The following is a 116593-nucleotide window of genomic DNA, read 5'->3' as shown; positions in this document are numbered from 1 at the left end:
TCCATATCAGGTGTAAGGAAGGAGGCCTTGAGGTAATGGTGAAGGAGCTATTGAGTGGGGGCTGCTGTGGGGAAGTGGCCCAGGGAATTGTGCATGTTCTATTTCCAAAAAGTCAGCTACCGTAGCTGCCAATTTTAGGGCCCCTGGGCTGGAGCCCGGAGTAGAGGGCAGGCCCGGGCTTCCCCCTCCCCTCCCTGATTAACCACGGAGACTGGGAGACAACAGAGACTGTGCAAGGGAGGATTGCTTCCCCTCACCTCCATTGTTGGCTTGTGATGAAAATGGCTCAGTAGGCTGTGACCCTCACCTCTAGAGAGAGAAGAGCTACGTGGAGGATCACAGGGAGCCTCTGAGGCTAGCAAAATTCCACCAGGAAATGCAGGACCCATGGAGTCAAGGACAGAACTTTGTCACAAATAGTTTTTCTTAATATCCAACCTAGACCTTTCCCACTCCAACTTGAGACCATTGCTCCTTGTTCTGTCATCTGCCACCGCTGAGACCATCCGAGCTCCATCCTCCTTGGAACCCTCCTTCAGGTCGTTGATAAACAGAGGATATCAGCGCTGAAACGCTCCTATATAGATCTGACAGTTTCATTTCATTGGCCATTCAGAGAACTATGTATACACAGGCTCAAGGATTGTAAGGCCGAATTTAGGGCTATTGAAATGTAGGGGACTGTGACGTTCCCCTGGTGTTATCCGGACCGGTGATCTGCTAGGTCACTCCAATCCTTGACTCTGGGAGCCAGCCTGACCCTGCTCTGCTATGAGAACCCCCACTCCTGGGCTGTTCACACACAGCCTCTGGCATGTCAGCTGCTCCTTGGATTGTGCAACCGAATGATACTAGCCAATGTCTCTGGTATCAGACACAAACCTAGGAACCTCCCTCTTGCAGTGTCTGGTTATGCCCGCTGGATGCTGCAAACCTATAAGAGTTTGTCAATTTAACAAAGAAATTGATATGTACCAGGCTTGTTATCCCAAGGGGAGTCTCTGACACCCTTCAAACCAAACACACTGCTTCAGGTAGAACAAACAAACAGATTTATTAACTACAAAGATCGATTTTAAGTGATTATAAGTCAGCAGAACAAGTCAGATTTGGTCAAATGAAATAAAAGCAAAACACATTCTAAGCTGAGCTTAGCACTTTCAGGGCCCTTACAAACTTAGATGCTTCTCACCACAGGCCGGCTGGTTGCTCTTCAGGTACTTGGTGTGGTGTCTGTAGATGTAGATGTAGGTGGAAGAGAGAGGAAGAGCCTGGCAAACATCTCTTCCTTTATCATGTCCTTTCCTCCCTCTTGGCTTTGCCTCCCTCCTCCCCGACACCCCCTTCAGAGTCAGATGAGCATTACTGAGTCTCTCCAAGCAAGGTTGAGCAATTCCCCAGGTGTGGCCTCATGTAGGTGAATCATTGCATAGTAGTTCCCTTGCTGGACAATGGCTGTTGATGGATTGTTTGACACCCCACCTGGGCATTGGTTACCTTCCTGTGGAACTAATATCTGGCTGGTTCCCCAACTTGCAGCATGTTTTAGTGACAACCAGACAACACAATCCTCATAACTTCATATGCATTAATAATCTACATATATGGACACAGAAATGACTTTCAGCAGATCATAACCTTTCCCCTTACAAGCCATGCTTTAGACGTAAGACCACAATTATATGAAAATGAGGAATATGGGGGACAGAGCACGCTCCCCCAAGGTATAGAATATCACAGGGGTCATTCTTTAGTACCAGTCTGAATGGCCATTACAGGAGCTCACACACACGTGCATTCAACCACCCTGAAGAAGGCCCACATCTGTACAGTTATGGACATAGGCCTAATCCAGCTCTGCTCTGAGCTGGCACAGCTCCCCTGGTGTCATATTGCAGCACACTCACATCTGGATAGACGCATGCTGGGTTCTGCTCCAGGGTGTGCCCCTAACCTGCTGTCTGACCTCGATTTCCCTGCCCATAGAATGTGGGTGATGCTCACCTACCTCCGCAGGCAGCGCTGACGGGAGGGAGGCACAGACCTGCAAGCCATGATTAGTAGTGCAGGCTGATGTCAGATGTCAGCATTTCCGTTTGAGATCCCTCATCCCTCCCACAACATGTGTCTGTCCTGAGCTGCACAAGCCAGGGAGGGTGGAGAATGACCCTGGAAAGGGCAGAGTCCTTTCACTCCCTAACACCGAAAGACGTGCTGCACCAGGGAACAGCCTGCCCTGCACCGTGCTCCTAGTGGGCTTGGTGTGCAGTGCAGAGGTGGAGCCCTGCCCCAGCTGTTAGCACCTAGGCTGCAGACAGCAGCAAGCACTCGCAAGGGGCTAGTAAGTGCAGCAAGGTACATGCCACAGGACATTACCCCATCGGCCGCAGGATTCCTGCAGCTCCTTCTCACTACCCTGGCCAGGGGGCTGTGGCCCCACACCTTGCCCAGCTGGAAATCTGGAGTGCAGCTGTCGCCAGAGGTGACCTTCCCAACACATGGTGGCCAGTTCTGTGCATTGCACTGAGGAACGGAGGGAGTTAGATTATTCCAATGTCAACGAGTTTCAGCTCTTCCCCAAAGGGCAAAAGTGATGGGAGAACACAGGGCCCAGGGAAAGGCTGCCCCGGCTCCTGTCTTCTGTGGTGTAGCCCATAGGATTATTTTGCTACCTGTTATATCCTATTAATCCAGCCAGCCGTGTCAAATACTATGTTTCTCTTTCTGAATTAATCCATTTCATTCTTATATTTTATAAGTATTAATTCCTTTGAAATTAAGGATGTGTTGAGGCAGATGATACATGTTTCCTCATAATTATACATAGAATAAGTTTTGCTGAAATGCAAGAAGCCTACCGGCCTGTAAGATCCGGTAAGATCTGCTATAGAGCAAAAAGTATAATCAGCTAAGAGTATGTCAGCATAAAAGCTGGTAATCTTTGGCACAGATAAGAATGGTCCCTGAACTTTGGGGAACCAAAAGGAGGAACTATACACATTGCTGAACAGGTTTATCCGGCATTTACAACCGGTTGGTAACCGCAGGATACACCACAACTCGGAGGTCACCAAGAGAGCCTAGGTTGGCAGTTTTTGAGCAGGAGGTGGGACTAATGACCTCCTGAGGTCCCTTCTGACCGTGATATTCTATGATTCTATGATTGATTCTACATCATATTCACACTTATAAAAATATTTTTATAAAGCATATGGAGTGCAACGTCCCGGGAATTTCAGGAATGGTTTGGCCTACAGCTGCCATTATCCATCTGTCCAAAGTAGCGATGACCCTTGGGGTCAGGAAGCTGATCAGTCTCACCCCCATGTCTTTGGACAGACAAGCAGTGAACGGGTTTTGGAGGGAGCTTGTCTATTGAGACCTGTTCTAGATGTTCCTGCTGAGAGGGCTTCTGGAATGAGGGTTACCCTGGGAACCAGAGCAGGAGAGAGTAACTCTGAAGTGCTGCTTGACCATGTACCAGGCCTGTATCCCTTTATCCAATGAAGGGAGAGACTCATCTCATTGGTGTCCTGTCCCAAGAGCAGCTTTCCAAAAGGGGTTCCACCTGCACAGAGGCCATCAGATTTTTGGTGATCACTCAGTGCTTAAGGACTTTGCAAGAGCTCTGCTCTATTCTGTGTCCAGCTCCAACTGCCTGTGCCTCAGAACAAGAGCTGCACAGGGCCCTGCCCAGACTGGGACACTCAGCCCTTGACAGGACAATCAGTGTGACGCTCTGCCTTCCAGGACTGGCTACCACTGGAATATGCTTTATGCAAAAGGTCTCTTGTAAGGTACCATTACAATGCTTATAATCTACTGAGTGTGTTCGTGCTATTTGTATGAATGTATCATTCTTGTATCTGAAACTAGGAATATAAAATATCACTCTGTGGTCCTATTGTAATTATGCAAAGTGGGGGCCATTAATGGTGGTTTAGAATCTTGATGGCTCCCATTGACTAAGCCAATTGACTGTAAATGGCTCTGTTTACCTGCAAGCCTCCACTGTCTATGTCCCGGCCTGCCCTGGAAGAATGGAGGGGGTGTCACAGGACGTGTGAACATGTCACATGATGCTGGAATCCATCTTAAACCTGGTGCTTTTCCATTTAGATGGAGGGGTGGGGACCCAGAGAAAGACAAAGGATTTCTGCCTTGTGCCAAAGCTATAAAAGGGGGTGGAACAGAACAAAAGGGTCCGAGTCATGTGGAATCCCCTGATTTTCACCTAAAATGCCTGCTGGAGCTAACGAGGATTGTACTAGGAAGAAGTCTAGTCTGTGAAAAGAACAGGAGTACCTGTGGCAGCTTACAGACTAACCAATTTATTTGAGCATAAGCTTTCATGGGCTACAGCCCACTTCATCGGATGCATAGACTGGAACATATAGTGAGGAGACATATATACATACAGAGAGCATGAAAAGGTGGGAGGTGCCCTACCAAGTCTAAGAGGCTAATTAATTAAGATGACAATAGCTAGCGTGTCTGGCTCAACAAGCCAGGGTTCTGGAGTCCCACGCCAGCAGGGAAAATGGACTCAGAGGTAAATTCAGTGACAATCCCAAGGAGTCTCTGTGACCGAACCCGTCACAATCCCCTCCCACAGATTTCTACCTTCCCTCTCCACAACCAGCATCTTCCAGGTGGCCTAGTCCTTGGCTAAACCAAACAGCCTGGGCCTAGGACTATTGCTGGGGATGTTGTAGACACAGGTTTGAATTGCTGCTTTGGTCAGGGCCAGGGCCTGGGCTAGTGGCTATTCTGGGGTGAGTATCTCTCCGGCTGAGGCTGTTCCACTTTGCATACAAAGCTTGACTAGTCACTGGGTAAAGGGAGCAACAATGACTCTACAGCCCATGCTTAGGGCCCTCACCTGGGAGGCAGGAGACCCCACTTCCAGAGCTTATTCCAGAGTTGCAATTTGAACCCGGGTCTCTGATATCACAGAGCAGCAGTCCTGAACCCTGGGCTAAAGGTTACAAGGTGGATTCTGCCTCCTCGGCCAGTCTGTGACACTAGCCCCTCAAAAATCCTAAAAAATTAAACGTATTGGGTCAAAATGGTGTTTTTGATTTGCCAGAAATTCTGGATTCATTCTACCGAACCTTCCCCGCCCCCCTCCCGGAACGGCTGCCAAACTGAAAAGTCAGTTATTCGCCCGGCTCCACCTATGACACCTAACGGGAGGCACTTAGAGGCGAATCTCCTCCATGCTGCCTATTGACAGCTTCCTGGAACCCAGCAGCCATGCAGAATGTAACTCCTGGAAGTTAACCCTGACGCTGGCTGCTTTCTCCAAACCTCCACTTGACCCCCTTCCTCCAGCGTCCCCTGCTACGTGGTGGCTACCGCTCCATCACACACAATACCAGAGCTGGGAGCACTTTCTGCCTACTGCACCTTCTTACACCGTTGCCAGACTTCAGCCTCCCCAGAGACAATCGCTCCCCCAAACCAGGGATGTCTTTAACAGTTCTTGCTCCAGATCTAACCAGCCTATTACCTACATTCTTCAAAAGGAAAGTGTATTGACACACACTAGCCCAATCTTCCCGAGAGCTCGATTCCATGCTAAAGGGCTGAGATTCTGCAGTGCAGCAATGTCACTCTTCCTAAGTTGTGTTGGCATTTGCAGGTCGGAACTATTCTGATTTACAGCTTTGAACGGAGCTGGTATTCTCAAGGCTTTGCACTCTGTAACTGCAGGCTTTGCATGTCCCGGGGATTCTCCTTCTGTACCTTGTTTACAGACAATAACAGATGCTATTTGTCCCTAGCCTCTGTTTGCCAGAAGCTGGGAATGGGCGACAGGGGATGGATCACTCGATGATTCTGTTCTGTTCAGTCCCTCTGGGGCACCTGGCATTGGCCACTGTTGGAAGACAGGATACTGGGCTAGCTGGACAATTGGTCTGAGCCAGTCTGGCCGTTCTTAGGTTTTTATTATAAAACTCAATCTATGGCAGGTGCATTTGTCTCCCCTCCCCTCCGTGCTCCTAGGCCTCTCTCACCAGTGACACGTCTAGCAGCACAACCTACTCGTGCCCAGTCGCTCTCTCCTTTGACTGCCCTGAGCCAGGCACTATTTACACGATTTACCTCATTTATTGGGAGTCAGAGAATCTGATGTGTGGAAACTTCTTTCAAGTACAGCCCAGACTGTGTGATCGTCAGCTTTGTTTTCTCTGACTCACAGAAAACTCCCAGAACAACTGCCAAGTTGGCTTTGCTGCCTGCCAAGCAATACTTGCATTTCTTTCCTTCTTTCAACCCCACACGCCATGTGTATTTGATGCCACCAAATTACTGGGCATTAACACAGCCTCTCAGGCCAGCCCCGTTGGTGTATATTTACTCCACTCAAAGGTACAATTCTACCCCAAACATTTTGCAAATGGAAGATGGTTAGAGTCTGGCACACAAATCTAGGTTTGATTTACATTGGCCAAGTGGCTCATAGTTTTTACTGGTCTGCACTGCAGGTTCCTCCTTCTGTCTGGTATTCATCCTTCTGGAGCCAAAGGCAATTCTTTGGAATCAGAACTGTGTGGAGCTAAGGGTGTTCTTATTTTGCTTTTGGATGGAAGTGGGCAGTGTAATTCCTGGGGAAAAACATCCCTCCAGGACTATTTCACCTGGAAGCAGGACAGAACAAAAGACTCCAACAGAGCACAGAGCAATCCTAGATGAGACAGAGACAATGGGACCTACTTGTGAAGGTTTAATGAGAGAGAAGAGAAGAAATTAGAAAACTTGGGGAAATGTATTCACTGTCCTACCATGAACCCTTCATTCTAATGGCTGTGGGAAGCAGGGCCGGCTCCAGGTTTTCTGCTGCCCCAAGCAGAAAAAAAAAAAGAAAGCTGATCGGCAGCACTTCGGCAGGAGCTCAAAGAGGAAGAGATTGACTGAGGGACCTGCCGCCGAATTCCCGCCGAAGACCCCGGACGTGCAACCCCAATAGCGGACTCAGTGCTGCCCCCTTGTATTGGCCATCCCAAGCACCTGCTTCCTTAGCTGGTTCCTGGAGCCGGCCCTGGTGTGAAGGGGGAGAAAAGGACACCCACGTATCCCATTCCTCACAAGTACAAGCCAATCGTTATCCAACCCATCCTTAAAATGAACACCCTGTAATTAGCCCAATACCAGACAGTGCGTTCCATTCTGGGAGAGTAAGACATGCGTCTGACGAAGTGGGGATTCACCCACGAAAGCTCATGCTCCAATATGTCTGCTAGTCTATAAGGTGCCACAGGACTCTTTGCTGCTTTTACAGATCCAGACTAACACAGCTCCCGCTCTGGTACTTGACCCCATTCTGGGAGAGAGCTCTGTTAAGTCAGTGTCTGACTAGGCTCCAGTCTCCTAGAGTAATAACACCTGGTTCCTATACAGTGTTTTCCATCAGAAGATCTCCAGGTGCTGTGCAAAGGAGCTCAGTGTCCTTATTCCCATTTTACAGATTCAGCAACTGAAGCACAGGGAGAGGAAGAGGCTGCTGGAGGGCTCCCCCTTCCCCCTCTCCCCGGGTTCCAGCTGTTAGAGCACTTTCCCTTCCCCCTCTCCCCGGGTTCCAGCTGTTAGAGCACTTTCCCTTCACCCTCTCCCCAGGTTCTTGTCACGCAGACAGGAAGCAGAAGACCAGAAAGCAGAAGAGCTGGCAACGTGATGTTTACTGGGGTTAGTTCCAAGCAAACACATCCAGAGCTCTACACGCCAGCAGAGTCTGTTCCCCAGTGCTCTGCTCCCAGCTCTGACGCTGCAGAGCGTTCACCCCGCGTCCCCCTTACTGGCTCCGATGCCGCAGAGCCTTCACCCCGCGTCCCCCTTCCCGGCTCCGACACCACAGAGCATTCACTCCGTGCCCCCCTTCCTGGCCCCGACGTCGCAGAGCGTTCACCCCGCGGCCCCTTCCCGGCTCCGACGCCGCAGAGCTTTTACCTCGCGTCCCCCTTCCTGGCTCTGATGCCGCAGAGCGTTCACCCCGCATCCCCCTTCCCTGCTCTGACGCCGCAGAGCGTTCACCCCACATCCCCCTTCCCGGCTACAATGCTGCAGAGCGTTCACTCCGCGTTCCCCTTCCCGGCTACAATGCTGCAGAGCGTTCACTCCGCGTTCCCCTTCCCGGCTACAATGCTGCAGAGCGTTCACCCCGTGCCCCCCTTCACAGCTCCGACGCCGCAGAGCGTTCACCCCGCCCCCCCCTTCCCGGCTCCGACGCCGCAGAGCCTTCACCCAGCCCCCCCCGTCCCGGCGCCGACGCCGCAGAGCGTTCACCCCGCACCCCCCTTCCCGGCTCCGACGCCGCAGAGCGTTCACCCCGCACCCCCCTTCCTGGCTCCGACGCCGCAGAGCGTTCACCCCGCGCCCCCCTTCCCGGCTCCGATGCCGCAGAGCCTTCACCCTGCGTCACCCTTCCCAGCTCCAATGCTGCAGAGCCTTGCCTGTGCCCCCATTCCCCATTCCCATTTCCCATTCCCCACCTCCTCCTCCTTAGCAGGCCCAAATATACCCGTCCCACCTCTTTTGTATCCCATGACGGGGTGCGGAGGGGGTTGTGCTCTGGCCAAGGCCAGGAATTTCTTTGGCATTTTAGTGTTTCTTATGCCTCCCGCCCCCATCTCCCCTTGCCCCTCCTAACTGGTTGCTTGACCTTGGCTTCAGAAAGGAGCCAGGCAGCCTTCCACTGTCTGCTCAGATGCTACACTCCCACCATGCCCATAACACTTTAGCACCGTCTCTTACCTTTTCCCATTGCACTAAAAGCCTCACCTGGTTGTGGGAAATGCAACACACAGTGTCTCTGTTCATTGTTCTTCACACCTAGTAGGATAAGAGCATCAAAAAGTCAAACCCAAACTTCTCTCTCAGGCTGACAAACAAGCCTATGTACTAACAGGGATTTGCCCAAGGTCCCCCTGCAGCCTGGCCCAGGTCCCCTGAGTCCAGTCCTATGCTCTGTCCACTAGACCAGCTCAGCCATATTCCATTGGTCCATTCGGTGGAAGGTATCGCAGCCAGTGCGCCAGGGACAGCTGCTGAGGGGCTGCTTGAGCATTTCTAGTCTAGCCCCACTGTGCTCCGGCTTGGGGCTTTCTCTCACTCCCGCCTTCTGGGATGATGCTTTTTAGCCATCAACAAGACTGAGGAGGCTGGGTCCCAGTGCCAAAAGTGACTGAGACACTGGGAGCCTGGGTCTGCCCTGGGTCCCCACGGACAGCAGTGACTAAGGTGCTAAGTCACTCGGGTGACCCGGGCACAGTCCTTCATCTGGCAGCGTTCGGCAAAACGGGGCTGGATCACTGTGATCCTGGCTGGGGTGGGTGGGCCCAGGGGCGGCCCGCACTCTGAAGGGATTTGAGAGACTCCATTTCTGGGGCCAAGAGGCTACTTCACCCCATCTCACGGTGTCACTTAGTCTAGTCTAGTCTAGGCAGGTTCTTATCCTGCCCTCAGCTCTGAAGCATCCATGCAGCGTCCATCTGGGAATTAAGGACTGGGAGTGACATCCGCCATGTGGTGTTTGCTCTCTTGGGGCAAAAGCATGTGCAGTGGCGTGTCTTGTTTTGGTAAGGTTTTATACATAGATATTCACACACGCTGCTCTGTGTTTCCAGTAGAGAAGGCAGGTCCGACGCAGGCTCCTGGTCCATGGAGCGGGAAGGGGGAGGTTTGGGATGGGTCTGAGTTTGTGGGGGAGCTCGTCCCACTGTCTGGGGCCAGCCGCCAAGTAAGTTGTGTCTCCTGCACAGCTGAGCTTTACCCTGCTGATAGAGAGTCCACTGGGCCAGAGGAGCGGAGCTGTCACCCACGGCCTCATCCCTGGGCCCAGGCCATGGAGCACCTTGAGGATAAGGGCCAAGCTTCCACCCAGCCTGTCCCACTGGCTGGACCTGGGGGTCCTAGCCATGGATCCTCCCACTCTCTGGCCCAATGACTCCTCAAGCTGTGACTCGATGTTGGGGGAGGAAAAGGGAGGGGATGCAGTGAGGTTCTGCACGCTGAGAAGGAAGTGCTGCTAGACACAGCCAAGCAGAGGGACGGTTTAAGTCGTCTCCGGTCCAGGGATTGAGCGAGAGGGGAGGAGAGTGGAGGCTGGCACTGGAGATGGTAGGTCTAGCTCCTTCTTCTACTCGGGGACATGGCTGGCTTCACCTGCGCAGTGTTTAGGGAGGAGTGAGGCAGGCAGAGGAGCTGCTGCTCACAAGGGAGAGCTACAAGCTGGCTCCTTAGCGACAGCCCCCACCCTCCGCCCCAGACACCTCTGAGTGTGGGGACAGGGGACAGTGCCAGGAACAGAGACCCCAAATGGCCCCCAGAGCAGGACCCTGCCTGGGCAACAGGGACGATGCCCTGACAGTGCCCCACAGACCCCCACAGAAGGAAACTCCAGGTGGTGAGGGGGGTTGAGTTCTGTCCTGTGCTCAACTCTCCAAGATTAATTGAAATGAGACCACCCAGCTTCAACCAGCAGAGCCCCACAGCCCAGTGCTGAGCTGTCAGGGGAGCCCCCCCCCCACTGCCCAGCCCAGAGCTGTCGGGGAGCCCCCCCCCACTGCCCAGCCCTGAGGTGTCAGGGGAGCCCCCTCCCCCCACTGCCCAGCCCTGAGCTGAGGCGAGCCCCCTCATGCAACCACACCCAGCCCTGAGCTGCCCAGGGAAAACCCCCCACCACACTGCCCAGCACTGAATGGCCAAGGAGAACCCCCCCCGTTCCCCAGCCCTAAGGGGCCAGGGAGAGAACCCCTCCCCCCCCAGCCCAGCCCTGAGCGGATAAGGGGAGCCCCCCTCCCACTGCTGTGCAATTGGGCTTTCACCCAGTCACCTGGGCTGGGAGGCTCTCTCTCCCCCAGGCACCCATGAATATCCCCTGCACATCAGCTCCAGAGCCTGACCTGGGAAGCAGAGCTCAAGGTTAAAAACTGCATGGGGGGGGGAGGGGCTCTCCCCCGCTTTCCCCTTCCTTTCTGCCGTCCCTCCAGAGCTCCTACACTAATGACTTTACTGAATGCTGCCAATGGCTCCCTGGGGCCCCAATTCCAGCCAGGTGGCTGGGACAGCCGGGCTTTGTGGGGTCACTGGGAAGAGAATAGCAGCAACCCCAGCATGAGGACTGGTTGGGAAAGTGGAGATGGGCTACCAGAGACGGCCTCACTCAAAGCCTCCCTGCCAGCCAAAAAACAGCATGGAGCCTCTCCGGCCTGGGAGGCTGCCTGGGGAGCCAGCCAGCCACCCCCGGGAAGCTGAGACCCGGCTGAGAGGAGCAGCCAGCACTGCAGCCCTTGCGACACCACCAACCTAGTGTAACCGGTTCAGAGCCCCCCTCCGTTCCCCCAGATCTCTGGGCAAGGCTGGGCTCAGCCCCTGTTGGGAAGATGCCAGAGGGTTCTGCACTGTGTTTTACACCCACGCGCTGCGTCTCACAGCCCTGGTTCACAGAGCTCACACTATGGCCCTACACACAGCTGGGTAGACATTCGGGCTGCTGCTGGATCCTGCCCTCTGAAGCCCAGAGAGAGGAGGGTCCTGCTGGCTCAGCTTGCAGCATTTCAGGTTTAGACCCAGGGATGGTTCCCATTCTTTCTAATTCTAATATAACTCTATTACACCTGAATATTGCTCCGATTGACTGAGATGCTCAGCTGTTTATCTGATTTATGGACAAAAACTGCCTCCATCCTCTGAGCTGAACTCATGGCCCTGGCCAACAACATCTCACACTCAGACTCACGTTCTCCAGGACGTTCATTAATGACCTGTTGTGGAGATGATGTTGCTAAACTGAATCACTTGCCTAAAATTCCAACTGTTCCTTCTTTCCCTGCGGAGGCTGGCAGCTCTTGCCCTCTGAGATTCTGCATTTTATCTGCATTATAAATAGGAACTAATCAGAGATAGTGTCTGTGTCAGCCGGGTGCGTCCAACAGTGTCTGGTTCAGCTCAGTGTGTGCAATATGCCTGGACCTGCCTGCTGGGAAGCACAGAGGGGTTTATGGACATGTTTTTCTGACCCCCAGGGCAGCACCGGAGGACTCTGCTCCAGTCCAAGGGCTTGGGGATGTGGCTGGAATGGTGCCCGACTCCTGTGCTTCGCCGCCATTAGCTGGGGTGAGCCTTCCTGCAGCTCTTTGGTGGCCTGCCGCTGACCCTGCTGGGGAGAATTCACAGACTATCCCTGGGAAAGCCCTGGGAGGGGAGAGGTGTTGTGGCACCATCAGTCACTGCTGGTCTGCCCAGGGACATTTCACTGCCAGGCCCATTGAAACAGAATTCCCACCCGGGGGTGATTATTTAGGGACCTAAATCCTATTCCTCCTAATCCCTTCTCCTGGCTTTTGGCCCCTCCTATATCCCCCAAACCAGTGGAGTCCCTAGTAAGTACCTGAGAAACAGCCCCCTGAGGTGGAGGGAGCCAGGCACTTCCACCCTAGTTACAATGGAGAGGCCTTCACATGGGCCTGCTCGGCTTCCCAAGGCAGCTCCCGGTTCCCCAGCCGGCCAGGGGCCGATGAACTCCTCTGCACAGGCATGGTCGAGGCCAGGTCTCTCCTCTGCAAGTGCCTCCCTGGGCCTGCTGACTGCACTGGGAATGTCTGTACCCCATTTCCAGCACCGGCACCAGCAGCAGTGCAAGTGTTGGTGCAGACAGAGTGCAAGGTGTTGGCACCTGTCGTGGATTAGAGGGTCTGGGCCATGCCCCGGCCTTTAAACCAGGCCCTGGGAGTAACCCCTTTGGTGTGCCAGACTTACGCCATGGGACTCTATTACTGCAGGCCTGGGCCTTCAGACTCCAGCACCTGTTTCCCACTGCGGCTCTCTGCAGCGACTCCAGCCGAGATCAGGCACCTGAGAGAGCCTGTCCCCTCTTAGGGAGCAATGCACTCAGCAGATTCAAAACTAGGTAGCTTTGAGTTGTTACCTGAAATCCAGCATCAGTATGTCCTTGGCAGCATGAGACAGCCAAGCTTCCGAGTCCATATCAGTAGGATCCATGGCTTTGCCATGCCCTGATTCTCTGGGGTCCTTCTTCACTCCCTCTGACTGTGACTGTGTGAGTCCATCTGCTCATCTCAGCAACCTTAGCAGACAGCCGCTTGCCACCTCATCCCTTCATCTCCACCTATGGCCTTTTCACTCTGATTCCCTGCAGAGGGTTGGAGGAAGTTAAGCATTAATGGCCCAGTCCTTGGCTCTTCCATTATCAATGCAGGGTCTCCAATTCCTGTGTGTAGATTCCAGCCAGTTCTTGCTAAGCTGTCTGGTTCCAAGGAGAAAAACCCTTTCTGCCCAGTGGGTAACACTACAAAGTGGAGACATATCCCGAGGTTTATAACAATTGTACAAAAACACCCCACATTCCTCACAGCACCTCTCAGAAATCCTGCTCGACACTGTGACTGTACAATGGTCTCCTTCCAAGTAGCCCTTCCAGTCATGCCATCTCCGGCTGACACCCAGAGCCCAGTTCAGGTAGGAGCTCCCTGGTGCACAAGGTGATTGCTCCATACCTGGCCAGCCTGTGCTTGGAAAGCCTGGCTATCACATCTCCTCCAAGAACAGGTTGCTACCTGCCTCTCCTGTGTGGATCCTCCCCTACCTGTTGCAGAGAGAGGAGAGCCCTCCCACACTCAGCTCTGCTCTCTGGGGGGTGGACGGGGGGGTGGGAGTTATCCTCTGCTGAGTGGAGACATTCAGACCAGAAATCAAAGCCTAAAGCCGTTTTAATTTTTGCAGTTCACCTGTTACCAGTTTTCAATCCCTGTAGTTCTTATTTCACTGAACTCTGCTAGTTAGATAGAGACTCTCAGCAGGAGATTTGTAATGTCAGGTCCAAGAATAACACATACAGGCCATTAGAACTGGACTGGCCTCTTATAGGCAGGCTGGTAGCATTACGGCTGCCAATGCTTCCCATTATAAGACCCTGTTTTCAGTTGCTTATAACTTTGCCAGGCTTGAACCATGTGGATGGACATTTTCCCACCCGCGTTGTCTGTCCCACGCTGAACTCTTTGGAAAATTTCAACCCAAACAGTTCAGCCATGTCCAAGAACAAGGCTGTGGAAAAAAGATGTTGTTTTGTTCATGTTCAAAAACTCGGGTGAGCTTTTCTGTAAAAAGCTCTGGTGCCCCCACTTTGGAGCAGGAACTGGAAATGCGGCAGGGAGCAGGCGATTGTGTCAGGGAGATGCCTGTGAAAATCAGACCAAAATTCGGCCAAGTTATAAGCCTTTGAAAAACTGCAGTTTGTACTTGCTCAGTCGAGACTTTGATTTTAGCAGCCACATTCCCTGAAGAGCCCATCTATAATATTGGTCAGGCTCCAGCTCGGGGCTGGGCAGGATGTTCCCTGTAATTGCAGCTCTGGGCTGAGCCAGGCGCTGGAAGGGAGAGGAGAGAGGCTGTCTCTGCTGGGCTCTCAATGCCGCCCTCCGAGCTCAGGCAGCGCGGAGCAGGAAGCTGCCTTGTTTGAAGGCAGAGGGACAAGAGCCAGCCCTGCTGTGGGTGGGGATGGCAGAAGGTGCAGATTGGGAAAAGGAGTCCAGGGGGAAGACTGGGACTTGGACTGGGATCCAGGGGAGACTGGGACTGGCTGGGCAAGGAGACTGGGACTGGGATCTGGGGGAGGGGAATGGGAGGAGTGGGAGCAGGTAGGCTGGGGGAGAGTGAGGTTGGGTGAGGATCTTGGGGGGACTGGGATGGAGAACCAGGAGGGCAGGAGGAAGGAGGGGATGGGGAGGGGAGACAGCTCTGCCAAGGAGCTGATGTGCAGGGGGAACGGCTGGGCAAGGACACTGGGAGAAGGAGGCCGGAGATGTCTGCTAAGACTGGATGACAAACCCAGGGAGGGAGAGTGGCCCTGCGAGCCAACAGGGATATAGATATAGAGCCAGGATGGGGTGGGGGGGAGGCGGGGACTGGCTGGGCAGGGAGCCTGGGGACAAGGAGCTTGGAGGGTGGGGGAAACCGAGAATGGCCAGGAGAGGAGAGTGGGACCGGGTGTGGAGGGATGCCTGGGGTAGGACAGGGAATCCAATCCAGAGAGGTGAGACTAGGACTTGCTGGACAATGAGACTGGTACTGAGGTGAGGAGCCAGGCCTGGGGAAGAGACAGGCCTGCGACAGGGGCAGGTTCGGGGGACAGGGCAGAAGGGGCCTTGGTTAGGAGGCAGAGGCAGAAGAGTCAGTGGCCACTAGAGAACACTCCCCTCCAGAGCCTGGAATGGAACCCACAGTTCCTGAGGTCTCTGTTGTCAGCAAATATCTGTGAAATCCCTTGGCAAAATGTGTGTCTCATATCCCTCTAGTGCTGGCCCATACGGAGCATGACAACCTGCTCCTGCTATTGGTTCCTCCATTAGCTCAAGTGGCAGAGGTCTGTGCACTGGATCTCAGGATTTTAACCCTGCTGATGATCCATATTGGTGTCACTATGGTGCCACATGATCGATCTTACAGTTTGCTTTTTAAAAAACCTAGGAAGTTACAGACAGACACACAGACACTCACAAAGAAACCTACTTTAAAAGAACATCGTTAACGTTTCAAAGTCAAGCACTGATACCATAGGAAATGCCAGAACCCTTCCCTCCCTGAGTGCGCAGGATGGGCCTATGCTCGGGAAGGAATCCAGGTTGTACAGTGAAAAAAGCTGTTGTCTGCAGGAGCCCTACCCCACCTGTTGCAGGAGCTGGACAGTGTGATGAATGAGGCAGGGGGTTGCAAGAAGAGAAAGGAGGGTTTCAGGGGTAAGGCTGTTGACTGCCGCCCTGGAGAATTGGATTCTATCCCTGCCTCTGCCCCAGAGTTCCCATGTGATGCTGGCAAGTCACTAAAACCAAACTTTTCCCAGGTGGCCACTGAATGTGTGTTCCTCACTTTCTGGGTGCTCAAATTGAGACCCTGGGGTCTGATTTGCAGAAGTGCTGAGCACTCACAGCTGCAGCTAAAGTCAATGGGAACAGTGCTCTCAACATAGCATGTTACAATGCTAAATACTCCAGAAAATCCGGTCCTAGGGGGTCTCAAATGTAGAGCCCTCTGCAGACACACAGTGTATATCCACGGATGTGGATATCTGTGGATATAAAGTGGACATCCACGGATTTGCAGGGCTCTAGTGACAGTGAGTGAGACCCACAGGGCCATGGCCAATGACTGGGCCAGGAACCGCAGCAGCGAAAGAAGCAGCATGTCCGGCTGCCACTGGCAGGAGCCAGCGCCCAGCCCAGGCAGCTCCTCCGGCATGGCTGCACCTCCTCCAGCCCTGCCCACCGGGCGGGCACTAGGCTGACTGACAGCTGTCTCTGGTCACAGTAGTGCGTGCAAGCGGTGTCTCCTGACCGGGAGCCTGTCTCACTCATTGTCACTACAGCCCTGCAAGTCTGCGGTATCTGCTTTAGATCCATGGATACCCGCATCTGTGGATATAACTGAGTATCCGCGCAAGGCTCTACTCAAACGGGACACCCCAAAATTACTTTCGGCCTTAATCTCTCTGGTCCAGCTCCTCAAAGGTATTTAGGCACCTAACTTGCAATAAAGTCAATGGCTGTTAGGTGCCTAAATACCTTTTGAGAACCAGTGCCTCTATGCCTCTGTTCCCATCTGTGAAATGGGGATGTAACCCCCAAGGAGATTCCTGGAGCTCTGTCTGCTGGCAGCTCAGGGAGGAGGAGCCAAGGCAACCTCAGAGTCTGCCCAGCAACCAATAGGGAGTGGAGATGCCCCTCCCATGGAGTTGAGGAGAGGGAGAAGCCATTTTGAGGGGAGGCTGGAGCCAGCCAGGGCAAAGGCCAAACAGGCTTTGAGGGGAGCTGGTGAGTCCCAGGCCTGCAAGCAGGGTTCCCCCTGAGAACTGGCCTCTAGGGACCTGACACCAGATTCCCCAGCTGGGTTTTCCTTCCTCACGGATGATTCCCAATTGTTATGTTTGCTGAGAAATTTCCCCAGCCAGGCTGGGTTCACCTCCAGCTCCCCTGGTGAGACCAGTCCCCACATGGTCAGCGCTGCTAGTCCAAGGCTGATTCCTGCCTGAGGAGGATCCCTGCCAGCGGACAGCAGCCCCTGAAATCGTCCAGCGTCATCCTCAACCCTGAAGATCATTTGTGGAGTTCGTGAGTGCCTTGTCTTTAGTTAGTTAGTCAGGGAATTTGTTTTGGGGACCCTCTACTCCCTGAACTGTGTCCTCAAGCCAGGGAGTGAGGGTTTGAGGATTCTATAATCTACCGCTTATTACACCTGTGGAGGGATTCACCACCTCCTCCCACTTGTGGGTCTTTTGGGCTGTACTGAACCCAGTCAGCCACACTGGTACACCTCTGCAGAGAATTGTATAGGTCATCAAGGGCCCCAGCAAGGTACGCGTACCAACAGGACACTAGTTTTGCATTTGTTACATCCAGACACGGGTATTTTAAGTGTGGGCACCGGTGACTCTAAAAATAGTGTTTCCCCTGTTATGTTGTATTGTTGCCTGTTTAATATAATTGTTGTGTTGAATATATTTTTATGTGTTGTGTTATTTCTTGGAAGTCTCCAACTATCTGGCAAATAAGTGGGGATTCCTCTGTAGTTAGAATTTTCCGCCCAAGCTGCCCTGGTGACTCTGCCAGGAAGGAGCGAGGGGGGTGGAGGCACCGCCAACTAATTTCATAACCAAAAAAGATTCACCCTACTGAGTGGGTGGCAGGATCCAAAAGAACCCAGACCTGTCCATCAGAACCTGTAAGTAGATTGCCAGTAAAGGAGGTAATCAGGTGGAGAGGGGCGCTACAGGGATAATACCACCCTCTCATCTCCCAGGGCTGTTGTGAGTATAAACTCATTACTGTTTGTGACGCACTCAGACTTTTCAACCTAAATAATATTCTTTTACTGCAGTTCTTTTGTGTGTGATATAAGATCCCGTCTGGTGTCACCCATCGAGAGTCAGCCCATAGCTCTGTCACTGACTGTCACACAAGTTTGCCTGTTTTTACCCTTTCCAACAGTGCTCGTGACTCAGATGGAAGTGGGAGCCTGGACCTACCATTATGGTGCCAAATCTGATTACTCATGGGAGCTGGCCAGAAACTTTTGCAGGTCATTCTACACCGACCTCGTAGCAATCCAGAACCAGAGGGAAATTGCTTATCTCAACAGTGTCTTACCCCACTCTAGAACATACTACTGGATTGGGCTACGAAAGATAAACAATGTCTGGACGTGGGTTGGTACCAACAAGGCCCTGACGAAGGAGGCTGAGAACTGGGCTAACAGGGAACCCAACAATAAAGGGAGGGACCAAGACTGTGTGGAGATTTACATAAAGAGGGACCGTGATGCTGGAAGATGGAACGATGAGCACTGCCAAAAGAAAAAGAGGGCTCTGTGTTACCAAGGTAACCACCCCACCACTGCCATTCTCTATGGAAGTGTGGGTCTGTCTAACACGTGTAGGGCTGGGGAGAGTTGCTGGATTGACAGCCCTGGAGAAGTAAGTCCCTAATTGTCCATAGAAGAGTGTCGATGGGCTGGCCGCCTCCCATGCCGCCTCGTGGTCTGAGGTTGCTCCGCAAGCCACTCTCACCTCACCCGGCTGGAGTCTTTCCTTACTGCCTGGAGTCTGTTCTCCCTGGCTCTCAGCCTTCTTCAGCCCTCTGGCTCGGGCTTCCTTCCAGGCCCAAACCCTGCCGGACGGTGAAGGGTTTCCAGCAGAAGCCTCCTGGCTTGTGTCTCCCTGAGCATCCCCCTTCTCTGACGCTTCCTGCCCCAGGGACATCAGCTGACCCCTGCTCAGCTGTGCCTACCTGCTAACTAGGGTTGGCTGGCCCCAGACCGCTAGCCCTTAAAGGGCCAGATGCACGGTTACAAAGAGGTACGGTCTGCGCAGAGGAACTTCACCCACCCACCCAGCTAGAGTACCTCAACCCTGATCTGCAGGGTCAGTCGGTCTCCATGGCCCACCGAGTCCTGACTTCTCTACGGAGACAGTCACCAAGGGCCTGGTTAGTGCTAGCTGGTGTTAGGCATTAGGGATATTGTCCTGTGGCCAGCAGCTCAGGCCTGCACCCGCTTTGCATGTTAGCCATTGGGTGCAACACCTGTGCCTGGGAGCACTCACTGCTCTCTGTGCCTCGCTGGCTCCTTTGGCTGGGGAGTTAAAGTCCTGCCTTCCACGTTCTCCCTCACAAATGGGCCGCACAGACCGGAGCTGAACCTGGGCTCTGAATGAGTCTTGCTTTGATCCCTACATTCGTCTCATCACAAAGTCCCGTTGTAAATTGACATGCCAGGTGCTTGGCCCCAGGCGCATCTGTTCTGAGCCCTTGGGAGATGCAGTGGAGTCTCTTTGCAAAAGAGTTACTACCCTCCTCGGAGTGCAATCAGTGCGGGGGGAGCGGGGGCAGTGAGGTCAAAGCACAGCCTGATAGCCAAACGTGGCACGTGCTGCCCTCTGATCAATGCCTGGGTGTGTCCCCTGCAGGCCCAGCATGCAACGCTCCATCTCAATCCAGAGGGCAGCCAACCCGTCCAGCTCAGCGCTGTCCACGGGCAGCGCCTCTGGGTGCAAGAGCCGTGTGACAATCTGTGCAAAGCAGCCACTGCCTCCAAGCTTCCGGCAAGGTGCCAATGCCACCTGGCTGGGCAAAGCTTGGGTGCCCTGGCTGGTATCTAGCCCCCACCCCCAAGTGCTCTTGCAGGGCCTGAGCCAAGGCCTTTGAGAGCAGGTTTTCCCCCAGGACTTTACCAGGCTGTGAAAGAATCCCGCGGTGAAGAAATGCAGCAGGGATGGAGTGCAGGGTCCGGGCAGTGGGGCGGGTTCTGACTGGGCTCTAAGGAGCTGTTAGGGTGGATCCTAACCCAGCTGTATCCCTGCAGCCTCTTGCCAGCGTTCCTCCTGCAGCCAGCGCGGCGAGTGCGTGGAGAACATCGGGAACTACACCTGTGATTGCTACCCTGGCTTCTCCGGGCCGGAGTGTGAACACGGTGAGGGCAGTCGAACAGGGACACTGGGGGGGAGCCCCGCCGCAGGGCCTGCTACAGTCACTGCATTTACTTTCTGGAGGGTCTCCCCAGAGACGTCCTCTGGGGCGACGGCCTGGGCACCCCTCAGTGCTGCTCCTCGATTCACCAAAGAGGGGGGCCAGCCCAGCCGGAGGAGGGGCCTTTGCCATGGCTCCCTGGCCAAGGAGGCAGAGTGGGGTGGGGGTGTAGCCTCCCAAGCGCCCGCCCGCCCTGCGGCTCTAGCACGCCCGCCCCAGGCCAGCCCAGGCAGTTTGCCTCCCTTAGGGGTAAGGCTGCCCCCCATCCCCTGTCAGCTGGAGCTGCCCAAGCAGTACAGACAGTCGCCGCTCCCTTAGGGCTGAGCAGGGTGCTTGACAAAACATGGGCATCCCTCTAGTTTAGCCCCTGAAGCGTCTAAGCCAAACCCACCACGGGTTGAGCAGAGTCAGGATGAAGTTGTTGGCTCAGTAATAGGTTATTATTTTAGTGTTTGCTTTGCAATAGCGCTTAGAGGCCTCAACCAACATTTCGTGCCCACTGCGCTAGGCCCTGTACACTAGAGCTGGTGGTTTCAGCTTGTGAGACGTTTCATTATTTCAGAATTGGCTTCATTCCAAACCCAGACGGACAAGGACTGCACCAGGGCCAGGGACCCGAGGGCTTCCAGAGTCCCAGAGGCCAGTTACCAGCTGCCTGCTCAGGAGCAGAGCAGCCTGGGGAGTCACTGGCCCAGGCCTCTAGGAGCCCTGGGATCTCCAGCCTGGGGCAGTCTGCATGGCGGAGCTACCCCAATGCTGCACCCCTGGGAGCTGATCCTGCAACTTCCAGGCTTTCAGCTCCATGGCAGGGACACTGGAAGCGCCGGGAGCCCTGGCTCAGACAGGGAGCCTAGCAGACAGCAAGAGCCCCTAGACACCTGGCTCTGCCCCGAGACTCGACTCCCGACTCCCCGAGCTGGGGCTCCCGGAACATAAGAACATAAGAACGGCTGCACTGGGTCAGACCAAGGGTCCAGCTAGCCCAGTATCCTGTCTTCTGACAGTGGCCAATGCCAGGTGCTCCAGAGGGAATGAACAGAACAGGCAATCATCCAGTGATCCATCCCAAGTCACCCATTCCCAGCTTCTGGCATCCCCATCCCCGCCCATCCTGGCTAATAGCCATTGATGGACCCATCCTCCAGGCACTTATCTAGTTCTTTTTTTAACCCTGTGGCTCTTGGAACACCAGCAGAAACCTGTGTGTGTTTTGATGAAAGTGGAGTCAAATCTGTAGTTGATTTGGTGAATCAGTTCTCTTCAGCGCATTGGCTGTTTCAGTCTAAGCTAAGTTTTGCAATCAGCTCTACTGCACATGGACGTAGTGAGAGATCCCTGGTGCCAAAGAATTTACACTCTAAACAGACAAGACAGACAAAAGCGGGGAGAACAGGCAGAATTGGCCACCCTCTCTGTTGCCCTGCATTGGGCTGGTGGAGGGAAATAGGTCTCAAGAAGGTTTTGAATGTGAGGAATTTGGCAGGCGTGTCAGGTGTACACAAGGTTCGGGTAAGAAGTCACATTCTTGGAGGGTTTTTTTTTGACTTCCTCTGCAGCATGGGGCATGGGTCACTTGCTGGAGGATTCTCTGCACCTTGAGGTCTTTAAACCACAATTTGAGGACTTCAGTAACTCAGACATAGGTCAGGGGCTTGTTACAGGAGTGGGTGGGTGAGATTCTGTGGGCTGGGTTGTGCAGGAGGTCAGACTAGAGACAGACAATCATAATGGTCCCTTCTGAGACTGGAGAGATTCATTTTGTACATCTGCGCTTGTCTGGTGGCACATGGAACTGTTTCTCAATGAAGGTGCCATCATCTGTGTTTCTCATTCTGCAGAAATTACCGACCTGATGGTGAATCAAACCCCAGCCAGTGTCAGTGATTTGGAAGGCTCAGAACTTACCATGAATTGTACATTCAAGACAGTCAATGACCACAGTACCATGTATGTGCGATGGTATAACTATGGGACTGAGGGACTAAAGCAAGAGCTGGTGAATGAGAGTGAGGTGATCACAACCCTGCATTTGGCCAATGGGTTTGCCTCTCTCACTTTGAAGAACATGAATTCATCTAATATAGGAACCTACGTGTGTGAGGTGGGGATCACAGCAAGGAACCTGTCTGTGTCAGGAGCTGGAACCCAGGTGACCATCAGTAAGTGTCAGCAGCCTCATACGTGCTTCCTACTATGAGATCCAGATACTATCAGCTTCCTACAGAACGATGGAGCAGGAGCAGGGAAAGCCGTGCTGAGAGCAATGCTTAGTCTGTGCCAGGCTTGGCAATCCATAGCCCTGGCACTCCTGGGCTTGCTGCATCAGTTATGAATGTAAAAAAAACCTGCTTGAGCCCTGGCAGCTCTTTCACTACAAATTAAGCACTGCCTGAGAGACAGAACCAGAGACAATCACTGGCCAGGATTCCTGTAAGCTGCTCTACGTTATGACCAGCCCCCAAAGACTGGGCAGGACAGAGCATAAGGCATCTGGAGCAACACTCGGTGCACCGGAGAATCTGTTCCTCTTTTCTACATCAGTTCTTTTACTGCCCCTGATCATCATAGTATCTGAGGCCCAGATTTGCAAAGGTATTTAACCATTGTTCCACTGAGCACCGGCAGGCCTATGTGACTTAGGAGCCTCTCTCATTGGCAGTCAGTGGGGCAAGAAATCACTTTTGAAAATGAAATGTAGGCTGCTAAGTCACGTAGACTTTGCTCCACTCAGCACTGCAATGTGTAAATACCTTTAAAAATCTGGGCTTGAGCAGCTTCCAGCCATGCATCAAGCCATGTGACTAACACCTGCCAGGTGTGGTCCATTCTCTCTCTCATCCTCTCCCAAGAGGGGGAAGTGTGTGTGCAGTGGAGCATTTAGAGGGGTTTTTAATGCATTTAACTGACACCCACAGCTGAACCTGATGCTTGTGTAAATACAGATGTTCAGCAGTTGTCAACAGAATTACTGTTTTGAGGAGGAGGTGAAGGTTCTAGTTAGTGCTGCAATCTGGTGCCAGTTCCAAGCATGAGGAAGCAGTGCGGCACCTCAGCACTGCTGTGTGCTGACTGGGGTAAATGCTGATTTTGTAATGGCGACCACTGGCAAGGAGCTTTAGGCAATTTGCACATTCAGAATCCTCCTGTTATTCTATTGTTACGTTAAGAGATACAAACCTTGTAGGGTTTCTGGTTTCCTTCCTCCCCTACTGAGCCAGTCCCTGCCCAGTGACAGATCCCTCCCCCTAGGCTAGGTATGGAGTCCCGTTTAGCCTGTGGATTGGCAGGTGCAGGGTTAATGAAGCCATTTCCCCTTGGCATGAGGGGAATTGGGAGAGGTTTTGTGAGTCTAGGGTGGAAACCAAAGATGGGGTCAGTTATGGGAGCGTTGGCCTCTGGCCAGGTCTCTAGTGTCTTGCTCTGCTAGGGATTTCCTACTCCTGCGGCAGAGTCAGCGGGCTGGATGGCCTCATGGGAAGGTTCCCCTAGGCAGAGGGCTGAACCGAGCCCGATGATCCCACAGCTCCCAGCAGCTGGCATAGGAAGAGGAACCTGCTGGCAAAAAGAGAGGCCAGGGAAACTGCCTGTGACACAGAAGGGGATGGGAAATTAAGGGAGGGGGAGAGAAATAGCTTTTACATCCTTAAACTGTCTCTGCCCTCCCTTTATTAATCCATCAGCCTCTGTCCTTCCTTTAGAGGCAAATCTGCCCCTCTCTCTGTCCCTGCATCCCACACTGACAGGTTTTTCTTGATTTCAGATAAAGGGAGTGTGATGGGTTGGGTCACAGAAACTCCCTCAAGACTGTCACTGGGATACCACTGAGAAGAAACGCCCCCTGCCAGAAAAGGCTTCTCTCCACTCCCGTCTTGCTGAGCTGGATGCACCAGTCGGCTCCAGCACAGACCAAGAGGTTGGGCCACGCCCCCCCTGCAGTTCACAGAAACTAAGATTCACTTAGCCCAGGGGTTCTCAGTTAACAGGGACTTTCCCAGCACCCAGTATTCAGTCTTTCTGGGAGCCTAAACCCCGAATACATCTGTCTTACTCTGTATAAAGCTTATACAGGGTAAACTCATACATTGCCTGCCCTCTATAACACTGATATAGTCATAGGCACAGCTGTTTGCTCCCCCAGTATTAATTACTTACTCTGGGTTAATTAATAAACAAAAGTGATTTTATTAAGTGTAAAAAGTAGGATTTAAGTGGTTTCAAGCAATAACAGACAGAACAAAGTATGTCACCAAGTAAAATAAAGCAAAACACGCAAGTCTCAGCCTAATACAGTAGGAAACTGAATACAGGTAAATCTCACCCTCAGAGATGTCCCAATACGCTTCTTTCACAGACTAGACTCCTTCCTAGTCTGGGCCCAATACTTTTCAAACCAACACCGTGGCTTATGGCCTGGGTCCAGCAGTCACTCACACCCCCGCAGTTACAGTCCTTTGTTCCAGTTTCTTTCAGGCATCTCTTTGGCGCGGAGAGGCCATCTCTTGAGCCAGCTGAAGACCAAATGGAAGGGCTTCCAGGGCCTTTTATATTCTCTCTCTTGTGGGCGGTAACCCCTTTGTTCTCCTGTGCAAAATCACAGCACCAAGACTGAGTTTGTAGCCACCTGGACAAGTCACATGTCCATAAATGATTCCGCTTTTTGCAGGCTGACACCATTGTTTGCATCATACTTTGAACATTCCCAGCAAAGCTCAGATGCGGATTGGTGTCTCCCAAAGTCCATTGTCAGTTAAGTCTTTCTTGACTGGGCACTCACTCAGAATAGTTCTTTCTCAAGAAGCTGATCAAATGCTTCACTGATGCTACTTAGAAGAAAACACATGGAGATACAAGTACATAGCCAATATTCATAACTTCAAATACAAAAATGATACACACATACAGACAGCATAATCATAACCAGTAAGTTACAGCCTTCCTATAGACACCTTACTTGACCTCCTATGTACAAGATTTGGTGCAACTAAAGGACCTTGGTTGCAACTATGATCTGTACGGACACAGTTCTTGTCAATAATGTCACAGGGAGAAATGCCTCCCATGTTCTTTTTGTCATCCGGATGGTTCCCGGGGCCCTTGTTATAATCTTGGCTGTGATTATTATTACAGAGTGCGTGATTTCAGAAAAGAGGGGTGAGTGAAATGTCTGCAATGCAGTCACTGTGCAGAGTCAGCCACAGAGCGTTAGTTACACATGAGGTCCTTCTGCCTTTTCTTTCTGGGCAACTTCCCGGTCCCAGTGCATTGAAATCTAAAAGCTGTTTCAGACCTGGCTGGGACTGTTGTTCTTGGCCTGTCTGTTCTAGTTTGTGTGGAATATTAAATCACTGTATCTCAGAATTAGAAGCACAGAGTTTAGGTCTCCTTCTTGTAAATGTTCCTGAAGGCCTTTACCTCTCAGGTCTCTCTTTCACAGCACTGATGATCGTTTCCTGTCGCTGCGTCTGTCCAACGTGCCCTGTTTATTGCTGGCCGGCTGCCATGCACGGAGCTAGTGCAACCACTTGGGAAAATGTGATGCATGTCCTGCAGAAATATTCTTTAAGTTCTAACTTACCAAGTCTGATTTTTTTCCACAGCTCCTGTCAATCGGACAATATGGTGATCAGCTGTTACAGCGTACACCTGGAGATGGAGCTCTCAGACACCTGTTACCCCGGCATTCCCCACAAACACAGTGCTGACCATCTTGCCTGCTAGATTCTGCACCTGCAAATAAACCTTGAACTGAATGGAAGGGAGGGGAGGGGATACTGGATAATTGGAAGGGAGTTCACGGGTGTTCAGAATAAAAAGACTCCTCTCTGACACCCTTCTTTGAGGCAGCTGAACCTGGTGATCGGTGGTGGCTTAGGCAGTCTCAGTGGCATCTGAGCCATAGGAAAATATGAGATGAACATTTATGTTACCTAAAGATTCCCCATTGTGCTACCTAGCAATCACTTTAGAGCAGGGGAGTGGAAATTATGGTCCATGGGCCAGATCTGGCCCGCTGGATTGCCAGCCTGATCGCACAGCAGGGCTAAGGCAGGCTTTCTACATGCCCTGGCCCCACACCGCTCCCGGAAGCAGCTGGCACCACTTTGCTGCATCCCGTGGGGAGTGGGGGGCAGAGGGCTCCATGCGCTGCCCTCACCTGCGGACACTGCCCCCCCTCCCGCAGCTCCCATTGACTGGGACGGGGAACCATGGCCAATGGGAGCTTCGTGGGTCATACCCACAGGTGAGGGCGGCGCATGGCGGAGTCGCCTGCCCCACCCCACCCCCAGGAGCCGCTGCCGGACATGCTGGCTGCTTCTGGGAGCAGCACGGGGCCAGGGCAGGCAGGGAGCCTGCTTGAGCCCCGCTGTGCACTGCTGCCACACCGGAGCCACTCGAGGTAAGTGGCACCGGGCCAGAGCCCACACCCCAAACCCCTCCTGCACTCTGCACCCCAGCCCCAGGCCTTGAGCCCCCTCCTGAACCCCAATCCCCTCCCATGAGCCCCCTCCTGCACCCAACCCCCCTGCTCTGTGTCCCCCCTGCACCCTGCACCCTTCCTACACTCCAACCCCTTTCCCTGAGCCCCTTCCTGCAAACCACACCCGCACTCCCTCCCGTACCCCAACCCCATGCTCCAGCCCTACCTTCATGGCCCTGCAATTTCCCCACCTAGCTGTGGCCCTCGTCTACCCCTGCTTTAGCGGCTCATGGAACCCTTGAAGTGAAGATGCTCAGAACAGGGGCCAAAAACTCTCTTCCCTATAATTGGTTCAGCTGCTTGTCGGTCAAAGAGGAAATGGAAACATCTGCTGGGAATTGCTGTTCCGTGGGTTCAGACGGCCCCCTTGCTGAAGTCAACTAGTGTACAGTTAAGCACATGCTTAAGGGTTTGCAGGATTGAAGCCTCTATAAAGGACCATGTTTTTATAACTGGCTTTTCTTTTAATTGTTTTACACATGCTGCTCTCTAATAGTTAGATTGTCTTACACCCGAGGCTAAGGCTATGCACTTACCAAGTGTTTTAATACAATTCTCATAACTCTGGCTATTCTTGATGTCCCTATAAATACCTGCATCCGATGAAGTAGGCTGTAGCCCACGAAAGCTAATGCTCAAATAAATTTGTTCATCTCTAAGAAGCCAAAAGTACCCCTGTTCTTTTTGCGGATACAGACTAACACGGCTGCTACTCTGAAACCCATAAATATGCACTCCTTTTCTGACTCTTCCTATGCTCTTGCCTGCACTGATTGAGTGGAGGTAATCCTGATTGGGTGGGGGTAATCCTCACAGAGAGGAGGAGGGTATAAATAAGACAATGGCTTCCCTAGATCCTGTCCTCCCCATCTCAACACATGGTGACAAGAGTGTGTGAAAGACAAAGAACCAACATTGAAGTGTAACTGTGTGTGTGGGTGTGTGGAGGGGTGCGGGATGGGAGGTCTTGGCCGGAAAGCCTTCCAGTCAGTATGGCCTGCAGAAAGTTTTTGGGCAGAGAGATACCTATTTGCTTTCAAATCTTATTCAGCTTGGTAAAATTTAGGAGTTAGGATACAGTCACAATCTTATCTTTTCTTTTCTAACCAGTGCTGACTTTTATGCCAATTTCACTTAAAATCTCTCTCTGGTTAATAAGCTTGTTCCATTGTTTTTCTAAACCAGGGCGCTTTTGGCTGGTTTGTTCGGGGGATCTCTACTCACGTTAAAGGCTGGGGCATGTTCATCACCCATTGATGGAATGACGGACTTTTAATGAGTTGACACCATTCGGGGGTGTTGGGGCCCTGAGCAGTACACGATGCACAGCTCTGGGGTGCAAGGCTGGGACTGAGGGATATGCGGGTGCCGCCCTGTGTCTATTCATGACCAGCTGGGTATAGCATTCGTGGATTCAGCTGGGCCTGACTTTGGAGGCTGGTGGCTGAGAGTGAACCGAGCCTGGAGGGGTTCACTGTTCACTAGCAAAGCGCTGTCAAAGGTCTCCAGGCTAGTGAGTGAAGGGGACACAGCAGTTCTACAGTCCGGCTTGGGCCCTAGGGCAGTCGTTCTTAAACTAGAGCCACCGCTTGTTCAGGGAAAGCCCCTGGTGGGCCGGGCTGGTTTGTTTACCTGCTGCTTCCGCAGGTTCGGCCGATCGCGGTTCCCACTGGCCGCGGTTCACCCCTCCTGGCCAATGGGGGCTGCGGGAAGCAGCGTGGGCCGAGGGATGTGCTGGCCGCCCTTTCTGCAGAGTTCAAATTTTCCTTGAGTTTAAATTGAGTCATTTTTATTTTTTTCTCCTTTTATCCTCCCCTTCCTTTGTCCATTCTTCCCTCTTCCTTTCTGGAGTTTGTTCATGCAACAGTCATCCCCTATCTATGTAAACACCAATGCGCCCTATTATCAATTATTTCTTCATCTTCAACCTAGTTTTTCTCTCTCCCCTTTCACCTCTGTCCCTTTATGCATCCAGTCTCTCTACCCCCCTCCACACACCCACATTCTTCCATGGGGAAAACCCAGTTGAGGGTTTGGAAGGACTGGCCGCTACCAGCACCCAAGACTGAAGGTGGGATGACCTCTGGTAAACTACTTAGCATGGGGGTTGGTTCCTTTAGTGTTGTTAATGTTTTCTTTGTAATGCTCATAGGCGCTTGCTTGGAAAGAGCTGTTTGGTAACTTGTAAGTGCAGGCACTACCCTGGGCATAGCCTAGTGAGAGAAAGGAGGCTGGGTTGTGGAGAATATCAAAGTGTAAATCAGGGGGCTTTGCAGTCATAACATGCCAGTCAAGGAGGAGTGTGTGTGAGGGGAAGACAGTCTCTCCCCAACAGTGGTGATGGCTGGGAGCTTGGAGCTTGGAGCCTAAAGCAGGTGAACCAGGGAAGGGGGAAACTGCCCTGGCACGTTCTCCTTGTGCTTTGCACAAGCACAGGACCAGATCCTTCATCTTCAAGGTTACTATGGTTATGACCGGGGTTCTGTTTCTTGGCCCAGAGCCAAGTGTGGGGGTTCAGGGTGCTGTTTAGTGGCCTGTGATATCCAGACGGTCAGATTAGATGATCTGTGGTCCCTTCTGGCCTTCAGTTCTAGGACTACAGCTCTAAATACGAGAATAAGTGTACACAGTGCTACCTATTTGACTCGATTGTTCTAACAGGTCCAGGGTGTAGGGTGGTAAGTAAGCACATGAGAGGGGTAATACACAACTTGTTTGTATTAGTGTATAAAAGAGGGGTCACAGAAGGTACATCTGGCCAATGGGGAGTCCCACTGCTGACCGAGCTGGTGTCTATGCAGAGTCTATGGGGTGCTAGTACAAGTGCTTTGTCAACAACAAACCCGGCCAAGCGCCTTTGCCACCGAATGAGTCTGTTGTGTTTTGGGCAGTTTGACTGAGGTCTGCTGGGCCAGCTACCTGGCCAGAGCCAGGACAACGTATGGGCCCACACAGCCAATGACAGGTGTCCTTTTATCAGAGCCCCCAGCGATCATGGAAGGGTGGAGTGATGGTTCTGGTATCTCCCATCTCCAGCTAACACTGAAATCCCTGCCTGGACTCCCCTGCACAGGAGGCGCTGGCTGTCAGTCTCTGGGTGGGTCTGCAGCAATCAGCCTAGACCACAAGATGGAGGACAGCACGGTGCCATGAAATGCAGCAAACAGGGTTAGTCCTGAGAGGGGCTGAGCACTTGCAGCTCTCACTGGTTTCAGAGAGAGTTGCAGGAGCTCAGCACTGCTCAGAATTGGCCCATTGTGATGGAAGTGGAACATTCCACCGTAGGGATGGTAACCTAGAAAAACAGAGGTGGGGACAGGCAGAGGGAACTAGGGATGTAACTAGGGGCCACAGCATTTCACACCAGGCTGTCGCCCAGACCACATGGCTGCTGCCTGTGGGTCTGAGTACAGGGACCAGAGTGATGCAGCAGGGCCTTCTGGGACCAACCTGTTTCCATTGCTAAAGAAGGGAACATGAGACACCGAAGGATGAAGGAAAGTATTCTTGTAAGGAGGAAGGAAACAAGGAAGGGACAAGGCTGGGCGGGGGAGGGAGGAGGTACTGATAAGGGGGGAGGGGGGGAAATGGAAGAAGTTAGTGAGAAAGAAGAACCAGGGAATTGAGGAAGGTACAGAGAAGAAAGAGGGACGGGTAATGGGTGAGCGGAGACACATGGAAAAGGAGTTAGCAAAGAGGCTAGAAGAGAAGAGAAAGGAGAAGCATGGAAAAAGTGGATGGGGATAAGTACCTGGACCGATTTCTTTAGCATCAGGTAGAATCCCAATTGCCTTTGTCAGGATGTAACTACTAGGTGTTAAAAATGCAGGTATTTCTACAATTTAAAAAAGAAAGGGTAGAAGTGACCATAGCTGAGAGCTGGCATCAGCTTGGTTCTTACCTTTCAAGAGCTTACATTGCAATTGGTCCTATTTCTGTTGATTTGATCACTGCAGCTTGTCTGTCAGAAGTTCATATTGTACCATTTAAGTACGAAGAATGCACCTTCTCCTAGCAATGGAGTGGAAATTAACCAATCTGAGCGTTTTCAGGTGAAGGAAGTGAATCTATCCTTTGCTGTCAAAGGCTACAAGCAGTTTCATAAGAATAAAGCAAGATACATAACCAAAGCTTCTGAGGTTACACAAGTATTGACTTGTTCCAATCAAGAATAAGGAAACCACTTATACCTACTAGATTTTTAGCAGTACAGACAGGTAAGGATACCTGGCAGTACAGACAGGTAAGGATACCTGGCCAGAGGAAAGAAAATCATCTTTTACTTTTACTTCTAGTTCAGAAAAAGGCAAGCAGCCATTTATATGCTTCAGGTTTTAACCAGCGTAGCTGGCTGTACCGCTAAGAATCAAAGCCTTGCGGTGGAACATGACTGACAAGTAGGTGAGCACTGAAAGGTCTCTAGAAGCCTAATGATCTGGATGCTAAGGAACCTTCTCCATTGATGACTCTTCATAGCTGCTAGTGAGTAATAATAAATAAATCTGTCAAACAATGATTGCAGGTTTTGCTGTGAGATATGAACAGACCAGGTGGCCATTCCTACCAGGGAGAAGTGAGGCTAAATGGCGTGGCTGTCCCGGGCAAGGAGGTAAGAAATACCAGTCTCCAAACATCCATGTGTACATGAAGTGGTGTGGATTTTGCTTTCAGGGAGAACAACTGTGGATGACCTTACTTGTCATGGGGAGAGTGTCAAAAGCAGACTCGGGACAAATCTGAATCAAGTCAGCAGACCATCAGACATGGAGGTAAGCATTTACGTTTCCCTGGTTGACAAATGAATCTGAGGCTAAAGCAAAACTTGCAGACCAAATAAAGAGGTCACGTTGCATCTCCAGATGGAAGGAGACCAGAGGGCTGTTGTGTTCTAGCAGAAATTAATGCAAATCCAACTAGCTGAACCAGGCATGTCAGTTGGTAAAGAAATGCACTTTTTTCCCGCTCTTAACATTCAAGTGGCAATGAATAGATTCCCACACTTTCAGATGAGAGCAATGCAGCCGATTTGAACGTTGAGGGTGTGAAAACTTCAGGAAGTTGCTAGAAGATCTAGGATATCTACAGAAAGGAAACAAGCAAAACTCATCAATGCTACCAAGAGGTAAGGAACTCACCTTAGAATGGAAAAATTGATGGATCTGGTTTCCCTTCAGGTGAAAGAAATGCAGCTGTCCGTCAGAAGTAGGAACAGTTTCTCTTGCTATCAAGAGGTAAGGAATGCACCTTCTCCTAGCAATGGAGTGGAAACTAACCAATCTGAGTGTACTTTCAGGTGAAGGGAAGTGAATCTATTCTTTGCTGTCAAAGGCAACAAGCAGTTTCATAAGTATAAAGCAAGATACATAACCAAAGCTTCTGAGGTTCAAGAAGTATTGACTGGTTCCAATCAAGAATAAGGAAACCACTTATACCTACTAGATTTTTAGCAGTACAGCTGATTGTATGGAGAGAAAGAGAGAAACCAATCCAGCAATTCATCACGCAGAAGGTGTGCATTTATACTCCCTGTTACAAAATGAATCCAATGACAATTCCTTTACATTTGTTGCCTGACAAAAATATGGTCTGTCAAACATTGATCTTTGCAGGAGGTCATATTTCGAGATGCAAGGATGACACATGGCTGTAGTTTACAGGAAGGAATTAGCGGATCCATCCTTTTAAGGAGGTAAGAAATGCAATACACCATTCCCATAATAGTCAATGGTTCTGGTCATCCTTTCAGGTGGAAGGAAGGTAACGGAGGAAATTTTCATCTCTCTAAAGAGCATGAGAAGTTGCTGTACTGAATAAAGCACTAAAAATGGGAGCTACCTGTTTAGATGAAAGGAAAGTAGTTGGTAATTCTAACCAAAGATGATGATCTTTGTTCCTTTTTCCTGCCCAGAGAAGGCCATTGGTTGTTCCTACAAGGATGGAACAGGGAAGTTATTTCAAAGAACAAGTGCAACTAACCAGAGTGTGAAGATGAGCATTGAGCCTGCTCTTCCATTTGCAGAGAGGAGTTGTCCAGCTGATTCTAGTTGTGCCTAATTGATCATTGTTGCTTCTTTTTCAGATGTCAAGAACTAAGTGGAACTGATCATTTCTATCAAGAGGTAAGGAACGCACCTCCTCACAGCACGGGGGCAGGACTTAAAGGCTCTGTTTCTATTTTCAGGTGAAATGAAGGTCTTACCATTCAAGGGAGGATGATAAGAGGCTGCTGAATTGAAGAAAAAAAGACAGGTAAGTATACCTGGCCAGAGGAAAGAAAAGCATCTTTTACTTTTACTTCTAGTACAGAAAAAGGCAAGCAGCCATTTATATGCTTCAGGTTTTACCCAGCGTAGCTGGCTGTACCGCTAAGAATCAAAGCCTTGCGATGGAACATGACTGACAAGTAGGTGAGCACTGAAAGGTCTCTAGAAGCCTAATGATCTGGATGCTAAGGAACCTTCTCCATTGATGATTCTTCATAGCTGCTAGTGAGTAATAATAAATAAATCTGTCAAACATTGATTGCAGGTTTTGCTGTGAGATATGAACAGACCAGATGGCCATTCCTACCAGGGAGAAGTGAGGCTAAGTGTCGTGGCTGTCCCGGGCAAGGAGGTAAGAAATACCAGTCTCCAAACATCCATGTGTACATGAAGTGGTGTGGATTTTGCTTTCAGGGAGAAAAACTGTGGATGACCTTACTTGTCATGGGGAGAGTGTCAAAAGCAGACTCGGGACAAATCTGAATCAAGTCAGCAGACCATCAGACATGGAGGTAAGCATTTACGTTTCCCTGGTTGACAAATGAATCTGAGGCTAAAGCGACACTTGCAGACCAAATAAAGAGGTCACGTTGCATCTCCAGATGGAAGGAGACCAGAGGGCTGTTGTGTTCTAGCAGAAATTAATGCAAATCCAACTAGCTGAACCAGGCATGTCAGTTGGTAAAAAAATGCACTTTTTTCCCCTCTCAACATTCAAGTGGCAATGAATAGATTCTCACACTTTCAGATGAGAGAAATGCAGCCGATTTGAACGTTGAGGGTGTGAAAACTTCAGGAAGTTGCTAGAAGATCTGGGATATCTACAGAAAGGAAACAAGCAAAACTCATCACTGCTACCAAGAGGTAAGGAACTCACCTTAGAATGGAAAAATTGATGGATCTGGTTTCCCTTCAGGTGAAAGAAATGCAGCTGTCCGTCAGAAGTAGGAACAGTTTCTCTTGCTATCAAGAGGTAAGGAATGCACCTTCTCCTAGCAATGGAGTGGAAACTAACCAATCTGAGTGTACTTTCAGGTGAAGGAAGTGAATCTATCCTTTGCTGTCAAAGGCTACAAGCAGTTTCATAAGAATAAAGCAACATACATAACCAAAGCTTCTGAGGTTCAAGAAGTATTGACTTTTTCCAATGAAGAAGAAGGAAACCACTTATACCTACTAGATTTTTAGCAGTACAGCTGATTGTATGGAGAGAAAGAGAGAAACCAATCCAGCAATTCATCACGCAGAAGGTGTGCATTTATACTCCCTGTTACAAAATGAATCCAATGACAATTCCTTTACATTTGTTGCCTGACAAAAATATGGTCTGTCAAACACTGATCTTTGCAGGAGGTCATATTTCGAGATGCAAGGATGACACATGGCTGTAGTTTACAGGAAGGAATTAGCGGATCCATCCTTTTAAGGAGGTAAGGAATGCAATACACCATTGCCATAATAGTCAATGGTTCTGGTCATCCTTTCAGGTGGAAGGAAGGTAACGGAGGAAATTTTCATCTCTCTAAAGAGCATGAGAAGTTGCTGTACTGAATAAAGCACTAAAAATGGGAGCTACCTGTTTAGATGAAAGGAAAGTAGTTGGTAATTCTAACCAAAGATGATGATCTTTGTTCCTTTTTCCTTCCCAGAGAAGGCCATTGGTTGTTCCTACAAGGATGGAACAGGGAAGTTATTTCAAAGAACAAGTGCAACTAACCAGAGTGTGAAGATGAGCATTGAGCCTGCTCTTCCATTTGCAGAGAGGAGTTGTCCAGCTGATTCTAGTTGTGCCTAATTGATCATTGTTGCTTCTTTTTCAGATGTCAAGAACTAAGTGGAACTGATCATTTCTATCAAGAGGTAAGGAACGCACCTCCTCACAGCACGGGGGCAGGACTTAAAGGCTCTGTTTCTATTTTCAGGTGAAATGAAGGTCTTACCATTCAAGGGAGGATGATAAGAGGCTGCTGAATTGAAGAAAAAAAGACAGGTAAGGATACCTGGCCAGAGGAAAGAAAAGCATCTTTTACTTTTACTTCTAGTTCAGAAAAAGGCAAGCAGCCATTTATATGCTTCAGGTTTTACCCAGCGTAGCTGGCTGTACCGCTAAGAATCAAAGCCTTGCGGTGGAACATGACTGACAAGTAGGTGAGCACTGAAAGGTCTCTAGAAGCCTAATGATCTGGATGCTAAGGAACCTTCTCCATTGATGACTCTTCATAGCTGCTAGTGAGTAATAATAAATAAATCTGTCAAACATTGATTGCAGGTTTTGCTGTGAGATATGAACAGACCAGGTGGCCATTCCTACCAGGGAGAAGTGAGGCTAAATGGCGTGGCTGTCCCGGGCAAGGAGGTAAGAAATACCAGTCTCCAAACATCCATGTGTACATGAAGTGGTGTGGATTTTGCTTTCAGGGAGAAAAACTGTGGATGACCTTACTTGTCATGGGGAGAGTGTCAAAAGCAGACTTGGGACAAATCTGAATCAAGTCAGCAGACCATCAGACATGGAGGTAAGCATTTACGTTTCCCTGGTTGACAAATGAATCTGAGGCTAAAGCAAAACTTGCAGACCAAATAAAGAGGTCACGTTGCATCTCCAGATGGAAGGAGACCAGAGGGCTGTTGTGTTCTAGCAGAAATTAATGCAAATCCAACTAGCTGAACCAGGCATGTCAGTTGGTAAAGAAATGCACTTTTTTCCCCTCTTAACATTCAAGTGGCAATGAATAGATTCCCACACTTTCAGATGAGAGAAATGCAGCCGATTTGAACGTTGAGGGTGTGAAAACTTCAGGAAGTTGCTAGAAGATCTGGGATATCTACAGAAAGGAAACAAGCAAAACTCATCACTGCTACCAAGAGGTAAGGAACTCACCTTAGAATGGAAAAATTGATGGATCTGGTTTCCCTTCAGGTAAAGAAATGCAGCTGTCCGTCAGAAGTAGGCACAGTTTCTCTTGCTATCAAGAGGTAAGGAATGCACCTTCTCCTAGCAATGGAGTGGAAACTAACCAATCTGAGTGTACTTTCAGGTGAAGGAAGTGAATCTATCCCTTGCTGTCAAAGGCTACAAGCAGTTTCATAAGAATAAAGCAAGATACATAACCAAAGCTTCTGAGGTTACAGAAGTATTGACTTGTTCCAATCAAGAAGAAGGAAACCACTTATACCTACCAGATTTTTAGCAGTACAGCTGATTGTATGGAGAGAAAGAGAGAAACCAATCCAGCAATTCATCACGCAGAAGGTGTGCATTTATACTCCCTGTTACAAAATGAATCCAATGACAATTCCTTTACATTTGTTGCCTGACAAAAATATGGTCTGTCAAACACTGATCTTTGCAGGAGGTCATATTTCGAGATGCAAGGATGACACATGGCTGTAGTTTACAGGAAGGAATTAGCGGATCCATCCTTTTAAGGAGGTAAGAAATGCAATACACCATTCCCATAATAGTCAATGGTTCTGGTCATACTTTCAGGTGGAAGGAAGGTAACGGAGGAAATTTTCATCTCTCTAAAGAGCATGAGAAGTTGCTGTACTGAATAAAGCACTAAAAATGGGAGCTACCTGTTTAGATGAAAGGAAAGTAGTTGGTAATTCTAACCAAAGATGATGATCTTTGTTCCTTTTTCCTTCCCAGAGAAGGCCATGGGTTGTTCCTACAAGGATGGAACAGGGAAGTTATTTCAAAGAACAAGTGCAACTAACCAGAGTGTGAAGATGAGCATTGAGCCTGCTCTTCCATTTGCAGAGAGGAGTTGTCCAGCTGATTCTAGTTGTGCCTAATTGATCATTGTTGCTTCTTTTCAGATGTCAAGAACTAAGTGGAACTGATCATTTCTATCAAGAGGTAAGGAACGCACCTCCTCACAGCACGGGGGCAGGACTTAAAGGCTCTGTTTCTATTTTCAGGTGAAATGAAGGTCTTACCATTCAAGGGAGGATGATAAGAGGCTGCTGAATTGAAGAAAAAAAGACAGGTAAGGATACCTGGCCAGAGGAAAGAAAAGCATCTTTTACTTTTACTTCTAGTACAGAAAAAGGCAAGCAGCCATTTATATGCTTCAGGTTTTACCCAGCGTAGCTGGCTGTACCGCTAAGAATCAAAGCCTTGCGGTGGAACATGACTGACAAGTAGGTGAGCACTGAAAGGTCTCTAGAAGCCTAATGATCTGGATGCTAAGGAACCTTCTCCACTGATGACTCTTCATAGCTGCTAGTGAGTAATAATAAATAAATCTGTCAAACATTGATTGCAGGTTTTGCTGTGAGATATGAACAGACCAGGTGGCCATTCCTACCAGGGAGAAGTGAGGCTAAATGGCGTGGCTGTCCCGGGCAAGGAGGTAAGAAATACCAGTCTCCAAACATCCATGTGTACATGAAGTGGTGTGGATTTTGCTTTCAGGGAGAAACTGTGGATGACCTTTCTTGTCATGGGGAGACTGTCAAAAGCAGACTCGGGACAAATCTGAATCAAGTCAGCAGACCATCAGACATGGAGGTAAGCATTTACGTTTCCCTGGTTGACAAATGAATCTGAGGCTAAAGCGACACTTGCAGACCAAATAAAGAGGTCATGTTGCATCTCCAGATGGAAGGAGACCAGAGGGCTGTTGTGTTCTAGCAGAAATTAATGCAAATCCAACTAGCTGAACCAGGCATGTCAGTTGGTAAAGAAATGCACTTTTTTTCCCCTCTTAACATTCAAGTGGCAATGAATAGATTCTCACACTTTCAGATGAGAGCAATGCAGCCGATTTGAACGTTGAGGGTGTGAAAACTTCAGGAAGTTGCTAGAAGATCTGGGATATCTACAGAAAGGAAACAAGCAAAACTCATCACTGCTACCAAGAGGTAAGGAACTCACCTTAGAATGGAAAAATTGATGGATCTGGTTTCCCTTCAGGTGAAAGAAATGCAGCTGTCCGTCAGAAGTAGGAACAGTTTCTCTTGCTATCAAGAGGTAAGGAATGCACCTTCTCCTAGCAATGGAGTGGAAACTAACCAATCTGAGTGTACTTTCAGGTGAAGGAAGTTAATCTATCCTTTGCTGTCAAAGGCTACAAGCAGTTTCATAAGAATAAAGCAAGATACATAACCAAAGCTTCTGAGGTTACAGAAGTATTGACTTGTTCCAATCAAGAAGGAAACCACTTCTACCTACTAGATTTTTAGCAGTACAGCTGATTGTATGGAGAGAAAGAGAGAAACCAATCCAGCAATTCATCACGCAGAAGGTGTGCATTTATACTCCCTGTTACAAAATGAATCCAATGACAATTCCTTTACATTTGTTGCCTGACAAAAATATGGTCTGTCAAACATTGATCTTTGCAGGAGGTCATATTTCGAGATGCAAGGATGACACATGGCTGTAGTTTACAGGAAGGAATTAGCGGATCCATCCTTTTAAGGAGGTAAGGAATGCAATACACCATTCCCATAATAGTCAATGGTTCTGGTCATCCTTTCAGGTGGAAGGAAGGTAACGGAGGAAATTTTCATCTCTCTAAAGAGCATGAGAAGTTGCTGTACTGAATAAAGCACTAAAAATGGGAGCTACCTGTTTAGATGAAAGGAAAGTAGTTGGTAATTCTAACCAAAGATGATGATCTTTGTTCCTTTTTCCTGCCCAGAGAAGGCCATTGGTTGTTCCTACAAGGATGGAACAGGGAAGTTATTTCAAAGAACAAGTGCAACTAACCAGAGTGTGAAGATGAGCATTGAGCCTGCTCTTCTTTTTGCAGAGAGGAGTTGTCCAGCTGATTCTAGTTGTGCCTAATTGATCATTGTTGCTTCTTTTTCAGATGTCAAGAACTAAGTGGAACTGATCATTTCTATCAAGAGGTAAGGAACGCACCTCCTCACAGCACGGGGGCAGGACTTAAAGGCTCTGTTTCTATTTTCAGGTGATATGAAGGTCTTACCATTCAAGGGAGGATGATAAGAGGCTGCTGAATTGAAGAAAAAAAGACAGGTAAGTATACCTGGCCAGAGGAAAGAAAAGCATCTTTTACTTTTACTTCTAGTACAGAAAAAGGCAAGCAGCCATTTATATGCTTCAGGTTTTACCCAGCGTAGCTGGCTGTACCGCTAAGAATCAAAGCCTTGCGGTGGAACATGACTGACAAGTAGGTGAGCACTGAAAGGTCTCTAGAAGCCTAATGATCTGGATGCTAAGGAACCTTCTCCATTGATGACTCTTCATAGCTGCTAGTGAGTAATAATAAATAAATCTGTCAAACATTGATTGCAGGTTTTGCTGTGAGATATGAACAGACCAGGTGGCCATTCCTACCAGGGAGAAGTGAGGCTAAATGGTGTGGCTGTCCCGGGCAAGGAGGTAAGAAATACCAGTCTCCAAACATCCATGTGTACATGAAGTGGTGTGGATTTTGCTTTCAGGGAGAAACTGTGGATGACCTTACTTGTCATGGGGAGAGTGTCAAAACAGACTCGGGACAAATCTGAATCAAGTCAACAGACCATCAGACATGGAGGTAAGCATTTACGTTTCCCTGGTTGACAAATGAATCTGAGGCTAAAGCGACACTTGCAGACCAAATAAAGAGGTCACGTTGCATCTCCAGATGGAAGGAGACCAGAGGGCTGTTGTGTTCTAGCAGAAATTAATGCAAATCCAACTAGCTGAACCAGGCATGTCAGTTGGTAAAGAAATGCACTTTTTTTCCCCTCTTAACATTCAAGTGGCAATGAATAGATTCTCACACTTTCAGATGAGAGCAATGCAGCCGATTTGAACGTTGAGGGTGTGAAAACTTCAGGAAGTTGCTAGAAGATCTGGGATATCTACAGAAAGGAAACAAGCAAAACTCATCACTGCTACCAAGAGGTAAGGAACTCACCTTAGAATGGAAAAATTGATGGATCTGGTTTCCCTTCAGGTGAAAGAAATGCAGCTGTCCGTCAGAAATAGGAACAGTTTCTCTTGCTATCAAGAGGTATGGAATGCACCTTCTCCTAGCACTGGAGTAGAAACTAACCAATCTGAGTGTATTTTCAGGTGAAGGGAAGTGAATCTATCCTTTCCTGTCAAAGGCAACAAGCAGTTTCATAAGAATAAAGCAAGATACATAACCAAAGCTTCTGAGGTTACAGAAGTATTGACTTGTTCCAATCAAGAATAAGGAAACCACTTATACCTACTAGATTTTTAACAGTACAGCTGATCGTATGGAGAGAAAGAGAGAAATAAAGCAACAGGATTGGCTCTTAGGAGCGGTAAGCAACATTTGGTAAGTCTAACAAATGAGCATAGCAATTTTGTAGTGCTGAATGTAATTTATGTTGTGCCAAAGGGTTTGTTACAGCTGATCAGACATCTCAGGAGCTAAGAGTATGTGAGGGGGATGGCAGATGTCAGGGGATTCATCTTTATTAGGGGGTGCTGAATCTGCTTGTCACTTGAGTGATATCAGTGGCTTTGGTTTTTCTTTCAGATGAAGGAAACAGGCAGCGTGGACAGTATTCAAGACACAATGTTTAAAAGTTGCTGCTGGGATGGAAGCAAAGAAGAAAGCCCTGGAGACGGGTTAGTGCTGGGACACAGGCACTATCCTGGAGGGGCCTGGGACAGGGTGTTTAACCATAGTGACCAGTGGGTCCTTTCCCCACTGTGGTCCTGGCTCGCATGCACAGGGTGAAACCGATCGCCATGTTTGGGGTCAGGAAGGAATTTTCCTCCAGGGCAGATTGGCCAGAGACCCTGGAGGTTTTTCGCCTTCCTCTGGGGCATCGAGCAGGGACCAGCCCTTAGGGCCATTTAGGAACAGACATAATAAAATCAATCAGAGAGAACTTGTCTCCCTTTGTTTTTTGAATTTTCTATAAACCCGTCCTGTGCCCCTCGGCCATGCCCATGGTCCCAGCCCCGCAGCGGGGCAGAGTCCCTCCCAGGTGCACTGCTCCCCCATCCGTGCCAGCATGGCCCCCATGTCACTGTCCCACTCCAGCAGGGACCCAGCACAGGAGAGATCAGCCCACCGTCCCAGAGAGGGAAAAGCCGTGTGCACGGCCCCCAGGGATGGGGAGGGGACATGGCCAGGTGCTCCGGTCGAGGGGAAAGCAGGAAGCCCAGCGGCACTGTCACCATGTTCCTCTTCCAGGATGCCCTGAGGGGCCAGGCCAAGGCCTTTGGTTGGCCACATCCAAGCGCTCTGCCCCGCTGCTCTGGTCGTAAGAGCCCCTCAAAGAGCAGCTCTGGAAGGGGCGGTCAATGAACCCAGAGCAACACTTCTATTGGCATGGTGGGGCCACCGCTCCCTGGGCACCTGAACTGGACTCACAGGCTAGCAGCGAATAGTCCCCCAGGGCGTTGTTGTGGGGTCTCAAACCTCTATAAACCCAGCTGCCTGAAAGCCATTGGGGCCTCATTCTCCCTGCAGGGAGACAGCATCTCCAAGGTGAAGACAATACAAGTGACTCGTACCTTGGGAAGGCAGTTTGGGGAGTATGCGATATCCTGTGCAAAGATACCACGTGAACTGGTGTCACTCACAAACAGTGGTGCAGGAGGGGTCCTAACACCAGAGAAGAGCAAAATGGGGAAGGCCGTGGTCCTGGTTTTGCAACTATCTCCTCATTTCAGCTTCTATTTGGCAAAATGAACCCAAACCAAGGGTAGTCGGGAGGAAGGTCAGATCAGGGTTTTATTTTCTTGTAACCCTTCCCCACCCCACCCCTGCCACGAGATCATAGAGAGGTGGAGGGATGGTTCCGGCCCATCTCAGCCTGGCCTGAACACTGCACCACGGTCTGTACACACCCTGCCTAGGAGGAGCTGGCTGCAGGGGTATAAAACCACCAGTTAAAACCCCAGATCCCAACATGTGACTGGTGATCACAGCCCCACCTATAACACAGTCTGCTCCCTGCCTTCATGGAGAGGGGAAGAGCTTAACTGTGCATCCGGCTTCCACACACACTGCATCCCCAAGCGTTAGCCAGGGTCAAACATCACCAAACACCAGAGAGGGGGGCTGATGGCACAAAGGAACAGGACAGACAGAGGCTGGGCACCCGCACTCCCACTGGTTCCAGAGGGAGGTGCAGGAGCTCAGCATGTGGCCAGTAAGACAGAGGGACAGAGACTCATGAGTCGGGAGAGTGATGGAGACCCCGGCTGGGGAGGGGAGATCAGACTGAAGGCAGCGTCTCTCACAACCTAGGGCTACATGAGACTCCTTCCAAAGAAGGAACAGGAACCGTCGCACGGCCAGGCTTCTCCCCAGCTTGCCAAGGGGCTCACTGCCACACCCAGGCTCTGACACAGTTTAGTCCCAAACTGGAACTAAGACAGTTTCTGAGCTCACTTTCTGCATCTCAGGGGACTCTGGCAGAGGCTTCCTGCCATTTCCTACCCCATCTTCCCCACAGCCCCTCTGTAGTGAGGCGGTGCGGCTCCACTCTGCCTCGGAGGAGGAAGAGCCCAGCCAGAGGCCAGAGTGGGCGGAGCTAGGGAACTCTGAACCCGCCCCTCAAAAGGTCAGGCGGCGACCCGGAACTATAAAGGCCGGCCCTCTGCACTCAGTAGGAACCCGGCCACTGGAGGGAACAGACGTCCCTAGGGGAGCCCGAGACTGGGAAGCTCCTGCAGCCCAAGGCGGCCGCCCAGACTGGGCGGAGCTACCCCGCGCCTGCTACTCGGAGGAGCTGCTGGAGCTGCCCCGGGCTCGCTACCCGGAGGAGCTGCCGGAGCTGCCTACCAACCCCTACCCCGACGAACCCATGCTCCTGGTCCCCCACCCCCCCCGAGGCCAAGCCAGGACCTGGGTAGGACCCGAGGCGGAGTACGGAAGTAGCCCGGGGGCAGCCGACCCCAGTCTGGCTGCAGCATTACCAGAGCCGATGTCAGTGTGTTGCGGCCAGGATCCCCACTGACTAAGCAGCGAGTTGTCAGCCGCTGCTAGGGCCCCGGGCTCGGACGCGCAGTGGAGTGGGGGCCTGCGCCCCCCCACCCAACTCCTCCTGGCTGCAGACTCCCCCCCTGCTGGGGAGGGAGAGAGATGGTTCCTGTTGCTCAGCCAGCCCTGGCCTGAGCACTCCTGACTCCTCAGTGTTTGTTGTTGCCCCGCCTTGACCCTGGTCCATAACACCCCATATTGCTCAGCCCGCAGCCCAGCCTGCCGGGGGCCCGCCTCTGACCCAGTGGTTCTGCCCACCGGAGATAGTCAACCCACTCACCAACCGGCCGACCACAAGGAGGACCAAGGAGGAGAGACGGGCCAGAGACTACCCCCCGACCTCCTGGTGTAGTGAGCTGGCGCCCTCGTCCCCTCTGCCCCCGAGAGAGGGTCCCGATGAACTCTGTGGTGCATGTGGTGGGTGGGGATCTGATCCTGACCCCTGTGGCTGGAGGGGGGGATCCACCCCCACCACCCAGTGGAGATGGAGCTTTTGTTTAAGCTGCTGACGGAGAGTCAGGAGCAGCAGCAGGCCGCCCAGCTACAGCAGCAGCAGAAGGCAGCTGCCCAGCTCCAACATCAGCAACAGCGGGACACCGCGCAACTCCAGCAGCAGCTTATTCAGCAGCTCGGAGCCCAGCTGCAACAGCTGGTGACAGCGTTACCACACCCCGTAGAACCACAGCCAGGGGATGAGGATGGGGCACCACGCCCTGCCGCCGCAGTGCGACTAACCAAGATGGGCCCCAACGATGACCCTGAGGCATTCCTGGTAATGTTTGAACAGGTGGCACTGGTCGCTGGGTGGCCCCAGGACCAATGGGCCACCCTTTTGGCCCCGTATCTCACTGGGACGGCCCAGACTACATACCGGGGGCTGGCGACAGAAGAGGCAAGGGAGTATAGCCGAGTAAAGGCCGTGATTTTGGATGCCTTAGATGTCAGCCCCAAGACTTTTCGGCAGCAGTTCCGGAGCCAGAGGTATCCCTCAGGCACCGAACCACGGCTGGTGGCCCAAGTCCTGAAGGAGGCGTGTAGGCGATGGCTACAGCTGGAGACGAGGCCTGCAGAGGAGGTCACGGAACAAGTCATTCTGGAACAGTTTGTGCACACCCTACCGGCTCGAGGATGGGCCTGGGTGCTCCGCCATCGGCCGGCAACATTAGCCGCGGCCGTCTTGCTGATGGAAGACTTTCTCGCGACTGAAACGCCCGTGGGGCCTGCTTTCCGACCTCAAAACCCCGGGCGCGAATGCTCTAATGTTGACAGAAAAGGGGACGCCCCGACCGGGCTGTGGAGCCTTGGCCGCGGGCAGGACGCCCTCCTGGGGTCTCAGTTCAGATGGCCGGATCCTGTCCCTCAGCCCGGACCGACGGGCATGCTCGGGTCTTAGCCCCTCCTAATTCTGGCCTTTTGTTTAAAAAGTTCGTAGTTGTTCATGTATTCTTTAGGCATTTCAGCTGCCACCTCTGCTAGAGCCTGGAATGGAACCCACAGTTCCTGAGGTCTTTGCTGTCAATTGATTGGCCTCTCCCTGGTTAGCCAATGATGTAATACCAGGCTCAGTTGTCTAGTCTTGCTGCATCCCAAGACTTTCAATGGCAAACCCTCCGAGACAACTGCAAACCATCGAAACCAGTTGGCAGTAAAAAAGGAACCTTGCAACAGACAAGGGATCATCCTGCCTGGGAATAGAAACAAAAGACTTTTTCAGTGTAACACTGAAGGGGAGAGGCCCCCTGAATCCATTCACTGAGGAAACATCTTGCTGAACAGGGGTGTTTCATGAAAATTTGGAGCCTGGTTCCTGTGACACTAGCACAGGATTCTGCAACAGACTGAACTTGGGGGGTGGGGGTGGTGATTATTTTGCCAGCTAGGAAAGGGAACTATTGATAAGTGTGGCCCTAGTCTGCATTTCATGATTTTGTTTTGTATTGTAACCACTGGTTTCAACCGCTCTCTTGTTTCTAGTGGACTCTGTATTCCCTCTAAAATAAACCTTCTCTTGTTTCACTGCAAGTGCTGTGTGGTTCACAGGAGCAATGATTTAAGGTGAAACTGGTAAAGTGGGATATGTTGCTCCTTTGGGGTCAGAGGCTCTGGGCTTTCTGGGAGTAGCAGCATCCTGGGCTGGATATCACAGGGGATTGCTTCAAGGGGACTGGGGTGCACCTGTGAGGCAGAAGGGCCGGCCTAACCCTAGGAGAGTGCTTGAGTGGCTAACAGGCTGGGGGGTTAGGGAGCTGACCCCAGGCACCACGGCAAAGCTCCCTCTGGCTAGAGGGTGACTCACAGTCCTGGGTACCCCAAGAAAATCACAGGCAGCAAAACCCCAGACTTAAGCGCCTAGGTTTGGGGTTTAGGTGCCTAAGTCTCAGTTTGAGGCTTCACTGAGATCCACAAACCTCCCATGGGCCCATGTAGGCGCCTACACTCATTTGGCACCTACGTATTCAGGGAAAAGTTGCTTACACACCTTAGTTTGTGTCATGGGGCAGGTGCCCTGCTGCCTCCCTCTAGGCGCCTGGGTATTAGCTCCTGCCTAAGCCCCAGTGCGATCTGTGAATCGCGGGAAGACAGGCGCCATCTGACTTGCATGCAGGGCCCGATCCAGTAAGCGCGCTCAGAGGCCACCTATCGGAGCAGGTCCCATCAAAGTCTGGCTGCCAGAGAAGGAGGTGGTGGTGTTCACCGTATGGCTTCTAGCCCACTGGTAGCACACTCAGCTGCCTGTGGGAGCCCAAGGTTCAATTCCTCCATTTGCTTGTGGGGGAGAAAGGATTTGCACAGGGGTCTCCCACCTCTCATGACAGGTTTCCTAACCGCTGGGCTAAGGGATAGTCTGATGGAGGAGCCCTCGGTTTCAGTTGTCCTATGCTGGATCAACACCAAATCATTGGAGCAGGGGGACTGGGTCCTGGATTTCCCACCTCCCAGGTCAGTCCCTACCCACCAGGCTTCACAGTCATGCTCTCTCTGGCCCAATGACCCCTCAAGCTGTGACTCGGTGTGGGGGGAGGAATAGGGAGGGGATGCAGTGAGGTTCTGCACGCTGAGAAGGAAGTGCTGCTAGACACAGCCAAGCAGAGGGACGGAGTAAGTCGTCTCCGGTCCAGGGTTTGAGCGAGAGGGGAGGAGAGTGGAGGCTGGCAGGTCGCACTGGAGATGGTAGGTCTAGCTCCTTCTTCTACCCGGGGATGTGGCTGGCTTCACCTGCGCAGTGTTTAGGGAGGAGTGAGGCAGGCAGAGGAGCTGCTGCTCACAAGGGAGAGCTACCAGCTGGCTCCTTAGCGACAGCCCCCACCCTCCGCCCCAGACACCTCTGAGTGTGGGGACAGGGGACAGTGCCAGGAACAGAGACCCCAAATGGCCCCCAGAGCAGGACCCTGCACGGGCAACAGGGACGATGTCCTGACAGTGCCCCACAGACCCCCACAGAAGGAAACTCCAGGTGGTGAGGGGGGTTGAGTTCTGTCCTGTGCTCAACTGACCAATATTAATTGAAATGAGACCACCCAGCTTCAACCAGCAGAGCCCCCTGCCCAGCCCTGAGCTGTCAGGGGAACACCCCCCACCATCACCACTGCCCAATCTTAGCAGTCGGGGAGCCCCCACCCCACCACCCAGCCCTGAGTTGTCAAGGGAGTCCCCCCGCTGCCCACCTGAGCTGAGGCCTCTGTTGTCAGCAAATATCTGTGAAATCCCCTGGCAAAATGTGTATCTCATATCCCTCTAGTGCTGGCCCATATGGAGCATGACAACCTGCTCCTGCTATTGGTTCCTCCATTAGCTCAAGTGGCAGAGGTCTGTGCACTGGATCTCAGGATTTTAACCCTGCTGATGATCCATATTGGTGTCACTATGGTGCCACGTGATGGATCTTCTCTTTCTTACAGTTTGCTTTATAAAAATGTAGGAAGTTACAGACACAGACACTCACAAAGAAACCTACTTTAAAAGAACATCGTTAACGTTTCAGAGTTAAGCACTGATACCATAGGAAATGCCAGATCCCTTCCCTCCCTGAGTGCGCAGGATGGACCTATGCTAGGGAATGAATCCAGGTTGTACAGTGAAAAAAGCTGTTGTCTGTAGGAGCCCTACCCCACCTGTTGCAGGTGCTGGACGGTGTGATGAATGAGGCAGGGGGTTGCAAGAAGAGAAAGGAGGGTTTCAGGGGTAAGGCTGTTGACTGCCACCCTGGAGAATTGGATTCTATCCCTGCCTCTGCCCCAGAGTTCCCATGTGATGCTGGCAAGTCACTAAAACCAAACCTTTCCCAGGTGGCCACTGAATGTGTGTTCCTCACTTTCTGGGTACTCAGATTGAGACCCTGGGGTCTGATCTGCAGAAGTGCTGAGCACTCACAGCTGCAGCTAAAGTCAATGGGAACAGTGCTCTCCACATAGCACGTTACAATGCTAAATACTCCAGAAAATCCGGTCCGAGGGGGTCTCAAATGTAGAGCCCTCTGCAGATACACAGTGTATATCCGCGGATGTGGATATCTGTGGATATAACGCGGACATCCATGGATTTGCAGGGCTCTAGTGACAGTGAGTGAGACCCACAGGGCCATGGCCAATGACTGGGCCAGGAACCGCAGCAGCGAAAGAAGCAGCATGTCGGGCTGCCACTGGCAGGAGCCAGCGCCCAGCCCAGGCAGCTCCTCCGGCATGGCTGCACCTCCTCCAGCCCTGCCCACCGGGCGGGCACTGGGCTGACTGGCAGCTGTCTCTGGTCACACCAGTGTGTGCAAGCGGCGTCTCCTGACCGGGAGCCTGTCTCGCTCGTTGTCACTACAGCCCTGCAAGACTGCGGTATCTGCTTTAGATCCATGGATACCCGCATCTGTGGATATAACTGAGTATCCGCGCAGGGCTCTACTCAAACGGGACACCCCAAAATTACTTTCGGCCTTAATCTCTCTGGTCCAGCTCCTCAAAGGTATTTAGGCACCTAACTTGCAATAAAGTCAATGGCTGTTAGGCCTGGTCTACACTAGGACTTTAATTCGAATTTATCAGCGTTAATTCGAACTAACCGCTCAACCGTCCACACCAGGAAGCCATTTAATTTAACTCCAACTAGAGGGCTCTTTAGTTCGAATTTGGTACTCCACCCCGGCAGGTGGAGTAACGCTAAATTCGCACTTGCTAGCTCGAATTAGGCTTGGTGTGGATGCTAATCGAACTTAGCAGCTCCGGGAGCTATCCCACAGTGCACCACTCTGTTGACGCTCTGGACAGCAGTCCGAGCTTGGATTCTCTGGCCAGCCACACAGGAAATGACCCGCGAAAATTTGAATTCATTTTCCTGTCTGGGCGGTTTGAATCTGACGTTCTGGTTGCACATCGGGGCGAGCTCCGCAGCACCTGCAACGATGCAGAGCTCTCCAGCAGAGGAGTCCGGGCAATCCCAGAATAGAAAGAGGTCCCCAGCATGGACTGACCGGGAAGTCCAGGATCTGATCGCTGTGTGGGGCGAGGAGTCTGTGCTCTCGGAGCTGCGCTCCAACAAGCGGAACGCGAAGACCTTCGAGAAGGTCTCTAAAGCCATGAAAGAGAAAGGATACAGCCGGGATGCGATGCAGTGCCGCGTGAAAGTGAAGGACCTAAGACAAGGGTATCAAAAAGTCAGAGCGGCAAACGGACGCTCCGGAGCCCAGCCCCAGACATGCCGCTTCTACGAGGCACTGCATGCCATTCTAGGTGGGTCTGCCACCAGTGCCCCACCAGTGACGGTGGACTCCGAGGACGGAATAGTGTACCGGGACAGTTCCTCCTCCCTGTTCGCCGATGGGGAAGATGAGGAAGGGTCTTTTGAGGACGGCGCAGGCAACATCGAACCCACTCCCGCTTTCCCTGACAGCCAGGATCTCTTCATCACCCTCACAGAGATCCCCTACCAACCGTCCCCGCCCGTTAACCCGGACTCGGAATCAGGGGAAGGATCAGGCGGTAAGTGCTACAAACAGGGAAACATTTATTTTTTTAAGAAACAGGGATATATATAAAAAATAGAAATACTATATAAAAATTTTTAAATATGAAACTATACAAACAGCAGGTCTACACATATAGCAATGGAGCAATAGTCCTCTGGGGACAGTTCAAAAAAGCTCTCAGAGAGCAGCTGGAAAAGCCTCAGCAGGAGGTTCCTTGGTAGAGATGCCTTGTTGGGTGCTCCGTTGAAGCACACTCTTCCGCGCCAGGCCATCCTCAGGTACAGGGGGACCATCGCCTCGACGAGCATGGCAGCGTATGGTCCTGGTCTGTGCAGGGCTTCTGTGAGCATCCGCTCTCTCTGAGTCCTCCTGACACGCCTCAGGGTGATGTCGTTATGGAAGTGCTGCATCTAATTAGTGGAATTAGTGTACTGTTACTATTGTGAATGGTAGACTTTTACTTTGCATAGAATGACCCTCGCTTAACAGAGTTTTACTTTGCATAAGAATGACCCTCGCTTAACAGCCACGTGTTAGAGGCAACAGAGGAAAAGCATACAGGGATCTTTCCCGTTCACTGGCGGGAGGTGCCGCAAAACGGTCATCTTTTCTGCTTTGCACATTGCCTCCAGCAGGAGAGCACAGCTAAGCACTAAATGATAAGCACTCTGTACTGTAAGGCTTACCAGGACTTTGTGCAAGAGGGATGCAGCTGTCTCTCCTCGCTTGTGCGCTATCCAGTGCAATGGCGCCGCCAATGAGAGCGTATTCCGAAATCTCGGACTAGTTCTGAGATCTCCTGAGACTTGGTTCCCTCTTTGGTCTTCTTAACTGAAACTGACTAGACTGTGTTTACTGTTGGCAAACATGTATTTGTTCAAGGAAATCACCTACTTTTTCGCATCACACAGCTTCGGCTCCTTCCCGGACTGCCCCGGCATCCCCCTCGCAGAGGCTGGCTCAGATTAGACGCCGAAAGAAAAAGACTAGGGACGACATGTTCCAGGAACTGATGGCCAGCTCCAGAGCGGAGGCGGCAGAGCAGAGACAGTCGAGGGAGAGCCTGTGTCAGCAGCATTGCACACACCTGGAACGGGAGGATAGGTGGCGGCAGGAAGACCAGCAGGCGACTCAAACGCTGCTTGGTCTAATGAGGGAGCAAACGGACACGCTCCGACGCCTTGTAGATGTTCTGCAAGACCGCAGGCAGGAGGAGAGAGCCCCCCTGCAGTGCATCTGCAACCGCCCTCCAACGCCAAGAAGTCCTGTCCCCCCCTCACCCAAAGTTACAAGAAGGAGGGGCGGTAGGGGCCGTGAGAACTGTCCCTGCACCGCAGCACACCGATAATGTTCGAGACAACTCTCGCGCTGTAAATTTGTACAAGCTCTTTCCTTACAGCATCAACCAGTCCCAACTCCAAGTTCAACCCCCCCACTGTGTACTACATTATTAAAAGCGGTTTGGTGTTACTGACTGTTTCCGTCACGTTTCTGGTGTCAGAAGACTTTCTGTTGTTCTGGGGGGGGGGGGGGATTGTAATTTCAGTGCATAGCCCACAGTGCCATGCTACAGACTTGGCTGCAGGGTCAACTGCAGGGCACACACAGACTGCAGTCACTAGGCACCAGGGACAGTCTGTGTGGTGTATGCTGCCCCGGGTCTTTCCTTGATGTGCATGCTTGTGCAGGGTCCTGGTGCCTGCCATCCCCGAATGTAAAGGCAGGCTTCCCTTCACATGCACTTGGACCGTAGTCACGATCCTCCCCGGTGCCCTGAGCCCCAAAAAGAGCCCTCATCCAGGGGCAGATACTCACCCTTCCCCCACACCCCTCACCCCTTCCAACGCCCAAACCCACAGCCGTCATGTTAACCCCTATCCAAAGACGGCACCCCTCGCCCCTTCCTGCAAACCCACCCATCAGTGCACACCTTACCCAGCACAGAATGCTTCCATGTTTCAACCAAGAAACAGAAATGCAAAGTCAATGAAAGATTTATTATTAATTACTAAAACATGTCCTTAGTTTTAAAACATCCTTCGGAAGTGGGGGAAACTTGGTTTATGATCAGGCTCTCTTAAAATGAAGTGGACAGTCACAGGTTACCCTGCTCTGCGAGGAAACTCGCTTTCAAAGCCTCCCTGATGCATATCGCTTCCCGCTGGGATATTCTCTCAGCACGGGTGTCTGGCTGATCGTAAACAGCAGCCAGGCGATTTGCCTCAACCTCCCAAGCGGCCAAAAAGGTCTCGCCCTTGCTCTCACAGAGATTGTGGAGCACACAGCAAGCAGCAATAACTACGGGGATATTCTTTTCGCTGATGTCCGAGCGAGTCAGTAAGGTCCGCCATCTCCCCTTGAGATGTCCGAAAGCACACTCCACCACCATTCTGCACTTGCTCAGCCGGTAGTTGAAGAGTTCCTTTTCACTGTCCAAGGCGCCTGTATAGGGCTTCATGAGCCAGGGCATTAGCGGGTAGGCCGGGTCCCCGAGGATCACTGTAGGCATCTGCACATCCCCAACCGTTATTTTGTGGTCCGGGAAGAAAGTGCCTGCCTGGAGGCGTCTAAACAGACCACAGTTCCTGAACACACGCGCGTCATGAACCTTGCCCGCCCACCCGACGTTGATGTTGGTAAAACGTCCCCTATGGTCCACCACAGCTTGCAGCACCATTGAAAAGTAGCCCTTTCGGTTAATGTACTCGCTGGCCTGGTGGGCTGGTGCCAGGATAGGGATGTGAGTCCCATCTATAGCCCCACTACAGTTTGGGAATCCCATCGCGGCGAAGCCATCTATGATGACCTGGACATTTCCGAGAGTCACTACCTTTGAGGGCAGTTGCTCAACGATTGCGTGGGCTACTTGAATGACAGCAATCCCCACGGTAGATTTGCCCACGCCAAAGTGGTTCGCTACTGACCGGTAACTGTCTGGCATGGCAAGTTTCCAGAGGGCTATGGCCACTCGCTTCTGCACACTCAGGGCTGCTCGCATCCTTGTGTCCTGGCGCTTCAGGGCAGGGGCCAGCAAGTCACAGAGTTCAAGGAAAGTGCCCTTACGCATCCTGAAGTTTCGCAGCCACTCTGTGTCATCCCAGACCTGCAGCACTATGCGGTCCCACCAGTCTGTGCTTGTTTCCCGGGCCCAGAATCGCCGTTCCACACCATGAACGTGACCCATTGCCAACATGATCTCCACTGCCCGGCGTACCCTGCTTTCTGAGAGGTCTGTGCCACTCTCCTCACCGCGCTGCCGGAGCCTCCTCGCCCGGTTTCTCAGCAGCTGACTGTGGAAGAGGTGGACGATAAGGTGCGAGGAGTTGACAACGGCCATAAGTGCAGCGATGATCGCAGCGGGCTCCATGCTCGCAGTGCTGTGGCGTCCGTGCTGTAACCGACCAGACAAAGGCGCGAACAGATTTCCCGCCGGCGCTTTCAAGGAAGACAGGGAGGGCATGATTGACGGTTCAATGACGACAGTTACCCAAAACCACCCTCGACACATTTTTCCCCCCAGCATGCATTGGGGGGAAATCCCACAATTCCAATGGGCAGTGGGGAGTGCGGGAACTGTGGGATAGCTTCCCACAGTGCACCGCTTCCAAGTCGAAGCTGGCCCCGTGAATGTGGACTCAGAAGTTCGAATTTGTGTATTTAGTATGGATACACAAATTCGACTTCATAAGGTCGAATCCACAAATTCGACTTAACTAGATTCGAAATAGTCCTGTAGTGTAGACAAGCCCTTAGATGCCTAAATACCTTTGAGAACCAGTGCCTCTATGCCTCTGTTCCCATCTGTGAAATGGGGAGAATACCACCCTCTCATCTCCCAGGGCTGTTGTGAGTATAAACTCATTCATGTTTGTGACGCACTCAGATACTGGCATGATGAGCGCTATAGAAAAGCCTTTGGGGAAATGAATATTCTGTCTTCAGAGCAGGGTTTGTATCGTGTGCAGTAAATAAGGCTGGGGCCGGGGGGAGGGGCGGTCACACATTGACCAGTGAGGAGAAAACACACAGTTGAATAGCTCCTCATTCAGTGAGCACCGTCCATCCTCCGCACCGAGTGAGGCAGACGACCCATGGGAAAATAGGGAGGTCAAAGCACAGCCTGATAGCCAAACGTGGCACGTGCTGCCCTCTGATCAATGCCTGGGTGTGTCCCCTGCAGGCCCAGCATGCAACGCTCCATCTCAATCCAGAGGGCAGCCAACCCGTCCAGCTCAGCGCTGTCCACGGGCAGCGCCTCTGGGTGCAAGAGCCGTGTGACAATCTGTGCAAAGCAGCCACTGCTTCCAAGCTTCCGGCAAGGTGCCAATGCCACCTGGCTGGGCAAAGCTTGGGTGCCCTGGCTGGTATCTAGCCCCCCCAAGTGCTCTTGCAGGGCCTGAGCCAAGGCCTTTGAGAGCAGGTTTTCCCCCAGGACTTTACCAGGCTGTGAAAGAATCCCGCAGTGAAGAAATGCAGCAGGGATGGAGTGCAGGGTCCAGGCAGTGGGGCGGGTTCTGATTGGGCTCTAAGGAGCTGTTAGGGTGGATCCTAACCCAGCTGTATCTCTGCAGCATCTTGCCAGCGTTCCTCCTGCAGCCAGCGCGGCGAGTGCGTGGAGACCATCGGGAACTACACCTGTGATTGCTACCCTGGCTTCTCCGGGCCGGAGTGTGAACACGGTGAGGGCAGTCGAACAGGGACACTGCAGGGGGGGGGGGAGCCCCGCCGCAGGGCCTGCTACAGTCACTGCATTTACTTTCTGGAGGGTCTCCCCAGAGACGTCCTCTCGGGCGACGGCCTGGGCACCCCTCAGTGCTGCTCCTCGATTCACCAAAGAGGGGGGCCAGCCCAGCCAGAGGAGGGGCCTTTGTCATGGCTCCCCGGCCAAGGAGGCAGAGTGGGGTGGGGGTGTAGCCTCCCAAGCGCCCGCCCGCCCTGCGGCTCTAGCACGCCCGCCCCAGGCCAGCCCAGGCAGTTTGCCTCCCTTAGGGGTAAGGCTGCCCCCCATCCCCTGTCAGCTGGAGCTGCCCAAGCAGCTCAGACAGTCGCCGCTCCCTTAGGGCTGAGCAGGGTGCTTGACAAAACATGGGCATCCCTCTAGTTTAGCCCCTGAAGAGTCTAAGCCAAACCCGCAACGGGTTGAGCAGAGTCAGGATGAAGTTGTTGGCTCAGTAATAGGTTATTATTTTAGTGTTTGCTTTGCAATAGCGCTTAGAGGCCTCAACCAACATGTCAGGCCCACTGCGCTAGGCCCTGTACACTAGAGCTGGTGGTTTCAGCTTGTGAGACGTTTCATTATTTCAGAACTGGCTTCATTCCAAACCCAGATGGACAAGGACTGCACCAGGGCCAGGGACCCGAGGGCTTCCAGAGTCCCAGAGGCCAGTTACCAGCTGCCTGCTCAGGAGCAGAGCAGCCTGGGGAGTCACTGGCCCAGGCCTCTAGGAGCCCTGGGATCTCCAGCCCGGGGCAGTCTGCATGGCGGAGCTACCCCAGAGCTGCACCCCTGGGTGCTGGTCCTGGAACGTCCAGGCTTTCAGCTCCATGGCAGGGACACTGGAAGTGCCGGGAGCCCTGGCTCGGACAGGGAGCCTAGCAGACAGCAAGAGCCCCTAGACACCTGGCTCTGCCCCGAGACTCGACTCCCGACTCCCCGAGCTGGGGCTCGCGGGACATAAGAACATAAGAACGGCTGCACTGGGTCAGACCAAGGGTCCAGCTAGCCCAGTATCCTGTCTTCTGACAGTGGCCAATGCCAGGTACTCCAGAGGGAATGAACAGAACAGGCAATCATCCAGTGATCCATCCCAAGTCACCCATTCCCAGCTTCTGGCATCCCCATCCCCGCCCATCCTGGCTAATAGCCATTGATGGACCCATCCTCCAGGCACTTATCTAGTTCTTTTTTTAACCCTGTGGCTCTTGGAACACCAGCAGAAACCTGTGTGTGTTTTGATGAAAGTGGAGTCAAATCTGTAGTTGATTTGGTGAATCAGTTCTCTTCAGCGCATTGGCTGTTTCAGTCTAAGCTAAGTTTTGCAATCAGGTCTACTGAACATGGACGTAGTGAGAGATCCCTGGTGCCAAAGAATTTACACTCTAAACAGACAAGACAGACAAAAGGGGGGAGAACGGGCAGAATTGGCCACCCTCTCTGTTGCCCTGCATTGGGCTGGTGGAGGGAAATAGGTCTCAAGAAGGTTTTGAATATGAGGAATTTGGCAGGCGTGTCAGGTGTACACAAGGTTCGGGTAAGAAGTCACATTGTTGGAGGGTTTTTTTTGCCTTCTTCTGCAGCATGGGGCACGGTCACTTGCTGGAGGATTCTCTGCACCTTGACGTCTTTAAACCACAATTTGAGTACGTCAGTAACTCAGATATAGGTCAGGGGTTTGTTACAGGAGTGGGTGGGTGAGATTCTGTGGGCTGGGTTGTGCAGGAGGTCAGACTAGAGACAGACAATCATAATGGTCCCTTCTGACCTTAAAGTCTATGAGACTGGAGAGATTCACTTTGTACATCTGCCCTAGTGCACCGGAGAATCTGTTCCTCTTTTCTACATCAGTTCTTTTACTGCCCCTGATCATCATAGTATCTGAGGCCCAGATTTGCAAAGGTATTTAACCATTGCTCCACTCAGCACTGGCAGGCCTATGTGACTTAGGAGCCTCTCTCACTGGCAGTCAATGGGGCACTAAATGACTTTTGAAAATGAAATGTAGGCTGCTAAGTCACGTAGACTTTGCTCCACTCAGCACTGCAAGGTGGAAATACCTTTAAAAATCTGGGCTTGAGCAGCTTCCAGCCATGCATCAAGCCATGTGACAAACACCTGCCAGGTGTGGTCCATTCTCTCTCTCATCCTCTCCCAAGAGGGGGAAGTATGTGTGCAGTGGAGCATTTAGAGGGGTTTTTAATGCATTTAACTGACACCCACAGCTGAACCTGATGCTTGTGTAAATACAGATGTTCAGCAGTTGTCAACAGAATTACTGTTTTGTGGAGGAGGTGAAGGTTGTAGTCAGTGCTGCAATCTGGTGCCAGTTCCAAGCATCGGGAAGCAGTGCGGCACCTCAGCACTGCTGTGTGCTGACTGGGGTAAATGCTGATTTTGTAATGGCAACCACTGGCAAGGAGCTTTAGGCAATTTGCACATTCAGAATCCTCCTGTTATTCTATTGTTACGTTAAGAGATACAAACCTTGTAGGGTTTCTGATTTCCTTCCTCCCCTACTGAGCCAGTCCCTGCCCAGTTACAGATCCCTCCCCCTAGGCTAGGTATGGAATCCCGTTTATCCTGTGGATTGGCAGGTGCAGGGTTAATGAAGCCATTTCCCCTTGGCATGAGGGGAATTGGGAGAGGTTTTGTGAGTCTAGGGTGGAACCCATAGATGGGGTCAGTTAGGGGACGTTGCACTCGGTAAGGGCTCTGGCCAGGTCTCTAGTGTCTTGCTCTGCTAGGGATTCCCTACTCCTGTGGCAGAGTCAGCGGGCTGGCTGGCCTCATGGGAAGGTTCCCCTAGGCAGAGGGCTGAACCCAGCCCGATGACCCCACAGCTCCCAGCAGCTGGCATAGGAAGAGGAACCTGCTGGCAAAAAGGGAGGCCAGGGAAACTGCCTGTGACATAGAAGGGGATGGGAAATTAAGGGAGGGGGAGAGAAATAGCTTTTACATCCTTAAACTCTCTCTGCCCTCCCTTTATTAATCCATCAGCCTCTGTCCTTCCTTTAGAGGCAAATCTGCCCCTCTCTCTGTCCCTGCATCCCACACTGACAGGTTTTTCTTGATTTCAGATAAAGGGAGTATGATGGGTTGGGTCACAGAAACTCCCTCAAGACTGTCACTAGATGTGCTGGGATACCACTGAGAAGAAACGCCCCCCCACCAGAAAAGGCTTCTCTCCACTCCCGTCTTGCTGAACTGGACGCACCAGTCGGCTCCAGCACAGACCAAGAGGTTGGGCCACGCCCCCCCCTGCAGTTCACAGAAACTAAGATTCACTTAGCCCAGGGCTTCTCAGTAAACAGGGACTTTCCCAGCACCCAATATTCAGACTTTCTGGGAGCCTAAACCCCGAATACATCTGTCTTACTCTGTATAAAGCTTATACAGGGTAAACTCATACATTGCCTGCCCTCTATAACACTGATATAGGCATAGGCACAGCTGTTTGCTCCCCCAGTATTAATTACTTACTCTGGGTTAATTAATAAACAAAAGTGATTTTATTAAGTGTAAAAAGTAGGATTTAAGTGGTTTCAAGTAATAACAGACAGAACAAAGTATGTCACCAAGTAAAATAAAGCAAAACACGCAAGTCTCAGCCTAATACAGTAGGAAACTGAATACAGGTAAATCTCACCCTCAGAGATGTCCCAATAAGCTTCTTTCACAGACTAGACTCCTTCCTAGTCTGGGCCCAATACTTTTCAAACCAACACCGTGGCTTATGGCCTGGGTCCAGCAGTCACTCACACCCCCGCAGTTACAGTCCTTTGTTCCAGTTTCTTCCAGGCATCTCTTTGGCGCGGAGAGGCCATCTCTTGAGCCAGCTGAAGACCAAATGGAAGGGCTTCCAGGGCCTTTTATATTATCTCTTTTGTGGGCGAAAACCCCTTTGTTCTCCTGTGCAAAAATCACAGCATCAAGACTGAGTTTGTAGCCACCTGGGCAAGTCACATGTCCATGAATGATTCCGCTTTTTGCAGGCTGACACCATTGTTTACATCATACTTTGAACATTCCCAGGCAAGCTCAGATGCGGATTGGTGTCTCCCAAAGTCCATTGTCAGTTAAGTCTTTCTTGACTGGGCACTCACTCCGAATAGTTCTTTCTCAAGAAGCTGATCAAATGCTTCACTGATGCTACTTACAATAAAACACATGGAGATACAAGTACATAGCCAATATTCATAACTTCAAATACAAAAATGATACACACATACAGACAGCATAATCATAACCAGTAAGTTACAGCCTTCCTATAGACACCTTACTTGACCTCCTATGTACAAGATTTGGTGAAAGTATAGGACCTCGGTTGCAACTATGATCTATACGGACACAGTTCTTGTCAATAATGTCACAGGGAGAAATGCCTCCCACGTTGTTTTTGTTATCCGGATGGTTCCCGGGGCCCTTGTTATAATCTTGGCTGTGATTATTATTACAGAGTGCGTGATTTCAGAAAAGAGGGGTGAGTGAAATGTCTGCAATGCAGTCACTGTGCAGAGTCAGCCACAGAGCATTAGTTACACACAAGGTCCTTCTGCCTTTTCTTTCTGGGCAACTTCCCGGTCCCAGTGCATTGAAATCTAAAAGCTGTTTCAGACCTGGCTGGGACTGTTGTTCTTGGCCTGTCTGTTCTAGTTTGTGTGGAATATTAAATCACTGTATCTCAGAATTAGAAGCACATAGTTTAGGTCTCTGTCTTCTAAATGTTCCTGAAGGTCTTTACCTCTCAGGTCTCTCTTTCACAGCACTGATGATCGTTTCCTATTGCTGCATCTGTCCAATGTGCCCTGTTTATTGCTGGCTGGCTGGCATGCACGGAGCTAGTGCAACCACTTGGGAAAATGTGATGTGTGTCCTGCAGGCATATTCTTTAGGTTCTAACTTACCAAGTCTGATTTTTTCCACAGTTCCTGTCAATCGGACAATATGGTGATCAGCTGTTACAGCGTACACCTGGAGATGGAGCTCTCAGACACCTGTTACCCCAGCATTCCCCACAAACCCCGTGCTGACCATCTTGCCTGCTAGATTCTGTACCTGCAAATAAACCTTGAACTGAATGGAAGGGAGGGGAGGGGATACTGGATAACTGGAAGGGAGTTCACGGGTGTTCAGACTAAAAAGACTCCTCTCTGCCACCCTTCTTTGAGGCAGCTGAACCTGGTGATCGGTGGTGGCTTAGGCAGTCTCAGTGGCATCTGAGCCATAGGAAAATATGAGATGAACATTTATGTTACCTAAAGATTCCCCATTGTGCTACCTAGTAATCACTTTAGAGCAGGGGAGTGGAAATTATGGTCCATGGGCCAGATCTGGCCCGCGGGATTGCCAGCCTGATCGCACAGCAGGGCTAAGGCAGGCTTTCTACATGCTCAGGCCCCACATCACTCCCAGAAGCAGCTGGCACCACTTTGCTGCATCCCGTGGGGAGTGGGGGGCAGAGGGCTCCATGCGCTACCCTCACCTGCGGACACCGCCCACCGTGCAGCTCCCATTGACTGGGACGGGGATCCATGGCCAATGGGAGCTTCGTGGGTCATACCCACAGGTGAGGGCAGCATGTGGCGGAGTCGCCTGCCCCACCCCACCCCACCCCACCCCACCCCACCCCACCCCACTCCCAGGAGCCGCTGCCAGACATGCTGGCTGCTTCTGGGAGCAGCACGGGGCCAGGGCAGGCAGGGAGCCTGCTTTAGCCCCGCTGTGCACTGCTGCCACACCGGAGCCACTCAAGGTAAGTGGCACCGGGCCAGAGCCCACACCCCAAACCCTCCTGCACTCTGCACCCCAGCCCCCGGCCTTGAGCCCCCTCCTGAACCCCAATCCCCTCCCATGAGCCCCCTCCTGCACCCAACCCCCCTGCTCTGTGTCCCCCCTGCACCCTGCACCCCTCCTACACTCCAACCCCTTTCCCTGAGCCCCTTCCTGCAAACCACACCCGCACTCCCTCCCGTACCCCAACCCCATGCTCCAGCCCTACCTTCGTGGCCCTCAATTTCCCCACCTAGCTGTGGCCCTCGCCTACCCCTGCTTTAGCGGCTCATGGAACCCTTGAAGTGAAGATGCTCAGAACAGGGGCCAAAAACTCTCTTCCCTATAATTGGTTCAGCTGCTTGTCCGTCAAAGAGGCAATGGAAACATCTGCTGGGAATTGCTGTTCCGTGGGTTCAGACGGCCCCCTTGCTGAAGTCAACTAGTGTACAGTTAAGCACATGCTTAAGGGTTTGCAGGATTGAAGCCTCTATAAAGGACCATGTTTTTATAACTGGCTTTTCTTTTAATTGTTTTACACATGCTGCTCTCTGATACTTAGATTGTCTTACACCCGAGGCTAAGGCTATGCCCTTACCAAGTGTTTTAATACAATTCTCATAACTCTGGCTATTCTTGATGTCCCTATAAATACATGCATCCGATGAAGTAGGCTGTAGCCCACGAAAGCTTATGCTCAAATAAATTTGTTCATCTCTAAGGAGCCAAAAGTACCCCTGTTCTTTTTGCGGATACAGACTAACACGGCTGCTACTCTGAAACCCATAAATATGCACTCCTTTTCTGACTCTTCCTATGCTCTTGCCTGCACTGATTGAGTGGAGGTAATCCTGATTGGGTGGAGGTAATCCTCACAGAGAGGAGGAGGGTATAAATAAGACAATGGCTTCCCTAGATCCTGTCCTCCCCATCTCAACACATGGTGACAAGAGTGTGTGAAAGACAAAGAACCAACATTGAAGTGTAAGTGTGTGTGTGGGTGTGTAGAGGGGTGCGGGATGGGAGATCTTGGCCGGAAAGCCTTCCAGTCAGTATGGCCTGCAGAGAGTTTTTGGGCAGAGAGATACCTTTTTGCTTTCAAATCTTATTCAGCTTGGTAAAATTTAGGAGTTAGGATACAGTCACAATCTTCTCTTTTCTTTTCTAACCAGTGCTGACTTTTATGCCAATTTCACTTAAAATCTCTCTCTGGTTAATAAGCTTGTTCCATTGTTTTTCTAAACCAGGGCGCTTTTGGCTGGTGTGTTCGGGGGATCTCTACTCACGTTAAAGGCTGGGGCATGTTCATCACCGATTGATGGAATGACGGACTTTTAATGAGTTGACACCATTCGGGGGTGTTGGGGCCCTGAGCAGTACACGATGCACAGCTCTGGGGTGCAAGGCTGGGACTGAGGGATATGCGGGTGCCGCCCTGTGTCTATTCATGACCAGCTGGGTGTAGCATTCGTGGATTCAGCTGGGCCTGACTTTGGAGGCTGGTGGCTGAGAGTGAACCGAGCCTGGAGGGGTTCACTGTTCACTAGCAAAGCGCTGTCAAAGGTCTCCAGGCTAGTGAGCGAAGGGGACACAGCGGTTCTACAGTCCAGCTTGGGCCCTAGGGCAGTGGTTCTCAAACTAGAGCCGCCGCTTGTTCAGGGAAAGTCCCTGGTGGGCCGGGCTGGTTTGTTTACCTGCCGCATCCGCAGGTTCAGCCGATCGCGGTTCCCACTGGCCGCGGTTCACCCCTCCTGGCCAATGGGGGCTGCGGGAAGCAGCGTGGGCCGAGGGATGTTGCTGGCCGCCCTTTCTGCAGAGTTCAAATTTTCCTTGAGTTTAAATTGAGTCATTTTTATTTTTTTCTCCTTTTATCCTCCCCTTCCATTGTCCATTCTTCCCTCTTCCTTTCTGGAGTTTGTTCATGCAACAGTCATCCCCTATCTATGTAAACACCAATGCGCCCTATTATCAATTATTTCTTCATCTTCACCCTAGTTCTTCTCTCTCCCCTTTCACCTCTGTCCCTTTATGCATCCAGTCTCTCTACCCCCCTCCACACACCCACATTCTTCCATGGGGAAAACCCAGTTGAGGGTTTGGAAGGACTGGCCACTACCAGCACCCAAGACTGAAGGTGGGATGACCTCTGGTAAACTATTTAGCATGGGGGTTGGTTCCTTTAGTGTTGTTAATGTTTTCTTTGTAATGCTCATAGGGGCTTGCTTGGAAAGAGCAGTTTGGTAACTTGTAAGTGCAGGCACTACCCTGGTCATAGCCTAGTGAGAGAAAGGAGGCTGGGTTGTGGAGAATATCAAAGTGTAAATCAGGGGGCTTTGCAGTCGTAACATGCCAGTCAAGGAGGAGTGTGTGTGAGGGGAAGACAGTCTCTTCCCAACAGTGGTGATGGCTGGGAGCTTGGAGCTTGGAGCCTAAAGCAGGTGAACCAGGGAAGGGGGAAACTGCCCTGGCACGTTCTCCTTGTGCTTTGCACAAGCACAGGACCAGATCCTTCATCTTCAAGGTTACTATGGTTATGACCGGGGTTCTGTTTCTTGGCCCAGAGCCAAGTGTGGGGGTTCAGGGTGCTGTTTAGTGGCCTGTGATATCCAGACGGTCAGATTAGATGATCTGTGGTCCCTTCTGGCCTTCAGTTCTAGGACTACAGCTCTAAATACGAGAATAAGTGTACACAGTGCTACCTATTTGACTCGATTGTTCTAACAGGTCCAGGGTGTAGGGTGGTAACTAAGCACGTGAGAGGGGTAATACACAACTTGTTTGTATTAGTGTATAAAAGAGGGGTCACAGAAGGTACATCTGGCCAAGGGGGGAGTCCCACTGCTGACCGAGCTGGTGTCTATGCAGAGTCTAGGGGGTGCTAGTACAAGTGCTTTGTCACCAACAAACCCGGCCAAGTGCCTTTGCCACCGAATGAGTCTGTTGTGTTTCGGGCAGTTTGACTGAGGTCTGCTGGGGCAGCTACCTGGCCAGAGCCAGGACAACGTATGGGCCCACACAGCCAATGACAGGTGTCCTTTTATCAGAGCCCCCAGCGATCATGGAAGGGTGGAGTGATGGTTCTGGTATCTCCCATCTCCAGCTAACACTGAAATCCCTGCCTGGACTCCCCTGTACAGGAGGCTCTGGCTGTCAGTCCCTGGGTGGGTCTGCAGCGATCAGCCTAGACCACAAGATGGAGGACAGCACGGTGCCATGAAATGCAGCCAACAGGGTTAGTCCTGAGAGGGGCTGGGCACTTGCAGCTCTCACTGGTTTCAGAGGAAGATGCAGGAGCTCAGCACTGCTCAGAACTGGCCCATTGTGATGGAAGTGGAACATTCCACCGTAGGGATGGTAACCTAGACAAACAGAGGTGGGGACAGGCAGGGGGAACTAGGGATGTAAGTTTTCATAGGTGAGGGCTGCGTAAATCCCACTCCATCCAAACCACAGGGAAAGGAGCCGTTCATGACCCTGGAACTCACTGTGACAAACAGAGCCCCAGCTGGTGACTCCAGATCTGGAGTGTAATTTGACTCATTTGAGAGTTTAGAGTCAGCAAGAGCCTTCCCCCTACAGCTCCCCTAGAGGGCCCTGGGGCAGGTCACTTTGCCCAAATGACAAGGTGGTGATGACCCGCGACTCTGTTGTGATGCAGAGATTGTTGGGTCAGCCCCCAGGGGCCGCAGCATTTCACACCAGGGTGTCGCCCAGAGCACATGGCTGCTGCCTGTGGGTCTGAGTACAGGGACCAGAGTGATGGAGCAGGGCCTTCTGGGACCAACCTGCTTCCATTGCTAAAGAAGGGAACGTGAGACACTGAAGGATGAAGGAAAGTATTCTTGTAAGGAGGAAGGAAACAAGGCAGGGACAAAGCTGGGCGGGGGAGGGAGGAGGTACTGATAAGGGAGGAGGGGGGGAATGGAAGAAGTTAGTGAGAAAGAAGAACCAGGGAAGTGAGGAAAGTACAGAGAAGAAAGAGGGACAGGTAATGGGTGAGGGGAGAGACATGGAAAAGGAGTGGGCAAAGAGGCTAGAAGAGAAGAGAAAGGAGAAGCATGGAAGAAGTGGATGGGGGTAAGAACCTGGACTGATTTCTTTAGCATCAGGTAGAATCCCAATTGCCTTTGTCAGGATGTAACTACTAGGGGTTAAAAATGCAGGTATTTCTACAATTTAAAAAAGAAAGGGTAGAAGTGACCATAGCTGAGAGCTGGCATCACTTGGTTCTTACCTTTCAAGAGATTACATTGCAATTGGTCCTATTCCTGTTGATTTGATCACTGCAGCATGTCTGTCAGAAGTTCATATTGTACCAGTTAAGTACTAAGAATGCACCTTCTCCTAACAATGGAGTGGAAATTAACCAATCTGAGTGTTTTCAGGTGAAGGAAGTGAATCTATCCTTTGCTGTCAAAGGCCAGAAGTAGTTTCATAAGAAAAGAGCAAGATACATAACCAAAGCTTCTGAGGTTACAGAAGTACTGATTTGTTCCAATCAAGAATAAGGAAACCACTTATACCTACTAGATTTTTAACAGTATAGCTGATTGTATGGAGAGAAAGAGAGAAACCAATCCAACAATTCATCACGCAGAAGGTGTGCATTTATACTCCCTGTTACAAAATGAATCCAATGACAATTCCTTTTCATTTGTTGCCTGACAAAACTATGGTCTGTCAAACATTGATCTTTGCAGGAGGTCATATTTCGAGATGCAAGGATGACACTTGGCTGTAGTTTACAGGAAGGAATTAGCGGATCCATCCTTTTAAGGAGGTAAGAAATACAATACACCATTCCCATAATAGTCAATGGTTCTGGTCATCCTTTCAGGTGGAAGGAAGGTAACTGAGGAAATTTTCATCTCTCTAAAGAGCAGGAGAAATTGCTGTACTGAATAAAGCACTAAAAATGGGAGCTACCTGTTCAGATGAAAGGAAAGTAGTTGGTAATTCTAACCAAAGATGATGATCTTTGTTCCTTTTTCCTTCCCAGAGAAGGCCATGGGTTGTTCCTACAAGGATGGAACAGGGAAGTTATTTCAAAGAACAAGTGCAACTAACCAGAGTGTGAAGATGAGCATTGAGCCTGCTCTTCCATTTGCAGAGAGGAGTTGTCCAGCTGATTCTATTTGTGCCTAATTGATCATTGTTGCTTCTTTTTCAGATGTCAAGAACAAAGTGGAACTAATCATTTCTATCGAGAGGTAAGGAACGCACCTCCTCACAGCACGGGGACAGGACTTAAAGGCTCTGTTTCTATTTTCAGGTGAAAGGAAGGTCTTACCATTCAAGGGAGGATGATAAGAGGCTGCTGCATTTAAGGAAAAAAGACAGGTAAGGATACCTGGCCAGAGGAAAGAAAAGCATCTTTTACTTTTACTTCTAGTTCAGAAAAAGGCAAGCAGCCATTTATATGCTTCAGGTTTTACCCTGTGTAGCTGGCTGTACCGCAAAGAATCAAAGCCTTGCGGTGGAACATGACTGACAAGTAGGTGAGCACTGAAAGGTATCTAGAAGCCTAATGATCTGGATGCTAAGGAACCTTCTCCATTGATGACTCTTCATAGCTGCTAATGAGTAATAATAAATAAATCTGTCAAACAATGATTGCAGGTTTTGCTCTGAGATATGAACAGACCAGGTGGCCATTCCTACCAGGGAGAAGTGAGGCTAAATGGCGTGGCTGTCCCGGGCAAGGAGTTGAGAAATACCAGTCTCCAAACATCCATGTGTACATGAAGTGGTGTGGATTTTGCTTTCAGGGAGAAAAACTGTGGATGACCTTACTTGTCATGGGGAAAGTGTCAAAAGCAGACTCAGGACAAATCTGAATCAAGTCAGCAGACCATCAGACATGGAGGTAAGCATTTACGTTTCCCTGGTTGACAAATGAATCTGAGGCTAAAGCAACACTTGCAGACCAAATAAAGAGGTCACGTTGCATCTCCAGATGGAAGGAGACCAGAGGGCTGTTGTGTTCTAGAAGGAATTAATGCAAATCCAACTAGCTGAACCAGGCTTGTCAGTTGGTAAAGAAATGCACTTTTTCCCCCCTCTTAACATTCAAGTGGCAATGAATAGATTCTCACACTTTCAGATGAGAGAAATGCAGCCGATTTGAACGTTGAGGGTGTGAAAACTTCAGGAAGTTGCTAGAAGATCTGGGATATCTACAGAAAGGAAACAAGCAAAACTCATGACTGCTACCAAGAGGTAAGGAACTCACCTTACAATGGAGAAATTGATGGATCTGGTTTCCCTTCAGGTGAAAGAAATGCAGTTTGTCCGTCAGAAGTAGGAACAGTTTCTCTTGCTATCAAGAGGTAAAAGGAATGCACCTTCTCCTAGCAATGGAGTGGAAACTAACCAATCTGAGTGTACTTTCAGGTGAAGGAAGTTAATCTATCCTTTGCTGTCAAAGGCTACAAGCAGTTTCATAAGAATAAAGCAAGATACATAACCAAAGCTTCTGAGGTTACAGAAGTATTGACTTGTTCCAATCAAGAATAAGGAAACCACTTATACCTACTAGATTTTTAGCAGTACAGCTGATTGTATGGAGAGAAAGAGAGAAACCAATCCAGCAATTCATCACGCAGAAGGTGTGCATTTATACTCCCTGTTACAAAATGAATCCAATGACAATTCATTTACATTTGTTGCCTGACAAAAATAAGGTCTGTCAAACATTGATCTTTGCAGGAGGTCATATTTCGAGATGCAAGGATGACACATGGCTGTCGTTTACAGGAAGGAATTAGCGGATCCATCCTTTTAAGGAGGTAAGAAATATTATACACCATTCCCATAATAGCCATTGGTTCTGGTCATCCTTTCAGGTGGAAGGAAGGTAACTGAGGAAATTTTCATCTCTCTAAAGAGCAGGAGAAATTGCTGTACTGAATAAAGCACTAAAATGGGAGCTACCTGTTCAGATGAAAGGAAAGTAGTTGGTAATTCTAACCAAAGATGATGATCTTTGTTCCTTTTTCCTTCCCAGAGAAGGCCATGGGTTGTTCCTACAAGGATGGAACAGGGAAGTTATTTCAAAGAACAAGTGCAACTAAGCAGAGTGTGAAGATGAGCATTGAGCCTGCTCTTCCATTTGCAGAGAGGAGTTGTCCAGCTGATTCTAGTTGTGCCTAATTGATCATTGTTGCTTCTTTTTCAGATGTCAAGAACAAAGTGGAACTAATCATTTCTATCGAGAGGTAAGGAACGCACCTCCTCACAGCACGGGGACAGGACTTAAAGGCTCTGTTTCTATTTTCAGGTGAAAGGAAGGTCTTACCATTCAAGGGAGGATGATAAGAGCCTGCTGCATTTAAGGAAAAAAGACAGGTAAGGATACCTGGCCAGAGGAAAGAAAAGCATCTTTTACTTTTACTTCTAGTTCAGAAAAAGGCAAGCAGCCATTTATATTCTTCAGGTTTTACCCTGTGTAGCTGGCTGTACCGCTAAGAATCAAAGCCTTGCGGTGGAACATGACTGACAAGTAGGTGAGCACTGAAAGGTCTCTAGAAGCCTAATGATCTGGATGCTAAGGAACCTTCTCCATTGATGACTCTTCATAGCTGCTAATGAGTAATAATAAATAATTCTGTCAAACAATGATTGCAGGTTTTGCTCTGAGATATGAACAGACCAGGTGGCCATTCCTACCAGGGAGAAGTGAGGCTAAGTGGCGTGGCTATCCCGGGCAAGGAGTTGAGAAATACCAGTCTCCAAACATCCATGTGTACATGAAGTGGTGTGGATTTTGCTTTCAGGGAGAAAAACTGTGGATGACCTTACTTGTCATGGGGAAAGTGTCAAAAGCAGACTCAGGACAAATCTGAATCAAGTCAGCAGACCATCAGACATGGAGGTAAGCATTTACGTTTCCCTGGTTGACAAATGAATCTGAGGCTAAAGCAACACTTGCAGACCAAATAAATAGGTCACGTTGCATCTCCAGATGGAAGGAGACCAGAGGGCTGTTGTGTTCTAGAAGGAATTAATGCAAATCCAACTAGCTGAACCAGGCTTGTCAGTTGGTAAAGAAATGCACTTTTTCCCCCCTCTTAACATTCAAGTGGCAATGAATAGATTCTCACACTTTCAGATGAGAGAAATGCAGCCGATTTGAACGTTGAGGGTGTGAAAACTTCAGGAAGTTGCTAGAAGATCTGGGATATCTACAGAAAGGAAACAAGCAAAACTCATGACTGCTACCAAGAGGTAAGGAACTCACCTTACAATGGAGAAATTGATGGATCTGGTTTCCCTTCAGGTGAAAGAAATGCAGTTTGTCCGTCAGAAGTAGGAACAGTTTCTCTTGCTATCAAGAGGTAAAAGGAATGCACCTTCTCTTAGCAATGGAGTGGAAACTAACCAATCTGAGTGTACTTTCAGGTGAAGGAAGTTAATTTATCCTTTGCTGTCAAAGGCTACAAGCAGTTTCATAAGAATAAAGCAAGATACATAACCAAAGCTTCTGAGGTTACAGAAGTATTGACTTGTTCCAATCAAGAATAAGGAAACCACTTATACCTACTAGATTTTTAGCAGTACAGCTGATTGTATGGAGAGAAAGAGAGAAACCAATCCAGCAATTCATCACGCAGAAGGTGTGCATTTATACTCCCTGTTACAAAATGAATCCAATGACAATTCATTTACATTTGTTGCCTGACAAAAATAAGGTCTGTCAGACATTGATCTTTGCAGGAGGTCATATTTCGAGATGCAAGGATGACACATGGCTGTCGTTTACAGGAAGGAATTAGCGGATCCATCCTTTTAAGGAGGTAAGAAATATTATACACCATTCCCATAATAGCCATTGGTTCTGGTCATCCTTTCAGGTGGAAGGAAGGTAACTGAGGAAATTTTCATCTCTCTAAAGAGCAGGAGAAATTGCTGTACTGAATAAAGCACTAAAAATGGGAGCTACCTGTTCAGATGAAAGGAAAGTAGTTGGTAATTCTAACCAAAGATGATGATCTTTGTTCCTTTTTCCTTCCCAGAGAAGGCCATGGGTTGTTCCTACAAGGATGGAACAGGGAAGTTATTTCAAAGAACAAGTGCAACTAAGCAGAGTGTGAAGATGAGCATTGAGCCTGCTCTTCCATTTGCAGAGAGGAGTTGTCCAGCTGATTCTGGTTGTGCCTAATTGATCATTGTTGCTTCTTTTTCAGATGTCAAGAACAAAGTGGAACTAATCATTTCTATCGAGAGGTAAGGAACGCACCTCCTCACAGCACGGGGACAGGACTTAAAGGCTCTGTTTCTATTTTCAGGTGAAAGGAAGGTCTTACCATTCAAGGGAGGATGATAAGAGGCTGCTGCATTTAAGGAAAAAAGACAGGTAAGGATACCTGGCCAGAGGAAAGAAAAGCATCTTTTACTTTTACTTCTAGTTCAGAAAAAGGCAAGCAGCCATTTATATTCTTCAGGTTTTACCCTGTGTAGCTGGCTGTACCGCTAAGAATCAAAGCCTTGCGGTGGAACATGACTGACAAGTAGGTGAGCACTGAAAGGTCTCTAGAAGCCTAATGATCTGGATGCTAAGGAACCTTCTCCATTGATGACTCTTCATAGCTGCTAATGAGTAATAATAAATAATTCTGTCAAACAATGATTGCAGGTTTTGCTCTGAGATATGAACAGACCAGGTGGCCATTCCTACCAGGGAGAAGTGAGGCTAAGTGGCGTGGCTATCCCGGGCAAGGACTTGAGAAATACAAGTCTCCAAACATCCATGTGTACATGAAGTGGTGTGGATTTTGCTTTCAGGGAGAAAAACTGTGGATGACCTTACTTGTCATGGGGAAAGTGTCAAAAGCAGACTCAGGACAAATCTGAATCAAGTCAGCAGACCATCAGACATGGAGGTAAGCATTTACGTTTCCCTGGTTGACAAATGAATCTGAGGCTAAAGCAACACTTGCAGACCAAATAAAGAGGTCACGTTGCATCTCCAGATGGAAGGAGACCAGAGGGCTGTTGTGTTCTAGAAGGAATTAATGCAAATCCAACTAGCTGAACCAGGCTTGTCAGTTGGTAAAGAAATGCACTTTTTCCCCCCTCTTAACATTCAAGTGGCAATGAATAGATTCTCACACTTTCAGATGAGAGAAATGCAGCCGATTTGAACGTTGAGGTGTGAAAACTTCAGGAAGTTGCTAGAAGATCTGGGATATCTACAGAAAGGAAACAAGCAAAACTCATGACTGCTACCAAGAGGTAAGGAACTCACCTTACAATGGAGAAATTGATGGATCTGGTTTCCTTCAGGTGAAAGAAATGCAGTTTGTCCGTCAGAAGTAGGAACAGTTTCTCTTGCTATCAAGAGGTAAAAGGAATGCACCTTCTCTTAGCAATGGAGTGGAAACTAACCAATCTGAGTGTACTTTCAGGTGAAGGAAGTTAATTTATCCTTTGCTGTCAAAGGCTACAAGCAGTTTCATAAGAATAAAGCAAGATACATAACCAAAGCTTCTGAGGTTACAGAAGTATTGACTTGTTCCAATCAAGAATAAGGAAACCACTTATACCTACTAGATTTTTAGCAGTACAGCTGATTGTATGGAGAGAAAGAGAGAAACCAATCCAGCAATTCATCACGCAGAAGGTGTGCATTTATACTCCCTGTTACAAAATGAATCCAATGACAATTCATTTACATTTGTTGCCTGACAAAAATAAGGTCTGTCAGACATTGATCTTTGCAGGAGGTCATATTTCGAGATGCAAGGATGACACATGGCTGTCGTTTACAGGAAGGAATTAGCGGATCCATCCTTTTAAGGAGGTAAGAAATATTATACACCATTCCCATAATAGCCATTGGTTCTGGTCATCCTTTCAGGTGGAAGGAAGGTAACTGAGGAAATTTTCATCTCTCTAAAGAGCAGGAGAAATTGCTGTACTGAATAAAGCACTAAAAATGGGAGCTACCTGTTCAGATGAAAGGAAAGTAGTTGGTAATTCTAACCAAAGATGATGATCTTTGTTCCATTTTCCTTCCCAGAGAAGGCCATGGGTTGTTCCTACAAGGATGGAACAGGGAAGTTATTTCAAAGAACAAGTGCAACTAAGCAGAGTGTGAAGATGAGCATTGAGCCTGCTCTTCCATTTGCAGAGAGGAGTTGTCCAGCTGATTCTGGTTGTGCCTAATTGATCATTGTTGCTTCTTTTTCAGATGTCAAGAACAAAGTGGAACTAATCATTTCTATCGAGAGGTAAGGAACGCACCTCCTCACAGCACGGGGACAGGACTTAAAGGCTCTGTTTCTATTTTCAGGTGAAAGGAAGGTCTTACCATTCAAGGGAGGATGATAAGAGGCTGCTGCATTTAAGGAAAAAAGACAGGTAAGGATACCTGGCCAGAGGAAAGAAAAGCATCTTTTACTTTTACTTCTAGTTCAGAAAAAGGCAAGCAGCCATTTATATTCTTCAGGTTTTACCCTGTGTAGCTGGCTGTACCGCTAAGAATCAAAGCCTTGCGGTGGAACATGACTGACAAGTAGGTGAGCACTGAAAGGTCTCTAGAAGCCTAATGATCTGGATGCTAAGGAACCTTCTCCATTGATGACTCTTCATAGCTGCTAATGAGTAATAATAAATAATTCTGTCAAACAATGATTGCAGGTTTTGCTCTGAGATATGAACAGACCAGGTGGCCATTCCTACCAGGGAGAAGTGAGGCTAAGTGGCGTGGCTATCCCGGGCAAGGACTTGAGAAATACAAGTCTCCAAACATCCATGTGTACATGAAGTGGTGTGGATTTTGCTTTCAGGGAGAAAAACTGTGGATGACCTTACTTGTCATGGGGAAAGTGTCAAAAGCAGACTCAGGACAAATCTGAATCAAGTCAGCAGACCATCAGACATGGAGGTAAGCATTTACGTTTCCCTGGTTGACAAATGAATCTGAGGCTAAAGCAACACTTGCAGACCAAATAAAGAGGTCACGTTGCATCTCCAGATGGAAGGAGACCAGAGGGCTGTTGTGTTCTAGAAGGAATTAATGCAAATCCAACTAGCTGAACCAGGCTTGTCAGTTGGTAAAGAAATGCACTTTTTCCCCCCTCTTAACATTCAAGTGGCAATGAATAGATTCTCACACTTTCAGATGAGAGAAATGCAGCCGATTTGAACGTTGAGGGTGTGAAAACTTCAGGAAGTTGCTAGAAGATCTGGGATATCTACAGAAAGGAAACAAGCAAAACTCATGACTGCTACCAAGAGGTAAGGAACTCACCTTACAATGGAGAAATTGATGGATCTGGTTTCCTTCAGGTGAAAGAAATGCAGTTTGTCCGTCAGAAGGAGGAACAGTTTCTCTTGCTATCAAGAGGTAAAAGGAATGCACCTTCTCCTAGCAATGGAGTGGAAACTAACCAATCTGAGTGTACTTTCAGGTGAAGGAAGTTAATCTATCCTTTGCTGTCAAAGGCTACAAGCAGTTTCATAAGAATAAAGCAAGATACATAACCAAAGCTTCTGAGGTTACAGAAGTATTGACTTGTTCCAATCAAGAATAAGGAAACCACTTATACCTACTAGATTTTTAGCAGTACAGCTGATTGTATGGAGAGAAAGAGAGAAACCAATCCAGCAATTCATCACGCAGAAGGTGTGCATTTATACTCCCTGTTACAAAATGAATCCAATGACAATTCCTTTACATTTGTTGCCTGACAAAAATAAGGTCTGTCAAACATTGATCTTTGCAGGAGGTCATATTTCGAGATGCAAGGATGACACATGGCTGTCGTTTACAGGAAGGAATTAGCGGATCCATCCTTTTAAGGAGGTAAGAAATATTATACACCATTCCCATAATAGCCATTGGTTCTGGTCATACTTTCAGGTGGAAGGAAGGTAACTGAGGAAATTTTCATCTCTCTAAAGAGCAGGAGAAATTGTTTTACTGAATAAAGCACTAAAAATGGGAGCTACCTGTTCAGATTAAAGGAAAGTAGTTGGTAATTCTAACCAAAGATGATGATCTTTGTTCCTTTTTCCTTCCCAGAGAAGGCCATGGGTTGTTCCTACAAGGATGGAACAGGGAAGTTATTTCAAAGAACAAGTGCAACTAAGCAGAGTGTGAAGATGAGCATTGAGCCTGCTCTTCCATTTGCAGAGAGGAGTTGTCCAGCTGATTCTAGTTGTGCCTAATTGATCATTGTTGCTTCTTTTTCAGATGTCAAGAACAAAGTGGAACTAATCATTTCTATCGAGAGGTAAGGAACGCACCTCCTCACAGCACGGGGACAGGACTTAAAGGCTCTGTTTCTATTTTCAGGTGAAAGGAAGGTCTTACCATTCAAGGGAGGATGATAAGAGGCTGCTGCATTTAAGGAAAAAAGACAGGTAAGGATACCTGGCCAGAGGAAAGAAAAGCATCTTTTCCTTTTACTTCTAGTTCAGAAAAAGGCAAGCAGCCATTTATATTCTTCAGGTTTTACCCTGTGTAGCTGGCTGTACCGCTAAGAATCAAAGCCTTGGTGGAACATGACTGACAAGTAGGTGAGCACTGAAAGGTCTCTAGAAGCCTAATGATCTGGATGCTAAGGAACCTTCTCCATTGATGACTCTTCATAGCTGCTAATGAGTAATAATAAATAAATCTGTCAAACAATGATTGCAGGTTTTGCTCTGAGATATGAACAGACCAGGTGGCCATTCCTACCAGGGAGAAGTGAGGCTAAGTGGCGTGGCTATCCCGGGCAAGGACTTGAGAAATACAGTCTCCAAACATCCATGTGTACATGAAGTGGTGTGGATTTTGCTTTCAGGGAGAAAAACTGTGGATGACCTTACTTGTCATGGGGAAAGTGTCAAAAGCAGACTCAGGACAAATCTGAATCAAGTCAGCAGACCATCAGACATGGAGGTAAGCATTTACGTTTCCCTGGTTGACAAATGAATCTGAGGCTAAAGCAACACTTGCAGACCAAATAAAGAGGTCACGTTGCATCTCCAGATGGAAGGAGACCAGAGGGCTGTTGTGTTCTAGAAGGAATTAATGCAAATCCAACTAGCTGAACCAGGCTTGTCAGTTGGTAAAGAAATGCACTTTTTCCCCCCTCTTAACATTCAAGTGGCAATGAATAGATTCTCACACTTTCAGATGAGAGAAATGCAGCCGATTTGAACGTTGAGGGTGTGAAAACTTCAGGAAGTTGCTAGAAGATCTGGGATATCTACAGAAAGGAAACAAGCAAAACTCATGACTGCTACCAAGAGGTAAGGAACTCACCTTACAATGGAGAAATTGATGGATCTGGTTTCCCTTCAGGTGAAAGAAATGCAGTTTGTCCGTCAGAAGTAGGAACAGTTTCTCTTGCTATCAAGAGGTAAAAGGAATGCACCTTCTCCTAGCAATGGAGTGGAAACTAACCAATCTGAGTGTACTTTCAGGTGAAGGAAGTTAATCTATCCTTTGCTGTCAAAGGCTACAAGCAGTTTCATAAGAATAAAGCAAGATACATAACCAAAGCTTCTGAGGTTACAGAAGTATTGACTTGTTCCAATCAAGAATAAGGAAACCACTTATACCTACTAGATTTTTAGCAGTACAGCTGATTGTATGGAGAGAAAGAGAGAAACCAATCCAGCAATTCATCACGCAGAAGGTGTGCATTTATACTCCCTGTTACAAAATGAATCCAATGACAATTCATTTACATTTGTTGCCTGACAAAAATAAGGTCTGTCAAACATTGATCTTTGCAGGAGGTCATATTTCGAGATGCAAGGATGACACATGGCTGTCGTTTACAGGAAGGAATTAGCGGATCCATCCTTTTAAGGAGGTAAGAAATATTATACACCATTCCCATAATAGCCATTGGTTCTGGTCATCCTTTCAGGTGGAAGGAAGGTAACTGAGGAAATTTTCATCTCTCTAAAGAGCAGGAGAAATTGCTGTACTGAATAAAGCACTAAAAATGGGAGCTACCTGTTCAGATGAAAGGAAAGTAGTTGGTAATTCTAACCAAAGATGATGATCTTTGTTCCTTTTTCCTTCCCAGAGAAGGCCATGGGTTGTTCCTACAAGGATGGAACAGGGAAGTTATTTCAAAGAACAAGTGCAACTAAGCAGAGTGTGAAGATGAGCATTGAGCCTGCTCTTCCATTTGCAGAGAGGAGTTGTCCAGCTGATTCTAGTTGTGCCTAATTGATCATTGTTGCTTCTTTTTCAGATGTCAAGAACAAAGTGGAACTAATCATTTCTATCGAGAGGTAAGGAACGCACCTCCTCACAGCACGGGGACAGGACTTAAAGGCTCTGTTTCTATTTTCAGGTGAAAGGAAGGTCTTACCATTCAAGGGAGGATGATAAGAGCCTGCTGCATTTAAGGAAAAAAGACAGGTAAGGATACCTGGCCAGAGGAAAGAAAAGCATCTTTTACTTTTACTTCTAGTTCAGAAAAAGGCAAGCAGCCATTTATATTCTTCAGGTTTTACCCTGTGTAGCTGGCTGTACCGCTAAGAATCAAAGCCTTGCGGTGGAACATGACTGACAAGTAGGTGAGCACTGAAAGGTCTCTAGAAGCCTAATGATCTGGATGCTAAGGAACCTTCTCCATTGATGACTCTTCATAGCTGCTAATGAGTAATAATAAATAATTCTGTCAAACAATGATTGCAGGTTTTGCTCTGAGATATGAACAGACCAGGTGGCCATTCCTACCAGGGAGAAGTGAGGCTAAGTGGCGTGGCTATCCCGGGCAAGGACTTGAGAAATACAAGTCTCCAAACATCCATGTGTACATGAAGTGGTGTGGATTTTGCTTTCAGGGAGAAAACTGTGGATGACCTTACTTGTCATGGGGAAAGTGTCAAAAGCAGACTCAGGACAAATCTGAATCAAGTCAGCAGACCATCAGACATGGAGGTAAGCATTTACGTTTCCCTGGTTGACAAATGAATCTGAGGCTAAAGCAACACTTGCAGACCAAATAAAGAGGTCACGTTGCATCTCCAGATGGAAGGAGACCAGAGGGCTGTTGTGTTCTAGAAGGAATTAATGCAAATCCAACTAGCTGAACCAGGCTTGTCAGTTGGTAAAGAAATGCACTTTTTCCCCCCTCTTAACATTCAAGTGGCAATGAATAGATTCTCACACTTTCAGATGAGAGAAATGCAGCCGATTTGAACGTTGAGGGTGTGAAAACTTCAGGAAGTTGCTAGAAGATCTGGGATATCTACAGAAAGGAAACAAGCAAAACTCATGACTGCTACCAAGAGGTAAGGAACTCACCTTACAATGGAGAAATTGATGGATCTGGTTTCCTTCAGGTGAAAGAAATGCAGTTTGTCCGTCAGAAGTAGGAACAGTTTCTCTTGCTATCAAGAGGTAAAGGAATGCACCTTCTCCTAGCAATGGAGTGGAAACTAACCAATCTGAGTGTACTTTCAGGTGAAGGAAGTTAATCTATCCTTTGCTGTCAAAGGCTACAAGCAGTTTCATAAGAATAAAGCAAGATACATAACCAAAGCTTCTGAGGTTACAGAAGTATTGACTTGTTCCAATCAAGAATAAGGAAACCACTTATACCTACTAGATTTTTAGCAGTACAGCTGATTGTATGGAGAGAAAGAGAGAAACCAATCCAGCAATTCATCACGCAGAAGGTGTGCATTTATACTCCCTGTTACAAAATGAATCCAATGACAATTCATTTACATTTGTTGCCTGACAAAAATAAGGTCTGTCAAACATTGATCTTTGCAGGAGGTCATATTTCGAGATGCAAGGATGACACATGGCTGTCGTTTACAGGAAGGAATTAGCGGATCCATCCTTTTAAGGAGGTAAGAAATATTATACACCATTCCCATAATAGCCATTGGTTCTGGTCATCCTTTCAGGTGGAAGGAAGGTAACTGAGGAAATTTTCATCTCTCTAAAGAGCAGGAGAAATTGCTGTACTGAATAAAGCACTAAAAATGGGAGCTACCTGTTCAGATGAAAGGAAAGTAGTTGGTAATTCTAACCAAAGATGATGATCTTTGTTCCTTTTTCCTTCCCAGAGAAGGCCATGGGTTGTTCCTACAAGGATGGAACAGGGAAGTTATTTCAAAGAACAAGTGCAACTAAGCAGAGTGTGAAGATGAGCATTGAGCCTGCTCTTCCATTTGCAGAGAGGAGTTGTCCAGCTGATTCTAGTTGTGCCTAATTGATCATTGTTGCTTCTTTTTCAGATGTCAAGAACAAAGTGGAACTAATCATTTCTATCGAGAGGTAAGGAACGCACCTCCTCACCGCACGGGGACAGGACTTAAAGGCTCTGTTTCTAATTTCAGGTGAAAGGAAGGTCTTACCATTCAAGGGAGGATGATAAGAGGCTGCTGCATTTAAGGAAAAAAGACAGGTAAGGATACCTGGCCAGAGGAAAGAAAAGCATCTTTTACTTTTACTTCTAGTTCAGAAAAAGGCAAGCAGCCATTTATATGCTTCAGGTTTTACCCTGTGTAGCTGGCTGTACCGCTAAGAATCAAAGCCTTGCGGTGGAACATGACTGACAAGTAGGTGAGCACTGAAAGGTCTCTAGAAGCCTAATGATCTGGATGCTAAGGAACCTTCTCCATTGATGACTCTTCATAGCTGCTAATGAGTAATAATAAATAATTCTGTCAAACAATGATTGCAGGTTTTGCTCTGAGATATGAACAGACCAGGTGGCCATTCCTACCAGGGAGAAGTGAGGCTAAGTGGCGTGGCTGTTCCGGGCAAGGAGCTAAGAAATACCAGTCTCGAAACATCCATGTGTACATGAAGTGGTGTGGATTTTGCTTTCAGGGAGAAAAACTGTGGATGACCTTACTTGTCATGGGGAGAGTGTCAAAAGCAGACTCGGGACAAATCTGAATCAAGTCAGCAGACCATGAGACATGGAGGTAAGCATTTACGTTTCCCTGGTTGACAAATGAATCTGAGGCTAAAGCGACACTTGCAGACCAAATAAAGAGGTCACGTTGCATCTCCAGATGGAAGGAGACCAGAGGGCTGTTGTGTTCTAGCAGAAATTAATGCAAATCCAACTAGCTGAACCAGGCATGCCAGTTGGTAAAGAAATGCACTTTTTTCCCGCTCTTAACATTCAAGTGGCAATGAATAGATTCTCACACTTTCAGATGAGAGAAATGCAGCCGATTTGAACGCTGAGGGTGTGAAAACTTCAGGAAGTTGCTAGAAGATCTGGGATATCTACAGAAAGGAAACAAGCAAAATTCATCACTGCTACCAAGTGGTAAGGAACTCACCTCATAATTGAGAAATTGATGGATCTGGATTCCCTTCAGGTTAAAGAAATGCAGCTGATCTGATCTCCTGGGGACTGCGGATTATAAGCAGTCATATTACTGAAGAACAAACTAACGCATATTGCCAGACCTGCAAAAAGTTGCCTTCCTTGACTAGAATGGGAAGACAATCACTTATCACCTTCAAGTTTCAAACCCACAATGCAGCAGACTACTACTGACAAGGAGGTGAGCATTTAGGATTCTCTTATTGCTAAATGGATTTGTCTTTTCAGGAGGAGAGTTACATATGCTCAGGATCTGAGTAAAAAGGAACAGGGATGGAGCTGAACAGATCCAACACCTTAAAGGACGATTGGATCTCAAAATATGAAAGACCCTTCATTCAATAAAGCAACAGGATTGGCTCTGAGGAGCGGTAAGCAACATTTGATAAGTCTAACAAATGAGCATAGCAATTTTGTAGTGCTGAATGTAATTTATGTTGTGCCAAAGGGTTTGTTACAGCTGATCAGACATCTCAGGAGCTAAGAGGATGTGAGGGGGATGGCAGATGTCAGGGGATTCATCTTTATTAGGAGGTGCTGAATCCACTTGTCACTTGAGTGACATCAGTGGCTTTGGTTTTTCTTTCAGATGAAGGAAACAGGCAGCGTGGACAGTATTCAAGACACAATGTTTAAAAGTTGCTGCTGGGATGGAAGGAAAGAAGAAAGCCCTGGAGACGGGTTAGTGCTGGGACACAGGCACTATCCTGGAGGGGCCTGGGACAGGGTATGTAACCATAGCGACCAGTGGGTCCTTTCCCCACTGTGGTCCTGGCTCGCATGCACAGGGTGAAACCGATCGCCATGTTTGGGGTCAGGAAGGAATTTTCCTCCAGGGCAGATTGGCCAGAGACCCTGGAGGTTTTTCGCCTTCCTCTGGGGCATCGAGCAGGGACCAGCCCTTAGGGCCATTTAGGAACAGACATAATAAAATCAATCAGAGAGAACTTGTCTTCCTTTGTTTTTTGAATTTTCTATAAACCTGTCCTGTGCCCCCCGGCCATGCCCATGCTCCCAGCCCCGCAGCGGGGCAGAGTCCCTCCCAGGTGCACTGCTCCCCCATCCGTGCCAGCATGGCCCCCATGTCACTCTCCCACTCCAGCAGGGACGCAGCACAGGAGAGATCAGCCCACCGTCCCAGAGAGGGAAAAGCCGTGTGCACGGCCCCCAGGGATGGGGAGGGGACATGGCCAGGTGCACCGGTCGAGGGGAAAGCAGGAAGCCCAGCAGCACTGTTACCATGTTCCTCTCCCAGGATGCCCCGAGGGGCCAGGCCAAGGCCTTTTGTCGGCCACATCCAAGCGCTCTGCTCCGCTGCTCTGGTCGTAAGAGCCCCTCAAAGAGCAGCTCTGAAAGGGGCAGTCAATGACCCCAGAGCAACACTTCCATTGGCATGGTGGGGCCACCGCTCCCTGGGCACCTGAACTGGACTCACAGGCTAGCAGCGAATAGTCCCCCAGGGCGTTGTTGTGGGGTCTCAAACCTCTATAAACCCAGCCGCCTGAAAGCCATTGGGGCCTCATTCTCCCTGCAGGGAGACAGCATCTCCAAGGTGAAGACAATACAAGTGACTCGTACCTTGGGAAGGCAGTTGGGGGAGAATGCAATATCCTGTGCAAAGATACCACGTGAACTGGTGTCACTGACAAACAGTGGTGCAGGAGGGGTCCTAACACCAGAGAAGAGCAAAATGGGGAAGGCCGTGGTCCTGGTTTTGCAACAATCTCCTCATTTCAGCTTCTATTTGGCAAAATGAACCCAAACCAAGGGTAGTGGGGAGGAAGGTCAGATCAGGGTTTTATTTTCTTGTAACCCTTCCCCACCCCACCCCTGCCACGACATCATAGAGAGGTGGAGGGATGGTTCCGGCCCATCTCAGCCTGGCCTGAACACTGCACCACGGTCTGTACACACCCTGCCTAGGAGGAGCTGGCTGCAGGGGTATAAAACCACCAGTTAAAACCCCAGATCCCAACATGTGACTGGTGATCACAGCCCCACCTATAACACAGTCTGCTCCCTCCCTTCATGGAGCGGGGCAGAGCTTAACTGTGCATCCGGCTTCCACACACACTGCATCCCCAAGCGTCAGTCAGGGTCAAACATCACCAGACACCAGAGAGTGGGGCTAACGGCACAAAGGCACAGGACAGACAGAGGCTTGGCACCTGCAGCTCCCACTGGTTCCAGAGGGAGGCGCAGGAGCTCAGCATGTGGCCAGTAAGACAGAGGGACAGAGACTCATGAGTCGGGAGAGTGATGGAGACCCCGGCAGGGGAGGGGAGATCAGACTGAAGGCAGCGTCTCTCACAACCTAGGGCTACATGAGACTCCTTCCAAAGAAGGAAGCAGGAACCGTCGCACGGCTGGGCTTCTCCCCAGCTTGCCAAGGGCTCACTGCCACACCCAGTCTCTCACACAGTTTAGTCCCAAACTGGAACTAAGACAGTTTCTGAGCTCACTTTCTGCATCTCAGGGGACTCTGGCAGAGGCTTCCTGCCATTTCCTACCCCATCCTCCTTACAGCCCCTCTGTAGTGAGGTGGAGCGGCTCCCCTCCGCCTTGGAGGAGGAAGAACCCAGTCAGAGGCCAGAGTGGGCGGAGCTAGGGAGCTCTGAACCCACCCCACAAAAGGTCAGGCGATGACCCGGAACTATAAAGGCCGGTCCTCTGCACTCAGTAGGAACCCGGCCACTGGAGGGAACAGACGTCCCTAGGGGAGCCCGAGACTGGGAAGCTCCTGCAGTCAAGGCGGCCACCCAGACTGGCCGGAGCTACCCCGCACCCACTACTCGGAAGAGCTGCTGGAGCTGCCCCGCGCTCGCTACCCGGAGGAGCTGCCGGAGTTGCCGACCAACCCCTACCCCGACGAACCCATGCTCCTGGTCCCCCCCCCCCCCCCGAGGCCAAGCCAGGACCTGGGTAGGACCCGAGGCGGAGTACAGAAGTAGCCCGGGGGCAGCCAACCCCAGTCTGGCTGCAGCATTACCAGAGCCGATGTCAGTGTGTTGCAGCCAGGATCCCCACTGACTAAGCAGCGAGTCGTCAGCCGCTGCTAGGGCCCCGCGCTGGGACGCAGTGGAGTGGGAGGGCCTGCGTCCCCCCTGCCACCCAACTCCTGGCTGCAGACTCCCCCTGTCCCTGGCCTGAGGAGGCCGAAGATGGTTCCTGTTGCTCAGCCCTGCCTGAGGGCCTGAGCACTCCTGACTCAGTGTTTGTTGCCCCGCCTTGACCTAGGGCCGGGCCCATAACCATTGTTACGGCTCAGCCCCGCCTGAGGGCCGGGGCCTTCTGACTCAGTGGTTCTTGCCCACCGGAGACAGGGTCAACCATAACCACTTTGCGGCCGACTACCACAAGGACCACCAAGGGAGACCTCGGGCCAGACTATTCCCCCGGACCTCTCGGTGTGTAGTGAGCTGGCGTGGCTCCCCTCCACCTGGAGAGGGTCGAGCCCCACTGAACTGTTGTACACGTGGTGCCAGAAGTGGGGATCTGATCCCTTGACCCCTGTGAGAAGGGGCCGGAGGGGGAGATCCACCCCCAGAGAACCATGGAGATGGAGCATTTCTTTAAGCTGCTGACGGAGAGTCAGGAGCGGCAGCAGACCGCCTAGCTACAGCAGCAGCAGGCAGCTGCCCAGCTCCAACATCAGCAACAGCGGGACACCACCCAACTCCAGCAGCAGCTTATTCAGCAGCTTGGAGCCCAGCTGCAACAGCTGGTGACAGCGTTACCACACCCCGTAGAACCACAGCCAGGGGATGAGGATGGGGCCCCACGCCCTGCCGCCCCAGTGCGACTAACCAAGATGGGCCCCAACGATGACCCCGAGGCGTTCCTGGTAATGTTCGAACAGGTGGCACTGGTCGCTGGGTGGCCCCAGGACCAATGGGCCACCCTTTTGGCCCCGTATCTCACCAGGACGGCCCAGACTACATACCGGGGGCTGGCGACAGAAGAGACAAGGGAGTATAGCCGAGTAAAGGTCGCGATCTTGGATGCCTTAGATGTCAGCCCCAAGACTTTTCGGCAGCAGTTCCGGAGCCAGACGTATCCCTCAGGCACCGAACCACGGCTGGTGGCCCAAGTCCTGAAGGAGGCGTGTAGGCGATGGCTACAGCTGGAGACGAGGCCTGCAGAGGAGGTCACGGAACAAGTCATTCTGGAACAGTTTGTGCACACCCTACCGGCCCGAGGACGGGCCTGGGTGCTCCGCCATCGGCCGGCAACATTAGCCGCGGCCGTCTTGCTGATGGAAGACTTTCTCGCGGCCGAAACGCCCGTGGGGCCTGCTTTCCGACCTCAAAACCCCGGGCCCGAACACTCTAATGTTGACAGAAAAGGGGACGCCCCGACCGGGCTGTGGAGCCTTGGCCGTGGGCAGGACGCCCGCCTTGGGTCTCAGTTCAGACGGCCGGATCCTGTCCCTCAGCCCGGACCGACGGGCATGCTCGGGTCTTAGCCCCATCCTAATTCTGGCCTTTTGTTTAAAAAGTTCATAGTTGTTCATGTATTCTTTAGGCATTTAAGCTGCCACCTCTGCTAGAGCCTGGAATGGAACCCACAGTTCCTGAGGTCTTTGCTGTCAATTGATTGGCCTCTCCCTGGTTAGCTAATGATGTAATGCCAGGCTCAGTTGTCTAGTCTTGCTGCATCCCAAGACTTTCAATGGCAAACCCTCCGAGACAACTGCAAACCATTGAAATCAGTTGGCAGTAAAAAAGGAACCTTGCAACAGACAAGGGATCATCCTGCCTGGGAATAGAAACAAAAGACTTTTTCAGTGTAACACTGAAGGGGAGAGGCCCCCTGAATCCATTCATTGAGGAAACATCTTGCTGAACGGGGGTGTTTCATGAAAATTTGGAGCCTGGTTCCTGACACACTAGCAAATTCTGCAACAGACTGAACTTGGGGGGTGGAGGTGGTGATTATTTTGCCAGCTAGGAAAGGGAACTATTGATAAGTGTGGCCCTAGTCTGCATTTCATGATTTTGTTTTGTATTGTAACCACTGGTTTCAACTGCTCTCTTGTTTCTAGTGGACTCTGTATTCTCTCTAAAATAAACCTTCTCTTGTTTCACTGCAAGTGCTATGTGGTTCACAGGAGCAATGATTTAAGGTGAAACTGGTCAAGTGGGATATGTTACTTCTTTGGGGTCAGAGGCTCTGGGCTTTCTGGGAGTAGCAGCATCCTGGGCTGGATATCACAGGGGATTGCTTCAAGGGGACTGGGGTGCACCTGTGAGGCAGAAGGGCCGGCCTAACCCTAGGAGAGTGCTTGAGTGGCTAACAGGCTGGGGGGTTAGGGAGCTGACCCCAGCCACCACAGCAAGGCTCCCTCTGGCTAGAGGGTGACTCACAGTCCTGGGTACCCCAAGAAAATCACAGGCACCTAAACCCCAGACCTAAGTCTCAGTTTGAGGCTTCACTGAGATCCACAAACCTCCCATGGGCCCATGTAGGCACCTACACTCATTTGGCACCTACGTTTTCAGGGAAAAGTCGCTTACACACCTTAGTTTGTGCCATGGGGCAGGTGCCCTGCTGCCTCCCTCTAGGCGCCTGGGTACTTAGCTCCTGCCTAAGCCCCAGTGCGATCTGTGAATCGGGGAAGACAGGCGCCATCTGACTTGCATGCAGGGCCCGATCCAGTAAGCGCGCTCAGAGGCCACCTATCGGAGCAGGTCCCATCAAAGTCTGGCTGCCAGAGAAGGAGGTGGTGGTGTTCACCGTATGGCTTCTAGCCCACTGGTAGCACACTCAGCTGCCTGTGGGAGCCCAAGGTTCAATTCCTCCGTTTGCTTGCGGGGGAGAAAGGATTTGCACAGGGGTCTCCCACCTCTCAGGACAGGTTTCCTAACCACTGGGCTAAGGGATAGTCTGATGGAGGAGCCCTCGGTTTCAGCTGTCATATGCTGGATCAATACCAAATCACTGGAGCAGGGGGACTGGGCCCTGGATTTCCCACCTCCCAGGTCAGTCCCTACCCACCAGGCTTCACAGTCACGCTCTCTTTGGCCCAATGACTCCTCAAGCTGTGACTCGGTGTGGGGGGGAGGAACAGGGAGGGGATGCAGTGAGGTTCTGCACGCAGAGAAGGAAGTGCTGCTAGACACAGCCAAGCAGAGGGACGGAGTAAGTCGTCTCTGGTCCAGGGATTGAGCAAGAGGAGAGGAGAGTGGAGGCTGGCAGGTCGCACTGGAGATGGTAGCTCCTTCTTCTACCCGGGGACGTGGCTGGCTTCACCTGCGCAGTGTTTAGGGAGGAGTGAGGCAGGCAGAGGAGCTGCTGCTCACAAGGGAGAGCTACCAGCTGGCTCCTTAGCAACAGCCCCCACCCTCCGCCCCAGACACCTCTGAGTGTGGGGACAGGGGACAGTGCCAGGAACAGAGACCCCAAATGGCCCCCAGAGCAGGACCCTGCCTGGGCAACAGGGACGATGCCCTGACAGTGCCCCACAGACCCCCACAGAAGGAAACTCCAGGTGGTGAGGGGGTTGAGTTCTGTCCTGTGCTCAACTGACCAAGATTAATTGAAATGAGACCACCCAGCTTCAACCAGCAGAGCCCCCTGCCCAGCCCTGAGCTGTCAGGGGAGCCCCCCCCCACTGCCCAGCCCTGAGCTGTCAGGGGAGCCCCCTCCCCCCCACTGCCCAGCCCTGAGCTGTCAGGGGAGCCCCCCCCCACTGCCCAGCCCTGAGGTATCAGGGGAGCCCCCCCCACTGCCCAGCCCTGAGCTGTCAGGGGAACACCCCCCACCACCACCACTGCCCAATCTTAGCAATCGGGGAGCCCCCACCCCACCACCCAGCCCTGAGCTGTCAAGGGAGTCCCCCCGCTGCCCACCTGAGCTGAGGCCTCTGTTGTCAGCAAATATCTGTGAAATCCCCTGGCAAAATGTGTATCTCATATCCCTCTAGTGCTGGCCCATACGGAGCATGACAACCTGCTCCTGCTATTGGTTCCTCCATTAGCTCAAGTGGCAGAGGTCTGTGCACTGCATCTCAGGATTTTAACCCTGCTGATGATCCATATTGGTGTCACTATGGTGCCACGTGATGGATCTTCTCTTTCTTACAGTTTGCTTTATAAAAATGTAGGAAGTTACAGACACACACACAGACACTCACAAAGAAACCTACTTTAAAAGAACATCGTTAACGTTTCAGAGTTAAGCACTGATACCATAGGAAATGCCAGATCCCTTCCCTCCCTGAGTGCGCAGGATGGACCTATGCTAGGGAATGAATCCAGGTTGTACAGTGAAAAAAGCTGTTGTCTGTAGGAGCCCTACCCCACCTGCTGCAGGTGCTGGACGGTGTGATGAATGGGGCAGGGGGTTGCAAGAAGAGAAAGGAGGGTTTCAGGGGTAAGGCTGTTGACTGCCGCCCTGGAGAATTGGATTCTATCCCTGCCTCTGCCCCAGAGTTCCCATGTGATGCTGGCAAGTCACTAAAACCAAACTTTTCCCAGGTGGCCACTGAATGTGTGTTCCTCACTTTCTGGGTGCTCAGATTGAGACCCTGGGGTCTGGTTTGCAGAAGTGCTGAGCACTCACAGCTGCAGCTAAAGTCAATGGGAACAGTGCTCTCCACATAGCACTTTACAATGCTAAATACTCCAGAAAATCCGGTCCGAGGGGGTCTCAAATGTAGAGCCCTCTGCAGATACACAGTGTATATCCGCGGATGTGGATATCTGCGGATATAACGCGGACATCCACGGATTTGCAGGGCTCTAGTGACAGTGAGTGAGACCCGCAGGGCCATGGCCAACAACTGGGCCAGGAACCGCAGCGGCGAAAGAAGCAGCATGTCGGGCTGCCACTGGCAGGAGCCAGCGCCCAGCTCAGGCAGCTCCTCCGGCATGGCTGTACCTCCTCCAGCCCTGCCCACCGGGCGGGCACTGGGCTGACTGGCAGCTGTCTCTGGTCACACCAGTGTGTGCAAGCGGCGTCTCCTGACCGGGAGCCTGTCTCGCTCGTTGTCACTACAGCCCTGCAAGTCTGCGGTATCTGCTTTAGATCCATGGATACCCGCATCTGTGGATATAACTGAGTATCCGCGCAGGGCTCTACTCAAACGGGACACCCCAAAATTACTTTCGGCCTTAATCTCTCTGGTCCAGCTCCTCAAAGGTATTTAGGCACCTAACTTGCAATAAAGTCAATGGCTGTTAGATGCCTAAATACCTTTGAGAACCAGTGCCTCTATGCCTCTGTTCACATCTGTGAAATGGGGAGAATACCACCCTCTCATCTCCCAGGGCTGTTGTGAGTATAAACTCATTCATGTTTGTGACGCACTCAGATACTGGCATGATGAGCGCTATAGAAAAGCCTTTGGGGAAATGAATAATTCTGTCTTCAGAGCAGGGTTTGTATCGTGTGCAGTAAATAAGGCTGGGGCCGGGGGGAGGGGCGGTCACACATTGACCAGTGAGGAGAAAACACACAGTTGAATAGCTCCTCATTCAGTGAGCACCGTCCATCCTCCGCAACGAGTGAGGCAGACGACCCATGGGAAAATAGGGAGGTCAAAGCACAGCCTGATAGCCAAACGTGGCACGTGCTGCCCTCTGATCAATGCCTGGGTGTGTCCCCTGCAGGCCCAGCATGCAACGCTCCATCTCAATCCAGAGGGCAGCCAACCCGTCCAGCTCAGCGCTGTCCACGGGCAGCGCCTCTGGGTGCAAGAGCCGTGTGACAATCTGTGCAAAGCAGCCACTGCCTCCAAGCTTCCGGCAAGGTGCCAATGCCACCTGGCTGGGCAAAGCTTGGGTGCCCTGGCTGGTATCTAGCCCCCCCAAGTGCTCTTGCAGGGCCTGAGCCAAGGCCTTTGAGAGCAGGTTTTCCACCAGGACTTTACCAGGCTGTGAAAGAATCCCGCAGTGAAGAAATGCAGCAGGGATGGAGTGCAGGGTCCAGGCAGTGGGGCGGGTTCTGACTGGGCTCTAAGGAGCTGTTAGGGTGGATCCTAATCCAGCTGTATCTCTGCAGCGTCTTGCCAGCGTTCCTCCTGCAGCCAGCGCGGCGAGTGCGTGGAGACCATCGGGAACTACACCTGTGATTGCTACCCTGGCTTCTCCGGGCCGGAGTGTGAACACGGTGAGGGCAGTCGAACAGGGACACTGGGGGGGAGCCCCGCCGCAGGGCCTGCTACAGTCACTGCATTTACTTTCTGGTGGGTCTCCCCAGAGACGTCCTCTGGGGCGACGGCCTGGGCACCCCTCAGTGCTGCTCCTCGATTCACCAAAGAGGGGGGCCAGCCCAGCCGGAGGAGGGGCCTTTGCCGTGGCTCCCTGGCCAAGGAGGCAGAGTGGGGTGGGGGTGTAGCCTCCCAAGCGCCCGCCCGCCTTGCGGCTCTAGCACGCCCGCCCCAGCCCAGCCCAGGCAGTTTGCCTCCCTTAGGGGTAAGGCTGCCCCCCATCCCCTGTCAGCTGGAGCTGCCCAAGCAGCACAGACAGTCGCCGCTCCCTTAGGGCTGAGCAGGGTGCTTGACAAAACATGGGCATCCCTCTAGTTTAGCCCCTGAAGAGTCTAAGCCAAACCCGCAACGGGTTGAGCAGAGTCAGGATGAAGTTGTTGGCTCAGTAATAGGTTATTATTTTAGTGTTTGCTTTGCAATAGCGCTTAGAGGCCTCAACCACCGTGTCGGGCCCACTGCGCTAGGCCCTGTACACTAGAGCTGGTGGTTTCAGCTTGTGAGACGTTTCTTTATTTCAGAACTGGCTTCATTCCAAACCCAGACGGACAAGGACTGCACCAGGACCAGGGACCCGAGGGCTTTCAAATCCCAGAGGCCAGTTACCAGCTGCCTGTGCAGGAGCAGAGCAGCCTGGGGAGTCACTGGCCCAGGCCTCTAGGAGCCCTGGGATCTCCAGCCCGGGGCAGTCTGCATGGCGGAGCTACCCCAGAACTGCACCCCTGGGAGCTGGTCCTGGAACTACCAGGCTTTCAGCTCCATGGCAGGGACAAAGGAAGCGCCAGGAGCCCTGGCTCGGACAGGGAGCCTAGCAGACAGCAAGAGCCCCTAGAGACCCGGCTCTGCCCCGAGACTCGACTCCCGACTCCCCGAGCTGGGGCTCGCGGGAGATAAGAACATAAGAACGGCCGCACTGGGTCAGACCAAGGGTCCAGCTAGCCCAGTATCCTGTCTTCTGACAGTGGCCAATGCCAGGTGCTCCAGAGGGAATGAACAGAACAGGCAATCATCCAGTGATCCATCCCAAGTCACCCATTCCCAGCTTCTGGCATCCCCATCCCCGCCCATCCTGGCTAATAGCCATTTATGGACCCATCCTCCAGGCACTTATCTAGTTCTTTTTTGAACCCTGTGGATCTTGGAACACCAGCAGAAACCTGTGTGTGTTTTGATGAAAGTGGAGTCAAATCTGTAGTCGATTTGGTGAATCAGTTCTCTTCAGCGCATTGGCATTTTCAGTCTAAGCTAAGTTTTGCAATTAGGTCTACTGAACATGGACGTAGTGAGAGAGCCCTGGTGCCAAAGAATTTACACTCTAAACAGACAAGACAGACAAAACGGGCAGAATTGGCCACCCTCTCTGTTGCCCTGCATTGGGCTGGTGGAGGGAAATAGGTCTCAAGAAGGTTTTGAATGTGAGGAATTTGGCAGGCGTGTCAGGTGTACATAAGGTTCGGGTAAGAAGTCACATTGTTGGAGGGTTTTTTTTGCCTTCCTCTGCAGCGTGGGGCATGGGTCACTTGCTGGAGGATTCTCTGCACCTTGAGGTCTTTAAACCACAATTTGAGGACTTCAGAAACTCAGACATAGGTCAGGGGTTTGTTACAGGAGTGTGTGGGTGAGATTCTGTGGCCTGGGTTGTGCAGGAGGTCAGACTAGAGACAGACAATCATAATGGTCCCTTCTGACCTTAAAGTCTATGAGACTGGAGAGATTCATTTTGTACATCTGCCCTAGTCTGGTGGCACATGGAACTGTTTCTCAGTGAAGGTGCCATCATCTGTGTTTCTCATTCTGCAGAAATTACCGACCTGATGATGAATCAAACCCCAGCCAGTGTCAGTGATTTGGAAGGCTCAGAACTTACCATGAATTGTACATACAAGACAGTCAATAACCACAGCCCCATGTATGTGCGATGGTATAACTATGGGACCGAGAGACTAAAGCAAGAGCTGGTGAAGGAGAGTGAGGTGATCACAACCCTGCATTTGGACAATGGGTTTGCTTCTCTCACTTTGAAGAATGTGAATTCATCTAATACAGGAACCTACATGTGTGAGGTAGGGATCACAGCAAGGAACCTGTCTGTGTCAGGAGCTGGAACCCAGGTGACCATCAGTAAGTGTCAGCAGCCTCATACGTGCTTCCTACTATGAGATCCAGATACTATCAGCTTCCTACAGAGCGATGGAGGAGGAGCAGGGAAAGCCGTGCTGAGAGCAATGCTTAGTCTGTGCCAGGCTTGGCAATCCATAGCCCTGGCACTCCTGGGCTTGCTGCATCAGTTATGAATGTAAAAAAAAAACCTGCTTGAGCCCTGGCAGCTCTTTCACTACAGATTAAGCACTGCCTGAGAGACAGAACCAGAGACAATCACTGGCCAGGATTCCTGTAAGCTGCTCTACGTTATGCCCAGCTCCCAAAGACTGGGCAGGACAGAGCATAAGGCATCTGGAGCAACACTCAGTGCACCGGAGAATCTATTCCTCTTTTCTACATCAGTTCTTTTACTGCCCCTGATCATCATAGTATCTGAGGCCCAGATTTGCAAAGGTATTTAACCATTGTTCCACTGAGCACCGGCAGGCCTATGTGACTTAGGAGCCTCTCTCATTGGCAGTCAGTGGGGCAAGAAATCACTTTTGAAAATGAAATGTAGGCTGCTAAGTCACGTAGACTTTGCTCCACTCAGCACTGCAATGTGTCAATACCTTTAAAAATCTGGGCTTGAGCAGCTTCCAGCCATGCATCAAGCCATGTGACTAACACCTACCAGGTGTGGTCCATTCTCTCTCTCATCCTCTCCCAAGAGGGGGAAGTGTGTGTGCAGTGGAGCATTTAGAGGGGTTTTTAATGCATTTAACTGACACCCACAGCTGAACCTGATGCTTGTGTAAATACAGATGTTCAGCAGTTGTCAACAGAATTACTGTTTTGAGGAGGAGGTGAAGGTTCTAGTTAGTGCTGCAATCTGGTGCCAGTTCCAAGCATGAGGAAGCAGTGCAGCACCTCAGCACTGCTGTGTGCTGACTGGGGTAAATGGTGATTTTGTAATGGCGACCACTGGCAAGGAGCTTTAGGCAATTTGCACATTCAGAATCCTCCTGTTATTCTATTGTTACGTTAAGAGATACAAACCTTGTAGGGTTTCTGGTTTCCTTCCTCCCCTACTGAGCCAGTCCCTGCCCAGTGACAGATCCCTCCCCCTAGGCTAGGTATGGAATCCCGTTTAGCCTGTGGATTGGCAGGTGCAGGGTTAATGAAGCCATTTCCCCTTGGCATGAGGGGAATTGGGAGAGGTTTTGTGAGTCTAGGGTGGAAACCAAAGATGGGGTCAGTTAGGGGACATTGCACTCGGTAAGGGCTCTGGCCAGGTCTCTAGTGTCTTGCTCTGCTAGGGATTCCCTACTCCTGCGGCAGAGTCAGCGGGCTGGCTGGCCTCATGGGAAGGTTCCCCTAGGCAGAGGGCTGAACCCAGCCCGATGACCCCACAGCTCCCAGCAGCTGGCATAGGAAGAGGAACCTGCTGGCAAAAAGGGAGGCCAGGGAAACTGCCTGTGACACAGAAGGGGATGGGAAATTAAGGGAGGGGGAGAGAAATAGCTTTTACATCCTTAAACTGTCTCTGCCATCCCTTTATTAATCCATCAGCCTCTGTCCTTCCTTTAGAGGCAAATCTGCCCCTCTCTCTGTCCCTGCATCCCACAATGACAGGTTTTTCTTGATTTCAGATAAAGGGAGTATGATGGGTTGGGTCACAGAAACTCCCTCAAGACTGTCACTAGATGTGCTGGGATACCACTGAGAAGAAACGCCCCCTGCCAGAAAAGGCTTCTCTCCACTCCCGTCTTGCTGAGCTGGATGCACCAGTCGGCTCCAGCACAGACCAAGAGGTTGGGCCACGACTCCCCTGCAGTTCACAGAAACTAAGATTCACTTAGCCCAGGGGTTCTCAGTAAACAGGGACTTTCCCAGCACCCAGTATTCAGTCTTTCTGGGAGCCTAAACCCCGAATACATCTGTCTTACTCTGTATAAAGCTTATACAGGGTAAACTCATACATTGCCTGCCCTCTATAACACTGATATAGGCATAGGCACAGCTGTTTGCTCCCCCAGTATTACTTACTTACTCTGGGTTAATTAATAAACAAAAGTGATTTTATTAAGTGTAAAAAGTAGGATTTAAGTGGTTTCAAGTAATAACAGACAGAACAAAGTATGTCACCAAGTAAAATAAAGCAAAACACGCAAGTCTCAGCCTAATACAGTAGGAAACTGAATACAGGTAAATCTCACCCTCAGAGATGTCCCAACAAGCTTCTTTCACAGACTAGACTCCTTCCTAGTCTGGGCCCAATACTTTTCAAACCAACACCGTGGCTTATGGCCTGGGTCCAGCAGTCACTCACACCCCCGCAGTTACAGTCCTTTGTTCCAGATTCTATCAGGCATCTCTTTGGCGCGGAGAGGCCATCTCTTGAGCCAGCTGAAGACCAAATGGAAGGGCTTCCAGGGCCTTTTATATTCTCTCTCTTGTGGGCAAAAACCCCTTTGTTCTCCTGTGCAAAAATCACAGCATCAAGACTGAGTTTGTAGCCACCTGGGCAAGTCACATGTCCATGAATGATTCCGCTTTTTGCAGGCTGACACCATTGTTTACATCATACTTTGAACATTCCCAGGCAAGCTCAGATGCGGATTGGTGTCTCCCAAAGTCCATTGTCAGTTAAGTCTTTCTTGACTGGGCACTCACTCCGAATAGTTCTTTCTCAAGAAGCTGATCAAATACTTCACTGATGCTACTTACAATAAAACACAAGGAGATACAAGTACATAGCCAATATTCATAACTTCAAATACAAAAATGATACACACATACAGACAGCATAATCATAACCAGTAAGTTACAGCCTTCCTATAGACACCTTACTTGACCTCCTATGTACAAGATTTGGTGCAACTAAAGGACCTTGGTTGCAACAATGATCTATACGGACACAGTTCTTGTCAATAATGTCACAGGGAGCAATGCCTCCCATGTTGTTTTTGTCATCCGGATGGTTCCCGGGGCCCTTGTTATAATCTTGGCTGTGATTATTATTACAGAGTGCGTGATTTCAGAAAAGAGGGGTGAGTGAAATGTCTGCAATGCAGTCACTGTGCGGAGTCAGCCACAGAGCGTTAGTTACACACAAGGTCCTTCTGCCTTTTCTTTCTGGGCAACTTCCCGGTCCCAGTGCATTGAAATCTAAAAGCTGTTTCAGACCTGGCTGGGACTGTTGTTCTTGGCCTGTCTGTTCTAGTTTGTGTGGAATATTAAATCACTGTATCTCAGAATTAGAAGCACAGAGTTTAGGTCTCCTTCTTGTAAATGTTCCTGAAGGCCTTTACCTCTCAGGTCTCTCTTTCACAGCACTGATGATCGTTTCCTATCGCTGCGTCTGTCCAACGTGCCCTGTTTATTGCTGGCCGGCTGCCATGCACGGAGCTAGTGCAACCACTTGGGAAAATGTGATGCGTGTCCTGCAGGCATATTCTTTAAGTTCTAACTTACCAAGTCTGATTTTTTTCCACAGCTCCTGTCAATCGGACAATATGGTGATCAGCTGTTACAGCATACACCTGGAGATGGAGCTCTCAGACACCTGTTACCCCGGCATTCCCCACAAACACCGTGCTGACCATCTTGCCTGCTAGATTCTGTACCTGCAAATAAACCTTGAACTGAATGGAAGGGAGGGGAGGGGATACTGGATAACTGGAAGGGAGTTCACGGGTGTCCAGAATAAAAAGACTCCTCCCTGACACCCTGCTTTGAGGCAGCTGAACCTGGTGATCGGTGGTGGCTTAGGCAGTCTCAATGGCATCTGAGCCATAGGAAAATATGAGATGAACATTTATGTTACCTAAAGATTCCCCATTGTGCTACCTAGCAATGACTTTAGAGCAGGGGAGTGGAAATTATGGTCCATGGGCCAGATCTGGCCCGCTGGATTGCCAGCCTGATCGCACAGCAGGGCTAAGGCAGGCTTTCTACATGCCCTGGCCCCACACCACTCCCGGAAGCAGCTGGCACCACTTTGCTGCATCCCGTGGGATGTGGGGGGCAGAGGGCTCCATGCGCTGCCCTCACCTGCGGACACCGCCCCCCCTGCAGCTCCCATTGACTGGGACGGGGAACCATGGCCAATGGGAGCTTCGTGGGTCATACCCACAGGTGAGGGCGGCGCATGGAGAAGTCGCCTGCCCCACCCCACCCCCAGGAGCCGCTGCCGGACATGCTGGCTGCTTCTGGGAGCAGCACGGGTCCAGGGCAGGCAGGGAGCCTGCTTTAGCACCGCTGTGCACTGCTGCCACACCGGAGCCACTCGAGGTAAGTGGCACCGGGCCAGAGCCCACACCCCAAACCCCTCCTGCACTCTGCACCCCAGCCCCCGGCCTTGAGCCCCCTCCTGAACCCCAATCCCCTCCCATGAGCCCCCTCCTGCACCCAACCCCCCTGCTCTGTGTCCCCCCTGCACCCTGCACCCCTCCTACACTCCAACCCCTTTCCCTGAGCCCCTTCCTGCAAACCACACCCGCACTCCCTCCCGTACCCCAACCCCATGCTCCAGCCCTACCTTCATGGCCCTGCAATTTCCCCACCTAGCTGTGGCCCTCGCCTACCCCTGCTTTAGCGGCTCATGGAACCCTTGAAGTGAAGATGCTCAGAACAGGGGCCAAAAACTCTCTTCCCTATAATTGGTTCAGCTGCTTGTCGGTCAGGGAGGAAATGGAAACATCTGCTGGGAATTGCTGTTCCGTGGGTTCAGACGGCCCCCTTGCTGAAGTCAACTAGTGTACAGTTAAGCACATGCTTAAGGGTTTGCAGGATTGAAGCCTCTATAAAGGACCATGTTTTTATAACTGGCTTTTCTTTTAATTGTTTTACACATGCTGCTCTCTAATGGTTAGATTGTCTTACACCCGAGGCTAAGGCTATGCCCTTACCAAGTGTTTTAATACAATTCTCATAACTCTGGCTATTCTTGATGTCCCTATAAATACCTGCATCCGATGAAGTAGACTGTAGCCCACGAAAGCTTATGCTCAAATAAATTTGTTCATCTCTAAAGAGCCACAAGTACCCCTGTTCTTTTTGCGGATACAGACTAACACGGCTGCTACTCTGAAACCCATAAATATGCACTCCTTTTCTGACTCTTCCTATGCTCTTGCCTGCACTGATTGAGTGGAGGTAATCCTGATTGGGTGGAGGTAACCCTCACAGAGAGGAGGAGGGTATAAATAAGACAATGGCTTCCCTAGATCCTGTCCTCCCCATCTCAACACATGGTGACAAGAGTGTGTGAAAGACAAAGAACCAACATTGAAGTGTAAGTGTGTGTGTGGGTGTGTAGAGGGGTGCGGGATGGGAGATCTTGGCCGGAAAGCCTTCCAGTCAGTATGGCCTGCAGAGAGTTTTTGGGCAGAGAGATACCTTTTTGCTTTCAAATCTTATTCAGCTTGGTAAAATTTAGGAGTTAGGATACAGTCACAATCTTATCTTTTCTTTTCTAACCAGTGCTGACTTTTATGCCAATTTCACTTAAAATCTCTCTCTGGTTAATAAGCTTGTTCCATTGTTTTTCTAAACCAGGGCGCTTTTGGCTGCTGTGTTCGGGGGATCTCTACTCACGTTAAAGGCTGGGGCATGTTCATCACCCATTGATGGAATGATGGACTTTTAATGAGTTGACACCATTCGGGGGTGTTGGGGCACTGAGCAGCACACGATGCACAGCTCTGGGGTGCAAGGCTGGGACTGAGGGATGTGCGGGTGCCGCCCTGTATCTATTCATGACTAGCTGGGTGTAGCATTCGTGGATTCAGCTGGGCCTGACTTTGGATGCTGGTGGCTGAGAATGAACCGAGCCTGGAGGGGTTCACTGTTCACTAGCAAAGCGCTGTCAAAGGTCTCCAGGCTAGTGAGTGAAGAGGACACAGCGGTTCTACAGTCCAGCTTGGGCCCTAGGGCAGTGGTTCTCAAACTAGAGCCGCCGCTTGTTCAGGGAAAGTCCCTGGTGGGCCGGGCTGGTTTGTTTACCTGCCGCATCCGCAGGTTCGGCCGATCGCGGTTCCCACTGGCTGCGGTTCACCCCTCCTGGCCAATGGGGGCTGCGGGAAGCAGCGTGGGCCGAGGGATGTGCTGGCCGCCCTTTCTGCAGAGTTCATATTTTCCTTGAGTTTAAATTGAGTCATTTTTATTTTTTTCTCCTTTTATCCTCCCCTTCCTTTCTCCATTCTTCCCTCTTCCTTTCTGGAGTTTGTTCATGCAACAGCCATCCCCTATCTATGTAAACACCAATGCGCCCTATTATCAATTATTTCTTCATCTTCACCCTAGTTCTTCTCTCTCCCCTTTCACCTCTGTCCCTTTATGCATCCAGTCGCTCTACCCCCCTCCACACACCCACATTCTTCCATGGGGAGAACCCAGTTGAGGGTTTGGAAGGACTGGCCGCTACCAGCACCCAAGACTGAAGGTGGGATGACCTCTGGTAAACTACTTAGCATGGGGGTTGGTTCCTTTAGTGTTGTTAATGTTTTCTTTGTAATGCTCATAGGCGCTTGCTTGGAAAGAGCTGTTTGGTAACTTGTAAGTGCAGGCACTACCCTGGGCATAGCCTAGTGAGAGAAAGGAGACTGGGTTGTGGAGAATATCAAAGTGTAAATCAGGGGGCTTTGCAGTCATAACATGCCAGTCAAGGAGGAGTGTGCGTGAGGGGAAGACAGTCTCTCCCCAACAGTGGTGATGGCTGGGAGCTTGGAGCTTGGAGCCTAAAGCAGGTGAACCAGGGAAGGGGGAAACTGCCCTGGCACGTTCTCCTTGTGCTTTGCACAAGCACAGCACCAGATCCTTCATCTTCAAGGTTACTATGGTTATGACCGGGGTTCTGTTTCTTGGCCCAGAGCTAAGTGTGGGGGTTCAGGGTGCTGTTTAGTGGCCTGTGATATCCAGACGGTCAGATTAGATGATCTGTGGTCCCTTCTGGCCTTCAGTTCTAGGACTACAGCTCTAAATATGAGAATAAGTGTACACAGTGCTACCTATTTGACTCGATTGTTCTAACAGGTCCAGGGTATAGGGTGGTAAGTAAGCACATGAGAGGGGTAATACACAACTTGTTTGTATTAGTGTATAAAAGAGGGGTCACAGAAGGTACATCTGGCAAATGGGGAGTCCCACTGCTGACCGAGCTGGTGTCTATGCAGAGTCTATGGGGTGCTAGTACAAGTGCTTTGTCAACAACAAACCCGGCCAAGCGCCTTTGACACTGAATGAGTCTGTTGTCTTTCGGGCAGTTTTACTGAGGTCTGCTGGGGCAGCTACCTGGCCAGAGCCAGGACAACGTATGGACCCACACAGCCAATAACAGGTGTCCTTTTATCAGAGCCCCCAGCGATCATGGAAGGGGGGAGTGATGGTTCTGGTATCTGCCCATCTCCAGCTAACACTGAAATCCCTGCCTGGACTCCCCTGCACAGGAGGCGCTGGCTGTCAGTCCCTGGGTGGGTCTGCAGCAATCAGCCTAGACCACAAGATGGAGGACAGCACGGTGTCAGGAAATGCAGCCAACACGGTTAGTCCTGAGAGGGGCTGAGCACTTGCAGCTCTCACTGGTTTCAGAGGGAGTTGCAGGAGCTCAGCACTGCTCAGAATTGGCCCATTGTGATGGAAGTGGAACATTCCACCGTAGGGATGGTAACCTAGAAAAACAGAGGTGGGGACAGGCAGGGGGAACTAGGGATGTAACTAGGGGCCGCAGCATATCACACCAGGCTGTCGCCCAGAGCACATGGCTGCTGCCTTAGGGTCTGAGTACAGGGACCAGAGTGATGGAGCAGGGCCTTGTGGGACCAACCTACTTCCATTGCTAAAGAAGGGAACGTGAGACACTGAAGGATGAAGGAAAGTATTCTTGTAAGGACGAAGGAAACAAGGCAGGGACAAGGCTGGGCGGGGGAGGGAGGAGGTACTGATAAGGGAGGAGGGGGGGAAATGGAAAAAGTTAGTGAGAAAGAAGAACCAGGGAATTGAGGAAGGTACAGAGAAGAAAGAGGGACGGGTAAGGGTGAGGGGAGACACATGGAAAAGGCGTTAGCAGAGAGGCTAGAAGAGAAGAGAAAGGAGAAGCATGGAAGAAGTGTATGGGGGTAAGAACCTGGACCGATTTCTTTAGCATCAGGTAGAATCCCAATTGCCTTTGTCAGGATGTAACTACTAGGGGTTAAAAATGCAGGTATTTCTACAATTAAAAAAGAAAGGCTAGAAGTGACCATAGCTGAGAGCTGGCATCAGCTTGGTTCTTACCTTTCAAGAGATTACATTGCAATTGGTCCTATTTCTGTTGATTTGATCACTGCAGCTTGTCTGTCAGAAGTTCATATTGTACCATTTAAGTACGAAGAATGCACCTTCTCCTAGCAATGGAGTGGAAATTAACCAATCTGAGTGTTTTCAGGTGAAGGAAGTGAATCTATCCTTTGCTGTCAAAGGCTACAAGCAGTTTCATAAGAATAAAGCAAGATACATAACCAAAGCTTCTGAGGTTACAGAAGTATTGACTTGTTCCAATCAAGAATAAGGAAACCACTTATACCTACTAGATTTTTAGCAGTACAGCTGATCGTATGGAGAGAAAGAGAGAAACCAATCCAGCACTTCATCACGCAGAAGGTGTGCATTTATACTCCCTGTTACAAAATGAATCCAATGACAATTCCTTTTCATTTGTTGCCTGACAAAAATATGGTCTGTCAAACATTGATCTTTGCAGGAGGTCATATTTCGAGATGCAAGGATGACACATGGCTGTAGTTTACAGGAAGGAATTAGCGGATCCATCCTTTTAAGGAGGTAGAAATACAATACACCATTCCCATAATAGTCAATGGTCTGGTCATCCTTTCAGGTGGAAGGAAGGTAACGGAGGAAATTTTCATCTCTCTAAAGAGCATGAGAAGTTGCTGTACTGAATAAAGCACTAAAAATGGGAGCTACCTGTTCAGATGAAAGGAAAGTAGTTGGTAATTCTAACCAAAGATGATGATCTTTGTTCCTTTTTCCTTCCCAGAGAAGGCCATTGGTTGTTCCTACAAGGATGGAACAGGGAAGTTATTTCAAAGAACAAGTGCAACTAACCAGAGTGTGAAGATGAGCATTGAGCCTGCTCTTCCATTTGCAGAGAGGAGTTGTCCAGCTGATTCTAGTTGTGCCTAATTGATCATTGTTGCTTCTTTTTCAGATGTCAAGAACTAAGTGGAACTGATCATTTCTATCAAGAGGTAAGGAACGCACCTCCTCACAGCACGGGGGCAGGACTTAAAGGCTCTGTTTCTATTTTCAGGTGAAATGAAGGTCTTACCATTCAAGGGAGGATGATAAGAGGCTGCTGAATTGAAGAAAAAAAGACAGGTAAGGATACCTGGCCAGAGGAAAGAAAAGCATCATTTACTTTTACTTCTAGTTCAGAAAAAGGCAAGCAGCCATTTATATGCTTCAGGTTTTACCCAGCATAGCTGGCTGTACCGCTAAGAATCAAAGCCTGGCGATGGAAAATGACTGAAAAGTAGGTGAGCACTGAAAGGTCCCTAGAAGCCTAATGATCTGGATGCTAAGGAACCTTCTCCACTGATGACTCTTCATAGCTGCTAGTGAGTAATAATAAATAAATCTGTCAAATATTGATTGCAGGTTTTTCTCTTCTGAGATATGAACAGACCAGGTGGCCATTCCTACCAGGGAGAAGTGAGGCTAAGTGGCGTGGCTGTCCCGGGCAAGGAGGTAAGAAATACCAGTCTCCAACCATCCATGTGTACATGAAGTGGTGTGGATTTTGCTTTCAGGGAGAAAAACTGTGGATGACCTTACTTGTCATGGGGAGAGTGTCAAAAGCAGACTCGGGACAAATCTGAATCAAGTCAGCAGACCATCAGACATGGAGGTAAGCATTTACGTTTCCCTGGTTGACAAATGAATCTGAGGCTAAAGCGACACTTGCAGACCAAATAAAGAGGTCACGTTGCATCTCCAGATGGAAGGAGACCAGAGGGCTGTTGTGTTCTAGCAGAAATTAATGCAAATCCAACTAGCTGAACCAGGCATGTCAGTTGGTAATGAAATGCACTTTTTTCCCCTCTTAACATTCAAGTTGCAATGAATAGATTCTCACACTTTCAGATGAGAGAAATGCAGCCGATTTGAACGTTGAGGGTGTGAAAACTTCAGGAAGTTGCTAGAAGATCTGGGATATCTACAGAAAGGAAACAAGCAAAACTCATCACTGCTACCAAGAGGTAAGGAACTCACCTTAGAATGGAAAAATTGATGGATCTGGTTTCCCTTCAGGTGAAAGAAATGCAGTTTGTCCGTCAGAAGTAGGAACAGTTTCTCTTGCTATCAAGAGGTAAGGAATGCACCTTCTCCTAGCAATGGAGTGGAAACTAACCAATCTGAGTGTACTTTCAGGTGAAGGAAGTGAATCTATCCTTTGCTGTCAAAGGCTACAAGCAGTTTCATAAGAATAAAGCAAGATACATAACCAAAGCTTCTGAGGTTACAGAAGTATTGACTTGTTCCAATCAAGAATAAGGAAACCACTTATACCTACTAGATTTTTAGCAGTACAGCTGATCGTATGGAGAGAAAGAGAGAAACCAATCCAGCAATTCATCACGCAGAAGGTGTGCATTTATACTCCCTGTTACAAAATGAATCCAATGACAATTCCTTTCCATTTGTTGCCTGACAAAAATATGGTCTGTCAAACATTGATCTTTGCAGGAGGTCATATTTCGAGATGCAAGGATGACACATGGCTGTAGTTTACAGGAAGGAATTAGCGGATCCATCCTTTTAAGGAGGTAAGAAATACAATACACCATTCCCATAATAGTCAATGTTCTGGTCATCCTTTCAGGTGGAAGGAAGGTAACGGAGGAAATTTTCATCTCTCTAAAGAGCATGAGAAGTTGCTGTACTGAATAAAGCACTAAAAATGGGAGCTACCTGTTCAGATGAAAAAACGTAGTTGGTAATTCTAACCAAAGATGATGATCTTTGTTCCTTTTTCCTGCCCAGAGAAGGCCATTGGTTGTTCCTACAAGGATGGAACAGGGAAGTTATTTCAAAGAACAAGTGCAACTAACCAGAGTGTGAAGATGAGCATTGAGCCTGCTCTTCCATTTGCAGAGAGGAGTTGTCCAGCTGATTCTAGTTGTGCCTAATTGATCATTGTTGCTTATTTTTCAGATGTCAAGAACTAAGTGGAACTGATCATTTCTATCAAGAGGTAAGGAACACACCTCCTCACAGCACGGGGGCAGGACTTAAAGGCTCTGTTTCTATTTTCAGGTGAATTGAAGGTCTTACCATTCAAGGGAGGATGATAAGAGGCTGCTGAATTGAAGAAAAAAAGACAGGTAAGGATACCTGGCCAGAGGAAAGAAAAGCATCATTTACTTTTACTTCTAGTTCAGAAAAAGGCAAGCAGCCATTTATATGCTTCAGGTTTTACCCAGCGTAGCTGGCTGTACCGCTAAGAATCAAAGCCTTGCGGTGGAACATGACTGACAAGTAGGTGAGCACTGAAAGGTCCCTAGAAGCCTAATGATCTGGATGCTAAGGAACCTTCTCCATTGATGACTCTTCATAGCTGTTAGTGAGTAATAATAAATAAATCTGTCAAACATTGATTGCAGGTTTTGCTGTGAGATATGAACAGACCAGGTGGCCATTCCTACCAGGGAGAAGTGAGGCTAAGTGGCGTGGCTGTCCCGGGCAAGGAGGTAAGAAATACCAGTCTCCAACCATCCATGTGTACATGAAGTGGTGTGGATTTTGCTTTCAGGGAGAAAAACTGTGGATGACCTTACTTGTCATGGGGAGAGTGTCAAAAGCAGACTCGGGACAAATCTGAATCAAGTCAGCAGACCATCAGACATGGAGGTAAGCATTTACGTTTCCCTGGTTGACAAATGAATCTGAGGCTAAAGTGACATTGCAGACCAAATAAAGAGGTCACCAGATGGAAGGAGACCAGAGGGCTGTTGTGTTCTAGCAGAAATTAATGCAAATCCAACTAGCTGAACCAGGCATGTCAGTTGGTAAAGAAATGCACTTTTTTCCCCCTCTTAACATTCAAGTGGCAATGAATAGATTCCCACACTTTCAGATGAGAGAAATGCAGCCGATTTGAACGTTGAGGGTGTGAAAACTTCAGGAAGTTGCTAGAAGATCTGGGATATCTACAGAAAGGAAACAAGCAAAACTCATGACTGCTACCAAGAGGTAAGGAACTCACCTTAGAATGGAAAAATTGATGGATCTGGTTTCCCTTCAGGTGAAAGAAATGCAGCTGTCCGTCAGAAGTAGGAACAGTTTCTCTTGCTATCGAGAGGTAAGGAATGCACCTTCTCCTAGCACTGGAGTAGAAACTAACCAATCTGAGTGTACTTTCAGGTGAAGGGAAGTGAATCTATCCTTTGCTGTCAAAGGCAACAAGCAGTTTCATAAGTATAAAGCAAGATACATAACCAAAGCTTCTGAGGTTACAGAAGTATTGACTTGTTCCAATCAAGAATAAGGAAACCACTTATACCTACTAGATTTTTAGCAGTACAGCTGATCGTATGGAGAGAAAGAGAGAAACCAATCCAGCAATTCATCACGCAGAAGGTGTGCATTTATACTCCCTGTTACAAAATGAATCCAATGACAATTCCTTTACATTTGTTGCCTGACAAAAATATGGTCTGTCAAACATTGATCTTTGCAGGAGGTCATATTTCGAGATGCAAGGATGACACATGGCTGTAGTTTACAGGAAGGAATTAGCGGATCCATCCTTTTAAGGAGGTAAGAAATACAATACACCATTCCCATAATAGTCAATGGTTCTGGTCATCCTTTCAGGTGGAAGGAAGGTAACGGAGGAAATTTTCATCTCTCTAAAGAGCATGAGAAGTTGCTGTACTGAATAAAGCACTAAAAATGGGAGCTACCTGTTCAGATGAAAGGAAAGTAGTTGGTAATTCTAACCAAAGATGATGATCTTTGTTCCTTTTTCCTTCCCAGAGAAGGCCATTGGTTGTTCCTACAAGGATGGAACAGGGAAGTTATTTCAAAGAACAAGTGCAACTAACCAGAGTGTGAAGATGAGCATTGAGCCTGCTCTTCCATTTGCAGAGAGGAATTGTCCAGCTGATTCTAGTTGTGCCTAATTGATCCTTGTTGCTTCTTTTTCAGATGTCAAGAACTAAGTGGAACTGATCATTTCTATCAAGAGGTAAGGAACGCACCTCCTCACAGCACGGGGGCAGGACTTAAAGGCTCTGTTTCTATTTTCAGGTGAAATGAAGGTCTTACCATTCAAGGGAGGATGATAAGAGGCTGCTGAATTGAAGAAAAAAAGACAGGTAAGTATACCTGGCCAGAGGAAAGAAAAGCATCTTTTACTTTTACTTCTAGTTCAGAAAAAGGCAAGCAGCCATTTATATGCTTCAGGTTTTAACCAGCGTAGCTGGCTGTACCGCTAAGAATCAAAGCCTTGCGGTGGAAAATGACTGACAAGTAGGTGAGCACTGAAAGGTCTCTAGAAGCCTTATGATCTGGATGCTAAGGAACCTTCTCCATTGATGACTCTTCATAGCTGCTAGTGAGTAATAATAAATAAATCTGTCAAACATTGATTGCAGGTTTTGCTGTGAGATATGAACAGACCAGGTGGCCATTCCTACCAGGGAGAAGTGAGGCTAAAAGGCGTGGCTGTCCCGGGCAAGGAGGTAAGAAATACCAGTCTCCAAACATCCATGTGTACATGAAGTGGTGTGGATTTTGCTTTCAGGGAGAACAACTGTGGATGACCTTACTTGTCATGGGGAGAGTGTCAAAAGCAGACTCGGGACAAATCTGAATCAAGTCAGCAGACCATCAGACATGGAGGTAAGCATTTCCGTTTCCCTGGTTGACAAATGAATCTGAGGCTAAAGCGACACTTGCAGACCAAATAAAGAGGTCACGTTGCATCTCCAGATGGAAGGAGACCAGAGGGCTGTTGTGTTCTAGCAGAAATTAATGCAAATCCAACTAGCTGAACCAGGCATGTCAGTTGGTAAAGAAATGCACTTTTTTTCCCCTCTCAACATTCAAGTGGCAATGAATAGATTCCCACACTTTCAGATGAGAGAAATGCAGCCGATTTGAACGTTGAGGGTGTGAAAACTTCAGGAAGTTGCTAGAAGATCTGGGATATCTACAGAAAGGAAACAAGCAAAACTCATGACTGCTACCAAGAGGTAAGGAACTCACCTTAGAATGGAAAAATTGATGGATCTGGTTTCCCTTCAGGTGAAAGAAATGCAGCTGTCCGTCAGAAGTAGGAACAGTTTCTCTTGCTATCAAGAGGTAAGGAATGCACCTTCTCCTAGCAATGGAGTGGAAACTAACCAATCTGAGTGTACTTTCAGGTGAAGGAAGTGAATCTATCCTTTGCTGTCAAAGGCTACAAGCAGTTTCATAAGAATAAAGCAAGATACATAACCAAAGCTTCTGAGGTTACAGAAGTATTGACTTGTTCCAATCAAGAATAAGGAAACCACTTATACCTACTAGATTTTTAGCAGTACAGCTGATCGTATGGAGAGAAAGAGAGAAACCAATCCAGCAATTCATCACGCAGAAGGTGTGCATTTATACTCCCTGTTACAAAATGAATCCAATGACAATTCCTTTACATTTGTTGCCTGACAAAAATATGGTCTGTCAAACATTGATCTTTGCAGGAGGTCATATTTCGAGATGCAAGGATGACACATGGCTGTAGTTTACAGGAAGGAATTAGCGGATCCATCCTTTTAAGGAGGTAAGAAATACAATACACCATTCCCATAATAGTCAATGGTTCTGGTCATCCTTTCAGGTGGAAGGAAGGTAACGGAGGAAATTTTCATCTCTAAAGAGCATGAGAAGTTGCTGTACTGAATAAAGCACTAAAAATGGGAGCTACCTGTTCAGATGAAAGGAAAGTAGTTGGTAATTCTAACCAAAGATGATGATCTTTGTTCCTTTTTCCTTCCCAGAGAAGGCCATTGGTTGTTCCTACAAGGATGGAACAGGGAAGTTATTTCAAAGAACAAGTGCAACTAACCAGAGTGTGAAGATGAGCATCGAGCCTGCTCTTCCATTTGCAGAGAGGAGTTGTCCAGCTGATTCTAGTTGTGCCTAATTGATCCTTGTTGCTTCTTTTTCAGATGTCAAGAACTAAGTGGAACTGATCATTTCTATCAAGAGGTAAGGAACGCACCTCCTCACAGCACGGGGGCAGGACTTAAAGGCTCTGTTTCTATTTTCAGGTGAAATGAAGGTCTTACCATTCAAGGGAGGATGATAAGAGGCTGCTGAATTGAAGAAAAAAAGACAGGTAAGGATACCTGGCCAGAGGAAAGAAAAGCATCTTTTACTTTTACTTCTAGTTCAGAAAAAGGCAAGCAGCCATTTATATGCTTCAGGTTTTAACCAGCGTAGCTGGCTGTACCGCTAAGAATCAAAGCCTTGCGGTGGAAAATGACTGACAAGTAGGTGAGCACTGAAAGGTCTCTAGAAGCCTTATGATCTGGATGCTAAGGAACCTTCTCCATTGATGACTCTTCATAGCTGCTAGTGAGTAATAATAAATAAATCTGTCAAACATTGATTGCAGGTTTTGCTGTGAGATATGAACAGACCAGGTGGCCATTCCTACCAGGGAGAAGTGAGGCTAAAAGGCGTGGCTGTCCCGGGCAAGGAGGTAAGAAATGCCAGTCTCCAAACATCCATGTGTACATGAAGTGGTGTGGATTTTGCTTTCAGGGAGAACAACTGTGGATGACCTTACTTGTCATGGGGAGAGTGTCAAAAGCAGACTCGGGACAAATCTGAATCAAGTCAGCAGACCATCAGACATGGAGGTAAGCATTTACGTTTCCCTGGTTGACAAATGAATCTGAGGCTAAAGCGACACTTGCAGACGAAATAAAGAGGTCATGTTGCATCTCCAGATGGAAGGAGACCAGAGGGCTGTTGTGTTCTAGCAGAAATTAATGCAAATCCAACTAGCTGAACCAGGCATGTCAGTTGGTAAAGAAATGCACTTTTTTCCCCCTCTTAACATTCAAGTGGCAATGAATAGATTCTCACACTTTCAGATGAGAGCAATGCAGCTGATTTGAACGTTGAGGATGTGAAAACTTCAGGAAGTTGCTAGAAGAACTGGGATATCTACAGAAAGGAAACAAGCAAAACTCATCACTGCTACCAAGAGGTAAGGAACTCACCTTAGAATGGAAAAATTGATGGATCTGGTTTCCCTTCAGGTGAAAGAAATGCAGCTGTCCTTCAGAAGTAGGCACAGTTTCTCTTGCTATCAAGAGGTAAGGAATGCACCTTCTCCTAGCAATGGAGTGGAAACTAACCAATCTGAGTGTACTTTCAGGTGAAGGAAGTGAATCTATCCTTTGCTATCAAAGGCTACAAGCAGTTTCATAAGAATAAAGCAAGATACATAACCAAAGCTTCTGAGGTTACAGAAGTATTGACTTGTTCCAATCAAGAATAAGGAAACCACTTATACCTACTAGATTTTTAACAGTACAGCTGATCGTATGGAGAGAAAGAGAGAAATAAAGCAACAGGATTGGCTCTTAGGAGCGGTAAGCAACATTTGGTAAGTCTAACAAATGAGCATAGCAATTTTGTAGTGCTGAATGTAATTTATGTTGTGCCAAAGGGTTTGTTACAGCTGATCAGACATCTCAGGAGCTAAGAGTATGTGAGGGGGATGGCAGATGTCAGGGGATTCATCTTTATTAGGGGGTGCTGAATCTGCTTGTCACTTGAGTGATATCAGTGGCTTTGGTTTTTCTTTCAGATGAAGGAAACAGGCAGCGTGGACAGTATTCAAGACACAATGTTTAAAAGTTGCTGCTGGGATGGAAGCAAAGAAGAAAGCCCTGGAGACGGGTTAGTGCTGGGACACAGGCACTATCCTGGAGGGGCCTGGGACAGGGTGTTTAACCATAGTGACCAGTGGGTCCTTTCCCCACTGTGGTCCTGGCTCGCATGCACAGGGTGAAACCGATCGCCATGTCTGGGGTCAGGAAGGAATTTTCCTCCAGGGCAGATTGGCCAGAGACCCTGGAGGTTTTTCGCCTTCCTCTGGGGCATCGAGCAGGGACCAGCCCTTAGGGCCATTTAGGAACAGACATAATAAAATCAATCAGAGAGAACTTGTCTCCCTTTGTTTTTTGAATTTTCTATAAACCCAACCTGTGCCCCTCGGCCATGCCCATGCTCCCAGCCCTGCAGCAGGGCAGAGTCCCTCCCAGGTGCACTGCTCCCCCATCCGTGCCAGCATGGCCCCTATGTCACTCTCCCACTCCAGCAGGGACCCAGCACAGGAGAGATCAGCCCACCGTCCCAGAGAGGGAAAAGCCGTGTGCACGGCCCCCAGGGCTGGGGAGGGGACATGGCCAGGTGCTCCGGTCGAGGGGAAAGCAGGAAGCCCAGCAGCACTGTTACCATGTTCCTCTCCCAGGATGCCCCGAGGGGCCAGGCCAAGGCCTTTTGTTGGCCACATCCAAGCGCTCTGCTCCGCTGCTCTGGTCGTAAGAGCCCCTCAAAGAGCAGCTCTGAAAGGGGCGGTCAATGAACCCAGAGCAACACTTCTATTGGCATGGTGGGGCCACCGCTCCCTGGGCACCTGAACTGGACTCACAGGCTAGCAGCGAATAGTCCCCCAGGGCGTTGTTGTGGGGTCTCAAACCTCTATAAACCCAGCCGCCTGAAAGCCATTGGGGCCTCATTCTCCCTGCAGGCAGACATCATCTCCAAGGTGAAGACAATACAAGTGACTCATACCTTGGGAAGGCAGTTGGGGGAGAATGCAATATCCTGTGCAAAGATACCACGTGAACTGGTGTCACTCACAAACAGTGGTGCAGGAGGGGTCCTAACACCAGAGAAGAGCAAAATGGGGAAGGCCGTGGTCCTGGTTTTGCAACTATCTCCTCATTTCAGCTTCTATTTGGCAAAATGAACCCAAACCAAGGGTAGTGGGGAGGAAGGTCAGATCAGGGGTTTATTTTCTTGTAACCCTTCCCCACCCCACCCCTGCCACGACATCATAGAGAGGTGGAGGGATGGTTCCGGCCCATCTCAGCCTGGCCTGAACACTGCACCACGGTCTGTACACACCCTGCCTAGGAGGAGCTGGCTGCAGGGGTATAAAACCACCAGTTAAAACCCCAGATCCCAACATGTGACTGGTGATCACAGCCCCACCTATAACACAGTCTGCTCCCTCCCTTCATGGAGAGGGGCAGAGCTTAACTGTGCATCCGGCTTCCACACACACACTGCATCCCCAAGTGTTAGCCAGGGTCAAACATCACCAAACACCAGAGAGGGGGGCTGATGGCACAAAGGAACAGGACAGACAGAGGCTGGGCACCCGCACTCCCACTGGTTCCAGAGGGAGGCGCAGGAGCTCAGCATGTGGCCAGTAAGACAGAGGGACAGAGACTCATGAGTCGGGAGAGTGATGGAGACCCCGGCAGGGGAGGGGAGATCAGACTGAAGGCAGCGTCTCTCACAACCTAGGGCTACATGACACTCCTTCCAAAGAAGGAAGCAGGAACCGTCGCACGGCCAGGCTTCTCCCCAGCTTGCCAAGGGCTCACTGCCACACCCAGTCTCTCACACAGTTTAGTCCCAAACTGGAACTAAGACAGTTTCTGAGCTCACTTTCTCCATCTCAGGTGACTCTGGCAGAGGCTTCCTGCCATTTCCTACCCCTTCCTCCTCACAGCCCCTCTGTAGTGAGGTGGTGCGGCTCCCCTCCGCCTTGGAGGAGGAAGAGCCCAGCCGGAGGCCAGAGTGGGCAGAGCTAGGGAACTCTGAACCCACCCCTCAAAAGGTCAGGCGATGACCCGGAACTATAAAGGCCGGCCCTCTGCACTCAGTAGGAACCCGGCCACTGGAGGGAACAGACGTCCCTAGGGAAGCCCGAGACTGGGAAGCTCCTGCAGCCCAAGGCGCCCGCCCAGACTGGCCGGAGCTACCCCGCGCCTGCTACTCGGAGGAGCTGCTGGAGCTGCCCCGGGCTCGCTACCCGGAGGAGCTGCCGGAGCTGCCGACCAACCCCTACCCCAACGAACCCATGCTCCTGGTCCCCCCCCCTCCCCCCCCGAGGCCAAGCCAGGACCTGGGTAGGACCCGAGGCGGAGTACGGAAGTATCCCGGGGGCAGCCAACCCAGTCTGGCTGCAGCATTCCGAGAGCCGATGTCAGTGTGTTGCGGCCAGGATCCCCACTGACTAAGCAGCGAGTCGTCAGCCGCTGCTAGGGCCCCGGGCTCGGACGCAGTGGAGTGGGAGGGCCTGCGTCCCCCCTGCCACCCAACTCCTGGGTGCAGACTCCCCCTGTCCCTGGCCTGAGGAGGCCAAAGATGGTTCCTGTTGCTCAGCCCTGCCTGAGGGCCTGAGCACTCCTGACTCAGTGTTTGTTGCCCCGCCTTGACCTAGGGCCGGGCCCATAACCATTGTTCTGGCTCAGCCCCGCCTGAGGGCCGGGCCTTCTGACTCAGTGGTTCTTGCCCACCGGAGACAGGGTCAACCATAACCACTTTGCGGCCGACTACCACAAGGACCACCAAGGAGACCTCGGGCCAGACTATTCCCCGGACCTCTCGGTGTGTAGTGAGCCGGCGTGGCTCCTCTGCCCGGAGAGGGTCGAGCCCCACTGAACTGTTGTACACGTGGTGCCAGAAGTGGGGATCTGATCCCTTGACCCCTGTGAGAAGGGGCTGGAGGGGGAGATCCTCTCCCAGAGAACCATGGAGATGGAGCTTTTGTTTAAGCTGCTGATGGAGAGTCAGGAGCGGCAGCAGGCCGCCCAGCTACAGCAGCAGCAGGAGGCAGCTGCCCAGCTCCAACATCAGCAACAGCGGGACACCACCCAACTCCAGCAGCAGCTTATTCAGCAGCTTGGAGCCCAGCTGCAACAGCTGGTGACAGCGTTACCACACCCCGTAGAACCACAGCCAGGGGATGAGGATGGGGCCCCACGCCCTGCCGCCCCAGTGCGACTAACCAAGATGGGCCCCAACGATGACCCCGAGGCGTTCCTGGTAATGTTCGAACAGGTGGCACTGGTTGCTGGGTGGCCCCAGGACCAATGGGCCACCCTTTTGGCCCCGTATCTCACCGGGACGGCCCAGACTACATACCGGGGGCTGGCGACAGAAGAGGCAAGGGAGTATAGCCGAGTAAAGGTCGCGATCTTGGATGCCTGAGATGTCAGCCCCAAGACTTTTCGGCAGCATTTCTGGAGCCAGAGGTATCCCTCAGGCACCGAACCACGGCTGGTGGCCCAAGTCCTGAAGGAGGCGTGTAGGCGATGGCTACAGCTGGAGACGAGGCCTGCAGAGGAGGTCATGGAACAAGTCATTCTGGAACAGTTTGTGCACACCCTACCGGCTCGAGGACGGGCCTGGGTGCTCCGCCATCGGCCGGCAACATTAGCCGCGGCCGTCTTGCTGATGGAAGACTTTCTCGCGGCCGAAACGCCCGTGGGGCCTGCATTCCGACCTCAAAGCCCCGGGCCCGAACGCTCTAATGTTGACAGAAAAGGGGATGCCCCGACCGGGCTGTGGAGCCTTGGCCGTGGGCAGGACGCCCGCCTGGGGTCTCAGTTCAGACGGCCGGATCCTGTCCCTCAGCCCGGACCAACGGGCATGCTCGGGTCTTAGCCCCATCCTAATTCTGGCCTTTTGTTTAAAAAGTTCATAGTTGTTGATGTATTCTTTAGGCATTTCAGCTGCCACCTCTGCTAGAGCCTGGAATGGAACCCACAGTTCCTGAGGTCTTTGCTGTCAATTGATTGGCCTCTCCCTGGTTAGCCAATGATGTAATGCCAGGCTCAGTTGTCTAGTCTTGCTGCATCCCAAGACTTTCAATGGCAAACCCTCCGAGACAACTGCAAACCATTGAAATCAGTTGGCAGTAAAAAAGGAACCTTGCAACAGACAAGGGATCATCGTGCCAGGGAATAGAAACAAAAGACTTTTTCAGTGTAACACTGAAGGGGAGAGGCCCCCTGAATCCATTCATTGAGGAAACATCTTGCTGAACGGGGGTGTTTCATGAAAATTTGGAGCCTGGTTCCTGACACACTAGCAAATTCTGCAACAGACTGAACTTGGGGGGTGGAGGTGGTGATTATTTTGCCAGCTAGGAAAGGGAACTATTGATAAGTGTGGCCCTAGTCTGCATTTCATGATTTTGTTTTGTATTGTAACCACTGGTTTCAACTGCTCTCTTGTTTCTAGTGGACTCTGTATTCTCTCTAAAATAAACCTTCTCTTGTTTCACTGCAAGTGCTGTGTGGTTCACAGGAGCAATGATTTAAGGTGAAACTGGTCAAGTGGGATATGTTACTTCTTTGGGGTCAGAGGCTCTGGGCTTTCTGGGAGAAGCAGCATCCTGGGCTGGATATCACAGGGGATTGCTTCAAGGGGACTGGGGTGCACCTGTGAGGCAGAAGGGCCGGCCTAACCCTAGGAGAGTGCTTGAGTGGCTAACAGGCTGGGGGGCTAGGGAGCTGACCCCAGCCACCACAGCAAGGCTCCCTCTGGCTAGAGGGTGACTCACAGTCCTGGGTACCCCAAGAAAATCACAGGCACCTAAACCCCAGACCTAAGTCTCAGTTTGAGGCTTCACTGAGATCCACAAACCTCCCATGGGCCCATGTAGGCACCTACACTCATTTGGCACCTACGTTTTCAGGGAAAAGTCGCTTACACACCTTAGTTTGTGCCATGGGGCAGGTGCCCTGCTGCCTCCCTCTAGGCGCCTGGGTACTTAGCTCCTGCCTAAGCCCCAGTGCGATCTGTGAATCGGGGAAGACAGGCGCCATCTGACTTGCATACAGGGCCCGATCCAGTAAGCGTGCTCAGAGGCCACCTATCGGAGCAGGTCCCATCAAAGTCTGGCTACCAGAGAAGGAGGTGGTGGTGTTCACCGTATGGCTTCTAGCCCACTGGTAGCACACTCAGCTGGCCTGTGGGAGCCCAAGGTTCAATTCCTCCGTTTGCTTGCGGGGGAGAAAGGATTTGCACAGGGGTCTCCCACCTCTCAGGACAGGTTTCCTAACCACTGGGCTAAGGGATAGTCTGATGCAGGAGCCCTCGGTTTCAGCTGTCATATGCTGGATCAATACCAAATCACTGGAGCAGGGGGACTGGGTCCTGGATTTCCCACCTCCCAGGTCAGTCCCTACCCACCAGGCTTCACAGTCACGCTCTCTTTGGCCCAATGACTCCTCAAGCTGTGACTCGGTGTGGGGGGAGGAATAGGGAGGGGATGCAGTGAGGTTCTGCACGCTGAGAAGGAAGTGCTGCTAGACACAGCCAAGCAGAGGGACGGATTAAGTCGTCTCTGGTCCAGGGATTGAGCAAGAGGGGAGGAGAGTGGAGGCTGGCAGGTCGCACTGGAGATGGTAGGTCTAGCTCCTTCTTCTACCCGGGGACGTGGCTGGCTTCACCTGCGCAGTGTTTAGGGAGCAGTGAGGCAGGCAGAGGAGCTGCTGCTCACAAGGGAGAGCTACCAGCTGGCTCCTTAGCGACAGCCCCCACCCTCCGCCCCAGACACCTCTGAGTGTGGGGACAGGGGACAGTGCCAGGAACAGAGACCCCAAATGGCCCCCAGAGCAGGACCCTGCACGGGCAACAGGGACGATGCCCTGACAGTGCCCCACAGACCCCCACAGAAGGAAACTCCAGGTGGTGAGGGGGGTTGAGTTCTGTCCTGTGCTCAACTGACCAAGATTAATTGAAATGAGACCACCCAGCTTCAACCAGCAGAGCCCCACTGCCCAGCGCTGAGCTGTCAGGGAACCCCCCCCCCCCACTGCCCAGCCCTGAGGTGTCAGGGGAGCCCCCCCCCACTGCCCAGCCCTGAGGTGTCAGCACCCCCCACTGCCCAGCCCTGAGCTGTCAGGGGAACACCCCCCACCACTACCACTGCCCAATCTTAGCAATCGGGGAGCCCCCACCCCACCACCCAGCCCTGAGCTGTCAAGGGAGTCCCCCCGCTGCCCACCTGAGCTGACGCCTCTGTTGTCAGCAAATATCTGTGAAATCCCCTGGCAAAATGTGTGTCTCATATCCCTCTAGTGCTGGCCCATACGGAGCATGACAACCTGCTCCTGCTATTGGTTCCTCCATTAGCTCAAGTGGCAGAAGTCTGTGCACTGGATCTCAGGATTTTAACCCTGCTGATGATCCATATTGGTGTCACTATGGTGCCACGTGATGGATCTTCTCTTTCTTACAGTTTGCTTTATAAAAATGTAGGAAGTTACAGACACACACACAGACACTCACAAAGAAACCTACTTTAAAAGAACATCGTTAACGTTTCAGAGTTAAGCACTGATACCATAGGAAATGCCAGATCCCTTCCCTCCCTGAGTGCGCAGGATGGACCTATGCTAGGGAATGAATCCAGGTTGTACAGTGAAAAAAGCTGTTGTCTGTAGGAGCCCTACCCCACCTGCTGCAGGTGCTGGACGGTGTGATGAATGAGGCAGGGGGTTGCAAGAAGAGAAAGGAGGGTTTCAGGGGTAAGGCTGTTGACTGCCGCCCTGGAGAACTGGATTCTATCCCTGCCTCTGCCCCAGAGTTCCCATGTGATGCTGGCAAGTCACTAAAACCAAACTTTTCCCAGGTGGCCACTGACTGTGTGTTCCTCACTTTCTGGGTGCTCAGATTGAGACCCTGGGGTCTGATTTGCAGAAGTGCTGAGCACTCACAGTTGCAGCTAAAGTCAATGGGAACAGTGCTCTCCACATAGCACTTTACAATGCTAAATACTCCAGAAAATCCGGTCCGAGGGGCTCTCAAATGTAGAGCCCTCTGCAGATACACAGTGTATATCCGCGGATGTGGATATCTGCGGATATAACGCGGACATCCACGGATTTGCAGGGCTCTAGTGACAGTGAGTGAGACCCGCAGGGCCATGGCCAACGACTGGGCCAGGAACCGCAGCGGCGAAAGAAGCAGCATGTCGGGCTGCCACTGGCAGGCGCCAGCGCCCAGCTCAGGCAGCTCCTCCGGCATGGCTGTACCTCCTCCAGCCCTGCCCACCGGGGCGGGCACTGGGCTGACTGACAGCTGTCTCTGGTCACACCAGTGTGTGCAAGCGGCGTCTCCTGACCGGGAGCCTGTCTCCCTCGTTGTCACTACAGCCCTGCAAGTCTGCGGTATCTGCTTCAGATCCATGGATACCCGCATCTGTGGATATAACTGAGTATCCGCGCAGGGCTCTACTCAAACGGGACACCCCAAAATTACTTTCGGCCTTAATCTCTCTGGTCCAGCGCCTCAAAGGTATTTAGGCACCTAACTTGCAATAAAGTCAATGGCTGTTAGATGCCTAAATACCTTTGAGAACCAGTGCCTCTATGCCTCTGTTCCCATCTGTGAAATGGGGATAATACCACCCTCTCATCTCCCAGGGCTATTGTGAGTATAAACTCATTCATGTTTGTGACGCACTCAGATACTGGCATGATGAGTGCTATAGAAAAGCCTTTGGGGAAATGAATAATTCTGTCTTCAGAGCAGGGTTTGTATCGTGTGCAGTAAATAAGGCTGGGGCCGGGGGGAGGGGCGGTCACACATTGACCAGTGAGGAGAAAACACTCAGTTGAATAGCTCCTCATTCAGTGAGCACCGTCCATCCTCCGCACCGAGTGAGGCAGAGGACCCATGGGAAAATAGGGAGGTCAAAGCACAGCCTGATAGCCAAACGTGGCACGTGCTGCCCTCTGATCAATGCCTGGGTGTGTCCCCTGCAGGCCCAGCATGCAATGCTCCATCTCAATCCAGAGGGCAGCCAACCCGTCCAGCTCAGCGCTGTCCACGGGCAGCGCCTCTGGGTGCAAGAGCCGTGTGACAATCTGTGCAAAGCAGCCACTGCCTCCAAGCTTCCGGCAAGGTGCCAATGCCACCTGGCTGGGCAAAGCTTGGGTGCCCTGGCTGGTATCTAGCCCCCCCAAGAGCTCTTGCAAGGCCTGAGCCAAGGCCTTTGAGAGCAGGTTTTCTCCCAGGACTTTACCAGGCTGTGAAAGAATCCCGCAGTGAAGAAATGCAGCAGGGATGGAGTGCAGGGTCCGGGCAGTGGGGCGGGTTCTGACTGGGCTCTAAGGAGCTGTTAGGGTGGATCCTAACCCAGCTGTATCTCTGCAGCGTCTTGCCAGCGTTCCTCCTGCAGCCAGCGCGGCGAGTGCGTGGAGACCATCGGGAACTACACCTGTGATTGCTACCCTGGCTTCTCCGGGCTGGAATGTGAACCCGGTGAGGGCAGTCGAACAGGGACACTGGTGGGGAGCCCCGCCGCAGGGCCTGCTACAGTCACTGCATTTACTTTCTGGAGGGTCTCCCCAGAGACGTCCTCTGGGGCGACGGCCTGGGCACCCCTCAGTGCTGCTCCTCGATTCACCAAAGAGGGGGGCCAGCCCAGCCGGAGGAGGGGCCTTTGCCATGGCTCCCTGGCTAAGGAGGCAGAGTGGGGTGGGGGTGTAGCCTCCCAAGCGCCCGCCCTGTGGCTGTAGCACGCCCGCCCCAGCCCAGCCCAGGCAGTTTGCCTCCCTTAGGGGTAAGGCTGCCCCCCATCCCCTGTCAGCTGGAGCTGCCCAAGCAGCACAGACAGTCGCCGCTCCCTTAGGGCTGAGCAGGGTGCTTGACAAAACATGGGCATCCCTCTAGTTTAGCCCCTGAAGAGTCTAAGCCAAACCCGCAACGGGTTGAGCAGAGTCAGGATGAAGTTGTTGGCTCAGTAATAGGTTATTATTTTAGTGTTTGCTTTGCAATAGCGCTTAGAGGCCTCAACCACCGTGTCGGGCCCACTGCGCTAGGCCCTGTACACTAGAGCTGGTGGTTTCAGCTTGTGAGACGTTTCTTTATTTCAGAATTGGCTTCATTCCAAACCCAGACGGACAAGGACTGCACCAGGACCAGGGACCCGAGGGCTTTCAAAGTCCCAGAGGCCAGTTACCAGCTGCCTATGCAGGAGCAGAGCAGCCTGGGGAGTCACTGGCCCAGGCCTCTAGGAGCCCTGGGATCTCCAGCCCGGGGCAGTCTGCATGGCGGAGCTACCCCAGAACTGCACCCCTGGGAGCTGGTCCTGGAACTACCAGGCTTTCAGCTCCATGGCAGGGACAAAGGAAGCGCCAGGAGCCCTGGCTCGGACAGGGAGCATAGCAGACAGCAAGAGCCCCTAGAGACCTGGCTCTGCCCTGAGACTCGACTCCCGACTCCCCGAGCTGGGGCTCCTGGAACATAAGAACATAAGAACGGCCGCACTGGGTCAGACCAAGGGTCCAGCTAGCCCAGTATCCTGTCTTCTGACAGTGGCCAATGCCAGGTGCTCCAGAGGGAATGAACAGAACAGGCAATCATCCAGTGATCCATCCCAAGTCACCCATTCCCAGCTTCTGGCATCCCCATCCCCGCCCATCCTGGCTAATAGCCATTGATGGACCCATCCTCCAGGCACTTATCTAGTTCTTTTTTGAACCCTGTGGATCTTGGAACACCAGCAGAAACCTGTGTGTGTTTTGATGAAGGTGGAGTCAAATCTGTAGTTGATTTGGTGAATCAGTTCTCTTCAGCGCATTGGCATTTTCAGTCTAAGCTAAGTTTTGCAATCAGCTCTACTGAACATGGACGTAGTGAGAGAGCCCTGGTGCCAAAGAATTTACACTCTAAACAGACAAGACAGACAAAAGCGGGGAGAACGGGCAGAATTGGCCACCCTCTCTGTTGCCCTGCATTGGGCTGGTGGAGGGAAATAGGTCTCAAGAAGGTTTTGAATGTGAGGAATTTGGCAGGCGTGTCAGGTGTACATAAGGTTCGGGTAAGAAGTCACATTGTTGGAGGGTTTTTTTTGCCTTCCTCTGCAGCGTGGGGCACAGGTCACTTGCTGGAGGATTCTCTGCACCTTGAGGTCTTTAAACCACAATTTGAGTACGTCAGTAACTCAGACATAGGTCAGGGGCTTGTTCCAGGAGTGTGTAAGAAAGGAACGCATGTGAAAAGAGCAGTGCTGTGCTTTCTAGATGGAAGATTGAAAAAAAAACCCATAGGATCCTGATTAATAGGCGAGGACAGTAAAGACAACAGGGAGAATGAATCCATAATAACTGGCATAGGTGCCGAAATGGTAGAAAGCGTCTGTGGATGGGTTAGGGGTCCTCCCCATCCACAAATGTAAGATTTCAATGCTTCTAAAGTGACATTAAAGAATAAGGAAATATAAGAAACAGGAACAGGGATAGAATTAGACACTGGTCTGAGCCAACATGTTGAGCATATTGACTTTCTTTTTAAAAACTCTTGCTGTGCAGGAAATTTGAAGAGCTAAGAGGAACAAAAGCATGCACAACCAGATGCAGTTAAAAACTAGAGGCAGTGAGAACCTATGGGGCAATTGAGCCAGCATTTCAATGAGAGACTTTTTCAGGCTGTTAGCCTCTGATAACAGTGAGTTCAAAAATTTCTGGCGGCTGCTATTAAAAATGTGGTGACATCTGAAAGGCACTCTGAACTTTTACAAAAATCAGTCAAGTAGTAAATATTAGAATTCTGGGTGTATTGTCTAGCTACACCTCTACCTCGATATAACGCTGTCCTTGGGAGCCAAAAAATCTTACTGCGTTATAGGTGAAACCGTGTTATATTGAACTTGCTTTGATCCACCGGCGTGCACAGCCCTGCCCCACCCCCGGAGCACTGCTTTACCGCGTTATATCCAAATTCGTTATATCGAGGT

General features: G+C 50.2%; 1 protein-coding gene and 4 long non-coding RNA genes across 13 annotated transcripts; all 5 read left to right on the top strand.

Annotated features, from left to right (window-relative positions):
- Positions 1-9983: 9983 nt before the first annotated feature.
- Positions 9984-27168, top strand: LOC120384373 (P-selectin-like). Of its 4 annotated transcripts, XM_039503048.1 has the most exons (7): positions 9984-10119; positions 12027-12117; positions 18003-18093; positions 18172-18392; positions 19873-19980; positions 21875-22195; positions 25634-27168. In XM_039503048.1, exons 1-7 carry the CDS (start codon positions 10117-10119, stop codon positions 25657-25659), a joined length of 861 nt encoding a protein of 286 aa, XP_039358982.1. In that variant the 5' UTR covers positions 9984-10116; the 3' UTR covers positions 25660-27168. The 4 variants fall into 4 exon arrangements, with proteins under 4 accessions (XP_039358982.1, XP_039358984.1, XP_039358981.1 ...); XM_039503050.1 differs by lacking the exon at positions 12027-12117; XM_039503047.1 differs by having other exon boundaries at positions 18003-18392.
- A 2684-nt stretch (positions 27169-29852) lies between these two features.
- LOC120384403 lies at positions 29853-66990 on the top strand. 4 transcript variants are annotated; one of them, XR_005588857.1, is made up of 5 exons: positions 29853-30023; positions 30471-30653; positions 37905-38029; positions 65860-65939; positions 66329-66990. It is a non-coding gene; the product is annotated as an uncharacterized LOC120384403 (long non-coding RNA). The 4 variants fall into 4 exon arrangements; XR_005588856.1 differs by lacking the exon at positions 29853-30023 and having other exon boundaries at positions 30080-30653; XR_005588858.1 differs by lacking the exons at positions 29853-30023; positions 30471-30653; positions 37905-38029 and adding exons at positions 62579-62995; positions 63537-63751.
- On the top strand, positions 39587-40610 carry LOC120384399. Of its 2 annotated transcripts, XR_005588851.1 has the most exons (3): positions 39587-39645; positions 39817-40048; positions 40253-40610. It is a non-coding gene; the product is annotated as an uncharacterized LOC120384399 (long non-coding RNA). The 2 variants fall into 2 exon arrangements; XR_005588850.1 differs by lacking the exon at positions 39587-39645 and having other exon boundaries at positions 39654-40048.
- A 3226-nt stretch (positions 66991-70216) lies between the features above and the next one.
- Positions 70217-78415, top strand: LOC120384394. Of its 2 annotated transcripts, none has more exons than XR_005588837.1 (4): positions 70217-71038; positions 77293-77408; positions 77697-77839; positions 78058-78415. It is a non-coding gene; the product is annotated as an uncharacterized LOC120384394 (long non-coding RNA). The 2 variants fall into 2 exon arrangements; XR_005588836.1 differs by lacking the exon at positions 70217-71038 and adding an exon at positions 76665-77055.
- Positions 78416-104559: 26144 nt separating this feature from the next.
- Positions 104560-105992, top strand: LOC120384397. The gene is made up of 3 exons (XR_005588844.1): positions 104560-105022; positions 105194-105424; positions 105629-105992. It is a non-coding gene; the product is annotated as an uncharacterized LOC120384397 (long non-coding RNA).
- The last annotated feature ends 10601 nt before the right edge of the window (positions 105993-116593 follow it).

The sequence above is a fragment of the Mauremys reevesii genome, linkage group 16, assembly GCF_016161935.1.
Source record: "Mauremys reevesii isolate NIE-2019 linkage group 16, ASM1616193v1, whole genome shotgun sequence".
NCBI classification, from domain to species: Eukaryota; Metazoa; Chordata; order Testudines; family Geoemydidae; genus Mauremys; species Mauremys reevesii.
The sequence above is the reverse complement of the archived record's forward strand: the minus strand, read 5'-3'. Positions and strand labels throughout refer to the sequence as shown.

Excerpts from the sequence above, each read along its gene's own strand:
- LOC120384373 (XM_039503047.1), top strand. Across the intron at positions 12,118-18,002 it reads CTTCGCCGCCATTAGCTGGG|TGCTCGTGACTCAGATGGAA; the intron begins GTGAGCCTTCCT and ends CCTTTCCAACAG. Across the intron at positions 18,393-19,872 it reads GAGGGCTCTGTGTTACCAAG|CCTCTTGCCAGCGTTCCTCC; the intron begins GTAACCACCCCA and ends GTATCCCTGCAG.